Source organism: Dama dama, chromosome 22, assembly GCF_033118175.1.
Source record: "Dama dama isolate Ldn47 chromosome 22, ASM3311817v1, whole genome shotgun sequence".
NCBI lineage: Eukaryota > Metazoa > Chordata > Mammalia > Artiodactyla > Cervidae > Dama > Dama dama.
Genome location: NC_083702.1, coordinates 31,658,419 through 31,802,597, shown reverse-complemented (window position 1 = coordinate 31,802,597; position 144,179 = coordinate 31,658,419). Strand labels below are relative to the sequence as shown.

General features: G+C 37.3%; 1 protein-coding gene across 5 annotated transcripts; it reads left to right on the top strand.

Moving 5' to 3' along the window:
* Positions 1-55,495: 55,495 nt before the first annotated feature.
* On the top strand, positions 55,496-143,552 carry C2CD5 (C2 calcium dependent domain containing 5). 5 transcript variants are annotated; one of them, XM_061125129.1, is made up of 28 exons: positions 55,496-55,705; positions 55,854-55,972; positions 67,113-67,199; positions 68,762-68,933; positions 70,478-70,573; positions 72,978-73,133; positions 74,629-74,827; positions 79,845-79,996; positions 83,252-83,443; positions 85,059-85,144; positions 90,741-90,849; positions 102,623-102,737; positions 107,046-107,141; positions 113,122-113,313; positions 116,756-116,942; positions 119,979-120,143; positions 121,992-122,132; positions 124,036-124,099; positions 124,608-124,669; positions 124,889-124,987; positions 125,617-125,706; positions 126,184-126,271; positions 127,047-127,133; positions 135,715-135,765; positions 136,655-136,756; positions 138,077-138,267; positions 141,390-141,536; positions 142,245-143,552. In XM_061125129.1, exons 2-28 carry the CDS (start codon positions 55,883-55,885, stop codon positions 142,374-142,376), a joined length of 3,348 nt encoding a protein of 1,115 aa, XP_060981112.1. In that variant the 5' UTR covers positions 55,496-55,705; positions 55,854-55,882; the 3' UTR covers positions 142,377-143,552. The 5 variants fall into 5 exon arrangements, with proteins under 5 accessions (XP_060981112.1, XP_060981109.1, XP_060981110.1 ...); XM_061125126.1 differs by lacking the exon at positions 83,252-83,443 and having other exon boundaries at positions 55,499-55,705; XM_061125127.1 differs by lacking the exons at positions 83,252-83,443; positions 136,655-136,756 and having other exon boundaries at positions 55,501-55,705.
* The last annotated feature ends 627 nt before the right edge of the window (positions 143,553-144,179 follow it).

The window sequence follows — 144,179 nt, the reverse complement described above, 5'->3', positions numbered from 1 at the left end:
ACTTCCTTTGAACTTTGTTTTGTGACTCATTTCTCATAACAAGGAAATTCCAACTTGGCACATACTCAAATATGTGCAGAGAGATAATTCTTCAAAGAAATATGCATGATGACACAGTGATTTGAAAAAAACATCCTATTTTTTTTAAAAAGCTAATTTAATATTGTTTTGTGCAGATTCTTATACATGGTTGTGTATCTTTTAGATTCTAACTAAAAGTGACATTGGTATTAATGTGGCTGTTATCTCAGTTTTACAAGTCTGGTTATAGGTATCTTCATATCTGTTGACTTCGGTAACATGTCTAATGGAAATATAAAATTTCCTAAGATAAAGGAGAAATATTTTCAGAAGTAATACTAAGTGAAAACTGAGCTAAGCAATCAATTAAGGCATTTATGCCTGTCTTGTTCATCTTTTGTTTTCCTGGCTAAAAAATCCCCTACAGAAATCTAATTGTTATTTTATATTTTAAGAGTACTTAAAGTCTGGGTGTTAGTCCTTAGGTCATGTCCGACTCTGCAACCCCATGGACTATAGCCCGCCAGGCTCCTCTGTCCATGGGATCCTCTAGGAAAGAATACTGGAGTGATTTGCCATTTCCTTCTCTATGGGATCTTTGCAACCCAAGGGTTGAACCTAGGTCTCCTGTACTATAGCCAAATTGTTTACCATCTGAGCCACCAGGAAAGCCCAACTTAGATGCAATTAAAGAATTTTCTTTCTTTTTTGGTATATGACTGTTTTTCACACAAAGATGGGATTTTGAACAAGGAAAGTGTTAATTCCACTGCACTGAGTGCAAATCAGACTTTTATAGGATTGTTGCTAATTCATAATGCCATCAAAATAAAGACGAAAGAATAATATTCTTTCTTGTGTATTAGCTCATTTATTTTTTATTTTAAATTTCTTTATTTTTTAATCAAAGGGTAACTGCTTTATAGAATTTTGTTGATTTCTGCCAAACAAATAATACTCTTCTAATGAGTATGGATAAACATGAACAGAAAATCTAGGTTGATTATATCTCTGCTTCCTGGGAGCTAATATAATACAGTGGTCACTAGTATAGAACTAACATTCATTGACCATTACTCTATGCCAGCCAGGGTTCTGCACACTTTGTGAATATCATTAACCTTCACAAACACTATAAAAGAGAACCATGATGAGACATGAGTTCTTACGGGAACAGATGCAGGACAAGAAAGGGAATAAAGTTTTGAACAGAGAGGTTATTCATAAACTTAGCAAGAGAGCTGTTTTGGGGGGACTCGAAGCAATGAGTACAAATATATTCACACCAGAGGTTTTTAAATATTAGAAAAATAGAAATAACATAAATCCAATTACAGAAGAATGACACATTAACCACAGTATTTTCACTGGACAGAGCCTTATGCTATCATCAAAAATTTGTTTCAAATAATGTGTACTAGTATAGACATTCCATTTATCAACAAAAGAGACCACTTTTGATAAATGGAAACACTCTCAAAGAAATATTGTTCAGATATTTTTAAAGGAATTCTTTTATTTATTTATTTATTTATTCTTGAGTCATAGAATTTAAACACACCATTGTTCTCAGCATTCCCTCTCCTTTTCATGTCCGTGGGGAAGAGGTGGTCGGGGAGTCCCGAGGGGACGGCTGAGAACTGCCCACGGACAGCACAGCAGAATGGCCCGCGTGACCAGGCAGCCAGCAGAGGCCATGAGGATAGACCCGGGGAGAGCAGTCATCAGGGGCGATCAGACCCTGGACCTGCAGTCTGAGGGCCCTGCTGCTGCTGGGGCGTCGCTTCAGTCGTGTCCGACTCTGCGCGACCCCACAGACGGCAGCCCACCAGACTCCTCCATCCCTGGGATTCTCCAGGCAAGTATACTGGAGTGGGTTGCCATTTCCTTCTCCAAAGGAATTCTTTCTTAAAAAATTTATTTGGCTGCACCGGGTCTTAGTTTTGGCAAGCAGGATCATCAATCTTCATTACAGCAGCAGGATTTTTTTGTGACATGTGGAATCTAAAACCCTGACCAGGGATAGAATCCAGGGGCCTTGCACTGGAAGTGTGGAGTCTTAGCTACTGGACCACCAGGCAAGTCCCATTAAGGAATTCCAGTAATTTGTGTGGCTCTCCTATACAGTCAGTAAAAGCAAGACTGAGAGCTGACTGTAGCTCAGATCATGAACTCTTCATTGCAAAATTCAAACTTAAATTGAAGAAAGTAGGGAAAACTACTAGACCATTCAGGTATGACCTGAATCAAATCCCTTATGATTATACAGTGGAAGGGAGAAATAGATTCAAGGGATTAGATCTGATAGTGCCTGAAAAACCATGGATGGAGGTTCATGAATTGTACAGGAGGCAGTAATCAAGACCATCCCCAAGAAAAAGAAATGCAAAAAAGCAAAATGGTTGTCTGAAGAGGCCTTAAAATAGCTGAGAAAAGAAGAGAAGCTAAAGGCAAAGGAGAAAAGGAAAGATATACCCATTTGAATGCAGAACTCCAAAGAATAGCAAGGAGAATAAGAAAGTCTTCCTCAGTGATCAACGCAAAGAAATAGAGGAAAACAATAGAATGGGAAAAACTAGAGATCTCTTCAAGAAAATGAGATAACAAGGGAACATTTCATGCAAAGATGGGCTCAATAAAGGACAGAAACAGTACAGAACCTAACAGAAGCAGAAGACATTGAGAAGAGGTGGCAAGAATACGCGGAAGAACTATACAAAAAAGATCTTAATGACCCAGATAACCACAATGGTGTGATCACTAACCTAGAGCCAAACATTCCAGACTGCAAAGTCAAGTGGGCCATAGGAAACATCACTACAAACAAAGCTAGTGGAGATGATAGAATTCCAGTTGAACTATTTCAAATCCTAAAACATGATGCTGTGAAAGCGCTGTACTCAATATGCCAGCAAATTTGGAAAACTCAGCAGTGGCCCCAGGACTGGAAAAGGTCAGTTTTTATTTCAATTCCAAAGAAAGGCAATGCCAAAGAATGTTCAAACTACTGAACAATTGCAGTCATCTCACACTCTAGCAAAGTAATGCTCAAAATTCTCCAAGCGAGACTTCAACAGTACTTGAACTGAGAACTTCCAGATATTCAAGCTGGATTTAGAAAAGGTAGAGAAATTAGAGATCAAATTGCCAACATCCACTGGATCATTGAAAAAGCAAGAGAGTTCAGGAAAAACATCTACTTCTTCTTTATTGACTATGCTAAAGCCTCTATCTGTGTAATTCACAACAAACTGTAGAAAATTCTTAAAGAAATGGGACTACCAGACCACCTGACTTCCTCCTGAGAAATCTGTATGCAGGTCAAGAAGCAACGTTAGAACTGGACATGGGACAACATTCTAGTTCCAAATAGGGAAAGGAGTATGTTAAGGCTGTATATTGTCACCCTGCTTATTTAACTTATATGCAGAGTACATCACTCGAAATGCTAGGCTGGATGAACACAAGCTGGAATCCAGGTTGCCAGGAGAAATATCAATAACCTCAGATATGCAGATAACACCACCATTATGGCAGAAAGCAAAGAGGAACTAAGATCCCCTTGATGAAAGTGAAAGAGGAGAGTGAAAAAATTGGCTTCAAACTCAACATTCAGAAAACTAAGATCATGGCATCCGGTCCCATCACTTCATGGCAAATAGATGGAGAAACAATGGAAACAGTGACAGAGTTTGTTTTGTTGGGCTCCAAAATCACAGCAGATGGTGACTGCGGCCGTGAAATTAAAAGACACTTGCTCCTTGGAAGAAAAGCTATGACCAACCTAGACAGCATTTTAAAAAGCAGAGACATTACTTTACCAATAAAGGTCCATCTAGTCAAAGCTATGGTTTTTCCAGTAGTCATGTATGGATGTGAGAGATGGACCATAATGAAAGCTGAGTGCTAAAGAATTGATGCTTTTGAACTGTAGTGTTGGAGAAGACTCTTGAGAGTTGCTTAGACTGCAAGGAGATCAAACCAGTCAATCCTAAAGGAAATCAATCCTGAATATTCATTGGAAGGATTGATGCTGAAGCTGAAGCTCCAATATTTTGGCCACCTGATGTGAAGAACTGACTTATTAGAAAAGACCTTGATGAAGAGATTGAAGGCAGGAGGAGAAGGGGACGACAGAGAATGAGATGGTTGGATGGCATCACCAACTCAATGGACATGAGTTTGAGCAAGCTCTGAGAGTTGGTGATGGACAGGGAAGCCTGGCGTGCTGCAGTCCATGAGGTCCCTAAGAAATGCGCATGACTGAGTGACTGAGCTTAACAGAACTTGGCTCTCCTCTAAAGCTGTTATCACTCCAGTAACACTTCCTGCATCTCTTTTTCTCTCCTTTTCAATTTTCTGTAAACTCATATTACTCTGGAGCCTCCTAGTTACAAGGGGTTTCCCAGGTAGCTCAGTGGTAAAGAATTTGCCTGCCAGTGCAGGAGACACAAGAGATATCGGTTCCATCCCTGGATGGAGATGATCCCCTAGAGTAGCAAAAGGCAACCCACTCCAGTACTCTTGTGTGGAAAATTTCATGCACAGAGGAGCCTGGCAGGAACCTCTTTGTTAAAAGCCACATTCCAATATTTTCTCAACTCTTTTCCCTTTCTGTCCACCCCTCTTCATTACTTATTTTTAAAACAATAGGTTTTACATTCTATTAATTTTTCTCTTCTTCCCACCGCTTCCTAATTTGGAACCATGCATCTCAAAAGTCCCTCAATCCAACCTGGCAGAGGGACCTTTTCTCTGGAGAAAAAGATGGGATGCTGGAATAAAACAAAACAGAAAGTCAGCATTATCTCTTTTAGCGGAGGGAGTGTCGTTTCCACATTAAGAATTTTTTATCCTGCTCAGTTATGAAGAGACTAACAGAATTTAAGATACCAAATATTGAAACTTGCTGTCAAGTTCCAAATATTTAAACTTGCTATCAAGTTCCAAATATTTAAACTTGCTATTCAGGTATGATTATCAAACTGGCTTTTTCTTGGTTTAAGTGTGACAGCTTGTAAATAGTCCCACCAGAAATTCATCATATAAACCTTTATCAACATTAGATATTTTACTTCTTTGTGTGTTTTTTCATGCGAATCTAGGAAAATTTATTTTAAAATACTGATAAATACAGAGTAACAACAATAGTAACATCAATGGAAGAGCTAAAATATAAAGCACTGGAAAGGTCTCTCAGTCAGAAGGGCAAGGGTTTTGCAGTACAAAATGAAAACTTTTATTGGAATTATGTCCTAGGATCCTGCCAACCCCTTGCTGAGCCATATAAATATGATTTACATATAACCTTTGTTTACCCTGAGAGGTCAGAGCCCTCAGAAGTCGCCAGTTGTTAACAGGGAATATGTCAAGAGGAAATAAAACAGAAGTGAGAGCTTAAAAATACTTTAAGTTGCTTCCTTGTTTTTGATTTTTTTAAAAGTTTCCATTTCTAAATATAATTGATATTACTAGAGCCCTGCTGCTCTCTTCGATTAAATGAGAAAAGATTAATTGCTCTACTTTGCACCTCAGTAGATACTTCCTGTAATATCCTGTTTTCTGCTAACTACTTAATCAATAATTCAATTAAAACTCAGCAGACTTATAAGTAGATGGGATGAAGTTTCATGAGGTCTTGGATTTACTTTAAAATACTTTAGTAATAAGAAAAAAAAGGAGGGTAGATGCAGCCAGTACGGCTAATAATAACAAACTTTTAAATCTCTGATTTGCATGTATTAGGGTTCATTATACTGCTAGTCTCTCCACCTTTGTGAGTATTTGCAATTTTTCATAACAAGATTAAAATCAGTAGTTACATTGAAGGCAATTTCTAGCTCTTAGCTTTAAAGAATAAAGTTTCATATTCCACCAATCAAATTTTTATAGTTACATCTTGATTTGTGCAGAATAGTAGTAAAAATTTCTGATCTAAAAAGTGTTCTAAATATCCAGGGATGACAGAAACATATGTAAACAATAAATATCAGATTTAAGACATTTTGACATTAAAAGTAACAACAACTCTCATTTCTTGTCACAAGTAGAAAATCTAATTGCTTCTTCAACCCAGATGCTTCACCAGCGCTCTGCCACCTCCTACATCTCTCCTCTCCTTGCCCTTGTACTTCTGGAAATTAAGCTTTCAATTATTTTTTTAGCAACATTCCTCTACTTTCTTTGGAAAATCACCTTTATCTAAAATAATGTTGTTTATATTTTAAAATTAAAGGAAAATAACTTAGAGTCAGTTTTAGAGGATGAAGCAGGATTGATTTCCCACTGCAAGCCCCATTTTTGCCTTGAAATTTCACCAGTCATCTGGCTTCACAAAGCTGTGTTTCTGCCTCTGAATTCCTATCATATTTACTATTCATGTTCGGGCTCTTCTCTATTGTTACATGTAAGTATATGAGCTAAAATGGAACTCATTTAAGAGCAGTGACTCTTTTCTAGGTCTCTCTAGACTCTCAAGGGGCTGAATGTGATGTTTTGTTTGTAGGCTAAACATTGAACTAAAAACTCTGCTTTGGTCAGAGCACATGCATCTTTCCCTTACCTCTCTTTGGTTCCTTTCAGCTTGGTAACCGTCATGGACAATTGAATGTGAATCTTGGGGCTATTACTGGTTTACCTAGCAACCAGGAGGGTTCCCAAGGATACAAACTCTGAAGACAGACCCTTTTGATATGGTAATGAATGAAACAAAGGAGGGAGTCCTAAAACAGAGTGCAGTTCCATACAAACTGAAATCATATGTCAATATTAGAATTACTGTATAATTAACTGTGGCTTTATGGTCACAGAAGGAGCCATTATTGCCTTTTCTATAATCAAGCATTTTATTTCAGTCACCTCAAGCTAGTAGGTCTAACTTTTTAAAAATGAAATGAGGACATATAGGAGAGTAGTAAGAACAATATTACAGATAGCCATATTCATATAAGTGAGATTTAGCAAATATTAGCATTCACTTTTCCTGTGAAATAAAAAATTATTGAGTAGAATCCCTCTTACCTCATTTTCTTTTCTCTTTCCCCAGAAGAACAGCTATCCTGAAGTTGATATGTATATTCTCATGCATGTTTTTATATTTTTAGCATATGTATTGTTTATATTCATTATATACTATGTAGTGTTATTCTGTATGTTTACAAATGTTACACAAATGTTATATTATATGCGAGCTTCCCTGGTGGCTCAGCTGGCAAAGAACCTGTCTGCCATTGCAGGAGATGCAAGAGATGGGCGTTCAATTCCTGGGTCGGAAAGATCCCCCTGCCTGGAAAATTCCAAGGACAGAGAAGTCTGGTGGGCTGCAGTCCCTGGGGTCACAAAGAGTCAGACAAGACTGAGCACTCACATATCCCTTTTATAAAAGCACTCACATAGCTTTTATAAAGTTAATTTTTATTAGACTATAGTTGATTTACAATATTGTTGTAGTTTCTGCTGTAAAGCAAAATGAATCTGTTATGCATATACATATTGAATTGGCTAAAAAGTTCCTTCAGGTTTTTATCTTAACATCATAAAGAAAAATCCAAATGAACCTTCTGACTGCCCCAACATATCCACTCTTTTTCATATTCTATTCCCATATAAGTCATTACAGAGTATTGGTAGAATTCCCTGTGCTACACAATAGGTTTTTATTACTTATCTATCATATATGTAGTAGTGTGTATATTTCAACCCCATCTTCCAATTTATCTCACCTCACACCCCTTTGTAATCATAAGTTTGTTCTCTACATCCATGACTCTATTTCTGTTTTGTAGGTAGGTTCATTAGTATGATTTTTTTTTCCGATTCTACACATAAGCGATATCACATAATATTGGTTCTTCTCTGTCTGACTTAATTCACTAAGCATGACAATCTCTAGGCCCACCATGTTGCTGCAAACGGCAAACTGCTTTTTCATTAAAAATTATTCACAGGTTTCCCCTACAATCTGAAAGTTCATGGAGCATTCCTATGGTATTTTCCTAAGCCAAAGTTGTGGAGAGCAAAGAAACACTTTCCTTTAGTTCACATTCTGCTAAAGGGATTCACAAAATAAGTCAAGATAAAGCACAGGTGCTCGGAATTCAAAGCTATGGCGGCTTGAGTGTAAATCCCAGGAGAGGAGCTTGATGTTGTCCCTCTCCCTCTCTGGCACACACGGCCTCCATAATCATGGGCTGCACAACAACTGTGGTCATTGTCGAATTTAGCCAACCAGGTGTCCATGGAAATTTCCAAGCAAGGATACTGGAGTGGGTTGTCATTTCCTCCTCCAGGGGATCTTCCCAACCCAGGGATTGAACCTTCCATCTCTTGCTTCTCCAGGTGGATTCTTTACCACTGAGCTATCAGGGAATTGTCCAAAAACAAATGCTGAAGTCCATTTTACTTTTTGCCTTTTTGCTAAGCACAAAAGCTCTCAGATTTGCTAACCAGATTTCATTTGGTTAGCAAAGATACACATTAGTGTAGGTCTTCGGTAGAAAGGGAAGGGACATTAAGCAAACATCTGGAAAGTAAGGGATACTTGTATTTAAGATTGTTGCATGCAGATATATGTAATGGATTCATTTTAATTGCTGCATAGGATTCCAGCGTGAATGACGTACGATTTGTTTACATACATATTTTCTTATGGAAAAGCATTAAAATTATAATCTCCAATTTGGGGGGAAATTACACCAAAAAAGTCACTGTGAAGAACTTTTACATGATAACATATGTGAGAATCTCTTTAGTATAAACATTTGAACATGAAAAAAATATTAATATGATAAATTGTTACGGATTTACTGCCTTTGGACCATGCTTATATTCATGGAATAAACCTTATTTGGTCATAACTTTTTTCAGTTACTAGATTAGAAGCGCATTTTATATATGATCTTTGGTTCTATGTTCACAACTGAGGTTTGTCTATGATGTTATTTTCTTAGAGGACACAATTAATTTTGGTACCATGGTTGCTGTACTGTGCTTAGTCACTCAGTTGTGTCCAACTCTTTGTGACTCCATGGACTGTAGCCTGCCAGGCTCCTCTGGCCATGGGATTCTCCAGGCAAGAATACTGGAGTGATTACCATACCCGCCTTTGGGGGATCTTCCCAACCCAGGGATCTAACCCAGGTCTCCTGCATTGCAGATGGATTCTTTATCAGCTGAGCTAGAAGGGAAGCCTGAAAAAATATATATGTATATATAATCACTTTGCTGTATACCTGAAACTACAGAATATTGTAATTCAGTTTTTTGTACTTCAAGTTTATACTAGAACATTCAAACACAGGCCTTAATAGGCTTCTTTTGGAGATTCAGCAGCAGTATAAATAAACTTGGACTAGACTATTGAATAGGGCTTCCCTGGTGACTCAGATACTAAAGAACCTGCCTGCAATGCAGGAGACCCAGGTTCAATCCTTGGGTCAGGAGACTTTTGAATAGTGGAGAGACCGTAGACTTCCAAAGAAGAAACTCTGGCTTCCTGTGCTCCCTGCTAAGGCCTCAGACTTAGGAAGGAAATCATCTGGGATATTTCCACGCATTAGCTCTTAGATGCATGAACAACTTCAGGTAGCACCATATCAGACAGAGGTAAGCCATGCCACTGACCCCTGCTCAAACTGCAGAATCATGAACAAATAAATGATTGTTTTTAAAACAAAATTATTGGGCTGGTTTGTTATGCAACAATAAATAACTAAAACAAGGTGCTTGAGACCATTTTTGGGGGGGGATGGTGGAACACATTTATGGAAACAGATAATTAGGGATTTAAATATGTTGAATTTGAGATCAGAGTGGGAAATACAAATTGAAATGTTCTGCTGTCAAATTTATAACACCTTAAAGAAGAGTAACAATACTATCTGGTGGCTCAGATAGTAAAGAATCTGCCTGCAATGCAGGAGTTCAGTTCAGTTCAGTTGCTCAGTCGTATCCGACTCCCTGCGACCCCATGAACTGCAGCACACCAGGCCTCCTGTCCATCACCAACTCCCAAAGCTTATTCAAACTCATGTCCATTGAGTCGGTGATGCCATCCAACCATCTCACCCTCCGTCATCCCCTGCTCCTCTTACTTTCAATCTTTCCCACCATCAGGGTCTTTTCAAATGAGTCAGTTCTTCACATTAGGTGGCCAAAGTGTTGGAGTTTCAGCTTCGACATCAGTCCTTCCAATGAATATTCAGAACTGATTTCCTTTAGGATGGACTGGTTTGATCTCTTTGCAGTCCAAGGGACTCTCAAGAGACTTCTCCAACACCACAGTTCAAAAGCCTCAATTCTTCAGCATTCAGCTTTCTTTATAGTCCAACTCTCACATCCATACATGACTACTGGAAAAATCAGGAGACCTGGGTTCAATCCCTGGGTTGGGAAGATCCCCTGGAGGAGGGCATGGCAACCTACTCCATTATTCTTGCCTGGAGAATCCCCATGGACTGGTGGGCTACAGTCCATGGAGTCACAAAGAGTAGGGCATGACTGAGTGACTAAGCACAGGCAGAGAAGAGTAAGGAGAAGGAAATGGCAACGCAGTCCAGTATCCTTGCCTGAAAAATCCCATGGAATGAGGAGCTTGGCAGGCTACAGTCCATGGGGCTGCCAAATAGTAGGACACAACTTAGCGACTAAACAACAAAAGGAGAATAAAACAGGAGTATATATTTATAAAACCATTTAAGCACTGATTGGTTGAACAAGTATTTACTAATAATCTATCATGTTTCAGGCATTCTGCTAGGGGTTGAAAGACAATGTAAATGTTTTAAAATGTCTTAGGTTAACTTAGCCAGTTAACAATTTTCAGAATATTTTTGTATGTACTAGTAGCTTCTAGCAAAGATAGACTGGGCTATTTCTTTAGTCCCCTCTACCCCCACTCCCAACAGCCTTGATATCCATAGTATCTTGCAATAAAGATAAACCATAGGCCAATTTTGATAAGTGTGCTAAGGTTTATTGAATATCACATATATATATAGATAGATAGATAGATAGATAAATTATGCACCTTCCACATCGAGAAAGAAGAATTTCATTTAAGAAATGCATTTTAAGTGATGAAGGAAACCAAAATTGCAGTATTAATATTTTCATGGTAGGTTTTGGAATTAGCTGTTCGCCACTTTAATGTTTTATGGTTTGGTGCTTTAAGTACTTGACATATTTAATATTTTACAGATTATCCTCATGATATTCTCATTTTCCAATATAAAAAGTTATGTTGATTTATGTTTGCAATTTTAAGGTGAAAGATATAAGACAATGTTATTAGGTTTTATAAATAATATTATAACTTTTAAAATAGCTTAAGATTCAACATAAATACATTTACATATTTAATTTTCTAGATTTAGGAGTTATTCAAAAACTTGGGAAGTTTTGCTGATCAGACAGTTGAATTATGTAACTAAAACCAGAAACAAGACTTAATATTAATCAAAAGCCTCTTAAAAGTAATTGTTAAATTTTTTCAGATTTTAAATTAATAATTTGATTGATAAGTGAAGTTAAAAGCTTAAGAAGAAATGAGCTTTTTAACTTATAACTTTAATAAATCAAACATTAATTTTAATAACCTCAAGTAATCTTTTCCCAAGTCATTGTCAAGGACACCCAAATATTCTCATTTAAATCGTGTAGATTAAGGGTTCATCAGTGTTCAGTGCAGCTTTTGTTGAAAAGGAACAAATGCTACCGTGTGTATGTTCTCCTGCTTTGTTTCTCTATTTAATAGCTAAAATGTACATTTCTAAAACTTAGTTTGAGTGTTTAAATATTTCAAATAGTTAACTGTTAAGAAAGACATTTCTTCTTTTTTTTTCTTTTGAGTGCTGCTCTATAAGGAGCAGCTTTGTTCAAAACTGGCCCAGAGAACTTACTGCAGGTTTCCCAGACAATAAGCAGCTGTCTCCCAGTGGGAGGGGCTGCCTTTGAACTCAGCTATCCACCAGCTGGTGGCTTCTACCTACCAGGAGGATTACAATTTTTCACGGATTGAAAGAGCTCCAGAAAGGGTTGAATCTTGGATTTGTGGAGCTTGAAATTTATGGTCTCTGTTTGCTAAACTTCCAGTTTTGTTTCCCCAATAAATCTTATTCCTTAAGCATATCATGGGACACTGCAGAATTCACTTTGACCCTCTTCCTAAGTTCTGCTGTTTGTATGCTGATTCAGTGCTATTACTTTACATCTCTTTCACATGCAGCAATGGAAGAAATTAATTAGAAATTTTATCCTGCTCAAATACAAAGGAAGTGTAAGATATACCCTTGTAGTCACAATTACATGCAAGTGGAATGGAAGAAAACTTAGAAAGACACTTGTAATAATTAAATTAGAAACAGTCATTCCTATGAGCAAATTGTGACAGATGTGAAAAATATTTTAGGAATAAAAATGGATACTGCTGTAAATTATGTGTTGTTGCACCATATAACCCATTTTCATCTATGCAGATAATTTGCCTTTGTAGTAAATCCAAGATGTTTAAGAGAAGATCTATCTTGAGCTGGAAAGAAACCATCTAAGTATATGAACTTCGGTGTCTTCAAATGCTCCCAAGTGATGAATTGTTTTGGTCCTGGCTCTGCCTCTTTTCTGCAATGTGACTTCATTCGAGACTTCATTCATATATAAAGCAGAGAACATACAGCTTACTCTGCCAATGTGATAGTTATGTTGTTCTTTAGCTAAGTGGATGTGAAAGGATCTTGAAAATTCAGAAAAGAGGTGCTACTGCACCCAGCACTTAGCCACACTGCTCCATATTCCTGAGCACACAGCTTCCCAGTGCTTAGAAGACACAACTTTCCCCTTTTCGTGTTCTGAACAGGTATGTCCATTTAAGTCCGTGTTCAATAGCTATCACCTCCTAGCACTTTCATGGAAGTGTTCAACCTCATCTGAAGTCTTCTTAGGCTTAAAGCTTTTACTGATCATAGAATTATTTGGCCCATATGTTTTGTTATTTACTTGGATCAGTTGTATTTTATTCAATTTGGCCACACTGTGAGACTTGCAGAATCTTAATCCCCCGAGCAGGGATTGAAGCCATCTAGTGAAAGTACAGAGTCCTAACCACTGGACCGCCAGGAAATTTGCAATTTTATTTTTATAATGGAGTGTAATGTCACATATTTAAAGTTGGAAGGAGATAGTATTCAAAAGTATTCAGTCTGAGCAGATGTCTGCGTATTTTTTGCTAGGCTGCGTGGGGACTCCAAGGTGATCCTTCTTCTTGTTTCTTGGAGTATCATAATGTAGTAGTAGAGATGAAACATTCTGCTTATTAAATATTATAATCATTGCCATTAAACACCATAAAATCATTATCATCTAGACAGTATCCGAAGTCCTATGAGTAAAGGAGCTTGATCTGAAGAGATTAGAGAGAAGACAGCTTATCGCAGAGGCTCAGAGATTCAATAAGTCAGAGATTCAGGAAAGGAGGCTGAGAGTCCAGGAATGGCTGTGAGCCTAAAACTGCTTTTTTAAAAATTACATTTAAAAAAACTGAGCACTAAAAATATGTTCAATGTGAAATGAGAGAAATACAAATTAAAACCATAATAAGACATCACTCCCCATCCACTAGAGTGGTTAAAATTTAAAAGACTGACAACGTCAAGTGTTGGAGAATATGAAGCAACTGGTACATAAAGACTGCTGAGGGAAATCCAAATTGTGCGGCCATATCGGAAAGCAATTTGACAGTTTCCTATAAAGTTAAACATACAATTAAAACACAGTACAGCAATTCCACTCTTCAATATCTATTCATAGAGAATGAAAATATATGTCTCCATAAGGACTTGATCTTAAATATTATGAGCAACTTTATGCATAATAGCACAAAACTGGATTCAATCCAAATGTGGTTAATGAATAAGCAAGAACGTCTCCTTTTATTAGTAAATAATATTGGATTTTATGGGTGGGCTGTTTTTTTTTTTAATTCACTAGCTGATGAACATGGGTTGTTTCTAATTTAGGGTTATAAGTATTTATGTATAAGTCTTTCTATAGACATCAGTTTTTATTTCTCCTGGGTAAACACCTGAGAGTGGAATTGCTGTACTGTATGCTAAAGGTATATTTCGAGAATTCCCTGGTGGTCTGATGGCTAGGACTCTGAGCTCCCAATGCAGAGGATACAGGTTCGATCCCTGGTCGGGGAACTAAGATCCTACAAATTGTGTGATGCAGGGCCCCAAAAATGCATGTTTCAGTTTATAAAAATCTATCAACATGTTTCTACAATGGCTTCACAAATTGAATTCCCACCAGCAATATATGATAGTACCAGTTCCTCTGCATCCTAGCCAGCATTTGGTATTATCATTAAAAATATTAACCTTTCTAATACTATGGATTGAATTGTGTCCTCCCCCAATTGTATGTTGAAACCCTAACCGCTGAGTATAACTGTATTTGGAGACAGAGTCTTCAAAGCTAAATGAAATTATAGAGTGGAGGGTTAATTCGATAGGACCAGTGTCCTTATAAGAAGAGGAAGAGACACCAGAGGCACACAAGCACAGGAAAAAGGCCAAATGAGGACACAGCAATATGGCAGCAATCTACAAGCCAGGAAAAGACGTTGCACCAAAACTCACCCTGCCAACACCTTGATCTCTGACTTCCAGCCTCTAGAACTGTGAGAAGATTGATTTCTGCCAGTTAAGTCACCCAGTCAGAGGTATTCTCTTATGGTAGCTAGCACAGACTACTACAAGTATATAGTGGAATCTCATATGGTTTTAATTTGCCTTTCCTGAGTGATTAGTGATATTGAACCTGTTTTCATGTACTTGTCTGACATCTCTAGGTCTTCTTGTAAAGTATACATTTGCATACAATTAAGAATATTAAAGCTCCAATACTTTGGCCGTCTGATCCGAAGAACTGACTCATTGGAAAAGACCCTGATGCTGGGGAAGACTGAAGGCAGGAGGAGAAGGGGATGACAGAGGATGAGATGACTGGATGTCATCACCGACTTGATGGACATGAGTTTGAACAAGCTCCGGGAGTTGGTGACGGATAGGGAAGCCTGGTGTGCTGCAGTCCATGGGGTCACAAAGAGTTGGACACGACTGAATGACTAACCTGAACTCACGAATATTGTTGTATCAAAAATAATTTTTGCTCCAGATTTCTTAATTTGTTAGATCATTGTTTTTATCATAATACTGTGATTAATCAATATTTTATATTTGAATAAACTTTGCAAAAATTAAGTTTCAATCCTGATATCTTTAAATGAAATTTACAGTAACTTTCACAATAATGTTAGATGTGTAGATGTTTTACCTTAGAATGAACTTTCAAAAACTTAGTTTTGATTCCATGAATTGTATTAAAAACTACTGAAATGAACTGATTTTTTATTTGAAGATCTGATAACACTGATATAAAAGCAGGCACCATTTAACTATTTACAAACCACTTGTTCTACTAATGGACCCAACACATTAATAGCCCTTCCTCCACTTTTCATAAAAGTGCAAAAAACATTCAATAAAAAATGAGTAAAATTAATTGAAACCATCATTTGATCAATGCATCACAATGTGGTATGTTAAGGCTTTCTACCACTGCACATGTTAAATTTTTGGTTTTGGGGCATAGTTTTTTTTCAAAGAAGTGCTTACTTTTGAAGTATATATCGCTTCTTCAACTAATTTTTCTTTTCTGGATTTTTAGGAGTCATTTCGTAGCCATTACTGTTATCCTCATGGTGGATTTAAATAGTAGCAAATATATTGTGCAAGTAATACTTCTATCATCAATATTCTTAAGAAATGGAAACACAGTGCTTAATTTTTCACTAAACACTCATGATATGGATTAAATTGTGCTGTGTTTCCCCTTAACATTCATATATTGCTAAGTCCTAATCCCTCTGGTGACTGTATTGGAGACAGGGACTTTAGAGAGCTGTAAAATCTTGAGATCAATGAGAGCAAAAGGGCAGGGTTCTGATCCAATAGAATTAGTATCCTTATAAGAGGTGCCAGAGAGCATGCATATTCTCTCTCCAACATGTGGGGACACAATGAGAGGTAACTGTCACCAACAAGCTCTCACCAGAACCCAGTTATATTGACACCACAATCTTGGACTTCTAGTCTTCTGAACTGTGAAAAAATAAATTTTTGTTGGTTAAGCCACCCAGTCTATAATATTTTGTTAAGATTGCCTAAGCTAAGACATACAAGAGGTCAGTAGAAGCTTTTGAGTCAAAGAATGACATAATCTAATTCTTCATAGGAATCATTCTGGCTGCTGTGTTGAGAAAACCTAGACAACCACAGGTAGCTAAGGGAAGAAGCAGGAAGATCAGTTAGAAAGGTGGTGAAATAATATACATGAGATGTGATACTGGTTTGAACCACTTAGATAGTAGTTAAATATATAGTGAGAAATTATAAGAATCTGGATTCAGAAGCTGCAAACAAAATTTGCTAAAAGATGTGAGGTACAAAAGAAAGAGGAAGGAGGACCTCCCTGATGGCCCAGAGGTTAAGACTCTGCCCTTCCAATCCAGGGGGCACAGTTTCGATCCCTGCCTTGGGAACTAAGATCCTTGGTTGGGGAACTAAGATCCCGTCTGCTGCATGGTGTGGCCAAAAAAAAAAAAAAGAAAAGAGGGAGTCAAGGATGGCTCAAAGTTTTTTTCCTCAGACAGTTGATATGATGAGAACAATTAATGAGATAGGGAAGAATGAAGATACTAATTTAGGGGAAGACTTACTAGTAAGATCAGGAATTCTATTTGAGAATGTTAAGTTTGAAATACCAATGCACATCCAATCTGTAGGAGAATGATTCAGGATGCAGATAAAAATGTAGTAGTTGTCAGCATTTCAATGATTTATAAAGTCATGATGTAACAGAGAAGAACAAACCTGACTCCATATTGAACCTATTGTTTGAGTTCTAAACTTTGTGCTTTGTTGCCTGTGTTTAGTCATGCTGGGGGTTCCCAGGCAGTGCTAGTGGTAAAGAATCTACCTGCTAATGCAGGAGACATAAGAGACATGGGTTCAACCACTGGGTGGGGAGGATCTCCTGGAGAAGAACATGGCAAATCCAGCCTGGAGAATCCCATGGAGAGAGGAGCCTGGAGGTCTACAGGCCATAGAGTCACACAGAGTTGGACACAACTGAAGTGACTTAGCATGGTCATGCTGACTTTACACCTTCTGTAAAAGAATGTTGCTTATAGACTGAAATATACAGGATAGTCCATTGTCAAGGTTCTGACCTTTAAAGGTATAAGACTTTTCCATGCATATAGAGATGAAAAGACACAGAAGAAAGAATAGTATTTGTCTTGCTGGAGGTTTGTAAGAACATTGTGATCAGCCTTACGAGGACAACTGCAAAAACAAAAGCTTCTGGCACCAAGAAATTTGCAACAACCAGTCACATCCCCTCCTTTTTTGGTATAAAAGAAGCTTGAATTCTAACTTGGATAAGATGGTTCTTTGGAACACTAGTTCACCATCTCCTCAGTTTGCTGGCTTTCTGAATAAAGTCGCTATTCTTTGACCTGACAACTAGTCCCTAATTCATTGGCCTGTTGTGCAGCGAACAGTATGAGCTTAGACTTGGTAACTCTTCAACCAAAACAACATAATTCCAATAGATTGAGTAAGAAGCAGAAATCATAATCCAGCTGGTTTCTATTAAATGAGACCAATATGACCAGGAATAGGCAAACTTTTTCTATAAAAGTCCAGATAGTTAATATTTTAGGATTTGTAGACCATACAGTCTCTATCACAAAAATACAACTCTTCACTGTAGTGAGAAAACTGCCATAAACAGTATGAAAGTGAATAAGCATGGCTATGTTCCAATAAATTTGTATTTACAAAAATAGGCAGTGGGCTGAATTTGATCTGTAGGCCATAATTTGTGGACTTCTGGGCCTCTAAACTGGATAATAAAGACATTTTCAAAAGTGCAAAACCATGTCAGTTTTCTTATTAATTTGTTTTGAAGAATACAGTTTTCATTTGTTTGTTTTTCCTAAAAAGTACCCACATCCACTGTTGAAAGTCGCTCAGTTGTGTCTCCAGGCCAGAATACTGGAGTGGGTAGCCTATCCCTTCTCCAGGCGATCTTCCCAACCCAGGGATCAAACCCAGATCTCCCACATTGCAGGCAGATTCTTTACCAACTGAGCCACAAGGGAAGTCCAAGAATACTGGAGTGGGTAGCCTATCCCTTCTCGAGGGGATCTTCCTGATTTAGGAATTGAACTGGGGTCTCCTGCATTGCAGGTGGATTCTTTACCAATTGAACTATCAGGGAAGCCCATCCACTGTTGATGGGATTATAAATTGGTGAAGTCACTATAGAAAAGGGTATGATGTCATCCAGCAATACCACTTCCAGGTATTTATCTGAAGAAAATGCAAACATTAACTTGAAGGCCGTATCATCACCATGTTCACTGCCACATTATTTATAACAACCAAGACATGGAAACTACCCGAGTGTCCACTGATGGATAAATGAATCATCAAGATGTGAAGATGTGTCTATATATATAGGGAAACTCACACACACAATGATATATGATTCAACCATAAGAAAGAAGGAGATCTCACCAGCATGAATTGCCCTTGAGGGCATTATGTTAAGTGGAATAAGTCGGACAAAGAAAGACAGATACTGTATAATCTCACATGTATGTGGAATTTAAAAAAAACAATGAGTCATAGATACAGAGAATAGATTGGTGGTTGCCAGAGGCAGGGGATGGAAATTGGTGAAATGAGTCATAAAATAAATGTCATGGGGATGTAATGTACAGCATGGCAACTATAGTTAATAATAATGGTATTGCATATTTCAAAGTTGCTAAGACAGTAAAGCTTAAAAGTTCTCTTCACAAGAAAAGAAATTTTGTTAAGTATGTGAAGTTACATACCTAGTAACTAGTCGTACTGTGGTGCTCATTTTACAGTATATACAAATATTAAATCATTACATTGTACATTTGAAACTAATACATGTTTTATGTCAATTATACATCAATAAAAATTTTAATGAAAATGATTTTAAGTATTTATGTCAACATGTATTGAGCTTATAATTATTATTTTTAAATGAGTGGGTAGAGTTTTCACATGTGTTAGTTGCTCAGTCACATCTGACTCTGTGATACTAAAGACTGTAGCCTGCCAGGCTCCTCTATCCATGGAATTCTCCAGGCAAGAATACTGGAGTAGATAGCAATTCCCTTCTCCAGGGAATCTTCCTGATCCAGGGATGAAACCTGGGTCTCCTGGCATTGCAGGTGATTCTTTACCATCTGAGCCACCAGGGAAGCTAAATTTTTAGTGGAGTAAATATCAACAGATATAAGCCACATAACCAAAGCTCTTTGAGATTCTCAACAATTTCTAAGAGTGTAAAGGGAGTCCAAAGTGTTTCACTAAACTACTGGTTTAAAAGTTGGGGACATGGGACAGAATCAGAAAATGAGACAGAAGAGGACCAGCTCATGAGGAAAGAGGAAAACCAGAAATGTGATGTCCTGGAAGCCAAATGAAGAAATTGTTTCAAGGAGGAGGGTCAGGTTAAACGTGCAAACTAATACAGAATTGTCAAATTGCTAATGATGAGGACCCAATAGACATGGAGCTTCAGGGGAGAGGAGGGCTAATCATTTGTGTTAGAATGCTGAAGAAGAAGGTGATGACATCTGGAGCAATGGTTGAAGAATTTGCCATAAATGAGTGACAAGTTCCCACTTCAACCTGAAACAAGAGGCAGTAAATGAAGGATGAGGGCAACTACAGGCAAATTTGTAGGAACAGGAAGAGGAAACTGAGGGGGTGCCAATGTGATGGCTTCTGTTTTCACCTAGTAGTTGGAAGTGCAACATTGTTAGGATAAGGATGTAACATGTTTGGAGGCTTAGAAATGTAGAAAGAGTGAAAGGCAAGGAGAGAGAGCTGACTAGAGAAATGAGATGGCTAAGCAGGTAATGTTTCCAGGTGGGGTTAGAGATCATGAATATATCATCCAATTTACCAGTTGATATAACTGAAGGATTTTTTTCTCTAACAAATATTTAACATCCCAGCTGTTGGGACAGAGAAGACAGACAACAGAACTGCTGGATCAGCGATCGGTAAACTTTTTCTGCAAACAGCATGATAGTACCTATTTTAGGAGTTTTGGTCAGAAGGTCTCCATCACAGTTATTCAACTCTGTTTTTGTAGCGTGAAATCTGTCATAGACAATATAAAAATGAATAAGAATCACCATATTCCAATAAGACTTTATTTATGGACATTGAAATTTGAATTTAATACAGTTTTTCTGTTTATATACATTTACTTATATTTATTTATATATATCACAAATTATTATACTTCTTTTGATTTTTTTTTTCAACTGCTTTAAAACCTACAAATAAATATTAACTTGTAGGCCATACAAAAGCAGGAAACAAGTGGCTTTGGTCTGTGGGGACCAAAATTTGTGAGCCTCTACACTAGACAATGTGACAGATCAGCAAAAAGTTGCACCCTTGAAGAAGAACCACCCCAGAGCTCTGAGTAGAGCCGGGGTTGCCTTCCGTTTGTAGGACGCACTTGTGCCGTACACAACAAGCACCTGTGTATATGAGGGTCCTCACAGAATTAAAGTCTATCACATGATATGACAACAGGAAGAAAAGCACAGGAACTGAGGATATTGGCAGAAAAATGGCTGAAGTCATGAGCCACTGCAGTGTAAGCTGGATAGGAGTGGAAGTGAACGTAGAAAGGGGCTGATAGACATCCAGATAAGTGAGTCAAGGGCCATTAAGTCTTGATGAACCCAAGGAACTGATGATAATAGGAATGGTGAAGGGGAGAGTTGGAAGGAAGATGAAAGTCCTAGAGTGGTGTGATTTTAGAGTAAAATGTTTTCAGATAACAACAGTGTGTGTGTTTCTCGTTCAGGGGTCAAAGTCTGTGATGAGAGAGGAAGAATGACCAAGCTGTCAATAAGTGACTATACTAACAAAGGTTAGAGGTTGACATAATTGATGATGTGAATTGTATAGGAGCAGTGAGGATGAAAGTATAATGACTTGAAAATGGTTCAGGACCAGAGGAGAGATCCATCAATTGCTCTAACATATGCCAGATAGTCCCTAATCATCTCCCTTCCAAAAATGAGCTCCCAACCTTTTGTTCTTACATCCTAAGGAATTAAGTCCTTTAAGATCCTTTTCTTTCCTCTCCAAGAACCGGTCTGGCAGAGAAACAGTAGTAAAGACACACAGAAGATAATAGGTGAGGGAGAAGGAAAGCTGGGTCACATTTTTTTTTTTTTTTTTTGCTTCATTATATTCATATATTTAAGTTTCCTATTGGCTCTCCAGTTGAAAGTATCACAGGCTTCTTAAACTCAGCATGCCCAAATAGAACTTGATTTTCTCCTTGACACACTCTCCCACCTCCCCCATCTAAACATTTGCCTCCTCTTGAGTATACTGTACTAGTGAAAGACATCATCAACCCTCCCCTGCCACAGCTCTTTTCTTTGTTCTTCTTAATCCATCCAACTGTCTTGAGATCCAGGGCTCCTCATCTGCATTAGGTGCTCATCACATCTTTTCAATGATTTCCCTAATAACCTGGCCTTTATTTAAAATTTTCATAAGTTGTCCATCATGGATTTTTTACATTAATTTTTATTTTTGAAAATAATGCATTAAAATACCATTTATCTTATTTACTAGGTCTCCGGGGGCCTTGTTAAAAGTGGTACACACAAAACAAGTGTTTCACTCACTTCATCCTTGTCCCACCCTCTGTGTGTCCTCAGTCACATCTGACTCTTTGCCACCCCATAGATTATAGCCCATCAGGCTCTTCTGTCCATGGGATTTTCCAGACAAGAATACTGGAGTGGGTTGCCATTTCCTTCTCCAGGCATCTTCCCAACCCATGTGTTTTGCATCTCCTGAATTGGTAGGTGGATTCTTTACCATTGAAACACCAGGAAGCGCAAGATCTACTTTCTAAACAATTTTCAAATATGCAATATTGTATTATTAACTATAGTTACCATATTGTACAAATGCGTGCTGCTTTAGGGTATTAAGGTACTAAGTTACTAACAATTGTGTGGCAATTTGTTAAAGCAGCAATAGGGCACACTTCCTGAGAGAAGCCTTTTTTGATGCCCCCAAACTGGGTTCGATGTTCCTCCTCAATGTTGCCTCCTTTCCCTGACCTTGCCTTCCTCATAGTACCTGCCTTACTGCATTGCATTTCTGGGATAGGACCAAGACTTGTCACTCCCAAATGTCTCTTTGGTAAGTGGATTATTTTGAGCTGAAAGCAACCAAAGCCCAAAAGACTCAGGAAAAAACTTTGACCTTCTCCTTCAGTTCAGTTCAATTCAGTTGCTCAGTCATGTCCAACACTTTGCAACTCTATGGACCGCAGCAAGCCAGGCTTCCCTGTTCATCACCATTCCTGGAGTTTGCTCAAACTGATGTCCATCAAGTCTGTGATGCCATCCAACCATCTCACTCTCTGTCGTCCCCTTATCCTCCTGCCTTCAATCTTTCCCAGCATCAGGGTCTTTTCCAATGAGGCAGCTCTTCCCATCAGTTGGCCAAAGTATGGGAGTTTTAGCTTCAGAATCAGTCCTTCCAATGAATATTCAGGACTGATTTCCTTTAGGGTGGACTGGTTTGATCTCCTTGCAGTCCAAGGGACTCTCAAGAGTCTTCTCCAACACCACAGTTCAAAAGCATCAACTCTTCAGTGCTCAGCTTTCTTTATAATCCAACTCTCTCATCCATACATGACTACTGGAAAAACCATAGCTTTGACTAGATGGACTTTAGTTGGCAAAGTAATGTCTCTGCTGTGTGTGTGTGTGTGTGTGTGTGTGTGTAGCAGAGTTTTATTAAAGTGAAAAGGGACAGAGAAAACTTCTGACATAGACATCAGAAGGGGGATGGAGAATACCCCCTCGCTAGTCTAAGCAAGGGAGTTACATACTTTTTAAATTGGTTATTACAATAAATCAATATAAGATGACAGGATTAGAACTAACAATAGAAAGATCTTACCAGGCCCACTGCATAATATACATTTTAAGATAACAGGATTAGTCAGAAGGTTTTCAAGGAGAAACTGTCCTCAAGCAGGATACATTGTTTTTATATAATCCTTACTAAGAAATGTAGGAGAAAGTTTGTCCTTTCCTCCTCCTTGAGAATTCCAGACGCCTATCTTCTCTTCGAGAGCCCCAGGGCCCTTTCTCCTCCTCAGGGACCCTGGACTTCTTATCAACCTGCCTAGGAATTGACTCTCTCTTTCTCCCCTTTTCTTTCAGGAGAATTATGTTGCCAAGGGAAAGGGGCATTGTATTCATTCCATAACTACTTCCTGCTGTTGAGAGGCATTGTCCCTAAACTATTGAGGCGTCATATTCTCCTAACTCTCATATTGAGGGTCTCTGATCCAGGGGTCCCAGGTAATAGTTGGAGGAGGTTGTGGCACTCATAGGAGCTTGAACAACCATTTGTAACCTAAAAGCTTTCAGACGGTTAGAAACAGATCCAGTTACACAGTTACAGATTCAAGGATCAAAAAGTAAAAACAGAACAATTAGAATTATTACAATTAAGATAGTTTTTCATCATGAGGAGATAGTTAACATTTCCCAAAGTGAGGTGACTGAAGCTTTAGGAGAATCCATAGCCTGAATCATCTCGTTCATGTATTTAATAAAGTGAGTAACATTAGTACTCCTATCTGGTATATATGTACAACATTGGGTATGAATAATAGTACAAGTTCCTCCTTGTGCAGCCATTAGAGTGCCTAAGGCCAATCTGTTTTGTAAAATCACCTTTCTAATTTGTATTTGTTCAGCATTAAAGGCTGAAATAGCTTTTTGAGAATCTTGTAAATCCTGTTGAGTAAAGTTAGTCAGAACATCAACTTGTAGCATAACATCTATAGTTCCCAGAGAGATAATCCTACCAGTGAAATATAGACCTTGCACAATGAGTTTTAAGGTATGGCAGATTAGCAGGCTTCTCTGGAAACTCTGAAAATTTAAAGTCATGAGGAAGAGCTAGACCTAGGGTGCATCTCCCTATCCAGCCTGGGGGAGGCCACACCCAGGGTAAGAGCCACATATACAGTAGGTCCATTTTGAGGCAAGCCAGCATGACTGAGGGATCCAGTCCCAATAAGTGCCTAGCCAGGCAAAAGGAGGACCTGAACTTCTTATGTGCAGCAAAATAGTCATTAAACCAAGTTAAAATATAATCAAAATTAAGAGTCACATTATGTCCATAGTTACATCAGTCTACCTCAGGATTGTTAGATGTCATCACAGAGTTGAGGAAAGTCCTTTCCTTGAAGTGGAGAAACCCACCCTGGGAAGCCTTCAATTGATGAAGAGGTTGGAAAGCTGAAAGCTGAGTCACATAGTTAATTCTAAGGCTTCAGGATCTATGACAGTATCTGTGCACAAAAGCTGTCATTGAGATAATCCCTCCTTCTTAGGGGCAGTTAAGCCCTCATTAATGCCATGGGTCAAGCTTTAAACCGACTGTCTTGTGTTTCCTGAGTTAGCTTATGCAGATGTCTCTTAATAATGTCATTAGCCTTTTCAATTTTTCTGACATTGGGGTCTCCAGGAACAGGGTAAGTGATATTCAATTCCTCGAGTTTTTGACACCCCTTGAGTTACAGCAGCTTTAAAGGTGGAGCACTGTTGCTCTGAACTTCAGAGTTTAAGATCCCACTTACATCATGAGAAGTCAGTACAGTAAGATTTTTCCCATCCAATTAACCTTGGGCTTTAGTCGATACTGCTTTTGACCTGAAAATAGGTGAGGGTCATTGAGCTTGATAATGACAGGAACAGTATTTTGTGCTCAACCCATAGTTTTTCCATCAGTCCACACTCTAGAATTTACATTTTGTTCAATTAATGAGAGAGAAAGAGCAGGCTCCACATTCAAGAAAACAGAGGCCTGGACCTTGCAGTATATCCCTCCCTAGAAGGGGTGAGTGAGACTGGCAAGATCAGAAACTCATGAGAAAAACAGCACAGAGTCCCAGTTGCAGCTTAAAAGATGACTGAAATAATAGCCTTTGGCTTATCCTGACAGTCCCATTACAGTAGTGGACTGGGAGAAAAGTGGACCAGAGGCTTCAGTGAGCACAGAGAAAGTTTCCCCGGTGTCCAAAAGGAATTGACTGATTGGCCCCCCACAATTATTAATACCCAGGGTTCCTTGGGTATTATTAGGATGGGGGCTTGTGTGGGGACCCCCAGGCACCTTCGGTCCTGATTGTCTTGAGAGTCTGACCCCTGGGGCCTACAACTCAGAGGGCAGTCTCTTCTCCAGTATGGCCCTTTGCAGACCGGACATGGAGCTGGGGGCAGCTTAGATGCCTGAGGGCATTCCTGCTTGAGATGCCCTTTCTTTTCACAGTAATAACAAGTCCATCCCTTTTCACCTGGGTCTCTCTGGGTATTTTTCTCAGGCTGTTTCAGAGCAGGTCTAACAGCTTTTGTTGGGGCTTCAGTCTTTTGCCTGATTTTTTTTTTTTTTTTTTTTTCCTATTTTACTCCTCATATTCTCTACCATAACATATTGTCTGAGCCAGCTGTAACAGTTCTTCTAAAGACTGATTTGGTCCAAACGCCTGTTTTCATAACTTATGGCAGATATCTGGAGCTGACTGAGTGAGAAATCTGTTGTTTAATATTACTCCTCCTCTGAACTTTTGGGAAGAACGTCAGTAAACTTGTGGAGAGCCTTCTGTAGTCTATTGAGGAATTTACAGGAGTTTCCTTCTCTCCCTGTTCTATGTCAGCCAACTTAGTATAGTTTTAAGTCTTAGTATGCGCTTTCTTAAGTCCTTCAAGTATACATCCGGCAAAGCAGCTCTGTTATTGGAACCTCTTGGCTCCCAGTAGGAAAGAGGACTATTTCGTGTTCCCTCTTTCCCCTTGTCTCACGTTCAAGCCATTCATCTCCAAAAGTAGTAGATTCCCCCAAAACTCAAGTTTTTGAGTCAGGAGTCAGTGTCTGTCCCAAGACATGCATTACATCTCTCCAAGTAACTTCATAAAGTAAAGTTAGTCCTGTAAAGCCTCTATGTACCCTTTGGATCCTCTAAATAGTTCAACCATAATTGGGACTGTTTAAATTTTTACCAAGACTAAGGCAACCCCTCCTGGAAAGGGGCCCTGATTCTCAGCCTGTTCAGTTGGGAGCCTCAGATACAGGGGCAAAGAAAGAGGACAGGAGGGAGCCAAAGGTTTCACATCCAAATCTGCACCTTTAGGACATAAGTCTGGCATGTCTCTCAGAGAAATAAAGAGCAACACATATGGCACTTCTACCCATTTCTCTTGTTTTCTAGGGAACTGTTCTAGTTGTACAAGAGTATTGTAATTAAGAGACCCTTCAACAGGCTAGCATTCCCCATCTTCTAAAGGATACTGTGACTGTTCAGTATCACAGAAAAAGATCAGGTGTGTCTTTTTTAAACTCTGGGGGTCAAACTTGCCCCATTTTTTTTTTTTTAGTACATTGTAAAGGAGTGGTTCTGGAACTGCTAGCTCCCATCTGTAAGAGAGAAAAAAGCAGCATCCACAGCTGTGGTTTCTTTCCACCAGAGGCGTCCCTCCCCACTCTAGATGGGGGTGTAGACAGACTTTCCACGGAAGCTTTCCTTCCCTGGTCGGACTTAGTCGGCCCCTTATGGATGCAGCGCCTTACTCCTCCCTCCTGGTTCTACCACAGGGGTGGGGTGGAGATGCACCAGGGGTAGACCTGATGGCATCCCAAACTGACTTAGTTCTTTACCACCAAGACCTTTGTTTGATTTCTTCTCCTCCTCTGATGTCACTCAGAGTGGATCAGAGTAGTCTTTTGGAATGTTTCTCAAGCTAGGACGACTAGGGGAAGCATCCATCATCCCTCTGCCTGTGTACATATCTGAGTATAGTCCTGACCACAGTAGAAATGGTGAGTCATAAAGGGATGAAAAACAACCAAGATGTCCCTTCTGGGTGTCACCATGCCAGTATATGTGATAGCAAAAGGGTCGGCCAGCGAGGAAAAAGTGATTTTTGTCCTCAAGCTATTAGGGCCAATCCTTCCAGTTCATTTCCACAGATACCACAGAAAGAATATCTAAGGAGTTGAAACAGAAGCCTCTGGAGCGCTTTCTCTAGTCTGCTAAGAGCTAGCACTACCAAAGGAAGAGGCCCATTGCACTTCCAATCTGACCAGATCCTGTAATCCCTGATCTGTGTCCTCAAAAACCTCATGGTCTCCAGCAGTGCTTCTATCCACATAGATCAGAGGCAGTCATGACAAAGATTCACCTTCAGGTCACTGGCCCCTGGGGCAGGTGACCAAGAGAGATGTTGCTGAAGCTAGAGTTCCACTTCGTTCCCAAACATGCTCCTGTAACTTGTGGCTCCTAGCAAGCCTAAGTGCTTCCATACATGGGGTCTAAGTAAAAGTACACAGCGACAGCATGGATCACAAGTCCCTTGAAAGTCTATAATCTGACAGATTACATTTGTAGTTCTAATTCCCTATGCAATTATGAAATATTCAAAGGGACCAGGAAAAGTGACCTAGAAAGGAAAGTTTGGTCCACACTCTTTGCCCATTTCTGGACATTCTCTTCACAGGGACGTTGAGTGTCTCTTGGCATTGTTCGCCTTTTTGGGACTGCCTTCAGTCATTACAAGGCACTGGAAAACCACAGAGCAGGGCTCATCACTTGCTTCGAAAAGGGTGTATCATTCATTCACACAAGCACACCATAGAGTTAGTGAAGTAGAGCAGAAAACGTTATTACTGAGAAAGCAGAGAGGCTAGAGCTCTTGAGTGTTCTTACCTTGTCCTGAAGATCCCGGACAAGCCCCCAAGATTGTAGCTTATGGTGAATGATGTCAGATTCGTGATCTCCAAAGAAGAAGATTTAGCTTTGGGACCAGACACCAGGCTTAGTCACTCAAGAGTTTTGTATAGCAGAGTTTTATTACAGTGAAAAGGGACAGAGAAAGCTTCCAAGGAACAAGTATCTTTTAATTTCTTGGCTGCAGTCACCATCTGCAGTGATTTTGGAGCCCCAAAAAATAAAATCTCTCACTGTTTCTACTGTTTCCCCATCTATTTCCCAAGAAGTGATGGGACCAGATGCCATGATCTTAGTTTTCTGAATGTTGAGTTTTAAGGCAGCTTTTTTGCTCTCTTCTTTCACTTTCATCAAGAGGCTCTTAGTTCCTCTTTGCTTTCTGCCATAAGGGTGGTGTCATCTGCATAGCTGAGGTTATTGATATTTCTCCCGACAATCTTGATTCCAGCTTGTGCTTCATCCAGCTCAGCATTTCTCATGATGTACTCTGCATATAAGTTAAATAAGCAGGGTGACAATATACAGCCTTGATGTACTCCTTTTCCTATTTGGAACCAGTTGTTCCATGTCCAGTTCTAACTGTTGCTTCTTGACCTGCATACAGAATTCTCAGGAGGCAGATAAGGTAGTCTGGAATTACCATCTCTTTAAGTATTTTCCACAGTTTGTTGTAATCCACACTGTCAAAGGCTTTGGCATAGTCAATAAAGCAGAAGTAGGTGTTTTTTATGGAACTCTCTTGCTTTTTTGATGATCCAATGGATGTTGGCAATTTGATCTTTGGTTCCACTACCTTTTCTAAGTCCAGCTTGAACATCTGGAAGTTCTCGGTTCATGTACTGTTGAAGCCTTGCTTGGAGAATTTTGAGCATTACTTTGCTAGCATGTGAGATGAGTGCAATTGTGAGATAGTTTGAGCATTCTTTGGCATTGCCTTTCTTTGGGATTGGAATGAAAAATGACCTTTTCCAGTCCTGTGGCCACTTCTGAGTTTTCCAAATTTGCTGGCATATTGAGTGCAACAATTTCACAGCATAATTTTTTAGGATTTGAAATAGTTCAACTGGAATTTCATCACCTCCACTAGTTTTGTTCATAGTGATGTTTCCTAAGGCCCACTTGACTTGGCACTCCAGGATGTCTGGCTCTAGGTTAGTGACCACACCACTGTTGTTATTTGGGTCATTAAGATCTTTTTTGTATAGTTCTTCCATGTATTCTTGTCACCTTGTCTTATTGTCTGCTCCTGTTAGGTCCTTTATTGTGCCTATCTTTGCATGAAATGTTCCCTTGGTATCTCTAATTTTCTTGAAGAGATCTATAGTCTTTCCCATTCTATTGTTTTCCTCTATTTTTTTGCACCGATCACTGAGGAAGGCTTTCTTATCTCTCCTTGCTATTCTTTGGAACTCTGCGTTCAAATGGATATAATCTATCCTTTTCTACTTTGCATTTAGCTTCTCATCTTTTTTCAGCTATTTTAAGGCCTCCTCAGACAACCATTTTGCCTTTTTTGCATTTGGTTTCTTGGGGATGGTCTTGTTCACTGCCTCCTGTACAATGTCATGAACCTCCATTCATAGTTCTTCAGGCACTCTGTCTATCAGATCTAATTGCTGAGAATCTATTTGTCACTTCCACTGTATAAACATAAGGGATTTGATTTAGGTCATACCTGAATGGTCTAGTGGTTTTCCCTACTTTCTTCAATTTAAGTCTGAATTTTGCCATAAGGAGTTCTTGATCTGAACCACATTTACCTCATGTCAATATAATTCTTGAACCAGCCAGCAAAAAAACCTAGAAGGGTAGAGGAAAACTTCTTCCTCCCCTAAAGGGGATATTCCCTACCTCTAGACTGTAAATTCCATCAAAAAGAGATCATGTCAGTCCTTTGTATACCCAGAACCTAACTTAAAGATACACAAGACTGCAGCTTAAGAGGTATTTGTTGAGTGAATGAATGAATGTGACTTCTCAAAGGGGGCTGATATTACATGTCGCCCAAAATAAAAATGCACAAAACTGGATAAACAGGAAGGTCATACTGTATAGCGCAGGGAATTATATTCAATATCCTATGGTAAAACATAATGGAAAATAAACATGAAAAAGAACATGCACACACACATGTATAGTTGAGTCACGGCTGAACAGCAGAAAGTAACACAACATTGTAAACCAACTATGTGTGTGTGTGCTCAGTGGTGTCCAACTCTTTGCAACCCTATGGATTATTGCCCACTAGGCTTCTCTGCCCATGGGACTTTCCAGGCAAGAATGCTAGAGTGGATTGCCATTTCCTCCTCCAGGAGATCTCCCTGATCCAGGGATGGAACCCGTATCTCCTGTACTGGCACATGGATTCTTTACCACTGAGCCACCTGGGAAGCCAAATCAACTATACTTCCATAAAATAAACACGATATTGTGAATCAACTGTGTTCAATAAAATAAAACAAGATAAATGTGAAATTGTGAGTTAAGCTTTATTTAGGGAACTTAATGAAGACTAGAGCCTGGGAGACAGCCTGTCAGAGAGCTCTGAAGAACTGCTCTGAAGAGGTAAGGGAGGAGCTAAGATATATATGATTTTCTTTTTCTTTTGCTGAGGAAAGCATGTATTAGAACATAAAAATATTACTACTAATTGCAAAGAACAGACACCTAAACTTAATAATCTTCATTTCAGTTCAGTTGCTCAGTTGTTTTCGACTCTTTGCAACCCCATGGACTGCGGCATGACAGGCCTCCCTGTCCATCACCAACTCCCAGAGTCCACCCAAACCCATGTCCATTAAATTGGTGATGCCAATCAACCATCTCATCCTCTGTCATCCCCTTCTCCTCCCACCTTCAATCTTTCCCAGCATCAGGGTGTTTTACAGTGAGTCAGTTCCTCACATCAGGTGGCCAAAATGTTGGAGTTTCAGCTTCAGCAACAGTCCTTCCAATGAATATTCATGACTGATTTCCTTTAGGATGGACTGGTTGGATCTCCTTGTAGTCCAAGGGACTTTCAAGAGTCTTCTCCAACACCACAGTTCAAAAGCATCAATTCTTAAGCACTTAGCTTGCTTTATAGTCCAACTCTCACATTCATACATGACTACATCCATACATGATTAGATGGACCTTTGTTGGGAAAGTAAGTCTCTGCTTTTTAATATGCTGTCCAGGTTAGTCATTACTTTTCTTCCAAGGAGTAAGCATCTTTCAATTTCATGGCTGCAATCACCATCTGCAGTGATTTTGGAGCCCCCAAAAATAAAGCTTGTCACTGTTTGCATTGTTTCCCCATCTATTTGCCATAAAGTGATGGGACCAGATGCCATGATCTTAGTTTTCCAAATGTTGAGCTTTAAGCCAATTTTTTCACTCTCCTCTTTCACTTTCATCAAGAGGCTCTTTAGTTCTTCTTTGCTTTCTGCCATAAGGGTGGTGTCATCTGCATATTCTCTGCATATAAGTTAAATAAGCAGGGTGACAATATATAGCCTTGATGTACTCCTTTCCCTATTTGGAACCAGTCTTTTGTTCTATGTCCAGTTCTAACTGTTGCTTCCTGCTCTGCATACAGGTTTCTCAAGATGCAGGTCAGGTGGTCTGGTATTCACATCTCTTTAAGAATTTTCCATGGTTTGTTGTGATCCACACAGTCATTGAAATTCTTCCTTAGATAGATTTCTTAACTATTCAAGGAGTCCAGTATATCCAAAGCATGGAACACTTCTGTGTTTCTTCATCCTGAATTCCCCTCAGGGTTCCCTGTTACTGGGGGACTTCAATGACTAATGGCTTGATCCTTCTAAAACTGGAATGCCAGGCAATAATGTTTTCTTATGTTCATACTAAAATCATGTGTCATGGTTATTAAGTTTAAAATTCAGCTAAATTTGTCTTCCTAGCCCGAAAAAAGATAAAAATTAAACAGGCAAGAAGTGGGCTTTTTCCTAAATACCCCATGAATACAGATGGAGGCAGTGGTTGCCTTGACAACTATGAGAAATCTGCTTTCCACAGGGAAACAAATGAAGCAACAAAGCAAGGGAAAGTGAAATTATTAAGTAATTTGAGGTTTAACAGGGATTTCTGAGTTTCTTACATAGTAAGACACATGCTTAGACATGACCTATGTGCCCGAGACTGGATGTTTTTATTTATGACAATAATGAATTGAATGTGCCTGGACTGGGCTTCCTACCTCTGAATATGATTCCAACATGAGTCAGGGCCACATGGCAATTTATTTATTCCTATTTTTCTTTTGTCATAAATCTTTGTTATCCTCTAGCTTCATGATGTAATGTTAGTATGTAAATTCTCAAAGGGAGTGGTCATTACCAAATTGTGATGGATTATTATAATCATCCAAGTTTCTTTTCCATCTTCTGTCTCACCAGAAGTCCAGCATAGTGTAGCCAGGCTCTCTGTTCAGGACATTATGAACCTGAAATCAAAGCATCATATGGACTGAGATTTTTGCCTGGAGGCTCTAGGGGAAAATTAACTTCCAAGTTCATTGGTGTAGATGGCCACATTCAGTTCCTTGCGGTTCTTATAAGACTGAGGTCCCCTTTGCTTGCTGGATGTCAGCCAGGAGCTATTCCCAGGAACTAGAGGCTGCCCTTAGCCCCCTTCTGCATGGCCACCATTACCACTGCACAACATGGGAAGCCAGACAGTCCTCAAATGTCTCCTTCTTCAACTAGCCAGAAAAAATGCTCTACTTTTAAAAAACATGTATTTATATCTAAACATAAATAAATCTGCCTGCAATCCCTGGGTCGGGAAGATCCCCTGGAGAAGGAAACGGCAACCCACTCCAATATTCTTGCCTGGAAAATCCCATGGACAGAGGAGCCTGGTGGGCTACAGTTCATGGGGTCACAAGAGTTGGTCACGACTTAGCGACTAAACCACCACATTTATATTTATTTATTTATTATTGGCTGCCCTGGATCTTCGTTGCTGGATGTGGGCTTTCTTCTAGTGGTGGCAAGCAGGGGCTACTCTCTAGTTGTGGAGCTTGCTCTTTTTATTGTGGTGGCTTCTCTGGTTGCAGGGATGGGCTCTAGGTCACCCTGGCTTCAGTAGTTGCTGCACGCAGGCTCAGGAGTTTTGCTGCATGGGCTTAGTTGCCCTGACACCGGTGGGATCTTCCTGGACCAGGGGTGGAACCAGCGTTCCCCTGCATTACAAGGTGGATTCTTAACCACTAGATCACCAGGGAAGCACCAAAATGCTCTACTTTTGCAGATTCCATAAAATTAGGTCAGGTCCATCCAGATAATCTCCCTACCTTAAGGTCACCTCTTCCTTGTAACAACATAATCACAAGAGGAAAATTCATCAGATTCACAGTCCCAGGGATTATCAGGGAATGCACAACCTGTCGGTGGGATATTTGGTGACCATTTGAGAATTTTGTTGAGCATACCACTACCCATGAAAGTTTATCAGAATGGGAGTATATTTTGAAAAGAACCCAACAAACAAAGAACATTGAGATTTTCTTAGTACTTTCCCCCACATTCTCAAGGAGAACCACTTCTTTAATTAAACTTGAATTATTCACAATTACATAATTAGTTTCATTCATTGTGATTTATATGACTAAATCCAATTCTTCCAGCATGACTCTGAATTTCCATTGGTTAGACAATGATGGTGGCAAGTGATTAGCATGTGTAGGTTATCCTTGCTGGCCAGTGAGTTCATTTTGGGCTAATTTAGCTAAACCATTAAAGAACAATAAAATATTTTTTTGGAGCGCTAACAATATCCAGCGATGTCTGTATTATTGCACTAGAGTTTTGAAAGATGTTACTTACTATTGGAAAAGACCCTGATGCTGGGAAAGATTGAGGGCAGGAGGAAAAGGGGGTGACAGAGGATGAGATGATTAGATGGCATCACCGACTCGATGGGCATGAATCTAGCAAACTCCTGGAGATAGTGAAGAACAGGGGAGCCTGACCTGCTGCAGTCCATGGGATTGTAAAGAGTCAGGGATGACTTAGTGACTAAACAACAACTTACTATTGGGGGAAACTGGGTAAAGGGTGCATGGGATTTCTTTGTTACCCTTACAACTGCATGCGAACCTACAAATTTCATCTTAAAACTCAAAGTTTAATTTTAAAAAACTATCCAAAAACAACAAAGAAACAAACAAAAAAAATTAAAAAAATAAAAAGAAAATAAAAAATAAAAAACTATCCATTTCTTTTGTGTGTGGCACATTAAATTCAGGTGCCAGCTATATGGAACATTGGGGCATTGATTTTGCTTTTTCCAGAAGAAAAAGATACATGATAGGGAAGCAAGATAGAATTAGAAAGTATTTTTGGAATATCCTAAGTGAGGAATCTGATCAAAAGTTCTAGACAGGCTCTTCCCCAGCTTAAGTCAGCTGAGTTTCTAGATGAGTTTCTAAATTTTACAGAGTGAGTAAATTATCTATTCATGCTTTGGAGTTTGTGCGTTGTTTAGAATATTGGAAATCCAAAGCTTCCCCTAAGTTTCCATTATATTATGCAGAGGATCAGATGTTTTAAGCAAAAATATTGTGACTTTTGTAACCACGTAAAAGAGAATGATTTACAAAAAAAAAAAAAAAGCTGCGAAGCACCCAAAGAGCAAGGAATGTATTTTCTCCTAGACACTGCTTATGTGATTTCAGTAACCATCACCATGTGATGAACCCATAAATATATTCTTCTCTGCGGTTAGGCTACATCCTAGGTGAGAAGAGAAAAGAGTTGAAATGAGTCTTTGATTCTGTTCATTATGATTTTTACCATGAAAAGTATTTGAAAGAACTATTACGTTTTAGCTTGTTATATAATGAAGCTTCAAAACAAAAGTATCCTATGCTAAGAATGATATCCATCTCTTACTTATTTCTTTATCTGACCCCAAGCAAAAAATTTTTCAGGTAAGTTCCAGATGCCATTCACCAGCTATTTTCTCCTCACATCTTTGTTAAAGATGCATCACCACTCCAAGCCTGCAATAATTGAAGTCATTAACTAAGATGTCCGCACTCTGCTAATCTCTGCTTATTTTTCACAAAACTGCTAATCTTCAGGAAACATCTCAAACCATCATTTCTCTTTCTGTGTCAGAAAAACAGAGAGTGGAGAAAGTTATGGATGACAAGGACTCTTGGAACATTAAACTTTAACATGGGCCATGTGGCCATCTCTCTTTAATCTGGAAAGAGACAGATCTGATACACTGTCATTAAAATTCAAGGCACCCCAAAGCTATATGATCTAAGGAAAGAGTATGAAGGATGTTTTTGTCTTTATATATTTCTCCACATCATGAAAATTTTTGCATGTGTGTGTTCAGTGCAGTTCAGTTGCTCAGTCATGTCTGACTCGTTGCGACCCCATGAACCGCAGCACAGCATGCTAGACCTCCCTGTTCATCACCAACTCCGGAGTTTACCCAAGCTCATGTCCATTGAGTCGGTGATGCCATCCAACCATCTCATCTTCCGTCATCCCCTTCTCCTCCTGCCTTCAATCTTTCCCAGCATCAGGGTCTTTTCAAATGAGTCAGTCCTTCGCATCAGGTGGCCAAAGTATTGGAATTTTAGCTTCAACATCAGTACTTCCAGTGAACACCCAGGACTGATCTCCTTTAGGATGGACTGGTTGGATCTCTTTGCAGTCCAAGGGACTCTCAAGAGTCTTCTCCAACACCACAGTTCAAAAGCATCAATTCTTTGGCGCTCAGCTTTCTTTATAGTCCAACTCTCACATCCATACATGATTACTGGAAAAACCATAGCTTTGACTAGACGGACCTTTGTTGACAAAGTAATCTCTGCTTTTTAATATGCTGTCTAGGTTGGTCATAACTTTCCTTCCAAGGAGTAAGCGTCTTTTAATTTCATGGCTGCAATCACCATCTGCAGTGATTGTGGAGCCCCAAAAAATAAAGTCTGACACTGTTTCCACTGTTTCCCCATCTATTTCCCATGAAGTGATGGGACCAGATGCCATGATCTTAGTTTTCTGAATGTTGAGCTTTAAGTCAACTTCTTCACTCTTCTCTTTCACTTTCATTAAGAGGCTTTTTAGTTCCTCTTCACTTTCTGCCATAAGGGTGGTGTCATCTGCATATCTGAGGTTATTGATATTTCTCCCAGCAATCTTCATTCCAGCTTGTGCTTCTTCCAGCTCAGCGTTTCTCATGATGTACTCTGCATAGAAGTTAAATAAGCAGGGTGACAATATACAGGCTTGACGTACTCCTTTTCCTATTTGGAACCAGTCTGTTGTTCCATGTCCAGTTCTAACTGTTGCTTCCTGACCTGCACACAGGTTTCTCAAGAGGTAGGTCAGGTGGTCTGGTATTCCCATCTCTTTCAGAATTTCCCATAGTTTATTGTGATCCACACAGTTAAAGACTTTGGCATAGTTAATAAAGCAGAAATAGATGTTTTTCTGGAACTCTCTTGCTTTTTCGATGATCCAGCGGATTTTGGCAATTTGATCTCTGGTTCTTCTGCCTTTTCTAAAACCAGCTTGAACATCTAGAAGTTCACGTGTGTTGAATGCATGTGTTGGGAAGGGGGAAATTTCCCCTTCTCCCCTTCTTGTGTCCTTGTAGCCGGAGTAATAATAAAATTGACACAAGACTGATTCATAGGAGAAAAAGGAACACAATTTAATTCATGCACATGGTGGGCCCATAGAAATGACACCTAAGAAGTGATGAAAATAGGCAACTTTTATACTTTTTATACAAAGAAACAATAAATTTGTGAGGAACTGACCAGACAAAGAAACTTAGGTTTGAGGGCGCCCAGTTAGTGAAGAATCTGAACTGAGTTTGGGCTTGGGGTAGTAAATTTTGAAAGTCGCCAGGTTTAATTACACAGGCTTCTCAGCCCCAATTTCCTACCTCAGGAGATAAGAATGTCCTTCTGCCTCCAGCTGAAAGGAGGGCATCTTTCACATGAGACATTTATTTCCTGCTTCAGGGAACAGAGAGGAGAGTCAGAGTGGCCCTCTTGCACTGGCCATTTCTTTAGCAACTTTGATTCAAAATAATCAATATGCTATTGAGGTATATTTTGGAGTGACATAGTCTGAACCCCAATACATGTAACACTTCAATTGAAAGAAGCCTGCCTTTCAAGACCCTACGTATAAAAAAATAATTTTTTTAAATGGTGTCATTTTAAGTATCAAGTTCACTTTGCAAGGAAAGAGGAGACTGGGTCATGACAATGGTTCCTGACTGTTAGGTGGACTTTGGAAACTTTGGAAACAATGAAGGCAAGAAATTTCAGCGACAGACTGTTTCTGCCCTACTGGAATGCTGGCTGTGTCTACCATATTAGAACCAGTCTCTGCAGGTCAGGAAGCAATAGTTAGAACTGGACATGGAACAACAGACTGGTTCCAAATAGGAAAAGGAGTACGTCAAGCCTGTATATTGTCACCCTGCTTATTTAACTTCTATGCAGAGTACATCATGAGAAACGCTGAGCTGGAAGAAGCACAAGCTGGAATGAAGATTGCTGGGAGAAATATCAATAACCTCAGATATGCAGATGACACCACCCTTATGGCAGAAAGTGAAGAGGAACTAAAAAGCCTCTTAATGAAAGTGAAAGAGAAGAGTGAAGAAGTTGACTTAAAGCTCAACATTCAGAAAACTAAGATCATGGCATCTGGTCCCATCACTTCATGGGAAATAGATGGGGAAACAGTGGAAACAGTGTCAGACTTTATTTTTTGGGGCTCCACAATCACTGCAGATGGTGATTGCAGCCATGAAATTAAAAGACGCTTACTCCTTGGAAGGAAAGTTATGACCAACCTAGATAGCATATTAAAAAACAGACATTACTTTGCCAACAAAAATCTGTCTAGTCAAGGCTATGGTTTTTCCAGTGGTCATGTATGGATGTGAGAGTTGGACTGTGAAGAAAGCCGAGCACTGAAGAATTGTTGCTTTTGAACTGTGGTGTTGGAGAAGACTCTTGAGAGTCCCTTGGACTGCAAGGAGATCCAACCAGTCCATCCTAAAGGAGATCAGTCCCGGGTGTTCATTGGAAGGACTGATGCTGAAGCTGAAACTCCAGTACTTTGGCCACCTGATGCGAAGAGTTGACTCATTGGAAAAGACGCTGATGCTGGGAGGGATTGCGGGCAGGAGGAGAAGGGGATGACAGAGGATGAGATGGCTGGATGGCATCACTGACTCGATGGACATGTGTTTGAGTAAACTCTGGGAGTTTGTGTTGGACAGGGAGGCCTGGCATGCTGCGATTCATGGGGTCACAAAGAATCTGACATGACCGATTCTGAACTGAACTGAACTGAACTGAACCCCACCATAGGATGGCGCACATTCTCAGAAGACCTGAGACCCCTTAGTTGACAGCCAGTGTTGAACCCCCAGTCTTGCAAATTCCAGTGTTCTTGCAAGAACAGCCATTCTTGCAAATATGCAGGTGCATGGGTGGGTCAGCAAAATTGACAGAGGAGCCATCCAATCAACTCAGAACTGGCATAAGAAATCCTTGCTGTAAAGTCACTGGGTTTGGGGGCACACAGAGCGGATTGGAACAGTTGAGGAAGACTTCATGAAACTCAGTGTTTTAAAAAAGAAACAATAGTCCCAAAATAGAGTTATTTATGCTAAGTCCGCGTCACCAAATCAAGACTTAATACCTAATCTTAATTGCTGTCTCAACTCCCTTGGAATGTGACCTTTAACCAGTCAGCCTGGAATTACCTGTCAGCACTAATTAAAGCAATTTGGCCAATAGGTACTTTCTCTCCCCTTAGAAAGGTAATCCTGTCTGAAACTGCATTGTTTGTTAATAATTTTCTGTTTCTATCCCCTTTCTGCCTTTAAAAACTTTTCCTTTTCCATAACTCAAGGGAGCTCCTATCTGTTTACTAGGTGGATGCTGCCTGATTCGTGGATTATTTAATAAGGCCAATTTGATGCTTACATTGACTTGGTTGAATTTTTGCTCTTTAAAAATGTTACAAAACTAAACTCATTTTTCTTGATTTTCATTTTCCCCCTTTTCTAGTAATACTGCCTTCATTTCTGTGTCCTCAAGTTTCGAAAATTGAGGCAGGCTTTTTCTTTCATTTTATTTCCCTCTAATGTGCAGAGCTACGTCTCATCAATTCTTCCTCAATAATTTCCGTCTCTACTTTCCTTTCCATTAACAGTTACCATGTTTATGCTAATTTAATAGCTAAAGCACAGCAATGATTCTTTGGCCTTCAGCAGTTCAATTTGTCCTGAATCCTCATGGAATTTTCATTTCGTAAAATATTGCTCTAATTATGCCTCTTTCCTCCAAAAAATCCTTAGATGGCTTCCTCTGCCGACATAACAATGTTCTTGCTCCTTTGATTTACTGATTGAATCACCTCCCTCCCAATTCTGGTTGCCATTTGTTGCCCTGGGCATAACCTATCCTTCTTCCAAGTTATCACTTTTCTCCAAAATCCCCACATCCAGCCATAACTCTAGTCATTATTTCTAGACCATTCCATAAGCATTTCTTCTTCAATAGTTTTGCTCTGATTTTTTTCTCAAAGGAATCCCCACTGTCTAGACCTTGCTAATCCTCAAATTGCCAACTCAAACCTATCTTTTATGTGAGATTTTGTCCCTGACTTTTCTCAGATTCCTTAACTCCTTTAATATTTTGTCCAAGCCATTCAGTTAACACCCAAAAGGTGGCTCAGTGGTAAATAATCTGCCTACAATGCAAGAGACTGCTTGCAATGCAGCAGACATGGGTTCAATCCCTTCTGGAGAAGGAAATGGCAAAGCACTCCAGTATTCTTGCCTGGGAAATACCACGAAAAGAGGAGCCTGGCGGGCTACAATTTACAGGGTTGCAAAGAGTCGGACATGACTTAGCGACTAACCAACAACATGTAGTCATTTACTATAGTTAACATTTTTCATGTGTAATAAATGTTTCATCCACACACCTGAACTACAAGCTTCTGGAGATCAAGACCCATACCTTATACCTTGTATAAGGATAAAGCATTGTCAGTGAATAGTAACTGATGCTGAAGCAGTAAGATTTGCATAAGTGGGGAGAGAAAGGACATTCTAGAGGAACAAGAGGGACAAGAAAATATGCACTGCTTGTTCCAGAGACTAGAAAGATGATATCAAATGAAGGGTCAATTTAATTCCCTAACAACAGCAATGATAAAAGCAGTGCTCAACTATCCTTCTTTCATTTGCTTACTTTTCTCCAAGGCACATTGGGGCTCATTTTTGCCTCAGGACTTCAACTCTTGTTGTGGAAAATATGATCACCAAAACAGAATTTTAAAATTACTTTGTTGTTTGCAAGAGATGTGTTACAGGAAGGAAAGAGGGGGAGTGTTCACTAACCATAGGCAAATTATCACCGAACCCCAGTTCGTTAACACATAAAATGACAGGATCTATTTATACCTGCCCCACCCCCACCCCCCAGCCTCTCTTCCCCAGAGTTGTGTTGTGGCTTAGCAAGAGGAAATGCCTCCCTAAATGAGCAGGGTGGCAGAAGAGAGGGCCCCGTAGTCAAAAGTTCTAAAGAGCTCTTTAGAAGGGGTGCTGTTGGCCTAAATTTGAAAGTGTCACGCAGTTGGTCCAATAAAACACTTAGTAACCACTATTTACATGAGCCCTTAAATTCTCTAACAATCGATATGCAGTGGTGTCACCATTCAACAAATTCATTTATTCAATAAATATTCTCTGAGTGCTAACTATGAGATAAACACTGTGTTAGGGGAAACATGCCTCACAATAAAAATATGAAAAATTTATATACAGAGAAGTCTTATGAGGTGGCTCAGTTGGTAAAAAATCTGCCTGTAATGTAGAAGAGACCTAAGTTCAATCCCTGGGTCAGGAAGATCCCCTGGAGAAGGGAATGGCAGCCCACTCCAGTATTCTTGTCAGGAGAATTCCATGGATAGAGGAGCCTGGGGGCTACTATCCATGTGGTCACAAAGAGTTGGACACGAAGAGCAACTAACATTTTCACAGGCAAAAATATACCACCCAGGCAGCACAGTGGTAAAGAATCTGCCTGCCAATGCTAGGAAACACAGGAGACATGGTTTCGATTCCTGGGTTGGGAAGATGCCCTGGAGAAGCAAATGGCAACCCACTCCAGTATTCTTGCCTGGAAAATTCCAAGGACAGAGAATATGCTGTGGGAACACTGACCAATCAAAAGCTGGTTGGGCAATATTAATAGATAAATGCTTTCATGAAAAAAATATTGTGAGCAGTTCACTTTGTAATGTTGAAATGATCAACAGGAAGAGATCACAATTTTATTTCTTTGTCCTCTGAATAACAGCCTCAATATATAGAAAGCAAAAACAATTGATTAAACTGTAATGGAAAATAAATAAATCCACAATCATAATAGTTTATTATGGAGAAGCTAATTTCTTTACCATCCCTCCTCCCCCTACATCGTTGCATTGTGTATTCCCTCCATTTTTCCTGATATTATCTTCTAAAAGAGCTATTTTCAAGTTATTCTATTTAAAATAATTCCTATTATTCTTTTTGGTGCATATACTTGTCTGAGATTACAGTATTCATTTACCTACTTCTTAATTTCTCCTCTACTGAAATATATCCCATAAGGGCAGTGATAATGTTTCTCCTTCACCATGAAATCTTTGGTTCCCTGAACAGTTTCTGCCACATAAAAATGTTTGCTGAATAAATGAATAGCTAAACAATAGTTAATGGTTGTTGGCTACTTCTGTGTTCCAGAAACTGTTTTTTGTTTGTTTGTTTGTTTTTAAGAATTATTTACTTATGGTTGTGCTGGGTCTTAGTGGCTGCTCCTGCTTTTCTCTAGTTGCAGAGGGGGCTACTTTCTTGTGGTGCAAGGGCTTCTCGTTGCAGTGGCTTCTCTTGTTGCAAAGTACAGGCTTTAGGGCAAGGGGGCTTTAGTAGCTGCAGCTCCCAGGCTCTAGAGCACAGGCTTAGTAGTTGTGGCCCATACACTTAGTTGCTCCATGGCATGTGGCATCTTTCCTGGACCAGGGATTGAACCCGTGTCTCCTGTATTAGCAGGCAGTTTCTTTACCACTGAGCCACCAGGGAGGTCCCTCCAGAAAGTTAAAATGCATTATTGAAATGCTCCCAGCAATTCTTAATTTCATAGGAATCCTTGGTTTTTACAGCATAAGTAACTTACTCAGTCTCAAACAGTAAATGAGGAGTTAAAGATTTAAATCCGGGGCTATTGTCTCCTTGCAAGTCCTTAGCAGTTCATCACACTTGAGAATCCAACGAAAGTTCTTCTTACATAGGGACATGACATATTATTCATTTAATAAAAATATACTGTATTGCCTACTGTGTGTAATGTGCCAGCGAAGCAATGATGAAGCAGAAATGGACAGTGCTTTGATTTCACAGGGCTTATTACCAGGGCAGAGGGCTTTAAACAACTACTCGCCTAATTAATTATCTAGTTACAATTATTTTAACATCAGAAGGTTAACTTAAAGTACTACACAATGCTGACCTAATGTGCGAATTCAGGGAAGGTTTCTTTGAGAAAATGCCAATTGTGTTGAAATTAGTTCCTACTCATCTTTCAGCTTAAATGTCTTGAGCACCCTAGACACAGGATGAGTAAAATAATTCATGGTAGACTTAATTTTAAAAGAAAACATTTATTAATTCTATATATTTCTTGTAGGGGTGAAAAAATTTCTAGGTTTTTGGGTTGGTCTAATAATTAAATAAGACAGAATAACAGGAGAAAAACACATTTAAATATATATGTACAAGAGCCCCTCAGAGACAATGACACTGAAAATCAGTCAGGAAATTGAGGGTAATATAAGGCTGTGTCCTCTTCAGCTAAGGAGACACAGGTAGGGGCCTGGGACTTCAAAAGGAGGAAGACAAGTCACCGGAAAATGAGAAGAGTTTAGCTTGCCACACACAAGTCTTTCAGATAGAGAAGTCATCTCTGGTAATAACTCTCTGTCTGGGCCAGGCTCCCTATTTACAATCTTTCAGACAGCTAAGAAAAAAAGTTTTTCTTCAATCTGCTGGGTCTTGATTGCCTTCAGCTTAGAATAATCCACATATGCCAAAGAGATACCTTTTGGGGTGATGTATTCTGCACCTTTTCACTCTAAAATACAAACAGTTAAAGTAACTATGACACTGTGATTAAATACTTGATAATATTATCAAATTTCCTGTTAAAATTAAACTTTAGCTGTTTCAGAAATGTTCTCAAAGTTGATTTGTTAATGTAAGGGTCTAATTAGGATGCATACACTACGTTTGGTAGAGTTGTGTCTTAAATCCTTTAAAATATATAACAATTTGTTGACTTTATTTACAATATTTTTGTTGGAGAAATTGAGTCATTTGTTCTATAGAATTGTCCTTATTTTAGATTTTCCTGATTGCATTCCCATGATGTTATTTAACATGTTCCTTTGTCACCTGTATTTTCTGTAAAACTGGTAGTTATGTATAGAGATTTGATCAGATTCAGGTTTAATTTCTTTTGGCAGGAATACTTCACGGGTGTCATACACATCCTATGGTATCAAGTTGGGAGACAGATAAGCCTAATTGTTTTTCCTTTTTGATGTCTGCATCCATTGATCACCATTGCATAATTCCAGGATTTTATTAGTGATTGTAGTCTGGTAATAAACTTTTTTAACTTTTTAAAATTAAAGTATGTTGATGTATAATATGTTATGCCCGATGTCCGAATCCCCGAGCGGGAAGAGAGAAGGCTTCCAAGACAACGCAACTGGCAAAAAGGGGAAGTTTATTACTGACTCGAGTCAGGACTCCCTGCCGCAACCAACGTAGTGGTGCGGGTCAGAGAGCCCCGAGCCCAAGCTGTTACACAAATTTATAAGGTGAGAAGCGGATTGGTTACACGCTTGCAAAGCAATTTCATTGGTCAAAACTTTCACGCGGGCGGGACTTTCCTGGGGGTTTCCGCCCCGTTCCTAATTTCCTAATTGGCAAACAGCGGTCAGTTTTAAGTGAAAGCTAATTAGTCCTAATTGGCAAACAGCGGTCAGTGTTAAGCGAAGGCCTACTCCTAATCTAAGCTGTGTTACTTCTGCTCGCCTCACAAATATTATATGTTACATGCGTACAATTATTATAAAATATTGGCCATATTTCCCATCTTGTGCAATACATACTTGTAGTAGCTTACTTTATACCTAGTAGTTTGTACCTCTAAATCCCTACCCTTAATTTGTTCTTCCTCCCTTTCATCTCCCCACTGATAACCAATAGTTTGTTCTCTATATCTGTGAGTCTGCTTCTTATGGGTTATATTTACCAGTTTGTTGTACTTTTTAGATTCCACATATAAGCAGTATCATACAATATTTGTCTTTCTCTGACTTAGCTCACTTAGCATAATACCCTCCAAGTCCATCCTTGTTGCTGCAAGCAGCAAAATTTCAGTCTTTTTTTATGGCTGAATAGCTGAAACTCCAATACTTTGGCTACCTCATGAGAAAAGTTGACTCATTGGCAAAGACCCTGATGTTGGGAGGGATTGGGGGTAGGAGGAGAAGGGGACGACAGAAGATGAGATGGCTGGATGGCATCACCGACTCGATGGACATGAGTTTGGGTAAACTCCGGGAGTTGGTGATGGACAGGGAGGCCTGGTGTGCTGTGATTCATGGGGTCGCAAAGAGTCGGACCCGACTGAGCAACTGAACTGAACTGAACTGAGTTTTTCATTGTATGTATATGCCATGTATTCTTTATCCATTCATTTGTTGGACACTTAGATTCATTTCATATCTTGGTGATTGTAAATAATACTGCTATGAACATTGGAATGCATATATCTTTTCAAATTAAAGTTTTTGTTTTCTTCTGGTTTTCAAATTAAAGTTTTTGTTTTCTTCTGCTCCCCACCCAGGAGTGGGATTGCTGGGTCACATGGATAGTTCCATTTTTAGTTTGAGAAACTCCACACTGTTTTCCACAGTGGCTGCACCAATTTATATTCCCACCAAGTAAAAAGATTCACCTTTTCTTCACAACCTCACCATTTGTTATTTGTGTTCTATTTGATGATAGCCATTCTGATATTGGTGATACATTATCGTGTTTTTTCTTAATTGATGTATAGTTGACTTGAGTCAGATACAACTGAAACGACTTAGCATGCAATGTTGTTTTAGTTTCTAGCATATAGCAAAATGATTCAGCTAGATACATACATTTTCCTTTACAGTTTATTATAAGGTATTGAATATAGTTCCCTGTGCCATATGGTGCAGACTGGTAATATTTTAATTTTACTATTCCTTTATTTATGAACTGGAATGGATCTATAAAGAAAAACTTTAAACTTACAAGAAAAACTCCCTTATAAATTATTCCCTTAGGTTATCCTGAGGTGAAATTCTTCTAGGAAAGGCAACATAATACTTTATTCATTCCCTATTTAGTTTCTGTTCTCAGAATAATGTGTTTGTTTCCTAGCATTCTCCAAAGGGAACAACGAGGCTTTTTATTCTGTTGCTGTAAGTATTATGAACACTGGATTTTTACACATTTGATGTGTTCCAATAAAATATACATGCTATTAAATTTGATGTGGCCCAATAATAAATACATATATGCACACATATATTCAACATGGATATTATTACTAAAGATTTGATCATATAAAACAGATTAAGATTTCTCTGCAGTTATTTTTGTCCCTAGGATACTTTGCAGTAGGAATATATAACTTCTATGTTGTCAAGACCTTTGGAATCATTTTTGTGTGTGTGTGGTTAATTTACCATTTTTCTCTTTGAGACCCACGGACTGTAGCCCGCCAGGCTTCTCTGTCCATGGTATTTCCCAGGCAAGAATACTGAGTGGGTAGCCATTTCTGTCTCCAGGGTGATCTTCCCGACCCAGGGATTGAACCCAGGTCTCCTGCATTGCAGGCAGATTCTTTACCATCTAAGCTACGAGGCAAGCACCTTCTATATAGTTAGATTTGCCTTATTTTGGTTTCAATTAAAATTTTTTTTTGCAGTTTGCTTTGTTTCCAAAGTCTGTGCCACAGAATAAAGTACTTTTCTAAAAAGGCTAGCTTCTTTCCTATCTTCTCTCTCTCCTCACAGGTAATCATTATTATTAGTTTTCTTTTATTCTTTGCTTTAAAATAATATATGTGAATACTTTTCTGTTTATTATTATTCCTCCCCTTCCTTCGAGAAAAGATACTTGGTGGTGGTTTTTTTTTTTTCCCCCTCAACTTGGTTGTTCTCAAAACATGCTTTTTTTTCATGCTTAGCCTGTATATCCTGGTAATTGTTCCTCAGTAGTATATAGATACCGTCTTTACTCATTTTACAGTTGCATACTATTTATATTTACATATGCAAATGACATAGTACTTTATTCAGCCTTTCACGATTTTCAGTCTTTTTCATAATAGGCATATGTGTTCCTAGTCTTCTGCTGTTACAGAGAGTGCTATCATTAATAGCCTTGTGCACACAATCTTCTATGTTTTTGTTAGTGTTTCTTTGGGATATGCTTCTAGAAGTGGTATTTTTGCATCAAACAAAAATTCATTTGTAATTGTGCTAACTATCCCCACATTCTTCCCCATGTGCATTATGTTTTGGCATTCCCACCAGAAATGTATATGTGTTTCCCCACAGCTTCGCCAACAGAGTATGTTTGTCAAGCTTTTACGTTTTTTCCTACCAGGTATATAAGAAATGACAATTCATTATGGTATGATTGGCATCCTTTAAAATTATGAGCATCTTTTTATATGCTCAAGGACCATTTGATTTTCTTCTTTGTTTGCCCCTGCACTGCGCAGCTTTTGGGATTCTAGTTCCCAGACGAGGGATTGAAACTGCACCCTTGTCAGTGAAAATCCTAATCACTGGACTGCCAGAGAATTCCCTGATTTTCTCTTTTCAGGTGTTGCAGGGTACAGAATCTGCCTGCCCATGCAGGAGATGCAAGAGAAAGATGTGGGTTTGATCCCTGGGTTGGGAAGATTCCCTGAAGTAGGAAATGACAACCTACTCCAGCATTCTTGCCTGGGAAATCCCACAGACAGAGGAACCTGGCGGGCAAAGGCCCATGGATCACAGAGTCAGACATGACTGAGCACGCATGCACACGATGGACATGAACCATCTGTTTATATTTCTTAGTCATTAAGAAAAATCTCTTTTTGAAGCTCTTTATACACCAGAGCTATTAATCCTTTTTCTGTGATATAAGTTCCAACTATGATGTGAGGAACATGTTTAATTTTTCCTTTTCCATACAGCTATTCAGTTATCTCAACATTAACTATTAAGAAATGGAAAATGGTAATGTTTAAAGGAGACCAATGCAGTAGGAATAGGTCAGTGGGAGGGAGGGTCATGAAAATTAAGGTGGTAAAGTTGGGCTTCCCTTGTAGCTCAGTCGGTAAAGAATTTGCCTGCAGTAGGAGACCCGGGTTCGATCCCTGGGTTGGGAAGATCCCCTGGTGAAGGAAATGGCAACCCACTCCAGTATGCTTGCCTGGAAAATCTCATGGACAGAGGAGCCTGGTGGGCTGCAGTCCATGGGGTTGCAAAGAGTCGGGCACGACTGAGCAACTAACACTTACTTACTTACTTAAAGCTGGTAGGGGCCAAATCACATAAAATCTTATAGTACAGTTTAGAAATTTTGGTTTTTCTCTTTGTAGCAGTAGACAGACATTCAATAGTAATATATATCAGGGGATGTTTGAGCAAACTTCCTTTGGCTAGGTGTGGTGGTGGTGGGTCAGTTTCTTTACCCAAGTGGGAGTGAAGACAAGCCACCAGGAGTTAAGTAGGAGCTAAGGTCCCAAGGTATGTAGCTGAATTTATTCTTGGAATATGTATTCGGATCCCTACATCAACTGAGTTTTGTTGTTCCACCGTGGTCCCCATAGGTATTGCTAAAATTTAAACTGGTTGCATCTGAACTGCAGTAGCTGTCTGCATGTATGTTGCCTGTAATGTGTGAAGCTACTTTCTCCTGTGGGAAGCAACTCGACCGATTGCAGGTCTAGAAATCCTTTATGCAACTGTTTGCAACAGACTTCATGCGTGTCATATCACAAGTGAGCTGTACAGGGATACTAGCCGAAGATTAGGTTCCCTTCTGTTCTTCCCATCAATTGCAGTAATTAGTAACTGCCTCACTTGTTAGCATTCCTTCTTTAAATAGTCCACAGTGAGTTTAGCCTAGAAGCTGAATCTTGCTTATGACAGATTTTAGTAAATATATATCTGTAGCTTTACTGTTCAAGATACATTGGAACATTATTGGACATCTCCTCTACGGGACATTAACAAAGGTTGAGAAATTTATACCAGTGTATAAATTCAATTAATGTTACATTCAGTGTCTCTGTGAAGATAACGGCCTATAGGATCAGAAAAACTCTATTAATGTCACCTAACTGGCAAAGGAAAAATAATCTGCATCACAGGAAATACAGCGGCCGAGTTAAAACTTTTAAGGGTCAGTATCTAACTTGTATATGACTTCCCAGGTGGCTCGGTGGTAAAGACTCAGCCTACCAATGCAGGAGACATGAGTTCAATCCCTAGATCGGGAAGATCCCCTGGAGAAAGGAATGGCTACCCACTGCAGTATTCTTCCCTAGAGAAAACCATGGATAGAGGAGCCTGGTAGGCTACAGTCCATGGGGTCGTGAAGCGTGGGACAGGACTGAGCGACTTCACTTTCACTTTTCACTTTCATGCATTGGAGAAGGAAATTGCAATCCACTCTGGTATTCTTGCCTGGAGAATCCCAGGGACGGAGGAGACTAGTGGGCTGCCATCTATGGGGTCACACAGAGTCGGACACAGAGTGACGCGACTTAGCAGCAGTAGCAGCAGTACACTTACTAAGTTTGATTTACTGCTTTAGAAGTAAATCAGCACAAAAGTAACCCAACCGAGTTCAAGTTATCATTTGTATCCACCCTCAGTCTTAAACCAGTGAGCCTCTGGCTTGAGCACTTGACTAGGCATCAGGTGGTCCTATTGTTAGAGTTGGGGGACTATCGTGGAAGAGAAAGTGAAAGTGAAGTCGCTCAGTCATGTTCGACTCTTTGCGACCCCATGGACTGTAGCCTACCAGGTTCCTCCGTCCATGGGATTTTCCAGGCAAGCATACTGGAGTGGGTTGCCATTTCCTTCTCCAGGAGATCTTCCCAACCCAGGGACTGAACCCGGATCCGCTGCATTGTAGGCAGACGCTTTACCGTCTGAGCCCCCAGGGAAGCTCTCACACTGGTGGAGAACTGGGTCTTTTATTTTGTTGTTGTTGTTGTAATTGCTATTGCTGTAGTTCCAGGAGGAGATATAAGGAAAATAGTTCCACTTTAGAAATGTTGACTTTAAGGTCACTTTGATATTCCAGATGGAAATAGGAATTAGGCAGTTGTATCTATCAGTCCAGATCCCAGGATAAAGTTGTGAATTACAGATAAAAATGTGAGATTCCTTAGCTAAACAAATAGAAATGCAAATTGTGAGCTTGAATGAGATCACCCAGGGAGAGAAGTTAGAAGAGAAGCAAGAACGAAACACTGAGAAAAACACATCATTTCTTATGGACTGAGAATAAGCTGAGAAGACAGATGTAAATAGCAGAATAGGTAAGAGAAGCTTGGAGGACTATTTCAAGCTTAATTAACTGTCAAATGTTCTTGAGAGTCATGTAAAATGTGAACTGTCCACTGGATTTAGCAAGGAAAGTTTATTGGTGGCCTCAGTGAAAGCTGTTTTGGTAGAGGTAGCAAAAACCAGATAGAAAAAGTTTCAGGAGTGCCTGGGAGGTGAGGAGAGGACACCACATGTAGACAACCCTTGAGAAGCTTAACTTTGAGGGGATGGAGAGAGATCAAAGGATTTTAGGAAGTCAGGAAAAAGACAGCAATGTAGTAATACTGTAAGTGTTACTTAAATTTAATTCAACAAGTATTTTCTTGATCACATGAAGGGCAGGGAACTGAGAACTGAGAGCTGAGTGAGCAGAAAGCAGTCCTCAAGTTGCTCAAAGTTGAATGGGGAGAGACAGGCCAATAATTATGTATATGGACAGTGCAATATGACACATGTTAGATGCAGTGGTAGCACAGTATGTTTATTAGGAAAGAGAACTGGGAAGACATCTAAATCACATTTAAACTGAGTCATGAATTCTTTAGGTATCCCTGGTAGCTCAGCTGTAAAGAATCCGTCTGCAATGCAGGAGACCTGGGTTCGATCCCTGGATTAAGAACATCCCCTGGAGGATGGTATGGCAACCCACTCCAATATTCTTGCCTGGAGAATCCCCATGGACTGTAGCCTGCTAGGCTCCTCTGTCCATGGGGTCACAAAGAGTCAGACATGATTGAGTGACTAAGCACAGCACACACATAAATTCTTGAATGTTTTCTATGATGACTATCTCAGAAAGGCATTTCAAGCAGAGAGAAAAGTACCATTTATTAGAAAACTACATGTAGCCTTTAAAGAAGAAGGGTTCTTGGAATGGCATTGTCTAGATATAAATCCTGCCTCCAAGTTACCAGCTCTATGACTTTGGGTAGTCACTATGTGTTTGCCAAGCCTCAGTTTCCTCATCTATAAAATGAAAGCTGATAATTACTATTTCAGGTTTTTAGGGAGGCTTAATAGTTGAGATGTGCTGACTGTTGCACATCAAATATTCAATATACATTAACTCTGGTTATTATGGTAGGATCTAAAGTGTAAAAAGTGTGAGAGGGTATGAAGCTTAAGAGGTAATCAGGAAGCAGATCATGATGGATTCATCAGGAAAGTCAGTATTGTTCCCAGAACTAATTAAAAGAAACCAGTACAATTATTAGAAGACAAACTGAAGTCAGATTTAATTCTGCTAAAAAAAAATCTTCAGGAAGCATCTTAATTATAATCTCCTGTTGCTAAGCCTAAGGCAACAGCTATGTACAAGTACCTCTCAGGCTACTAATTAGGAGGCTGAATGGCTAATCTCTAATTGTGCAATTTACAAATTTTTTTATTACAACATCCTGTAACATAATGCATTATTTTTCCATTAAGATTGTTGCTAAACTTCATTTATCTAATTCGTCTCTTTATATATATTTTTTGTATTAAAAAATGATAGTATAGCTACATTTTGATTTCAGTAAAAAAGCTATTTCACCTCTACCATTGAAACAAAATAAAACAAACCAAGATTAGCTGATCATGTACTTACTGTAGCTGACCTTGAGAGTATTGTAAGGGCATTTTAACTGTAGAGTTACACTCCACAAAAACTGCAGGTAGATTTAAGGAAATTTGCATTGAAACTGTTGCCTCTATTCATTTGTCATAGTTTGGATGGATAAAGGTTTCTCTAGTTCCATCTTTCAGATTTTAATTTTGAGGTGGTCTTTTTTGGGGGAGGGGGCAGTTCAACTTCTCACTTACATGAACAGTATTCCTTTTGTAAAGAAATTTTTGCTTTGAAAAGATAATTCTGGGTCACCACTGTCTAGTATACTTAATTTAACCTGTTGAGTATTCTTTTTTATTGAGGTAAAACTAACATATAACACTATATTAATTTCAGGTATACAACATGATAATTTCCTATTTGTATACACTATAAAGTGACCAACACAGTAAGTCTAGTTACCATCCATCACTATACAACAGACCACTTTCACCATTTTGCTCACTCTCAGCCATCTTGTCCTCTAATCACCAGTTTTTTCTGTTCACCTATGAGTTTGGTTTTGCTTTTTCTGTTCTCTGTTCATTTTTTTTAGATGCCGCATGTACATGAAATCATACAGTACTTGTCTTTCTCTGACTTACTTCACTTAGCATGATACCCTCAAAGTCCATTCATGTTGGCACAAATGGCAAAATTACCTTGTTTATGACTGACTAGTGTTTCATTGTATATACATACACTGCATCTTTATCCATTCATCTATCACAGGACACAGGTTGCTTTCGTATGTTGGCTATTTTGTAAAAAAACGCTGCAATTAAAATGGATGCATCTTTTCAAATTAGTGTTTTTGTGTTCAGTAGACAAATATCCATAAGCTTGACCATATCATAGTTCAATTTTTATTTTTTTGAGGAACCTCCATAATGTTTTCCATAGTGACTGTACCAATTTACACTCCCACCACCAATGCGCATGGACTCCCTTTCTTCACATCCACTTCAACACTTGTTAACTTCTGTCATTTTGAGAGTAGTCATCGTAACGGGTGTGTGTTGATATCTCAATGTAGTTTGATTTGCATTTCCATGATAGTGATGCTGAATACCTTTTCATGTGCCTGTTTACCATCTACATGTCTTCTCTAGAAAAATGTCTATTTAGATCCTCTGCCCATTTTAAAATCAGATTATTTTATTTACTATTGTTTGAATTCTCTTGACATTTATCAGATATATGATTTGCATTTCCATTCAGTATGCTGCCTTTTCATTTTGTGGATGATTTCCTTTATTGTGCAGCTTTTTAGTTTGATGTAAGCTCACTTATTTTTGCTTTTGTTGCCTTTACTTTTGCGTGCAGTGTGCAGTTGTGTCCGACTCTTTGCAGCCCTTTGGACTGTAGCCTGCTAGGCTCCTCTGTCCATGGGTTCTCCAGGCAAGAATACTGGCCTGAGTTACCATTCCTCCTCTGGGGATCTTCCTGACCCAGGGATCGAAACTGCATCTCCTGTGTCTCCTGAATTGCAGGTGGATTCCTTTACCCGCTGAGCCATCGGGAAAGCCCTAAAAGGCTTTGCTTTTGGATTCAGTCTAAAAATTTAATGCCAAGACCAAAGTCAAGGACCTCACTGCCTGTTTTCTTCTAGAGGTTTTATGGTTTCAGGTCTTATATTTAAGTCTTTAATCCATTTTAAGTTAACTGTTGTGTACGGTGTAAGATAGTGGTCTAGTTTCATATATTGCATGTAGTTATAAAATTTTCCACTGTATATTCTTGGCTCCTTTATTGTCACTGACCATATACTTGTGGGTCTATTTATTGTTTTCTATTCTGTTCCACTAATCTGTGTGCCTATGTTTATGACAACATCACACTCTATAACTCTGCAGTGTAGTTTGAAATCAGGGAGTGTGATACTGCTTTCTCAAGGTTGCTTTGGCTATTTGTGGTGTTTTGTTTTTTTTTATTCCATAAAAATTTTACAATTGTTTCTTCTAGTCCTGTGGAACATGGCTTTGTAATTTTGATAGGGATTGCACTGAATCTATAGAATGCTTTTTGGTAATATGGACATCTTAACAACAGTAATTCTTCCAATGTATGAGCATGGGATATTCTTCAATATTTTGTGTCTTCTTTCATCAATGTCTTAACAGTTTTCAGTATACAAGTCTTTCACCTCTTTGGTTAAATTTATTTCTAGATATTTTATTCTTTTTGATACAGTTGTAAATGGAATTTTAATTTCTCTGATAGTTGGTTAATAGTTTTAAAAAAAGCAATAGGTTTCTATATATTGATTTTGTATCCTGCAACTATAGAGAACTCATGTTAGTTTTAACAGTTTTTTTCCATGCAGTCTGTCTTTATACAGTATTACATCATCTGTAAATAGTGAGTTTTACTTCTTGCCTTCCAATTTGTATGCCTATTTTGTTGAGATTTTCAAAGTTAAAAATATCTTGATATCTTTATTTGGAATTTTCCGCTCCTGATGAATTCCAGTGGTATAATCTTTCTACTGAAATTTCTAATGCTCATTCTGGTATTTAACATGGCATGCATTGTTATCGCTGTTTTTGATACTTTTGTGGAGTGATTTGTGTTACCTCATCTGTGTGTTTCAATTTCTCTAATCTTTTTCTGATGATCTGAGCTTATAAATTAGGCTTCATTTTACCAAGTTTATGTATATATACAATTGGGTCAAGTCTTCAAACTGTTTAATCAAGCACGTCCAATTAGCTGAACATAATTTCCTATGGTGCACATATTAGTTGCTCAGTCATGTCTGACTCTTTTAGTCCCCTGACTATAGATCACCAGGCTCCTCTGTTCATGGAATTCTCCAGGCAAGAATACTGGAGTGGGTTGCCATTTCTTTCTCCAAGGGATCTTTCCAACCCAGGGATAGAACCCAGGTCTTCTGCATTGTAAGCTGATTCTTTACCATCTGAACCACCAGAGAAGCCCAATTTCCTATGGGAGGGGGTCCTGAAATTCCGGCAGAATTGAAGATCTTTAGGTCTGTAGATGCTTAATAACCACACTGAAACGAACTAAGAGCGGAGGGCAAATTCCTTCAAGAAGTTATAATAGTGTCAGGGCAGGGGCAAGCTATAGCAGCTCAGCTCCATAGCCATTGGTTAGCACCGCAATGGGCTCCTCTGCCAAGCAATTGACAGGGAGCAACTGTCAACCCTCAGCTGTCACTGGTTCTGCTCAGCGATTGGACTTCTCAGGTGGCTCAGACCCGTAAACAATCTGCCTGCAATATGGGAGACCCAGGTTCGATCCCAAGTTCGGGAAGATATTGTGGAGAAGGGAATGGCTACCCCCTCCAGTATTCCTGCCTGGAGAATCCCATGGACAGAGGAACCTCGCCGGCTACAGCCCATGGGGTCGCAAAGAGTCAGACACGACTGAGCGACTAACCCTAACAGAGTGGGCCCCTCTCCCACTTCTGTATAAAAGGAGCCTGAATTGAGATTAAGCAGAAGTAGCTTTTTAAGGCCTTAGTCGGCCATCTTCTCAGTCTGCTAACTTTCCAAATAAAATCGTTATTTCTTGTTCCAACAACTCGTCTCCTGATTTCTTGGCCCGATTTATGGCCAGCATAACCAGCCAGAGATGACCTAAGGGTACGAGGCAAATTCCTTCAAGAAGTGCCTTTGGATTTCAAAAATTTTCCGTCCAAAATCTACCTTAACATCTGTAACCCAGTACACGTGTATCTGACTGAATAAAGAATGTTACTATAGAATACTCGACTGTCTTACTCCAATACTTACTCGACTCTCCGAGAGGTTCCTGAAATTTCTCACTCTATTTCATATAAAACAAAAACTGTAGACCTTACAGGTAGAAACCAGTTAAGCTGATTTCACGAACTACTAAAGGGTCGTTAAAGGCAAATTGAAACCGCTCCTCTATCCGTCTCTGCTGCTGCCCGGTCTTTCCTGGCCTTTTGGAAACGCGGCGCTGGCAGCCGGGAGGGTAACGGCCAGCGGAGAAGTTAGTAGCCGCACGTGCGGTCCGCCCTTGACGGGTAGACCGGCTTCTTCTCCGGAAGCAGCTGGGCCCCAACCTACAGCCCGCGATCGCTGGATGATGCGGAGCTCCACCAGTTTCCCTGCCCTCCGCTTCCTCGAAGTCCGTCCCGCCTCTCGTCTGCTCTCAGCCAATTTCGCATCTCCTCCGCGAGGTGGACCGAGCGCCGAGCAATCGATGCCTCCTCCCCAGCCTCGGGGGCCGCCATTTTGGGGGGAGGAGAAACACTAGTAGAGGCGGCAGCGGCTCAACGGGATGTCGACTGGCTTCTGCTTCTCTTGCCAGCGCTGTGGAGTTCGGGCAGAAGCCTCCATCGGGGCCACTCCTCCGCCTGCCTCTCCGGAATGAGGCCTAAGTTCCCGCACCGGAAGGCCCCCTTTCTCTTCCAAGAGTAAGTAGCACCAGGCGGCGCAGCGCGCCCCCGCGCGCCCTCCTCTGTCAGTTACCCCGCGCGTCCCCGCGGCCGCGCGCCGTTCCCCGCGCGCTCCCCCCCTCCCAGGCTGGGCGCTCGGCGCAGACTCGCTTGTTTGTTTCTGCAGGAGCCCAAGAAGAGGCCGAAGCCGAGACGATGCCTGGGAAGCTGAAGGTGAAAATCGTGGCCGGGCGCCATTTACCAGTGATGGACCGAGCTAGTGACCTGACTGATGCCTTCGTGGAGGTTGGTGCAAGGTCCTGCCCCTCCAAACGCAGGGAGCGCCAAGCCCTGTGAAGGATCCTAGCCACCTCGCCCGCAGTCCCTCAGCTCGTTCCCGGCCCACCGGCCTGCCGAGTGCGGTGCTTGGCCAGCCCTCCCTGGAGAGCTGACTGCTGAGACTCAAGCCCATGTAATGGGTGCACGGCCCGCAGGCGTCAGCGGCACGCTCAGCCGCGAGGGAAGGCTGTTATTGCTCTGTCTGCAGGGGTGACCCTGATGTCAGGACTCCTAACAGGCCGCCCGCCAGTCAGGAGATCCCAAGGCGTGGCCAGGCGGCCACTGAAACACACACACACCCCCCCCCCCCCACATCCACCCTTCTTTGCGGGGAGGGTACCTGGTTTTTTAATGCTAGAGTGATGGAGATGTTGTTTCAGAATGTAGATACAGTCTGTTATGGACACGGGAGAGCTGCAAGGCGATCTCCTCTTTAACAGTGATTTCTGAATCATCAGTGCAAGTTCTGAAACCCAAGTGTAACACTTTTCTGCTCTTGTATAGACTGGTAGGTCTGATGAGCTGTTTCAGGGTAATTTAGTGCCTTGAGGTAGGAAGCCAATTAAGTACCATGGGTTTAAATTGCAAAATTGCTTTTTAAATCTAATGATTAGTTTAAAACTCATGCAAATTAGCACAGGCCTGGGGCCCGGAAAGTAATAATCCCGAGTCTGAAAGAAGCCTAGTAATACTGTAATAAAAAATTGTCAGGACGAGCCAGAGCATTAGAACAGTAATTGTTTGGGCTATTAATGCTTCGAGTTGATAGATACATGATAATATACAGCCTGATTCCATCTCAATATAAAATACTGTTCATGGTCCCTAAAGATTCTCTAACCTAGACAAACAGACATTCTTGGTCTCAACTTCATTTTTATTTGAGAAACAGTTATTGAGTATGTTCTTGGGCCAGATGACAAGTCATGGGGTTGCACAGATTGCAAAAGCATAGTCTTTGCTTTCAGGTATGTCAGAGACTGACCTGCACAGTTTAGGTTAATAAATAGTAGCTCACATGTATTGAGTCTTGTTATTGCCGGGTCTGTGCTAAGTATTTTTCAATTCTTAGTCTTTATATCTTAAATTTTAGTCTTACATCTTAGTCTTTATATCGGACTTCCCTGCTCACTCAGGCCATAAAGAAGCTGCATGAAGAGCAGGAGACCCGCGTTCGATCATTGCATTAGGAAGATCTCCTGGAGAAGGGAATGGCTACCCACTCCAGTATACTTGCCTGGAGAATTCCACAGACAGAGGAGCCTGGAGGGCTACAGTCCATGGGGTCGCAGAGTTGGACACGAGTGCACGACTAACACACAACCTAGCCTACTATTATTGTATTCTTATTTTCCCATTTACAATGGAAGTACCAGAAGGACACAACAGATTTGTTTTAATATCAAATGGACTTTTGTTTCCAAGCAATATGTACACATAATCAATTAAAACATATCTGAAAAGAATCATGATACCTGAGAAATGCTATGAAGACTTGCTGGTACAAAGGAACCAGGCAAGTTCGGGAGCCAGGGGAACATGTTCTGAGGTAACATTTGCATTGTCAACCTGTATTGACTGTTTTTACAATTAAAAATGCTTTACAACTTAAAAAAAGCCTAGGAACAGTAAATAATTTGCCAGAGGTAACTTAACCTTGTAATTCTCCATAGCCTTGTGGTCTGTTAATCCACTGTGCTCATTACCGCCTTTCCAGACAAGATGATGGGTGTTTCTGTAGACTCTGGAAACTTAATTCTGTCTCTCAAGGTTGAGGCGGTCTTCCTAAGAAAGAGACATTGGAGCTGGGCTTTGTAGAATACCCAGAATTTTCCAGGCAGAGTGGAAAGGCGCAGAACATCAGAGGTGCAGAGTGGGATACATAGTGTGTGAGACCAGCTTACTTTGTGATTTGCTTGGTGTCAGAGGGGATATGTGGGTAGTGGAGCTTTTGGGGGGTTAAAGCTGGAAACGTAGGTTTGTGCCAACCTCATTTTCTGTATTACAGGCATTTTCCTTTATTTTGTGAGTGTAGGGTAGACTGGGGAAGTTTTTCAAGCAGAAATTAAATAAGATCAGTTTTGTATTAGGTTGTTTCTTTCTAGGATGACTTGAATGGCGATGTTATTGATAGACTGGATAGATGAGAGACGAGGCAAGGAGATCAGTTGAGAAGGTGGTAAAATTATCCAGACAATGTGTGCATGTTTAGAATGATAGTGGGAATGAATTAAAGGCGGAAGATTTGAGAGACCGTTTCTGAGGTAACATTCTCAGGCCTTGGTAACAAATGGTGTTTGCTGGAGAGGGAGGAGTTGGATTTAACCGTGACTCATTCATTCCTTCTTTCAACAAATAGTTACTGAGTGTGCTGTTTGCCAAGTCTTGTAGTCACCGATCTAGCTGGTAGTCACCGATCAAATATTCTTGGTTCCTGTTTTTATGGACTGTATATTTTGGTGGGAGAACCAGATGTTAAAAAGTAAAGGGAAATTAAATTTATAATTACAAATAGTGGTGAGAGTCATGAAAGAAAAGTAATAGAGAACCTCAGCAAGTTTACCTTCACTGTTCGCCTGAAATTATCATGACGTTGTTAATCGGCTATACACCAATCCAAGATAAAAAGTTTAGAAAAAATTAAATACCATGTACTTGTACCCTTTTAGAAGTAGTAGGCTATTAAAAGTTTAATTTTGCATAGTCACTGTCCTGGAGTGAAAAAATAAATATATGCAGATATACTTTTCTAATTGTCAGTAACTAGTAAAAAGGAAGAATCGTCTCTGGGACTTTAGGTTGGATTATTAAGGGAGGCCCCCGAGGAAGTGCCAGCTAGGCACAGAGCCGCTGGGTGAGAAGGAAGAGCTGCGTGGTGGTGGTGGTGGATGTGCGTGTGGTGGAGAGGCTGGAGGAGAAGAACGCCTCAGCAGAGGGAAGATCCTGAGGATTGGCTTATTTCAGGAAGTGAGGGAAGAGATGTGTGCTGGCAAGTAGTAAGGGAAGGAGTGAGTACTGTGAGATGACACCGGAGTTAATCAGGGAGCCAATTGTGCAGGATCCTAGAGGCCATGACTGAAGTTTGGATTTGATTCTCAGTTCAGTGGGAAGCTCTTATTAAGATGAGTAATTTCTGTTACTGTCTGGAGAATGGACTGCAGAGGGGAAAGAGCAGAAGCAGGCAACTAGTTAAGAGATTTCATAATAGTTCAAAAAAGAGATTGTGAGGGTCAAGGTGATGGTTTTGGTAATAGAAGTGGATGGATTCCAGATACACTTTGAAAATAGTAGAGGAATTGGTAGGTTGGAGTAGGGGCCAGGGAAAGGGAGACGTAAAGATGATTCCTAGCTTTCTGGTGTCACTGGAGTAATTTTCTCAGTCTCCATGGGGTTCAGAGAGATTGATTGAGTGGGCTGAGCATAATCTTCCATTTGGGATGTTCAGTTTGAAGTGTCTTTGGTCCTTTAATTGGAGTTATTGAGGAATAAAGGTCAGATTTTTGTGACTATGGTGTTTTGAAGAGAGGTGTGAGTTAAAAATAAGCTCCCACAGTCCAGTACTTCTCAACTCTGTGAGACCCAATCTTGCGTTTATATAGCAGGTATTTTGGAATCTTCCCTTTACTGTCTTTACATGCTCACAATTCTAAAGAATCAATATAATGCTCTAACTGTAATATGATACAGAAATGAAAGTATTTTATAATATGTATTTTAATATGGACATACTTGTTAATGACCATAGTAGAAAACATGAAATATTCAGATTGAGTCCATGATATTTATTGAGGCTTTGTATATATCAGATACTGTACTGGCTATAGTACAACATGCAAGGATAGAGCAGTGAGCAAAACAATTTCTGTAGTCACGGAACTTAGGTTTTAGTGGGAGGAGAGAGTTAATCAGGAAAATTGTTAAGTAAGAGAGACTATGCAAGGTGGTGAGAAGTGCCCCATGTGGAGAGAATAAAGCAGGGATTCAGGATAGCAAATGCCTCACCTCCATGTACAATCTCCTGAACATGACTGTCCTCTCACAGAGTGAGACAGTTATGTAGTGTTGGCATCTCAGATGGGCCTTCACTGCCATAGGTTATCTGATTTTCCAAAATAGTCCGCTCATGGGAAAAAAGTCGTCCACTAATTTTCACAGTGGTTGTATTTCTTGACAATTATATATATTAAAGTGAGTATATATTTAAATCCCATTACAATACTTATATTTGTAAAACTGAGTTAGGTTCTAGGTAGGTTTTTAACCCATCTGGCTATCTGGTGGGAACATTTGATAGTCATGACATGGGACAAGTCTTCATTGTTGGGGACTGTCTCTTGAATTGCAGGACACCTAGGATCTCTGGCCTTCTTCACTTAATACTACTACTGTTTTTCCCAAAAATACCTGCTGGCAATTTTTAAAGTTCCCTTAGAAGTTGGTTCTGTCTCTTTTGCAAACCACTGACTTAGGGGGAGAGAAGAGGGAGCAAGAAGAAGGATGGATCCTTGAACGAATTTGACATTAAGAATTTATTAGAGGTTGAGAATTGTGGGAACGAAATGTATTGTCAGCCAGTGATTTTCAGAGAGAATCAGGAAAGTAATGTCTTAGAAGGCACTGACACTCAGAAGGAGTGACGAGGCCGGAAACCCATACAGTAGTAAAGTAAGTACTCAGGAGGGCTTCCCAGGTGGCGCTCGTGGTAAAGAACCCACCTGCCAAGACAACAGACAGTGAGAGACCCAAGTTCAGTCCCTGGGTTGGGAAGCTCCGCTGGAGGAGGGCATGACAGCCCACTCCATGGGAGAACCCCATGGACAGAGGAGCCTGGAGGGCTACAGTCCACAGGGTCGCGAAGAGCTGAACCCGACTGAAGCGACACAGCACACGTGCCCTGAACACGGGACTAAGAAAGTGAGGGTGGTGTGAACAGGCAACCATTTCAAGAAATACGACTGTGAGGGGAGAGGAGAAATAGTGTGATATTGGGGGGAGAGGGGAGTATGCAGCTTTTAGTACTTAAAACATAAATTAGGAGATATTAGAACATATTTGTGTGCTAGTAGGAAGAATCCAGCAGAAAGGGAAAGATTAATGCAGGAAAAAGGGGATAATGAAGGATTACAGTATAATAAAGGGATACATTGTATGGGGTAGACTCTCATTACTGTATGAATGCATAGGAAAGGGACATAATGAAGTCTGGGCTGGTGATAAGAAACCTTTGTGCTGGACTGGGAAGATGGTAACATCTCCACAGGCAGAGAGGAAAAGGGAGCATTTTTTGGATGAATAGGACAAACCTGATAAAAGCAAAAGGAGGGGGTAGAGCACATGTAATGGAAGAGAGGGTTCTTGTTGAAAAGAAGTGGGAAATAAAATTTGGCTGGGTAAAGGGGATAAGGGCTGCCCTGGTGGCTCAGATGGATACAGATTACTAAGTGGCCTGAAAAGGAGGGGGAGAAGTCTGTATGGTTGGTCCTCTCTTAACCAGTTTCTCCCAACTGACTCATTACGGTCTCCAGTGCTCTGCGTTTCTGCCGTAAACACATTTTTGAATACCACGTATCATTAGATTCTGCTCTAGTGTGCGTGTTTCTCCCATCAGCTCTGATGTATTACTGAGAGGCAGTTGTGTTTATTCCCTACCCTATTTATGCCAACTCTGATTGTTATTGTTATTTGTTTAAACCTCATACAAATCAGTGATTTAAGTGGGATAATGAAGCTGATAATGCTATGTAAAGACTTATGGATACAGTTGCTAAAAATTACTCCTGACTTAGATGAAGATTTTAAAATGAGTATTCTCTATCCATAGTTTTTTTTTTACTAGTAATTTTAAGTCTACTGCTTGAAAAAAATAATTTATTTGTTTATATGGCTGCACCAGGTCTTAGCTGTGGCATGTGGGATCTAGTTCCCTGACCAGGGATTGTACCTGGGCCCCCTGCATTGGAAGTGCAGAGACTTAGCCACTGGACTACCAGGGAAGTCTCTCTACTGCATTAAAAGGAAACCCAAACTGGCAGACATAGATAGTACATTAAGGGTGTTGTTTATACAAAAAAGATGCTATAGAACTATCAGCAGTGGATCCTTAATCAGAGATGAGGCCTTTAGTTCTATGATAAAAGATAGAAAAATGAATACTTATTTGCCTGTTTTTATTTGAAAATGTTTACTGCTTGTATCATTTTTAATGATTATCTGATCTAACCAAATTATTTGACTACTCAGATATTGGTCCTGGTTGTATTGGTTGAGGGAATTTCTGCTATATATGATGTGAGGCTTTCAGGAAGCTAGTGAAGACCAAGCAGTACTTAGAGATGACTATTAAATGGGAATCTCCAGGATGAATGGGATGGGATTCTGTACAAGGGAAGTATTAATCAAAATATATTAATGTGCATGTTACAAACTGTTCTGCTAAACTACATTATCATTTTGTGTTTACCCAGGAGCCTTTGAAGGAACTGGGAGAGGAAAAGAAATTAATATTTAATGAGCATCTTCTACCAGACATTTTGCTAGGTCTCTACATGTATTATCCTGATTAATGCTTACAGCAACTCCTCTTTTCAGAGGAGGAAGCAGCTTTAAATAACAGGTTAAATAACTTTCTCAAGGTAATTTAGTTAATGAGTGGGAAAAGAGAATGCCTTTACCTTACCAGGGAATCTCATTAAAATCCCTTATGTTCTTTAGGTAAATGGTGAGGCATTCATTTAATTGCTGAGTAATAAAATCTCCTTTGAATTAAATAAGACCAAATGAACTCTGATTCTTTAGTAGGTTGGGAATCACCACAATGTTGGCAGAGTACCTGCTCTAGCCTTTTTCTTCTTCTAAAATCTTTTGTTGGTTTAGAGTAGTATGGGGACTGTTAGATTTTTACTGTAGATGGAATTGGCAGTTGACCTCCCCCTCCTCAAAGAAAAGCACATTATAGCACAACACTGTAGTGGGACAGAACTTAGATTGTGGAAAAATCATAATTTAGGGAATGATATGCTGGTTTTGGGCAGTTGAGCCAAAACCCTTGAGTACATTTGGCTTTTGAATGGTGTTGAATGGTATCATGAATCCTAATGATATTCTACTTCAAATAAAGTAGTTTTTAGGTAAATTAAAAAATAAATATTTCTTTCGTGTTTTGAATGTTGAAATGTAATAAACATTAGAGAAGTAGTGAGCAGGTTTATTCTGTGGGGTCTTTTTCATCATTTCATTTCTTTTACATTTGTGATTTAAAGGTAAAAAGATAGTTACACGGTAATACAGTTGGCCCTTCACACCCCTGGGGTCCGCTTCCATGGATTCAACCAACTGCAGGTAGAAAATATTTGGAAAAAGAAATTCCAGAAAGTTCCAAAAAGCAACACTTGAATTTTTTGTGTGTGACAGCTATTTACATAGTATGGGCTTCCCAGGTGGCATTAGCGGTAAAGAACCTACCTGCCAATGCAGGAGACTTGAGACAAGGGTAGGGTTGAATCCCTGGGTTGGGAAGATCCGCTGGTGAAGGGAATGGCAACCCAGTAGTCTTGCCTTGAGAATCCCATGGACAGAGGAGCCTGGTGGGCTACAGTCCATAGGGTCACAAAGAAACAGGACTGAAGTGACTTAGCACACACGCACATGTTGTATTTACAACTGTTTACATAGCATTTTAGAGAAAGAAGTGGCAACCCACTCCAGTATTCTTGGCTGGAGAATTCCTTGGACAGAGGAGCCTGGTGGGCCACAGTCCATAGGGTTGCAAAGAGTTGGACGCGGCTGAAGTGACTTGACACGCACGCATATAGCATTTACATTGTATTAGGTACTAAAGGTAACCTAGAGATGATTTAAAGTGTACAGGGAATTGTGCATCTTTCCTGTACAGGAATTTATGTGCAAATACTGTACCATTTTATAGGGACTTGAGCATCACAAATTTGGCTCTCTGTGGGTTGGGTGAAGGGTAGCGAGGAGTCCTGGAACCAATACCTGGGTACTGAGAGCCAACTGAGCATGAATAACCCTTGTTACAAAAGATTCAAATACTCAGCAGTAAACTTGAAAGCCCCTTACTTCTTACAACACTGTCCTGTGTTATCTGCTCCCTCATCAGTTCCTTCTTCAGAGATCATTGCTGTCCCTTTTTTGGCATGTACCTGTCTACTCCTGCCTCTAAAAAAAGCAACTTTTACATATCATATGTTTCTTGTTTTTTCTAGTTATTATGCCATGGACATATTCCCCTCACAGCGTATATAGTCAACTCCATTCTTTAGTAGGGAGTGTGTGATTCAGTCACTTTCTTGTTGTCACTAGGCTTTTGTATATTTTTTGGAGGAGGGGCCACATGTGAAAGTACTTCTTTAGGATAAATTCCTGGAAGTAAATCCAGAGTTCTATAATATGAATTTAAACAAAGTTTTTGCCATTTGAATTTATTTTAATTTTTGATGTTTTTGACTTTTAAAATAGCCTATTTAAGAAATAGGTAATATTCATGCGTGTCAAAATTCAACAGGTACAAAACGAGTCAGCCTCTCACTGCCTCTCCTTCAACTGATCTGTGGTGTTCTTTTCAGTGGCCTCTGTTAACATGTGTTGTATATCCTTCCAGAAATAATCTGTGCACATATAGGCATACGTCATATGCCTTATGATTTGCCATTTTTTTCCTCCACAAAGAATGCTGTACTCACCACCCTGCAGTAGAGATGTATCTTAGATATGGTTCCTTTTTTTAAAAAAATTTTTAAATTCAATTTATTTTGGCTGCACTGGACTCTGGTTCAGCACACAGACTTCTCTGCTTGCAGCACACGGTCTTAGTTGTGGTATGTGGGATCTTAGTTCCCCGACCAGGGATCACACCTGGGCCCTTAGACATTGTTCTGCACTAGTGTTAGTTTTTCTGTTTAGCACTGCATCGTGTAGCTTTCCCATACTTGATGTAGCCAGTCCCCAATTGATGGACATCTAGGTTACTTCCAATCATTCGCCACTATAATGCTGCTTGTATATGTCATTGTGCATCTCTGTATGAATTTAAAGGGTATGGGCATTTAACATTTTGATAAATGTTGTCAGACTGCACTTTGTGAAGATTGTTCAAAGTTGCACTCACAGCAAGAGTATGAGCATGAAACTCTCACACTGTTTTTTCAGACTTTTTGACCTCTGCCGACCTAAGTAGTCAACATGTTGGTTTAGTTTGTTTTCATCTTTTGATATATTAAAAAGACATCTGCATTTCCATTTCTTTGAATTTCTGATTTTCAGTTGGTTTATTGATCTTTTTCTTACTGCTTTGTAGGAACTTGTTAGAAATCAAGGAAACTAGCTGTTTGTGACATATTTGGCAAATCCTTTTTCTCAGTTTCTTATTTATTATAGTCCTTACCATGCCTGATGGAGTAGGAAATGGCAACCCACTTCAGTATTCTTGCCTGGAAAATTCCATGAACAGTGGAGCCTGGCTGCCTACAGTTCATGGGATCACAAAGAGTAAGACACGAGTGAGCAGCTAAGCACACACACCATACAAAAACTTAACTATTTTTGTGTGATTTCTTAAACTTTTTCTACCCTCTGACGCAACTGCCTAGGTACAAAATGGTGGGTATCATCCCTGATAATTCAAATTGTGTGATAAAATGTACAGAAGATAGTGACTATAGTTTTGGGTATTTTGCTTTTAGAATATTTTCTGGACTGATTAAACATTAATATCTGCCAGTATTATAATACTAAAAGTAGGATTGTGAGTCAGGAAGGAAAGATTTCATAGGTGATTTGACTGAACCAGCATTTCCTAAGTATCTACAATGTGCAAAATTCTTTACTGGGTATTGGGATAAACCTTTAGTGAATTTTGAGGGTGGGTGATACATACTGGTGAAAACTGATAGAATTGGGAAAGAGCTTGGCAAGATCAAATTTAGGAAAGATGAGACAATCTAGGAAGTAGTTTCTTATCTGTTTTGCTCTTAAGCCTCCTGACCACTTCTCAAGTCCAGTCTGAGGTTTCACAATCTCCTTTCTTTGTTAGAAGCGTCCCAGGGATTTAGCCTGCTTTCCATCTTCATTTCCTTCTTACTTTTTCTTTTTGATTTAGTGCCCGCCAAGACTGACTGTGAAACCCGATAGACTCCCCATCCAGCCCCTTTTATTGTCCCCGAACGTAGGAACATAAAACCCTTAATGACCATGGTTTATTGTTGATCACTGTGTATACACAAGTAAAGATTTTTTAAAATAACAAATATGAGGAAGTAAGAAAATAGAGGAGTATATGTTACTAAGTTCTTGTAATAATAGGCTGTAGTTCTGGATTCCCTTGATGAGCTGGTAAGACAGTTGTCCTTTTTATCTTCTACTTTTGTTTTGCTGGTCCTCCACCCTTAAGACTTTCCTCTTTTGTTTAAGCTCCTGTTTAGTGAAGACTGTGTTGGGTACTTCCTCCATACGGACTTGGTGGTGGATTAGCCACTAAGTCTTGTCCCACACTTGTGACCTCATGGACTATAGCCCACCAGGCTCCTCTGTCCGTGGGATTTTCCAGGCAAGAATAGTAGAGTGGGTTGCCATTTCCGTCTCCATGGGATCTTACCGACTCGGGATTGAACTTGGGTCTCCTGCATTGCAGGTGGATTCTTTACAGACTGAGCCTCCAGGGAAGCCCTCACACGGACATCATGGTCTGATTTTAATCTCTCCGTGCCGTGCTGTGCTTCATCGCTCAGCTGTGTCCGACTCTGTGCGACCCCATGGCCTGTATCCTGCCAGGCTCCTCTGTCCTTGGGGATTCTCCAGGCAAGAATACTGGAGTGGGTTGCCAAGCCCTCCTCCAGGGGATCTTCCTGACCCGGGGATCGGGGATCGATAGAGCTAGTCAAACAGAACAGTGGGCGAGCCCTTGTTCCCTTGTTCCCAGGTATCATCTAACAACTTACCTGGACCTGTCCTGTTTTCTCCCCTTTCGTCTCAGGGATAGTTGTCTTTTCCCCCTGCATGGTTAATCTTCCCATTGCTTAGCTGACGTTAAATTTTATTTTTATTCACATTTTTGATCTTTATATTTGAATTGTTTCTCGTTTGTTTTTAGGTGAAATTTGGTAATACCACCTTTAAAACAGATGTGTGTCTCAAGTCCCTCAACCCGCAGTGGAACTCAGAGTGGTTTAAATTTGAGGTAAGTTTTTAAATGTCAGCATTTTTTATGTGTGTATTTTTGAGATGACCCATTCCCCTCCCCAGGAATGATTGGACTACATTTTATTTCATGTATTGTAGTTTTTCTGCACCAGGAAAATATTTCCTATGTGTGTGCTCAGTCTCTCGATTGTGTCTCTTTTCAGCCCCATTAGCCTCTGCCCATGGGATTCTCCAGGCAAGAATACTGGAATGGGTTCATCTTCCAGGGCATCTTCTCAACCCAGGGATCAAACCTGCATCTCCTGCATTGGCAGGCATATTCTTTACCACTAGTACCAGCTGGGAAGCCCTAAGAATATTGAATTTTCAAAAAAATTATGTTACAGTTTAGAAAAATGGTGTATGAATAGGAGAGCCCAGATTAAAAAGATATTATATTATTATGTAATAATTTTCCTCTGGATTTTAGCATATACCAAAAATCACTTAAGAACTGTGTACAGATTAAAAGTTTTTGAATTTTGTAAAAATATATCATAAATATCACCACTTTAACCATTTTTAAGTGTACAACACAACATTAATTGCATTTACCTGCATACAGTGATATGCAAGCATCACCACTATTTCCAAAACTTTATGGTCACTTCAGTGAAACTACTCATTCAGCACCAACTCCCTATGCCCTCCTCTCCCCTACCGCTTATAACCTCTCATCTACTTTCTGTCTCTGAATTTGCCTTTGTAAATATTTCATATGAGTGGAATCATAAGTATTTGTCTTTGTCCTCTTGTGTGTGGCTTTTTTCACTTAACATGATGTTTTCAGGGTTCATCTGTGTTGTGCACTGTGTCTTTTTATGGCTGAATAATATTCTATCTTATGAACATACCATATTTTGTTTATTCTCTTCATCTGTTTTTGGACACTTGGATTTGTTTCTGCCTTTTGGCTGTTGTGACTAATGCCACACTAGTGAACACCAGCATACAAGGATCTGTTTGAATCTTTGTTTTCAGTTCTTTTGGGTATATACCTAGAAGTAGAGTGGCTTATGGTAATTTCTGTGTTTAGCTTTTTAAGGAACTGTCAAACTTTTCCACAGTGGTTGCACCATTTTGCATTCCCACCAGCATGTCTTGAGAGTTTCAGTTTTTCCATATTCTTGTCAATATTTATTTTAAAAATGTCAGTCATCCTAGTAGGTCTGAAGTGGTTTTCACAATATAATTTTAATGTGCATTTTTATTATGAATGAGGTGAGTTTGATTTCTTATGGCTAAGGCTCATTTGCATTCTTTTACTTTGAACCGTCTCATATTTTAACAACCAGAGGAAGATATTTAGATTTTGGAGGTAGATTTCACCAGACTTGATGACCATTTTAATACAAAGAATGTAAATGTGAGGTGGTATCTCATTGGTTTTCTTTTGCATTTCTCTGATGACAAGTCTCTCTACCTTTACTTAGAGATAAATCTGTAAGATTTTTTTTTCCCAGAGATAAGTAATCTTCTACATTATGCCTACGTTTATGGTAATGAAGATTTTTATTATATTTTTATCATAAGACTTAACTTTTAAAGTATCGTTTTTAGGTGGATGATGAAGATTTACAAGATGAACCTCTCCAGATCACAGTTCTTGACCATGATACGTACAGTGCAAATGATGCCATTGGTAAAGTGTACATTGACATTGATCCTTTACTGTACAGTGAGGCTGCAACTGTCATCTCGGGATGGTTTCCAATTTATGATACCATTCACGGTAAGCAGTACATCTTAAGAACTTAAGTCACAATCTTTTTTAAAAAATTAATTCTTCAAAATTATTTTTGGTCATGCTGGGTCTTTGTTGCTGCGTGGGCTTTTCTCTAGCTGAGGTGAGCAAGGGCTACTCTGTTGTTGTGGAGCATGGGCTCCAGGTGCCCGGGCTTCGGTAGTTGTGGCTCACGGGTTCCAGAGCTCAGGCCCAGCAGTTGTGCACGGACTTGCCCCAGGTGTCACATGGGATCTTCCTGGGCCAGGGATTTGAACCCGTGTCCCCTGCATTGGCAGACCTATACTTAATCACTGGACCACCAGGGAAGTCCTCACAATCTTCTAATTTAAAGACTTTTGTGCTAAACTTGGTTTTTTTAAAATATGGCTTTTGTTTTAATAGACATGTGGTAGTATGTATTGTTGGTAGAATTGTAACTTTTCTGACCGTAATTTGGAATAATGCTTGCTGCATTTGTGCAATACAGTAAGCAAATACATCATTTGAAAATCATCTAATGTTAGTACTCTGTTTCTAAAGCATACTTTAAAATGAATGATTTTGAAACTTTTCTGCTTAAAAATTCTTGAAAGGAAGAAAAGTGTTCAAAGGCTTTTTGTTACCTAAAGTTCTCAAAGTCTGGTCTGGGGACATCTGTGTGTCCCCGAGATACTTTCACAGGCCCCGAGAAGTGAGATGAGAACTGTTTTCGGCGTGACACTTATATGTATGCCATTTGCCATTTTTAGCCTTATTTTCTTATGAAGTTACAATGGAGCTTTCTAGAGGTCTTATGATAATATCATGTTACCACATGCTGAATGCAGAGCAGAAATGAGAATCTAAATATTTCATTAAGTTACACACTATAGAGGTTCGAAAAAATGTAATGCCACTCTTATCATTAAACATTTTTTTGTTTTTCAAAATATAGTTATTTTCACAAAAATATTTATTTTGACATAAATGGATTTCCTGTTAGTTTAAATGAAGTAATAGGTAAATATTTTTCTGAATTCTCAGTTTAAATTTGTAACATGGTAAATATTGAAGATAGGTTTTGCCCCACCTAGACAAAGACTCTTTGAGATCCTCAATAATTTTTGAGATTAGAGGGGCCCAGTGGTCAAAAAGTTGAGAACCACTAACCTAAGAATAATGTAATCTCTTTAAAAGGGCAGGTGGACTCAAACTGGCAGATGCTTCTGCCTACAGTCTTGCACTTTTCTGCCTATTTTACATTTTTGACCTGGCAATTCCATTGATAGTAGTTTATTATAAGAAGGTAAGATGTTTGATGAGATTTGTGTGTATTGTGACATTATTCATATTCTGTATTTTTACTGATATTTAAAATGGTAAAATAAGTTGGGAACAGTATTCACTTAAATAGAGCATCTGTAGAATAAAAATAATTAGGAAACAAGATTAGCATTGCTATTATGATTGATACATTATTTTAAAATCATTAATTGGCATTTATTTGCTGATTATTTAATTATACTTTAGTTTCTAAAGGAGGAAACTTGATTTTCCTTTTGAAATTACAGGTATCCGTGGGGAAATCAATGTAGTTGTCAAAGTAGACCTCTTCAATGATTTAAATCGATTCAGGCAGTCATCATGTGGAGTCAAATTCTTTTGCAGTAAGTAAATATATTTTATTACTCATTTGACAGGACATTTAATAAATTTATTAATAAATATGAGAAAATTTTGTTAACTTACACATATTTATATGAATAAATATGAAAATATTAATAAATATGTTAAATATTAGAAATCAAATTAATATCTCAGAAGGCTAACAGAAAGACCATACTTTGGTCTTAATGTCAAAGAGAAAATTACTAGTTTTTCAGAACTAATTGCTGTAGCTCTGGAAACTTAGATCTGATTTTAAAGTAGATGATAGCCAACTTTTCACAAGTTCATAGAAAGTTTTTTCCAGAAAAATCCAGTGGGGCATTTCTGTGCGTGTGGTTGTCATGAGGATGTCACAGGGGCCCACAGAGAGGCTGCCTTTGGCTGTTCCCCCGTTCTCTGACTTCTCTAGTCTCTATGCCAGCCTCCGCCCAGGCCCACAGAGCATGATTAGAAGGAATCACATTAATTACCGCTGGTTACAGTCACTTAACACCATTAGAAAGAGTAACAGGTGAAGATTTTTGAATTTTTTTCAGAATTTTTAAAGACGAATCCATATGTTAATGAGAGAATATTTACTTAAACCTTATATTTAGTGATATTGGGTTTGAGGTGGAGAATTGATTGGTAAAGCACTACATAAGAAATATCTAAGAATGACTGGAAACAAGATTGAAGATAAAGGTGAAAAGTTTTTTTCCTGCAGTGCAACAAATTAATTCAGCCTTAGAGAAATTAGTTACAGGAATGCAAAGTGTGCTAGCATTTGGTACAGTCTTAACTCAAAACGTAATAATTAAGGGAATAAACCCAAACTGATATGTAGAGAATGAGCCCACCCCCCATGTGTAATATAAAACATTGTGATATAAAACAGCTGATACACTATATTTGAACATAGCCTACACTACCTTGATGTCAGCAGGTAGTCAGTGGTCAGAGACAACGCGAGTGGAGAGAACTTGTTGCACTTTCTCAATCAATGAAGACAAATCCCATTAATATCTACATTTGGGAAACATATTTGTTGAGGCTACATGTGTGGAATATTCAGACCTAATTCAAATGGGTTGTTCAAAATCAGACAATATAGATGTGGAACCATTTGTGGTGGATGGACATGTATATCTTGCAGAAGTCTCACATGGCTTTAAAACGCAGAATTATTTAAAAAGCATAATTATTGGACACTAACTTATAGACAAGATTGCAAGCTACTCATCTAGTTTAAGTTTTACTCTTGTACCAGTAAACAAAATCTTAAAATAATTTTCACATATTTGTCTTATTTTATAAATTAATATTTTATTGCCTATTACATTTTTTCATAAATTAGAACAAGTTATTTTTGTCAAATGTGTTAAAGATCCTACTATAATTAAGCTTTGAATAACTGTCACAAAAAAGAAAAATGCAGTGGCGTTTTATGCTGGTATAGGATGCTGAAAGATAGGAGCGAAGTACCGTGGTACTATCCAGAACAACATAAGCATCTACAGATATGGAGCCCTGCAAATGCCATGAAATATGGGGTTGCAATTAAGCAGTTCTGGGCAGTTCATAGCCAGCCTGAACTAACAGGGTTGAAAACGCCTAAATAGTTGAGTTAGTTTCAAGGTACATGAATGGCTTGAAACTAATGACTCCACCACAAATGGCTCCGTATCAGTTTTATCTGATTTTGAACAGCCCATATGAATTAAGTGTAAATATGCCACACATCAGATTTGTTTCCCAGATGTTGATATTAATAGAATTTTTTTTATTGGTTGAGAAAGTATGAATTCTCGAATTCTCCCCTTTTTGATAAATCCAGTGAGCTTTGTTGTTCTCAGTTTTGAATGAGTCTGTTGAGTAGTGAGATGACTACTGAACCAGTTGGCCATGGAGTCATGGATAATTAGGAACTACAAACCTGTAGGACTTCTCAGATTAAGTCAGAAAGGTAATGGTTTGATTTTTGAGGCTGCATTATGAGGTGTTCAGAACTTCTTAAAAGGACTTCCAGTAATTAGAGGTTTTTGGCATTCATTATCTGCTTTCTGATTTTTTGTATAACACCTACTTAGCTCAGTTTAATTTTGACTTTTTCATATTTTATATTGAATACTATTTAAGATGGTGTGTAGCTGTTTTGTATATTATAAAAATAGTTTGTATCTACTATGCTTATATGAGAAAGATGAGAAGCCTCATGAAAGAAAATGATTGTTTCTAAGAATAATCATTAGAAGCAATAGAAGACTGTTTGATTGGAAGTATTATTATGATTCCACTGAGGTTATCACAATAAAAGATGTTCTTTTAGTATGTATCCACAAGGTAAGAACTAGTTGTACATTTTTAAAGGGTTGAATTTAACTTTGTGATAAACAGAACATAATAAATAATTTTCTTTAACAGCAACATCTATTCCAAAGTGCTATAGAGCTGTAATAATTCATGGATTTGTAGAAGAACTTGTGGTCAATGAAGACCCAGAGTATCAATGGATTGATCGAATTCGCACGCCAAGGGCATCAAATGAGGCCAGACAGAGGCTCATTTCTTTAATGTCAGGTATTTGAATAATAATAATAATAACTTCATGACTGATTGACTTAATCCTCCAAAATTCTTCACTTCCTTTTGACATGTTACTAAAACTACAATGAAGGCTATGAATTGTAACTGACTGTTTCCCTACCCTTGGCCCCTTTCTGCTAAACACATGTGCATTGTTGTCTTATAACAGGAAGAAATCTGAATCAGAAGCTTACGGTTCCTTTTTATCTAGGTGGTCAAAGGAACTTGTGCTTATGAAGTGGAATAGTGGGAAGTAGTTTTCCTCCTTTGAGTGTTTATTTGTAGTCAGAGCTTAGGTGATCTCTCTGAGGCTTTTTGTTTGCCTGCCTGCTCAGTCGCCTCAGTGGTGTCTGACTCTTTGCGAGCCCATGGACTGCAGCCCACCAGACTCCTCTGTCCATGGCATTATCCTGGCAAGAACACTGGAGTGGGTTGCCATGCCCTCCTCCAGGGAATCTTCCAACCCAGGGATTGAACCCAGGTCTCCTGCATAATAGATCATTTTTCCTGTATTGTGGGTAGATTCTTTACTGCTGAGCCACCAGGAAAGCCCCTAGGCTTTTTGTTTAAATGTTTTTTCATAGTCCTTCTCTGACAATACCTCCTTTTAGCCCCTATTCCCCTGCCACCCTTACCCCATTACTTTATTTTCCTTTGAAGAACTTATTTCCATCTAAAGTTTGTATTTATATGTATGTGCATGTGCACACACATATGCACATACATTCATTCTCTCGTATGTATCAGATAATACATATCTTATATTCGTATTTAATAAAAGCAAATGTGTTTATAATAAATTTGCATATTTAAATAGAAATATAGATATATTTGTAGTTATTAATATATTATTAAGTATATTAACATGTACTTAATCTTTATAAATTTTTAATATGTTATAATTGATAAAATTTTAAATATTTACAAATATTTAATTTTGAATGCATATGCATATACATGTTATATTTAATGTTACTGTTAATATATTAATTTAATGTGTTTTATTATATTTAGTCTACATATTAAGAAATCATCTATAATTTATTATATTTATAATATACTAAAGTATATTATGTGCTGTATATTCTATGTATTTTATTTATATTATATGTAATACTTGTTTACTTGTTTTTTATCTGTTTCTCCCCCAGTATGTAAATGCCACTAGTTTTAGGGCTTTATCTTTCTTGTTCCACTCTGTATCTCTAGCACAGAAGAAAAGAATGCCAGGCACACAGTATACAGCTAGAAATTATTTAGTAAATGAATGCATGAATGAGTGAACCTTACTTAGCATGTCTGTAAAATGTATCTAATAATATCTTACCTCCTTGACTATAGGAGTAGGTACCAGGTAATCTTCTAGATTCCCTTCAAGTTCTCAAAATCTGTGATTTTTCTGGACTCTTTCGAATCACCACCATACCCAGCTTTGTATTTTGAAACATACAGATAAAAAGCTGGCTGAATTTTCTTCCCTTTTTTGTAGGCGAACTGCAGAGGAAGATTGGCTTAAAAGTGCTTGAGATGAGAGGAAATGCGGTTGTCGGGTACTTACAGTGTTTTGATCTGGAAGGCGAGTCCGGGTTGGTGGTGCGAGCCATAGGGACGGCGTGCACGCTGGATAAGCTAAGCGGCCCCGCAGCGTCCCTTCCCGCCTGCAGCTCCCCGTCCAAGGAGATGAAGGAGTAAGTATGAACTGATGAATTGTTCTTACGGAGCTTTTTATCTTTTGCTTACATATTTTCATTTGATTTGAAACATTTTAGTAGAGTTGTTCAAAATGCATTTTTTCCTGTGGCAATTTTACTTATCAGAGATGACTATCAAAATTTGAAACTTAGATCTTCTTAGTATTTTTTATACTGTCTTGTGAAATTCATATTAAGTAATGTATAATTAAACTTGTTCTACATCTTTAGGCACTGTGTACCTAAAGCGTAAAATGAACGTTTATGCATTGTGGGGAATTTTACTTGTTGTATGGGAAATGCTTAATACCCCATACCTCATAATCCAATTATGCATATTATTAGCAACATAGTATAGAAAGCAGGGAAGACTGACCTGTTCAGGGGTCTTAAACTTCAGTGTCTATAGAGGTCAAGCAATTTATAGAAATAAAATAATTGGGTATAATTAAATGGTGAATACTGGGACTGCATAGAGTAGATGTTGGCAGACTTTTTCTGTAAAAGACCAGATAGTAAATATTTCATGTACTGGACATATAGTTTTTATCTTTGTTTACCAAAAAAAAAAAAGAAATTTGCTGGTTTTGACCTCAAGGAAGTTAGAGTCTCACATTTTTTAAAAAAACTCCATCTGATCCAACAACACATTTCTGTTGGCTTGATTTGGCTTATGTGTCATGATTTGTGCTTAAGGCAGAGATTCTCAACATGGTGGTGGTGCTATCAAAAAGGAATACTTGAAAATTTTCTCTTGTAATGTTTGGGGTAAGGTGGATGATTCTTTTGGGGACCAGAAATGCTGCCTGTTCTGCAGAGCAAGGGACAACTCTATACAACAACAAAGACTTGTTCTGTACAAAAAATGCTGATAGTATTTCCACTGAGAACCATTGCTCTAGAGATTCTTGTAGATCACAGGTCAAAAAACTTTTTTTGGTAAATGACCAGAATGGGAATAGCAAAGACTCAACTTTGCTGTTGTTGCATGAAAGCAGCCAACAATACTTTGCAAATGAATGGGTGTGTCTTTTGTTCCAGTAAAACTTACTTATTTTTGAAAAACGAATGGCAAGATGAATTTGGTCTGTACTGTGTAATGTGCTGACCTCTGACGTTCATCATCAGGGAGTCAGGGTTCTGTAGTCAAAAAACCCAAAATGTTTCCTAATTCAGCAGTAAAGAGAGGTTGCCTAGAAAGCAATCACAATGTTTTTTCAAACAGTCTTTATAAAGGTGAAATTTTTCTCTGTCTCAACTTACTCTTTTTTAATTATTTCTTTCTGCTTACCTTTAGTTATTAGAATTAAATTTTAGTCACAAGAGGGAGCACAGTGTTACGTATGCTACCTAATTTTATTTAGAAGTATTGATAAGTGTAATTGTTTTAAATAAGTTGACTGAATTTGCTTTGTATTCCATTTAAAATATGTCTTAAAAAAGGTGTGAACTACCGTATGCTATAGATAAAGTCAGATGGCAGGTATAACCTTTTGTGGGATTGAGATTTTTTTCTCTTTCCATAGCAAATTTACTTGAAGACCTGGGTCCCTCCTTCCGCCACCCTCCTGCTTTATCTGTACTGCCTGAAGGGGCCTGGCCTTTGCAACTGTGATGTCTGAAGTTTTCCTCTTTTTATTAAATTACTTAGTGGAAAGCTGCAGTACCTGTTGTTATCTTAAAATGGTATATGGTTAGTAGGGAAATACATTTTGCCTGCGTTCAGGGAGAGTTCCGTTAATAGTAAACTTGAGCTTGTGTAAGTTTTCCCTTTTTCTAATTTTGTTGCAACCATTTGCCTTAAATTTTCAGGTATTCACACCATGACGAATTTAAGTGGCTTCATTAAGATTTTCTGATGGCATCTTATTACTTAAGTCATGTTATTTAAAAAAAAAGCAACTTTCAACCAGCTTCTTTGTCTTTTTGATAAAGAATTAGTTTGGGTGCTAGTTTAAAATTGTTTTATGAGTCATCTGATTGTATTACTTTGCTTTTTAATTTTAATTTTGTTGATTCTAGACAGGAATTTGATAAAGGTAGTTTGGATTATGTTCTTGTCTGAATGGATTTAATGTTAAGAAATACCACTAGTGTATTCTTGTAAGGCAACCTTTCATATAAGACCAATAAGAATTAGGGCTCCAAGAATACATTAAGGTGATGCTCCCTCCACTGCGCTTGGACTTTAATTCGATGTCATAATTTGAGCATTTAACAATGTTCATTTTATTTTGCTTTTATTAACCATGTGTTCTGTTCCATCAGTGTGTTTCATTTTAGATATGTGGTGTATTACAGAGTATAAATCTCTTTGGTGCTTCCTAGTTGAACTATCTTAATGGTAGAAAGTACATTTAAATATGATTTATCAATTCCCTACTTTTTTAAAAAAAAGTACTTTTTAGGAGCTTTTAGTTATAGGTTCTCCTCTGTATGGCGCTGATTCTTAGACTTTTTAACTCTATTAGTCTCTTGAACAGAGAAAGAAAAAACAAAAAATGAAACCTCACTCAGTTGCTTGTATAGAAATTGGTCACCCGTGAGATATTTGATTTTTATTCATTAAACACTTCAAAATTTAAGTTAGAAACAAAAGCAGAAACATTTTTCCTACAGTAAAAGCAGTGATATTTTCAGAAAGTAGATGGTCTGTAAAGGACCACTGTTGCCAGTTAATGAGAACTCATGTTTGAATCTTGACAAATTGTGACTGTTGGGAATGTTCACTGGGCAATGGAAAAGGAAGAAAAGCCAGGAAAAGTTGGGCTCTTGAACTACTTTTAATTTGAATTCTAAAAAATGGGAGCATGAGAGCTTTTCAGACTATAGTCACTTATTTGTTTCTCTCCATTGTACATTAGGGAAGGAATTGCACAGAGAAATAATTGATTATATGAAGTCCAGGATTCTTAATTGTATAATATGCTTTTTTTTTCTTCCTTTTTGGGCATCCATTGAAACTGTGCTCTTTCAGCTAAATTTCTTTGTGAAAATTTTAAATGTCATAGATGAATGTATATCTGTGTATCTGGTCTAAATATATATCTTTACATGTACATAGATGTGATCTATTGCAAGATATTAGTTGATATCTTACAAAGTTTCAATTCAGAATGTAGTTGAAATAAATTCTGTTGAAGTTTAAATAATATTGTCTGTTTGAAAGTTACAGAAGAATCATTTATATTGTTTAATCAATGTTTTTATTTTTTTTAAAAGCAGTGTTCCTTTGCTTTGTTTTGTTCCCATTGTAACCTGGTTTTAAGGTAGATATTTGGTGTGCAGAAATAGGGATGATTGGATATACATATATATATATACATTCGATTCACTCATTTATCTTTATGCTGTCATTTTTCATATTCTTATGTACCCCAGTCTTGATATTCTAGACAGAAACAGTTCTGTTGTTAAAACTTTCTTTATAGTAAAATATAATTAATTACATTAGCAATTATTCATATCTCAGTTTCAAAGGCCATGTAAGAACTTCATATTTGACTTTTCATTTTTATGGGTATTTTCTTCCTGAAATACTGTTCAGTAAGCTCAGTGGTGATCAAAATAATAACAGACATTTTAAAGTAACTGAAAATCCAAATCGTAGTCTTTTTCTTGTTTAATTCCACTGACAGTTCTGCTTTGCTGTTTTTCATATTCACAGTCATAATTTATTAATCTGATTCCTAACAAATTAATATCTAGCTCTTCTTTTTTTAATCTCAACTTGTTTTGTGCATGCTAGGGATTAAAAAAATAATCCTCCTCCCTAACTAAAGCTCATTTGAAACTATTTTAACATAACTTTGCTATCTGTTGTATGTATTGTTTTCTTTTCTTCCACTTCGACCACAAACTCCCTCAGGTCTCCGCTGGTTCATCCTCCAAGCCACGGATGCCGCTCGACTCACAACAGCCCAATTCACACTGCTCCTGGCTCACGACTTACTCAGAACTTCTCTGTGTCTGTTCCCACTCTCATCTATACTGGTACGAGACTGCTCAGACTCCAGAGCTGGGGAAGCAGGCCACGGGCAGAGTGGCTGCAGAGGGCAGGCAGGCAGGTAGCGTAGGCAGGCCCCACTAGTCTTTGCTTCCTGCTTTTCTCACTCCTAGTCCAGCGGCAGTGAAGAATCCTGTATTTAGCCGCCGCAGAGGCTCTAACTACATGGAAGTGAAAGTGTTCTTCCAGCTTCCAAAGTCTCTTCCATAGATCCTCTAAGAACCCTATCTTGTGTGTGTGTGTATATATATACACATATATATACACATACGTATAGATACTGTGAGTTTGGGGAGAATCCTCCAGTATGTATTTTTGCCGTTATTTCTGCATTAGAAATAAAATAGATAATTGGAATCAAAATAAAATAGCTGCCAAAGCTTCCAATTTGCTTATTTTCTTTATGTACAAAGCTTGTCACAGTAGGGTCTGTTTCATTCTGTGGAAGAGAGCTGTTGGAAAACAGGTAAGCGACTCTTGTGCATAAAATGCAATGTCTCTGTGTAGCTAAATTCATTTTCCACTCTGCTGTGTTTTTAGCTGTGGCACTCTTGATGCTATAGGATAAGGAAACATGTTCTTTTTCCCCAAGATATCCGTGTGTGCAAATATAAAAATTATTGTGAATATTTACACACACCGTTTGCAGTCACCATTTTTTATTTTGTAACTTAAAAAAGCATTGTTTGTTTGAAAATATTTTTAATCATGTATTGATCTTTTTTGTTTATTTCTTCTTTTAATGTTTTTTTACCCCTTGAGTCTGCCATTTCATGCTTTTTTGCTTTTTCCCTTGGCTTATTAACTGTTTCAATGCAGATAATTACTTATCTGGAGAGTGGTGAATGGTTAAACAGCAGTTGGATGCCTTTGGCCTCAGACCCAGCTCCACACTTAAGAAATGACTGCTGGCCCTGCCCCAATCCTTCCCTGGTGTTTGGATCATGCTGCCTCTGTCAGGTCCTTTGGCACATGATTGCTTAATATTTCTCCACCTTCTTCTGGCAGGATTCCCTTCAATGAAGATCCCAATCCCAATACTCACTCATCAGGACCCTCAACCCCTCTGAAAAACCAAACTTATTCCTTTTCACCTTCCAAGTCCTACAGTCGACAGTCCTCTTCTTCTGACACAGATTTGAGTTTGACACCCAAAACTGGTAAGGCACTTCCACTCACCTTTTCTTTTTTTCTTTTATTTTCCAAATTTGTTTTTTGTTCCTTATTAGCTTTCCATCCAAGCCTTTCTTCCTGTTTTTGGCATTTAAGTTAAAAGATAATGGAAATACTGATCATTTTCAGTGATTACAATTAAAATGTGAAAACTTTGTATAGTTCAGAAGTTATTTTCTTCAAAGCATGACATTTTGTTGATTTAATTATAGTTTAGATATGAAGTCCAGGATTTATTTTTGCATGTAGACATTTTTCATTTCATGCTCCAGTTAAAAGGAATAACATCTCAAAGCATTTGAATAGAAAGTAACACTAGTAGCTTGCAATCCAGTTCCTCATGCAGTATAAACATTTTTGAATTCATTGTTTCTATTTTGAAATTTAATTCTAAGATTTTATTATGAATAATCTTAAAAATAGCTGATATTGTTATACTGGAGTATATATATTTGTTAGCTTATTATTTAAAATGTTTGGTTTTGCTAGTTGTATTCTCTAGGTTAGAAAATAGCATTTACGCTTTACTTATTCTTGCATATTTCTTAGTGTATGAAATGTATAATTTTTCCCTCTCCTATTTGTATTTTGCTGATCTCTCAGTTTTGTGACTATGTTTTATGATAAAACTGATTAATGAATCAGATTAGTTTCTTATGCCTTAAAATAAAATTAGCTTATTTAAATCATCAAATTAATATTCTTAAGAAAAATAAAAGATAAATGAAACATTTAAAAGTTAATAGTTTGCAGTTTTTGCAAATAGCATGTTTGGGAGTTTCCTTGACAGATTGAGGAAAACATTTTGCCTAGTTCATGTGTTATTTTTAATTTGTAATCTTTAATAACTTTATTTTTATGTTAGACAAGAAATTTAGAACATGACCCCAGATTTTATGAAAATAATGAGAAGAAATCTAATTCTAGAACCAGTGCTACTTTCAAAGTAAAGATAGGGTGTTTTTAAAAAGCCTGTAGTCATAATATCTGGAGAAGGAAATAACAACAGACTCTAGTATTCTTGCCTGGGAAATACCATGGGTGGAGGCAGGCACCTGGCAGACTACAGTTCATAGGGTCACAAGAGTTGGACACAGTTTAGTGACTAAACCACCACCACCAGACACAATATTATTTTTTATAAATGTAGTCACAAAATGTAAAGAAGATAATTATTAATACCTAATTCTTTGAAAAGCATTACTTTATTTTTACATGTATAGCTATGAACAACAACAAAATAATGAAATAATGTGATATTTGATAGTAATGGATGCTATGGAATGTGACATCTTAACCATATTGGTGTCATAAAAACTGAATCATTGAAACTGTAGGGAGGTGGGGGTGTTTTGTTTTTGGTATTTTTAAATTTTGTTTTTAAGTAAAGAATAAGATCCTGGCTTTGAAATTCATAATATCAAAACAATAAGCATGTAGCATAGCATTTGACGAGTAAGTTTTCTTAAATTTTTGAGACTTTGTCCACTGCTTGTTCATTTTTGTATTCCAAGCCACTTTTCAGTATTCCTTATCTTTTTTTTTGCTGTGCTACAGACACATTTTTTAAAGTATTTTCCTTTGTCTTTCTGTTTCTTTTTAATTCACCAAGAAAACCAAATCTAATGAAGATTGTCAAGTAATAAATTAACCAAACCAGACTTCTGTTCCCTTAGCTTTCTACTAGGCAATCAATTGTATTATCAATGAAAACTTTTTTGTATTTTCAAGCTCCCAAATTTTTGGTTTTTAAAAATTCATTTACCAAAAAAAATATTGTTCTCATGTATTTCTATATAAGCTGCCTCTAAGTAAATTACTTTGTTTTGCCTGTAATTATTCACTATCTCAGTTGCATTTTTATAGGATATTAATAGTTTTTAGGTGCTTGTCCTTATCATGGATCCTTAATACTTCCGAAAAAGTAAAAGTGTTAATTGCTCAGTCCTGTCTGCCTCTCTGCAACCTCATGGGCTATAGCCTGCCGTGCTCCTCTGTTCATGGAATTCTCCAGGCAGGAATACTGGAGTGGGTTGCCATTCCTTTGTCCAGGGGATCTTCCTGACCCAGGGATTGAACCCGGGTCTCCTGCATTGCAGGCAGATTCCTTATCGTCTGAGCCACTAGGAAGTATTCCTATTTTTCATGGAGATTGAAAGTGCCAAAATTATGAATGTTCTAAAATTTCTAGAGCTGTAGGTCAGCGTGTATTTCATGATAGATTGGTTATTCATGATTGATTAATTATATGTACATTGGGAAACAAGAACAGAGTAGAATAAAGTTAATAGAACTTAGACTGAGAAAGTTGTTTTTCTGTTTGTAGTTAAAGCTGTCATCCACCTTCAGATGAGTCTTGTTTTAAAAAAATTTCACGTTTATTTCTGTAGATTTTTATTTTTTGACATTTTACCAGGTTTTATTTTCTTTTTTTTCAAGTATTCAACTAGGAGAAGTGGAATTTTAGAATGCTAGTGTTAAGATACTAATGTGACATCTGACTCAAGCTAATTTTTACTTTTTTTTGATCAGGCTTTTTGCCATGTATGTTTTTTGTGATTCAGAGCATATTCCTTTGACTCTCGCGTACTCAAATCTTTGTAAATGCAAACAGTGCTATGATGAGATTTGAGTATTTAAAATTTTAGAGGAAAAAAAAAAGCATTCACATACATCCTGAAGCAGGATGGAAGGAAGTTAATATTTTATTTATTTAAACTTAATGATGGCTATCTGCTTAATGTGGTAGCAGGTGTTTGATTTTTTTTAAATTCAATTAAAATACTCATAAGTCAGACGTGTTTTAGTTAGTAACATTGGAAGAACTATACTCTTACCTCTTGAAAAAAGTTTTTGTATTTGAGACAACAAATTTCTGGCTTAAAAAAATGTGATCCATTTTAACTTTACACAGTCTTAAGCAAAAAGATGGCAAGTAATTTAAATGTTTTTAAGGAGTCAGCTAAAAGTAATCAGAATGGCATAAAATCCTGTTAACCGATTTTAAAATATTTAATAAGTGCAGAGTTTGTAAAGGTTTTGTTAAGTTTTAGACTATGCCTTTATTTATATTATGTTGAACAGATGATCTTGCTAATGACTTCATATGCTTACTGTAATTTGTGTATGCATTTTACAGTTCATTTTTACTGTTACGTTTTGCTTCACCATTGCTTTCCTTATCCTGCATTTTCTGGTCATCTTCTGAATCTGCATCTTTTCTCTGCTACTTTCCTCCACAGCACCTTACCCACAGGGGCCTAGGATTTACCTGTGTCCCAGCTCCCCCTCTCTCCCTTGTGGGTCCCTTCATCTTAAAAAGTCCTGTCTCCTCCTCTCGGAATCTAGCCTTCCCCCTCATCCTTCTAGCCTTGTCAGCCCAGTTCTGAGGAAAAGTGTTTCTTTCAGTGAAGAGCTGTTCCTGGCTGCTTCTGGTAGGATCATATTATGTCAGCTTTTTAATCCCTTTATTCGAAATCATCGTTGAAAAAAATTAATTATTTCATACTATACAGAAGTATTTAGTATTTGACACAATGTATTTCTTATTTTTCTTATTGGCAGACAGAGTTAAGTGGTTAAAATTACCATGAGAACACGATTGAGGATTACTTGATGGATAATTATGAATATTCTGCTAAATAATCTTATGTATTAAAAATTGTATGTCTAAGTGCTTAGAGCTGCATATTTCCAGTAATTACTAGGTTCTCATTACTAGAATTTCTGTTTTAGATGCTTTTACTTTCTTTCCCTTCACACCAACTCCATTCACATTGGACCTATGCCATCATGTTGCTAAACCATATGGTTACGTTAGTAAATTATTCTGTTTGAATCAGTTTAAGTCTCATTTTGGTGATATTCTTCCATTATCCATTTTTTTCCTGTCCATTGCATTAATTTTCAAGTTATTCTGCTCTATTTTCTGATATTTCATTTATCTCTACCAAATTACATTTTATTTTATGACTTTCAATACGCTTCATATGAAGATCTTAGTTTTGTTTCTGTGTTTAGTATTGTATAGTCTCTAAAAATTATGTTTAGGTTACTACAAGAAAAATACATTTCTTTAATTTTTAAAGAACAAAATGGGACTATACACATGCTAACTTTGTTTCCTTATCCAAGAACAGCTAAAAATATAAAAGTAAATTAGTTCCTTTCTTAAGTCATTGCAGTAAATATGCTTGCGTGTATCTTCAGGTTTAAAAGGTGGGACTAAATTATTAGTTTGTAGAGCACTGGCTTCTCACCTGCCCCCTGCTTTCTGTAATTCTTTGACCATAGTTGGTCTGTTAGTATTATCAAAAGAACAAAAGAAGGAAAGACATTTAAACTTATGCCTTAAAAATAAATATATCTAAGAGCTTGGGAAATGTAATTCTTTCATCCATAACCATGTACATTTGTGATGTGTCTATTATATGTTTTCAATTTTTAGTTTTTAAAAACTTTATATCAGTTTTTGTAAATGAGTTGTATGATATGAATATTAATGCTATTTTGTAATGAATATTATGTTTATGAATGCAAAATTATCAGAAAATAGATGTGACTGTATTTCAAAATTGCCTAAAATTCATGCTCTTTAGAGAATTTTGGAATATTTTAAGCTCAATTAGTGCTTTCTCTCTCTATATATATATTTACTTTGAAACAAACATTTAATGTTTCTCTTATTTCTTTTAGTACTCTTGTTAGCAGGGTATAAATAATTGATATTGCATTGATTTTTTTATTAGAAGATTCAACTTTTAGAATTGAATATTACATTAAAAAGTTCATCACCTTAATGTAATTTTAAAATTCATTTTTAGAATAAATTAAGTCCACACTCACTGATCAAAATTTTGACATCTTGCTTCTAAAGAAAACCTTATGAATAAAAAAGAGTATGTGCTTAGTTGCCATCACAAATACTGCAGATGTTTAGATTTTTGTTTTTAACAGATTTTGTTCATGATATTTATGAAGATAAATGCAATTAAACTTTCTATGTCTCTAGTTGTTTTTGGTCGTTATTTACATACTGATGTTCTGTAGGAATGGGAAGTGGTAGTGCTGGAAAAGAAGGGGGGCCCTTTAAAGCTCTTTTAAGACAACAGACTCAATCAGCATTGGAACAGAGGGTAAGGTTCACTCAATATTCTTTCTTCTTACACTGTTAATATGATTTTATTCTCATGCTTCTATGTACTTACAACTTGTTTTCATATACTAGTTTTGATTAATATTATAATTTCAATCCAAAAGGTATCACAGTAATTTGCTTATAAATGATTACTTTTAATTTTGAATAATTCTATAATTATTTTTGTCTTATCTCCCAAAATTATATTAGAAATAGTCTGTTTGGAAATAACCATTGGATAATGAAATCATTTCTAATTTTACATTAGAGTTTAATATATAAAAGGAAATAGTGGATAATTTTCTAGAAAAAAGTTTATTGGTGTTGTATTAAAAATAATTCTTTAGTATATTAACATATATTTGCTGAGATAATTTTGTCAGTGGCCAGTCTCTTTGGGATTAAGAAATGCAGATTCCATATTTTTACATATTAACATAGATATTATGATTGTTCAGTATGTGACTACATCTCTTTTAAGTACTGTAAATTTATTTAATTAAATATGTTGCATGAAGAGCTAAAGTTTTTGGATGATTTTCTCTCTTTATTTTTTTGTATAAACTTCATTGCTAAGGGAGGATCGCCTCATAGGTTCTGTAGAAGGCGGGTATGTTTCTGAACATGTGTGAGAGCCTATTTCATGTATTGGTAGCTTTTCTAGTTTTAATCTTGATCATTTAAGTTTTATTTAAGCTTTTAACAAATGTTGCCAGCTTTTTTTCTTTTCATAATGCAAAATTGTTTGTTTTTTGTTTTAATTTAATGGCACTATGAGGCTCATGTTCTTTTTTTTTTTCCCCCTAACTAATACAGTGCATGATTTTATATGTCATGTCAGTTATTTTAAGACACAGTTCCATAGCTTTCATTATGTCTGATTTGGAAGTTACAGGCATTTACAGAATTTTTCTTTTACATGTTCCATTTTATATGAGCAGTAAAAAAAAAAAAGATGAAACATAGCAAATATCTGTAAAAGGATGCATTTTATAAAACAAAGGTATTTATTTGCTAGAAGTTGGCTTTTGACAAGTGTTATTCAGATCCTATTATTATAAACAATACAACAGGTAATTTTTTTAGATTTTCTTTCCCTGTGCTGAAAGTATCTGTGTGTACAGTTACAAAAATCGGTTATAAAAGTCTGGAGAAAACAGAGCTGAATTCAACTTGGGACATTGGTAGGACTTGGGTGGTACCTAGTTCTTTGCCTTTCAGCTACTACTGTCACATCGGCAGGCATATCATGCCAACGACTGCCATCAGATAGCTCACCTAAACATTCAAACTATACATTGAAACCAAATATAAAAAGACTAACACCATGGGGAAGAGGATCAGAGTTAGTGAGTGTCACTTAGTTTTTAGGCCAGAGAACTCTTATCGCCTGCCCCCTCCCAGTGTTACGTTTTCTGGAGTCCCTTAGGCTAGGAATATTTTCTGTAGTCTAATTACCATTCCAGAATTCACATGAACAGCAAAACTTGACTTGTCTTGACATTTGATATAGTGAGACTTTGCCTGTGTGTTGAGTCCATGACTCTCCTGTCTGTACTAAGAGCTTTAAGAAGCACCTAGTTTTAAAAGACAAAAGAAATACTGATCAATGAAAGTGCTTTGGATTTAGTTTGGATAAAACTTATGTCTTCAAATATGCTTTCAAACATCCTTAAACTTTTGGGCACATTAACACATTGGACATACATTACTAGATAATCCTTGAGGCACTAGCAGCAGAGATGTGGAGGACTAGAGTTTTCATTTACCGCTCTGTAAACCTCAGTTGGCAATAGATTTGCCTTATCAACCCTGCAGTGGCAGTGAGTTGTATTTGTGAGCCTCCTTCTACACCCTGTGTACATAATAGGTAGAAAAAGCATTGTCATGCTTGGTTTCCCCATTTACCTGTGACTGCCATCAGTATCAGTATGGGAAAAATTTGTGCAGAAATAATGGAGAATTCTCCCTGTATGTGGTCACTTGTGCTTTAACTCTGCCAAGTTGAACACTAGGTCAAGTTGAACATACCTATTTATCATTTTATATATTCATTTTAAAAATATTCACTTCTGCCCCTTGCTACCCTTAATAAATTATATAGCTTTTTGTTTCTTGTGGAAAAGAGGAACTGTATTTGTCCATCATCTTTTATTTTGAGTTACTCAAGTAACAGTTATCAAAAATAAAAGTGCTTTTTTCTTCCTCTGTCACAAAAGCATTAAAAAATAAGTTGACAAGATCTTGGTAATTGGTATCAGATTTTTGGGAGGTAAAAGTTTAGATTAAGGTTCTGCCTGTGAAGTATTTGCTGTGAAGCAAATAGATTTATTTTTCCAATATGATTCTTTTTTAACTTGCCAGAAAAGTGAAGTTACTTTTTAGATTCTGGAATGTATATTTTTCCTCAATAAAGAATCCTAATTGATGTAGTTTAGCTTAGTATTTCCCAAGAAGTCTTTCCGTTTAAAATGCCTATTAGGAACCCACTTTGGGAAACTTAGACTAAAAGCAGATTCTTTGGTAAATTATGATCTTTTTTGAAGTAGGGATAAAATTATATGATAAATCATTGTAGGAACCTGGTGGGGAGTTTTGTATCTAGAAAGTTTACTATGGTGTCTTGGGATAATAAAAAACATCTCTGATTTCAAAAAATGAAATTGAATATCTTCTGAGAAAAATCCTATTTAAATCTTTTAAAAAATTCCATTTGTTCTCAAAATTTTCAACTAGCCTTCCTCTGAGCACATGCTATTAAATGATTTATGCTGCATGCGCTTGGCTTATGTCAAAGCATCAGTGTATGAAGTCTTATCTAGGCTGCACAGGGCAAACTAAGGGCTTTCCAGAGAAAATGTGGTCCCTGGCATTCCCATCTGGACACTGAAGGCAGGGTGTGCTTGGGCGGACCTTAACAAAGCTGTCCTTTTCAGTGGAGGAGAACCTATAGATTCATCAGGTGTAGTGATAGACTAGAGATTAAAATCATTTTTGTGGCTCAGAGAGTATAGGCCCTCTTCATTTCAGTGTTTCACCTGAACCATGGATTTGATAGGACATCCATCTCAGTATGGTAACGTCTGTGAAGCCTAGTTTTAAGGTACTGTGCAAAGGACTGGCACATTGGAAGTGCCATAGTGGTTACTGGTGATACCGGTGGGAGGACAGCTATTTAACCCTCAGTTGAGATACTCGCGGTAGCTCTTCTGAAAGTGTTGTTTGCCGATCATAGTTTGGGTTGAATAACAATGCCATTTTAATTCTAGGTTAAGTTTGTTGGTTTGTTTTTGGCCATGCCCTGTGGCATGTGGGATCCTAGCCTAACTGTGGGTGGAACTCACGCCCCCTGCAGTGAAAATGCGAGTCCTAAGCACTGAACTTCCAGACAAGTCCCTCTAGGTTAAGTTTTGTGTTAAACTGGGGAAGTGTGCTGCCTGGATGAACTGGGGACAGTTAGGACAGAGTCTAAGTTGGCAGGACATCCTCCACCTTTAGGTCAGCTGGTCCCCTCCTACTTCTGCTCTGACCAGCTCTGGAGTGATGCTTCCCCCATCCTGTTCTCCCATTTTCTGAAGTTTGGGGAGAAGAGTCAGAACTCCCAAATAGAGAAATCATTTAGGTTCACTTTCTTTTTCTGTCTTATCTAAAATCTTATATGCAGATTTCCAGCATGGAATTTACTTATTTCTCAAGTTTAGGTGGAAGTATTACATTCCATTTAGCTTCCAAAATTTGCATTTTCACTGTCTGTTATCCAAAATATTTAAAATGTTAAGTATAAAGATAAAGTGTAACATGCTTTTTGGACTTTACCACAGTAGTTTGAGGAGATTTTATAACTTCTGTATTCTTAAATTGAAAACAAATCTTAAGGATCTCAAGGACACAACTTAGAAACTGAACAAAAGACTCATGTTTCCAATAGTATGAGCTTATCTGTACATTTCTCATTTAAAATTTATATGTAAAAAATTTAGGTGGAAATAAGGGGCTGTTTTGACTCACCATTTTAAGTAAAATTCCCTTCCCTTCGTCTGCCTTTTCTTCCTTTTGCTCTACCTGTCAACTGGGTCAAACCTGTCCACTTCCACTGTTTTTTTACTCCTTTTTACATAGCATAGGTTTTTCTTGCTTGTTAAAGATTACTTTTAAATTTCAATGAATTTCTAAATATGAGTGTGTGTGTGCACACACCCACACATGTATATATATTTTAATACTATACCTCATGGGTTATTGGGGTGTAGAGGACTGTTTGCCTCTGTGCTCAATGACTCCAAGTTGCTTTGCTGTGTGAATTATGCTTTGGTCAGTTCATATCTCCATGCTTTAAGCAGCCAGTCAGTAATCTTGCTGTGGTTAATGTGCTTGCTTCTCGCAGTATTCTGTATCTCTTTACTCCCAACTTTTATTTGCTGCATTTAATCTGCTATGGTCCAGAAAAAAAGATACCAGTAGATTTTAGAATACATTTGTAATGCTATACACTTGTAATTACCATATATCATTGTATGAATATAGTCTGTGGGGATCTCTTAGGAATGAAATACATGAAGTTTAGTCCTTGCAACTGTAACAGTTCTTTTGACTGTTGAGAGCCCTGTTTTGCTTAATTTCCAGTTCTCAGTTATGTTCTGAATAGCTGAGGCTACTGGTAAGTGATTTGTGGTTAAGTGAGCTATGTTAATCTTGCAGCCTGACAGGTCAGATATTGTTTTCCTTTCTTGCATCCAGTTTTTATCATATGAGCGGCCTTAGGAACTCTCCTTTCTTTTGGGTGCTGTTTCAATAAATTTTCTTTCTCTGCTTTACCATTTCTTTCTTGCCTGCATCTCTTCATTTCTAAGTTGACAAATTTGATGTCCTCGAGAGAGAGAGAGAGAGAGAGGGGAATAAATCCTGGAGGAACTTGTAGAATTTGATTGCCTCCCTTGCTGTCATCTACAAACCTCTCCCCTTTCTTAATGTGCATTTATATATTTAGATTTTTTTTCCTGCTGCCCCCTTGTTGGTAGAGGAAATAAGCCCACACAGTAATTCTCTGCTTACTTGAACTTGACATTGGCTCTTCTCTTCACCTTTAGTTGTTAACCTGCTCTGCTCATCCTCTCCTTCCTCCTCCCTCAGTCCCACCTTGTTTTAGACCTCCTGCCCCAGGACTTCAGAGTCTACCAGTAGCTTGGAACAGGCTAATAGGTATCTGAGGCAGAGTCTCCCCCGTGAAGAAGTAGATGTGGATTGTGGTTCAGGCAGATTCCCCATCTCATTGCCAAGTTGGATCACAATAGGCGATTAAGAGGAAGGAAGAGGGTGTTCAGATAGCTCAAATTGAAACTCTGAGAATGTTGTGTTTTTCCTCATTTAAAAGTGATAAAAAAGGTGTTCAGATTCTGTGTAACGTAATACATGTGGGAAAATGGATTGGGAACTCAACATCCAAGGAAGCTTTTCATTACAAATCATCTGTAATGTATAATTGGTAGTCTTTTGTTAACGGGTAGAATTCATTTCTTTATGACAACCTTTTTAATAGGCACTCATTTGTACTTCACACATGGTCAGGCATATTTTTCCCCCATTCTTTCTACTAGGAATTTCCATTTTTCACCCTGACGGCATTTCCTCCTGGATTCCTCGTGCATGTTGGGGGCGTTGTTAGTGCACGCTCTGTGAAGCTTTTGGATCGTATCCACAATCCTGGTATGTTCTCTAAACATTTGTTTTCTGTGTTTCATTTACTTACACTGTGATTATTATTAACACTGATTTTTATAATTTTTTAAGCTGAATTTATCCAAAAAGAAAAATGACGAAGAAAGTATAAACTAGCACACGTTGCTTTCAAATATTTGCAGTAATCTTAACTAAAAATAAGCTAAGTAGAAGTGTATATTTCAGTTACTTTTTTTTAATACAAAGCAAATCTTGATTCATTTTTGGCCAAGCTGTATCACTCTGAGGCAATCCTTAAGTCACTTTTGAGTCAGCTGTTTTCTTTGACTCAGGCAGATAACTAAATTTACAGTTTGATCATTGTGGCCATGAGCTTAAGAGATTAGGTCAGTTCTTTTCACTGGAATAATTCTTTATGGGTTATTCAAGTAATTTTCTTATTCATAAAAGAAGTCTTCTTTTGAAATGTATACATTGTGTAGAGAACCTAAAAGTTTTAAAAAAGTAATTATTGTCTTTGGGTCCTTGGTTTCTTTCAGTAGCTATTTATTTCATATAAGCAAACAGGAGAAAATAGCAGCTCACTTCTTTAAAACATGAATGTTGATTATAAAAGAGAAAAAAAGCATGCAAATCCCGGGAATTTCAGACCCTTGGATTAAAAATGCTTTGCTGATTTTTCTAAATCTAAAACAAGCATGAGACATATAGTAGGAACTTTCCCTGTGGAACCTGGTCTTGCATCTCTCATTGACTAGATGCCCAGTAACTTGCTCAAGTCACTTATTATTTTGATGACATACCTTAAACTTGAAGTTATATTAGTATTCTTACCTGGCATGTATGCAAATGTATTTTTGAAAATTGAAATGGTCACTTCCAGTAACCTATTCCTGGGGCTTGTGCTGACAGCTATGAAAAAAGAAAAATGCTTTGAAATTATTAAATGGTGACTTTGAGGATACAAAGCATTACCGTTCTTTTAGATTTTTTAAAAATTTAATCTGGGCCCCATAGTTTGATGTCATTTGAATTAAAACAGAATGGAATTTTTCTAGACCCTGAATGGAATTGCAGAAAAGCAATACTATTTGGGAGTAGTTAAACTCTAACATTGAGCAAATACATATTTTAAGTACCAGTCTTCTCTTTTTCTTCCCTGGTTTATTATTTTTTTCCCCTGTATCTTATTTTTGGGGTCAATTTAAAATCTTTTCTTTGTGTAGTATTTTCTGCATTCTGTAGTACTTAAAGGCAAATTTAGACTGATGCCAGTTTTAATGGATCGAGATCTTGAAGACTATGCCAAGTTTCATATCTGTGCATTTAGGATCTTGAATTATTTAAGAAGTGCAAGGAAATACTGAGTTAAGATACCTGACACTAACTGGGTGACCCAAGGCCAGTTACCTGTGTTTCTATGTACCCTTGACTCAAGTATTTTGATAATTGGCACCCACCCATCGATATAATAGCTCCAAAAATGGTTCTAGGAATATATTCAGTTGTTCATGATGGAAACATTTTGATTTCATCATTGCTCCCATGTACTCCGAGTAAGCTGTAGAGTCTAGGAGAAGAAATGAAGGTTATTTAAACTAAGTTTAAGTAGAGAGCCAAGTTTTAAAATGCATTACTTAAAAAAACTCCCCCAAAAACCTGCTTTTGAGCGTTTTCCATACTTGCTGGTTTATTTTTAGCTGTGTAAGAAATATAAAAGTCCAGGCCCAGGGAAGAAAACGCAAGTTCTTCCTTCTTATAAAATATGATTTGTATATTGTAACCATAGCACATCCGTTTTCTTTCTCTGCTTCCCTGTCAGAATATTTTTTCAGTTTACGTGGAGAAATTCTCAGTTACTAATGGTTTATTTTCCAGAAGATTATGGGCATATATAATACATATAAATACTTGTAATGTTATAAATGTTGTATTTCAGTTTTGTTTTTATTTTCAGTTAAATGTAAATCATATTCTAGTGGCCCCAATATTACATTATTTTGATAGAATTATCACATTATTTGGGTTGTTTTTTATATATGTATTGTGCCTGAAAAAGGAACATTTGTTTAACATTTTGTTAGTCTTCAGGTCCCGTAAATAATTATTTGTGAAAAAATTTTAATTTGTTGACAGAAGCTGAATGTCAGAACAACACTCAGTTAGCATCTACCATAATAAAGATATATTAATTTTATGATTCTGAGTTACTCTGCTGAAAGAAAATTATGACAGATGAGATACACGTGCTAATGTTAAAAGTCCTATATTTGCACTCTCAGATGAATCTTGCAGCTATTTTTTGACTAGTGAATATGCGAAATTTTCATTTCACACTAAATGTAAAAGGAAAAGCCTTATTTTAAAACGACTACCACCTGCTAACTATTGATTATTATTTTGGAGTTACTTCTTTAGAACTTCCTCTTCTTCACTATTAAACAAACAGGTCAATACAATAAGGGAGAGAATGGGATGGTTTTAAAAGGTAATTATCTGAAATAACAATTAGACTTCAGTTAATGTTAGATTACTATAGCATGTTCCTTCTTCTCTACTTCTCCTTCTTATTAACTCTGCTGTCTGTGTCTTTCTAGTTCCTGTCAAGTGGTGTTGTCAATTGTGTTCTGATTTGTAGTATTTTCTGGTTTTTTTCCTACTATTCTGCACCTAAAACTGATCTACTAATTTGCTGTTTTGAACTCAGCCTTTGTCGGAATTATGGGTAACACAAGATCTTACAAACTGCTAGACTGGAATAGTTTCAATTCAGGTATTTTAATGGTCATTCAGTACTACATATGCTGACAAAAATTATGGCAGCTCAGTGAAGTTTTTAGAAGTGTTCTCAATTAAATAGGCTTAATGTCAATTCAGTTAATACAGATACGTTTTGGAATACATATGTGATAACTTTTGTAATTTCCATGGAAATACAAATATAAAAATGTTTTTACTAAAATGAATTAATCAAAACCATAGAAATACCATGAATTATGAATGACTTCTGTTAGGTGATGAACTTTCAGAATGATAATTTTAAATTATATTTATTATATTTTTGTACAGTTTTTTTCATATCAGGTAAATGATTCTAGCGTTAGCTTTATCATTAAGGGAATAGTAATTGTTAAATATATAAGTATCAAATGGCTAGTTTGATCATCTTAAAGTATATTTAAACTTCAGTTTAGATTTGAATATATTTAGTGTTCTATAAATATTATAAAAGTATAACTGTTTTTTATTATTTTTAATTTTTTAAAATTTATTTTAATTGGAAGCTAATTACTTTACAATATTGTGGTGGATTTTGCTGTATTTTTATTTATAATTCTAAAAGTGTTCCAAAATTTGCTAAGTAGGAGCAGATTTTGGGGAGATTAACAGCTTTCGTAAGCTTTCCTCCCTCCCTTGCCAAATAGGATATATTTTTTCTTTCTAAGTAATTTTACATGTGAATATAGTTTGTAGCTTTTAAAGAAACTTAAGATAGCTTTACAGCTGATGATGTGGTTTAGAGTCAAAGCCAATTAATTTTTCTTTTTGATAAAAAGCATGTTCTCAACATAAAAATGTATATATTTATCTCTATTTTAGAATTAAATAATAGAGCTGTTTTGAGTCAGTATCAGAAACTGGCATTTTCCTAAAGAACTTTTTTAGTTGTGTCAGAAAATACATCTATTTACAGAAAAACAAAAGCAGAAGCACCAAGAGGCTCAACGTTTGAGCTAATATCCCATAATCTTTTCAGTATTATAAACTTTTTTTGTTTTTAGGAGTCCAGGATGTAAGTTCTGATGTAAGTAATGCATGTTTGACTATGAAGTAACTCATGTTCATCATGTGGATTTAACCTAAAGTCAGTCTAGTAAACAGTCTGATCTGGTCCAACCTTTGCAGATTTGGACCGACATCAATTGGTAAATCTTTGAGGAAATTGCCTCTATTTCCTATCCAAGTTTTTGCCAGCTTGTATCACATTGATTAGAGTTAAAGTAATCATTTGTAATGTAATGCTTTATATTGTTTTTTTTTTTTTAATGAGAAATTGAAAATATCCTGCTGGATTCATTTAATAAAATAAGAATATATTTAAAAAAACATGGACAGATTATGGTGGTGGGCAGAGAAAAGACTAGTTACATAAGAACAGGACACTGAGGCATCATCATTAATAATTCAAGGAGCTGAAAGTTTGTGAGGGCAATGATGTTTAAGATGAGAGATGTAATAGATGATAGAACTGTTTTAGAAAGTGGAAAAGGCAAAAGTTAAATCTTACAGACACAGTAAAGACTTTGTTCCCTGTAAACAGAATTACAGAATTTGGTGAGGAGGAACATGGTTTAGGAAGCAGTATATCTTGCCATCATTTAAAATAAAATCCAGTAGTAAGTGTAGGAAGGAAAAGATGGATATGTAACAGCATATTAAAAGAACATAAACAGTGATGCTTTCAGTTTAATGTGCTCATAGTTTTATGCTTTTGATTGGGGGTATTTATTAGAGTCTTTCTGGTAAGAACTAATACATACTTAGAAACCAGGGTTTTTCTGATACTAGTTTCAGAAGAATAGCTTGATAATTCTGAAAAATAAATTATATCTTTGGTAAATGTATTCAAATCATTTATATATTTTTCTCTGTAATTAGGGAATATTTAGCCACTCCTGTGTTACCACAGAAAATCAAAAATTATAGAAAAGTAGTTGTTGATACAGTTTCTATTAATGCTAGAAATTATTTATTGATACTATATTTCCTGGTCTCTTTGATAACAGCTATAATATGATATATCATTGACTTCATAAAAGCCTTCTAAGAAAAAAGAGGAACACATGGTAGTCAAACATGCTAATTATTCGATATTTTTATTTCAGAAACATTAAAGTGTGGAACGGTATAGGAAGACATTTTATATCACAGAATAGTGTTTCATGCAAAACAATAGACCATGTGGATAGTTACTAGAATTTATTTTGTACTGTGCAATTTGCTAGATAAAGAGATGTGCAAAGGTGCCTGTCCCCCTATTTTTATATTCTGGGAGGATAGAAGAATATGTAAATGGCTTACTGTGTGGTATGGTGTGATACAAGATTCCGAGTTAAAGAGGAAGCTGGGATTACCTCTGTGGCAGGGTACCTTATAGAGGTAGTAATCTGGAGCTCAGTTTTGGGTAGTATATGAAGATTCACTTAGATTTATATTTCAGATAGTGTATTTGGAACCATGTTAATATATTCTTTGAGTGTAGTTCTGAAACTTCAAGCATTTGCAAAACAATATCCTAGCCATTACTCATTCGATGAAGTTTATTACATAGCTAATTTGTACTTTTTGCTTGCTATTAATACAAAATGTCTTAGTTTACTTTTTTCCCCACCCCCTTTTCTTCCGCTTTGTCGTGTTAGTTTGTGTTAACTACAGTGATAGAAGGTATTTTTATAGAGCAGGAAGAAAGGAACTCAATATTTGAAAATTTATTCAAAACTCTTCCCTTTTATTACCTTGTTTCTTATTTCTTTGGTCTGTTAACAGACTTGGAGAAAGACAAAGTGAACCTTGCTACTAGGAAGGAGAATGTAACATTTGCAGATCTTGTGTGTGACATGCCAGGGACAGGAGATTCCTCGAAGACAGAATAGTCAGATTTGCATTAAATCGCCTCCTACTCTTGCAGAATGAATTTAAAAGCAGCAAGACTAGAGAGAGCACAGTTAGTGCAGTGCAGGAGTCCTAGCCAGACAGTGACCTGGGATCTGAGGGTGACAGGAGAGCTAAAGTTTTGTGGCGCACTTACTGTATACTCTTGTAAGATTTGATGGTGGTAGGTCATTTAATCCTCAAGCACAGCCCTCACATAGACATTCTTATTTTGTACATGAGCAGTATGAAACATAGCCATTTGTCCGAGGTCAAATAGGAAGTGACTGAGCCCCAGTTTGAACCTTAACAATTTTGGCTTCAGGGCTTACACTCTTAACCACAAATTTACAACTGTTTAGAATGTAAAGCCTGCAGGACTTGGTAATTATAGGAGAATGTGGTGAGTGAAGCAGGCTCTGTGCAACTTCAGCTGAGAGAGAGAGAAGGGTAATGATTATCCCACGTGTCTGCAAGTCTTAACATCCCAGGGGGCAAATGATTCCTATCTTTTAGAAACTCTAGTCTGTTTGAAAGTTCAGTTGTAAATAATATGTTAAGAGTAAATTCTAATAGCCCTAGCTCATTACTTCTCAAATGTCTGTAATCTTTTTTTCTTCTGAGTTTACTACTAGAAATATTTCTGAATAGGTCACACATAGTTTCTTACTTAGTAACAGTCCCAGTGAGTTGAGGAAAATTCGTTATTCTTTCCTGTGTAGGATGCATGTCAGTTACATAACTTTTTTAGAAGTGACAAGAGGAAATTTAAAGTAGTTATATAATGTCATTTGAAAAATACTAGTTTGAAGTAGCTTATGAACTTAGACAATATTTTTAAAGAGTGTTTTAGTGAGTTGGTAACGCAAGATGTTTGAATAGCCTTTCTTTTGTTTTTGAGCATATTCTAAAAATATTTTTTCTTTTTTTACTGTTTTAGACAGATTGTAGGTTTTAAGACTTATTAGACTGAAAATTTTCTCAATCTTACAATGAATGAACTTGAGCTAATGATAGATTTAATGGTTTAAATTTAGAAAGTGTTAACTCTTTTTTGTTTTCAGAAATATAGTTAGAAATTTGACTTTATTTTGGAGGCAAAATTAATAGTTAACATCTAAAAGTGTAGTTACTACTTTAAAAATATTTAACAAAATATGAGTCAGCTGAGGAAATATTTATATAGGGAAGTTAAGGAAATATTTATATAGAATATACTTATCACTCTGATCATTCAAATTTTTCTCCAGTAGATGTTTGTCGAGTGCCTACCATGTCTTAAGCACAATTCTGGGGATTGGAAATAACCAGGGTTCAACCAGGCAAACCTCCTGTTTACATACCAGTCTAGTCTGTTTCTTATACTACTTTGCTCTGTGTATGTGTGTGTGAGAGAGAGAGAGTTAAATGGATAGACTTTCTTGGAATTTGAATTCTACTGATGATCTCAGCAGTCATTATTTTTCTACATTTGAGGGACATTCATGAGAAGATGTGCAAAGTAAGCCTAAAGTAGTTAAGCAGCATTTGGTTTTCAGTATTTTACTAAGGTTTCAGAAAGTAGATACAGAGAGTTCAAGAAGGCATAAATAAGCATGCGTGACTTGTGAGCTTCCCTTTATAATGTGACATAAATGTAATATTTAACTTTCTTTTTATATATAATATAACTAGCTATTCATTACTTTTCTACTATCTGTTAAAAAAAGTCAGATGGGTTATCTCCTTAAATGTGAAATTTCACTCTTCATATATATGGGATATGTAGAATGTAACTGGATATTCCATTACATTATTATAATGTAACATGTAAATGTAATGTATCATTCTCTGTATGAAATAATGTAACTGGTCACCAGTTACATTATATATATAAAGAATGAAATGTCACAGTCAAGGAGTAAATTACATATTTGACTTTTTTTTTTTTAAAACAAATAGTAACGACTGCAGTTTGGTCCAACATGGACTGTACCTGAGCCACCATCCTAGTATTCCAAATTACCACATCTTGAAGTTCACTCTCAGTTTGCGCATTACTTCTTCTATAATGAGATTCTTCTTTTTAGTCTGTACTGAATTCCCAACCAGTTTGAGGTTCTATACTTCCTTGAACCTGGACTCTAATTTCTATTCTGTTAGTGGCAATTTATCTTCTTCAAAAGGTTGTTTTGGGTTGGACTATTACTTTCAGATATTTGAGAAGGTAGCTTTTAGTGCTGCCCATTAACAAGATACATTATCCTTTTTCTGAAAATCCTACCTAACGCTTTATCTTCTCTTGTTTATTTAAAAATTAGATTGAATAACTGCCCATTTCCTTTTTTTTTTTTTTCCTTTCAACTTGATTAAAAGGTTCCCACGGACAGAATTATTCTCTTCTAGACCTATATAAAAATAGAACTACATTTAACTGTTCAGGTAGTCAGCATTTCTTAGTTGCAAATGTGTAATTGCCTAAAATCTTGAAGGAGTTGACTTTTATAAAGGCATATTATGTTGTTCACTTCTTTACTTTTTGAGGTGTAAACTATTACTGTCATTTTAGGAATCTTTACCAGTGTCACCTGTACTTTAGAAACAAGATAAAATACTAAAAAGATGGCAAGATATCAAGCTATGGCCATGCTCTAGACAAGTAATAGAAAAACGAATTTACTGTGGTGTCAACGTAAGTGTGAGGACATTACCCTTGTAAGAGGCATCAGTGAGGCATTGATCTAGAACTCAGTTCATGCTTGCAATTAAAAGGATATAGTAAAAGATTTGTGATAATTATCTATGTATAGTTCTGACCCTTAGAAGAAAAATACAAAATAGTATGAAATACAATTTGTATAATAAATAACTTTTAATATCTCCTAAAATGATCATCTTTTTATGATTATCAATAATTCTGTAGATTCTTGGGAGGAGCATGATATTTTAAGTGAAGATATTTTTTCTTCACATCTCTGAAACGTTAATTTGCAACCCTCACATCTCAGCTGTATATCCTTCAAGTGACAAATTGTATCCAGTTTCATATAAGGCATGTATAGTTGCCAGTAAATTTTTAAGCCAGGTTCTTTGTTTTGCCTTTTATATAGGTAAATCCTCAGTTTTTACTTTTGTAGGGTGAAAAAAACAGTTCAGATTCACTAATGTATTTCCTATAAGAAGTATAATTAGCCATTTTTAAGCTTTAAGATTTCCATTAGTAGAGATTAAATACTGATGTTTCTGAATTTTGAGTACTAGTAAGTTAAACTGAATCCTGATTGCTACTTGAAAATTCTGTGGCTCATCTCTGGCATTAAGTATAAGATAAGCTTTGAAAACAAGTTTACTTTTTCTGTAATATTAAATAAATTGATTTTCCTTAATTTTATCTTAATTAACCCCTAAATTTAATAGCCAAAAAATTCATGCTTTGACTTCCTGCTCACAGTTGTAGGTAGTTATTTTAATCAAATGACGAGTTTGTGATGAAGTGCTCCCTACTGTATGCTTGCCTCGCTTTCACCTAGAATCTAGGGCCATTACTTTCTGTAACCATTTCAGTGAGCTGCCATAGTTTTCAGTCTGTACTGTCACCTGATCCAAGCATGCGCCAAAGTTTCCACTGTTTCTGGCTCCTGTCTGCTGAATCTGCTTTGCAAAACCCTTCGTTCTTTGAGCTTTTGCTTTAGCCAAAAACCAAATTTAAGAAATTCTTTGGAGTGTGGATATAACACCATTTGCTTCCTTAGCTCTCCTGTTATGTAACTCTTTAGCTTTTATTAAACTTGTAAATACTTTATTAACTACAACAGTGGCATCCCCCTGTGCAATTGTGTGGCTCATGTGTCAAAATAAAGGCTGCTTGTGAACTTGTCAGAAGAGTATGAATGCTCTACTTGCGCTGCATTCAGCTTTTTGTTGGTTTTTTGTTTGTTTTTTTAAATCAGCCACTTATTCTTTCATAGTGTTTGGTTTAATTATCTGATTATTTTATGTGTTATACCAAGGTAAGTTTGATGTAGATAAAACTTTGTATTCTATGTGGTTACATGTATCTCATAGCAATTATTATTACATACTTTTCCATTTAGGCATGCTGGCCTTTCTAAATAAATAGATCTCGAACTTAAGTAGCTTCTTCCAAATTTTTCATTAATTAAAAAAAATATAATACTGTTGATTACATCCTGTAAAAGTTTTAAAGCAGAAAAACTACCATGTATTATTATGTAGTAAGATGTAGGCAAACCTAATGTGAGAAAGTCTATTTTTATAAAAACATAGTATATGATTATTTGACTTAGTAAATATTATTGTAAACTTCCAGAATGATTTGAAAAGTAAATTGCAGGTTTCACTATTATATCTTAGAAAGTCAACTTTTCATTTTACGTAGTTTTTCAGGAAAATAATTTTTTTCTAAACTGAGATATAGTTCTTATTTTTGCTATCTTTTTAGAAAATCATAAGTAATTTGATAGATGGAGCAACTAGTTGAATAATAGTTTGTCTTATGATATAAAATTTCCCTATTAGGAAAAGATGGCATTAATAGATGTCCAAATTGATCTGGAAACGTGTATGTCCTAAAAAGAGAGAATAGATATGAAAGTGTTTTTGTGCTCTTGATGTCTACATTTCAGCTAGGAATATGAAGAAATTCTTTAACATAGTAGCATATGTGCAAAATAGGGCCACCTAATTGTCTTCACACATTTCTGAATTCGTAATATTGATTGCTAACACCATATTGTAGTATTTTCTATTTCTTTTCCTTCTTTATCTCGTACTTTGATCTTTTCCTCAGTTTCCTGGAGTTTTGTGTCTTTTTCTTCTTTTCTGAAAGAAAGTTTTAGGGTAGCACGGTCTTGGATCTAAGACTCTAACGCAAGAACTGGCTGGCATCATTTGTAGTTCTGGTTTTTACCTCCTCACTTCTTTTTGCTGATCTCCCTGTGGGGGAAACAAAATTCCACCATAGGAATGTGAGCTATAACAAGCCTTTTAACCTTTGTTTACTTTGCTGTCTTCAGTATTTCACTAGTGAGTATGATTCTACTTATTCTACTTACTTTGAAAAACGTATTTGAAAACTGCATATGTACAGAAACTTAGAAGGCTTTTGGATTGTTGGATTTTCAGTCGTAATAGTGCCTTTTTAATGTGAAAGATTTACAGTAAGAGCGTAGCATCTTATTTAGAGTTGATCAGGATTTTTCTTTTCCAAATTGTTCCCAAATGGAATTGGCCACAAAAAAAGAAACAATTTAGGATATGCTGATTATAGACCGTTTCTGTTTTTAACATCTTTGCACATGAAAAGTTAACTATATATGCAGCTGCTGTTCATCAGTAGTTTGCAGCTAACTGCAAGTAATTAGAAGTGTATGTGACAGATGTTCCATCTATAATGCTCCATTGCAAGCCATGTTGGGCTACTCTATGGTTATAAAATGTGATCTGTGATTCAAAAGCATTTTCTTAATGACAGAGCCATATATGGAGTTACAGTGTTCTTTCTGAAATTTGTCCTTACGTACATTAACTAGATTCTTCGTGCTACTATTTTCAGTGTATTTGCTTTCTTTATTTTGAATTGGCCAGTCCCTTTATTTCTTGTCACTTTGCTTCAGGACCCACATCTCTTTAGAAGGATGGCTACAGATGGCTTTCTGCTTTTTAATGTTGATAAGTCTATGCCTTGCAGAGAACCCAGAATGTATTGCATTATTAAAAATTAAGTACCAGGAAATGAAATCAGAATTTAAAATAAATTTATGGATATGACTCAAGGTGCTCACTCAGTGAGGTGAGACATAGAAAGTCCTTTTAGTTTAAGATTAGAGTTTGAAAACTCTGGGTCTACCTTTCAAATTGTATCTCATAAAACAGATCCCTATAGATAGCCCTAAAGAAATAAAGGAAATAGAACTAGGTGATTTATTTTCTAGCACCTGAGTTTAAAATGTTAAACTTCTTGAGAAGTAGCATTAAATGAAAATGTTAATAAGCTTTTTGAGAAGTAGCGTTTTAAAGATGTGAAGTTTGAAAACCTGTTGTAGAATAGTAGTTCTTTGCCTTCCAGAGTATGCATACTTTACATATTTCTTGTTCAAATAGACAATGTGCTATTGAGTAGTGAACTGATTTAAAATTTATTTTTCAGATGAACCAGAAACTCGAGATGCATGGTGGGCAGAAATCAGACAAGAAATAAAATCCCATGCCAAAGCATTAGGCTGTCATGCTGTAGTGGGCTACAGTGAATCAACTAGCATCTGGTAAATGATAACAACAACTTGATTTTCTAGATGCTGTAGTTTACAGATTGTCATCTGAAAGGGTAAAAGCTTTAATGCAGATACGGAGAAAAGAAGAAAAGTGGATTGATCCAGTTAGCATGGGCTTTTTTAGAATACATCAGGAGGAGGTTCATAATGCTATCTTTACTGCTTAATTAATGTGAAACTTCAGGAAAATTGCTCTACTCCTCCGAGCCTCAGTTTATACATTGGAGACAATAACTACCTATCAGTTAAGGTTATTGAGGCATTAAATGAGAATATAATACTGGCACACAGCAAGTATTAACTCCCGGCCTACTGCATTCCAGTTTGTGACTCCACCAGCTCCTTCCTCTGGGAATTTGAAACCCTTAATCTTTTGTAAATGAACTGCCATGTGTCTTTCAAGTTCATTTGTAAACTCTTTCTGCCTTCATTAATTAACTATAACTTAACTTTTTCCTACCAACAAATCTCCCTAATGCTACCCAGTTAGGAAGGGACTTCCATACTCTCAGTTCTCAATTTCTTTTTCTCCTGTCTTTCATTTGGACAACCTCTTCCCCATTTAAGTCTGTGCCAATCCACTGTTCAGGATTTTCTACCTCCAAAACTTTTTTCTGCTCTTCTTAATTAACTGCCCTGCCCATCTCCTCCAGTTAAACACAGTTATTTCCCTTCTGACAGCCTGGCATTGTACTTTCTCGTTCTTAAGTCCTCTATCCTCAGTTGACTTTCAACCTTATTTTGACTTCATTATCACATGAAACTGTTCCTCTTTAAAAATTTGAAACCATAAAATTTCACTCTTGGATCACAACCTGATATTTTCCTACCCATCCCATTTGCTTATTTATTTCTGGTTTGTTTTGACCCTTCTCTTAATCAAGAGTTTTCCCATGTTCCTTACTTAGGTTCTGACTTTACTTGCTGTCTGCCATCCTTGAACCCTATTTTCCACTCCTTCAGAAGTTGGTAATAGATGTCGTCTAGACACTGTTTGACCTTATGCTGTCTTATTTTTCCACCTTCTGTTGGGTAATTCTTAACTGCCACCTACTACATAGATAACTTTCTTGTGGTGGTACTGATCATTTTTGGTGGAGAAAAAATGATTAGACTGTAATAAATGAGGATGTTACAGAGCCATGCTGTTTCATTCTCTAAGGATCCTTTTTTTTCTTTGCAGACCATATATTATACTCTTTAAAAAACAGCTTTATTGATGTATAATAGGCATATAATCTCACATGTTTAAAGTGCATTACTTTGAAAAATTCTCACATAACTTTTATGTGAAACCATAAACGTCACGAAACCATTATTATCATGAAGCCATTAGCATCAGTCATGAAACCATGAAACCATTAGCATCATTGAGACAGTCAACACATATGTCACCCCCAAAGCTTCTCTATATTCCTTTGTACTCTCTCCCTTCAGTCCCTTCTCATCCCCCCCCCGTCACAGGATATACTGCTGATCTGCTTTCTATCACTAGAATAAGTTTTCACTATTACACAATTTTATGTAAACAGAATCTTAACATTATGCACTCCTTTTTGTTTAATTAATTTCCCTCAGCATGTTTAAGTTGAGATTAAATTGAGTGTCATGCCTGTTAGTTAGCAAGAACCCATTCCTGTTCATTGCTGAGGAGTACTCCTTTGTATATATTACACTCTTGAACTGCTCTGTTCTCATAGTAGCTGTTCTACTTTTGTTAACCTACTAACCGTGTTAGGCTTATCCTGCCTTTCTTCCCAGTAGATAGTCTTGCTCTGTTTGTGGATTTTTTTTTTTTTTTTTTTTTTTAGTTGGAGGCTAATCACTTCACATCATTTCAGTGGGTTTTGTCATACATTGATATGAATCAGCCATGGATCTACACGTATTCCCCATCCCGATCCCCGCTCCCACCTCCCTCTCCACCCGATTCCTCTGGGTCCTCCCAGTGCACCAGGCCCGAGCACTTGTCTCATGCATCCCACCTGGGCTGGCGATCTGTTTCACCATAGATAGTATACATGCTGTTCTTTTGAAATATCCCACCCTCACATTCTCCCACAGAGTTCAAAAGTCTGTTCTGTATTTCTGTGTCTCTTTTTCTGTTTTGCATATAGGGTTATCGTTACCATCTTTCTAAATTCCATATATATGTGTTAGTATGCTGTAATGTTCTTTATCTTTCTGGCTTACTTCACTCTGTATAAGGGGCTCCAGCTCCATCCATCTCATTAGGACTGGTTCAAATGAATTCTTTTTAATGGCTGAGTAATATTCCATGGTGTATATGCACCACAGCTTCCTTATCCATTCATCTGCTGATGGGCATCTAGGTTGCTTCCATGTCCTGGCTATTATAAACAGTGCTGCGATGAACATTGGGGTGCACGTGTCTCTTTCAGATCTGGTTTCCTCAGTGTGTATGCCCAGAAGTGGGATTGCTGGGTCATATGGCAGTTCTATTTCCAGTTTTTTAAGAAATCTCCACACTGTTTTCCATAGCGGCTGTACTAGTTTGCATTCCCACCAACAATGTAAGAGGGTTCCCTTTTCTCCACACCCTCTCCAGCATTTATTGCTTGTAGACTTTTGGATAGCAGCCATCCTGACTGGCGTGTAATGGTACCTCATTGTGGTTTTGATTTGCATTTCTCTAATAATGAGTGATGTTGCGCATCTTTTCATGTGTTTGTCAGCCATCTGTATGTCTTCTTTGGAGAAATGTCTGTTTAGTTCTTTGGCCCATTTTTTGATTGGGTCATTTATTTTTCTGGAATTGAGCTGCAGGAGTTGCTTGTATATTTTTGAGATTAATCCTTTGTCTGTTTCTTCAATTGCTATTATTTTCTCCCAATCTGAGGGCTGTCTTTTCACCTTACTTATAGTTTCCTTTGTAGTGCAAAAGCTTTTAAGTTTCATTAGGTCCCATTTGTTTAGTTTTGCTTACCCACCTCCCAGAATACTGTTTGTGGATTTATTTTCATATACTTTCAGGTCTTAGGGATATAGTTTTAGAAGACATAGTTCTTACCATCAGATTCACATTCTTCTGGAGAATTATGACAAGCATAATACATTTTATGGTAGAGCTATGCCAAGATATCTTAGGATCCTAGAGGGCCATAGGTTAGGATTGGAAGAAAGTTTTAATGAAGTAACTGAAGCTTGAACTGTGTCTTGAGAGATGAGTTATAGCAACGAAGAGAAAAGGCATAGGGAGGGTTTTCAGGGTGAAAAGAGTAGCATGTGGAGAAGTCCAGAGGGGTGGATTCAGTTGCTGGAGATAAGTCACTGATGCAGGAGTCTACAGAAATGAGTCTAATTCATTTACTTAGAAGTTTGCATTCACCTGATGTAAGCTTCTGTTTTCCCTGGAGACCTCAGAAAATCTTTGTATTTAAACCCTGTCTTTACTAGTTTTTTCTGTTCTAACCTGTCCTACTTACTGTTACTGGACTCAGTTCCCTGCCGTGCACACCTTGAAATGCACACCTGCTCTAGTAGCTCTTTGATTCAGCACCTTCTGTGGCTTTGTGTGTTTTTTATATTCTTAGTGTGCATTTAACCATTAGAAGCCTGGCCTCTTGCAGATCATTTCTATTATGGCCTTGCTTCTTGTCCATTTACTTTGTTTCAAGTGTATTGTCCCTAGATTGCTACTTTTCACATTAGCTTTGGGTGATCTCATTCATAATTCAATAATTATGTTGATTGTTTCTTGGCTTTCAAGTTGGGTAATATGTAATAAAGTGTTTCAGAGAATTCTTTGGAAAACCAGTTTTTATCACATATATAATATAATGTAGCTTAAGCTCTGTCTAGTATACTTTGGATGTTTGTATCAGTTGTCTTTTTATTATTAAGTTTAAATTAAGCTAAAGCAATATAGATATTTATAGTTGTGCTTTTAGAATAATTTTAATAAAATTCAATATTCATTTAAAGAGTATTTTGTTACAGTTTAGTGGGCTGTTGCTGTATTCAGCAGTATAGTTTGTTACTACCATTATTTTGAAACATTCCAGTCTTTATAAGCTTTGCCATATTTAAAGGCATTGTCACTAATACTATATCTTTTACAATTTTTAAGTGATAAATAATACTCTTCCTCTTCGTTTTAACAATATTACTTCTATTTTCTATCCTAGATTTAGGAGGTAATCCTGTGATGATAATATTTAGTAAAGTCTATCTTAAATTTAAATTGTCACCTTGGTAATGACTTTGATATTTAACATTTTCCAAAGTTAGACTCCCTGAAAATATTAACTTGTTTTTTTTTTTTTTCTTTTTTTGTAGTGAAGAGGTCTGTATTTTATCTGCATCTGGCACGGCAGCTGTACTGAACCCTAGATTTTTGCAGGATGGCACCGTGGAGGGCTGTTTGGAACCGAGGTTGTCACGACAGCATGGCTTATTTTCCTTAAGGGTAGAGAAGGGAGAGTTTGACTTTCTTCTTCTCAGAGCTGGGATGATCCTTCTCTATGAGGGCGGGTTACAGGGGTGTGGTGCAGAAATCAGGACCAGGCACTTGACTGGTTTTTACCTAATCCATAGCAACACCTTAGCAACAAAGAAGTATGGGGTTCTGCACTGCATGACGCACATTATTATTTCTAATATCTCAGTAAATGGCACATATGATTACCAACTGAAGAATTTCAGGTATACATTTTTGTGTTTGCTACAATGTAGAAATAATTTCTTTTGAGTTTTCTCTTCCTTTCTTTTCCTTTCTCTTACCTCCAAAATAAGAAAAGGTCATGAAACAATTTCCATAAAGAAAATTCCTAATTTACACAACAGACACTATGTTGTATGAAAACTATGTATAAAAGCTTCAATTATGTATAAAAACCTTGTGAAATATGACTTTAAGATATGTGAAAGAGAAAGTAAAAGTGGAAGCATTAGGTAAAACGAAACTACTTTTTGGTTTATTTGATTATCAGTTCCTTTAATCTGTTAGTGTCCATAAATAAAAAGATGAGGTTATCAACTATATGTACAGAAAGCTGTAAGTTTGATACCAGAGCTTGCCTGAATAATATAAATCTTAAATACTTCTTACCTAACACTATGCATATTTTTCCGCAGTATTAATATATTAGTATATATTAAGGAAGAAAGCCAAAAAAAAAAAACTATGTGTTATCAAATTTAGTAAAAATTTACAAGTCTCTGTGTAGCCAAGAAAGATACATTACGAAGACCTTGGTCAGTTTCTTCTTTTGTCAATATTAAAAATAGATTTTGACCATAATATGTTTCAGAGCATTAAAAGTCATGGTAAATAATAGGAAAGTGAAGGTTGGACATTTTGAAGTATACTAAACAATTGGAATATTCTGTTGAGAAAACTGACTTTGCCGGTGAGTTGTCCCCATGCTGCCAAATAGTTCTTGCTTGTGTTGGTAGCTTCCATTCTTTAGTAGGTAGAAGCCTAATTTAACGAACAGCCTTTCTCATGCAGTTTGATTGTTTCCATATTATGGCTTGGATGGACACAGGAAATTATTAGTGCTTACTAAAGAAAAAATGTAGGAGTAGAAGGAAGAAAAAAATTCCCTAGGATGTCAGTATTTAGAGATTATCCATTTTGTACATTTCGTATTTCAAATGTTTTCATACTTTTTTGCATTTCTTTTTCTTTGGGATGGTTTTGATCCCGGCCTCCTGTACAGTATTATAAACCTCCATCCATAGTTCTTCAGGCACTCTGTCAGATCTAATCCCTTAAATCTATTTGTCACTTCCACTGCATAATCGTAAGGGATTTGATTAATCATACCTGAATGGTCTAGTGGTTTTCCCTACTTTCTTCAATTTAAGTCTGAATTTTGCAATAAGAAGTTCATGATCGGAGCCACAGTCAACTCCTGGTCTTGTTTTTGCTGATTGTATAGAGCTTTTCCACCTTCAGCTGCAAAAATCTGATTTTGGTGTTGACCATCTGGTGATGTCCATGTGTAGAGTAGTCTTTTGTGTTGTTGGAAGAAGGTGTTTGCTATGACCAATGCATTCTCTTGGCAAAACTCTGTTAGCCTTTGCCCTGCTTCATTTTGTACTCTAAGGCCAAACTTGCCTGTTACTACAGGTATCTCATGACTTTCTACTTTTGCATTCCAGTCCCCTATGATGAAAAGGACATCTTTTTTTGGTGTTAGTTCTAGAAGGTCTTATAGGTCTTCACAGAACCAGTCAGCTTCTTTAGCATAAGTGGTTGGGGCATAGATTTGGATTACAGTGATATTGAATGGTTTGCCTTGGAAATAAACAGGGATCATTCTGTCATTTTTGATATTACACCCAAGCATGCATTTTGGATTCTTTTGTTGACTGTGAAGGCTACTCCATTTCTTCTAAGGGATTCTTGCTCATGAGTAGATATAATAGGTATAATATAGATATAATAGATATAATAGTAGATATAATGGTCATCTGAATTAAATTCGCCCATTTCAGTCCATTTTAGTTCACTGATCCTGAAATGTCGATGTTCACTCTTGCCATCTCCTGTTTGAACACTTCCAATTAACCTTGATTCATGGACCTAACATTCCAGGTTTCTATGCAATATTGTACTTTACAGCATCGGACTTTACGTCCATCACTAGTCACAAAATGCGGAAAGGCAACATGGTTATCTGAGGAAGCCTTACAAATAGCTGAGCAAAGAAGAGAAGTGAAAGGCAAAGGAGAAAAGGAAAGATAATCCATCTGAATGCAGAGTTCCAAAAAATAGCAAGGAGAGATAAGAAAACCTTCCTAACTGATCAATGCAAAGAAATAGAGGAAAACAATAGAATGGCAAAGACTAGAGATCTCTTTAAGAAAATTAAAGACACCAGGGGAACATTTCATGCAAAGATGGGCACACTAAAGGGCAGAAATGGTATGGACCTAACAGAAGCAGAAGATATTAAGAAGAGGTGACAAGAATACACAGAAATATACAAAAAAGATCTTAAAGACCCAGATCACCACAATGATGTGATCACTCACCTAGAGCCAGACATCCTGGTATGTGAAGTCAAGTGGGCCTTAGGAATCATCACTATGAACAAAGCTAGTGGAGGTGATGGAATTCCAGCTGAGCTATTCCAAATCCTAAAAGATGATGCTGTGCAAGTGCTGCACTCATTATGCCAGCAAATTCGGAAAACTCAGCAGTGGCCACAGGACTGGAAAAGGTCAGTTTTTATTTCAATTCCAAAGAAAGAGAATGCCAAAGAATGTTCAAACTACCACACAATTGCACTCATCTCACATACTACCAAAGTAATGCTCAAAATTCTCCAAGCTAGGTTTCAACAGTACGTGAACAATGAACTTCCAGATGTTCAAGCTGGATTTAGAAAAGGCAGAGGAACCAGAGACCAAATTGCCAACATCATAGAAATTGCCAAGATCATAGAAAAAGCAAGAGAATTCCAGAAAAAATCTGTTTCATTGACTGTACCAAAGCCTTTGACTGTGTGGATCACAACAAACTGTGGAAAATTCTTCAAGAGATGGAAATACCAGACAACCTTGCCTGCCTCCTGAGAAATCTGTATGCAGGTCAAGAAGCAACAGTTAGAACCGGACATGGAGCCAGCAACAGATTGGGTTCCAAATAGGGAAAGGAGTACGTCAAGGTTGTATGTTGTCACCCTGCTTATTTAACTTATATACAGAGTCCATCATGCAAAATGCCAGACTGGGTGAAGCACAAGCTGGAATCAAGTTTGCCGGGAGAAATATCAATCACCTCAGATATGCAGATGACACCATCCTTATGGCAGAAAGTAAAGAGGAACTAAAGAGCCTCTTGATGAAGTGAAAGAGGAGAGTGAAAAAGCTGGCTTAAAACTCAGCATCCAGAAAACTAAGATCATGGCATCTGGTCCCATCACTTCATGGCAAATAGATGGGAAAACAATGGAAACATGACGGACTTTATTTTCTTGGGCTCCAAAATCACTGCAGGTGGTGACTGCAGGCATGAAATTAAAAGACGCTTTCTCCTTGGAAGAAAAGCTATGACCAACCTAGACAGCATAGTAAAAAGCAGAGACATTACTTTGCTGACTAAAGTCCATCTAGTCAAAGGAATGGTTTTTCCAGTAGTCATGTATGGATGTGAGAGGGGACCATAAAGGGAGCTGAATGCCGAAGAACTGATGCTTTTAAACTGTGATGTTGGAGAAGACTCTTGATATTTCCTTGTACAGCAAGGAGATCAAACCAGTTAATCCTAAAGGAAATTAAACCTGAATATTCATTGGAAGGACTGATGCTGAAGCTAAAGCTCCAATAACTGACTCACTGGAAAAGACCCTGATGCTGGGAAGGATTGAAGGCGGGAGGAGGAGGGAATGACTCCCAACCAAAATGAGATGGTTGGATAGCATTACCAGCTCGATGGACAGGAATTTGAGCAAGCTCTGGGAGTTGGTGATGGACTGGGAAGCCTCATGTCATGCAGTCCATGGGGTCGCAGAGAGACACAACTGAGCAACTGACTGAACTGAACGTCATACATTTTAGCACTTTTATTCTTTATGCTTTATGATACACCACCTGTGTTCAAATAACTCCCACCTGGGAGTTATTTGGTTAAAAATTGTCCCAATTTTGATCTTTTCATCTTTCTGTGTCCCCCTTGTACCACGTGGGTTTTGGATTCAAACAAACTGGCGGTAAAATCTGAGGTCTGACAGAAGTACAGAACAGACTTTTGAACTCTGTGGGAGAAGGTGAGGGTGGGATGTTGCGAAAGAACAGCATGTATATTATCTATGGTGAAACAGGTCACCAGCCCAGGTGGGATGCATGAGACAAGTGCTCGGGCCTGGTGCACTGGGAAGACCCAGAGGAATCGGGTGGAGAGGGAGGTGGGAGGGGGGATCGGGATGGGGAATACGTGTAAATCTATTGCTGATTCATGTCAATGTATGACAAAACCCACTGAAAAAATAAATAAATAAATTTAAAAAAAAAGAAAAAAGAAAAAATCTGAGGTCTGCTACTTAGTACTTTTTGTGACTGAGCAAATGACTTAGCATCTCAGCTTGGTTTCAAGCCAAATGAAACTAGTTTTTGTTTCCCTGTGCTTGGTGTTATATTGAAGGGGGTGTGCATTTAGCTATAGTTTTCTTACTTAATCTTTAAAAAAAAAAGAACCTTTCTAAGTAGATACTGTTGTTCCAGTTTTATAGAGGAGACTCTCAGAGGTTAAATGACTTGCTCAGGCTCACAGCTCTGCTATATCTGTTTCCCCTGTTACTTCTAATAGGCCAGAAGGCCATCCCAACAGTAAAATATGTGGGAGAAACTTAATTTAATTTAGAGGCTTACTGAGAAAATTCTGTGAAATAATGTATACAAAGAATCTGTGCAAAGCCTGATTCCTGGGAGGTATAGTAACTTGTAAACTTTTAGATGGAACACAATTGAGAACCCATATCTTTTCAGAGCCATGGATGTGACTATGTGAAATCCTGCTGTTGTCCGTGGAGTTTCCCTCTTCCCTTCCTATTCTTCTCATTTCTTCCGATTTAATGACTGAAAAAAGACTTAATCATTCTAGAATGATTTCATAAACAGCCTATTACAGTAGACATTTTACAGTGAATGGAAAGTTTGTGGGTCGTTTATTTGTGCAGTATGATGGATATTCATTTCTGAAACACAGGTATTTTGGGTTCTCTGAAAAGGTACAACAGACATTAGAAATTAGAAACTTTAGAGTATGCCTAGCTTTGACTTTTTTTTTTCCCCTCTTAAATTTGTTTCTAACTGTAGATTTTTTTCAAATTGGTTTTTTCCCTTAGGAATTATTTTCTGATTTTATGTGTATTATCTTTTCAGATAATAAAAGCATATCACTCTTATTATCTAGCCATTTTTAAAAATATTTAATTTTTAGTTGATTGATGATTGGTTTGCAATATTGGTTTGATTTCTGTCATACATCAACCTTTCATTTTTATGTTGTATCCTAAAGGAGAAACCATTGGAATAATAGTGGTTTTTGTCAGGTCATCAAACATAAGAATTCAGGGAGGGGACATATGTATACCAATGGCTGATTCATGTTGAGGTTTGACAGAAAACAACGAAATTCTGTAAAGCAATTATCCCCTAATTAAAAAAATAAATAAAAAATGACATAATTGATAGAAAATGGCTTACTACTTGTATAAGCCTCTTTCATAACAGAGTGTGTGGTTCTGATTTCCTGTTTATTTCTTATCAATTATAGTGGTAACTATTATGGTCAAAGTTATGATATAGTTTGTACACAAGTACTGGATAGTTAGTATTTGTTTTTGGAAAAATGCATAGACTTTTCAAGAATGCCTTTTTTCCCCTTAATGTATCCATATAGGCTAGAAGAAAATTTGCCTGCAGGCTGTGGATTTTGCCATATACCATATGATGAACTGAATATGCCATTTCCAGCTCATCTCACATACTGCAATAACTGCAGGAAACAAAAAGTTCCTGATGTTCTCTTCACAACCATAGACCTCCCAGTGGATGCAACAGTTATTGGAAAAGGTTGTCTCATTCAAGCAAGGTATGTTTGTGAAGACAGTACTTGGGGTCCTTGAAGGAATATAGAGTATAAAGTCCAATAGACATATTTGATCCTTATGATTTTACTGTATGGAAAATGGGAAGGAAAAATAATCCTGTTTATGAGACTCAGATAAACTTGTATGCAAAAGCAGTCTTAAACATTGAAATTAGGTACAAATGTTTATCATTATGAAGATTATTAACTAACCTGTCAGAGGTGAGGGATGTGACTCAGTATGCTTTAATGACGTTAAATAACTGATACATTTTGGAAGCTGACTTTTTGTTCTTTTTAAGAATGGTGCTATGTGGTGTTTTCTTTTGTTTTGTTTAACAATTTCAGTTAGCTGTTAAGAGTTCTCTTTAAAGTGTGCTGGAATAGGAAATTGGAAGGCACACAGGAAACAGCTGCAGCTATCTAGGTCACTAACAACTGCCAGGCTGCCAAATCCATGGAGCATTTCTGTCCTCATTTTACTGAAGGTCTCAGCAATAATCACACAGCTGATCGCTTTCTCCTTGAAATTCATGACTTCACAATGCCACACTTCCTCTTTTTTCCTGCCTTTACATGTAGTCTTCATTCCTCCTCATTTCTTGTTCCTTGAGAGCCATGAGTTCAGACCCTCTTCTCAAAGCTCTCTCCCTAGTTGAAGTCATCAACTCCTATATATCTGTATTCTGTCTGTAACTCTAGGACTCCCAAATTTATAGCTGTAGTTCAGAACTTACTTCTGAGCTTCAGACCCATATACTTTGCTGTCTTCTTTACACCCCACTTTTATAAGCATCTCATACTTGTTCCTTATTGAACTGCTGATTTTATCCATTTCTTTCATATTGGTCTTTCCTGTTTTCATAAGTAGTACTTGCTCTATTCAGTTCTCCTTTGCAAATATGGTATTCTTAAACATTGTTCTCTTTCCTAACCTCCCAACATCAGAGTTATTTCAAAGGCATGTTACATTTTCTTCTAAAATATATTTCTAATCTATTTCCTTTTTGCTTTCATTCCCTCTTGCACCTTAGACCTTCCATTTAGAATTGTTTCTTTCGCCTGAGTTATCTTGAGTATTTTTTTGATGGATCTATTGATGGTCAACTATTTTTATGTGTCTGAAAATGAGCCCATTTTATCTTTAAACAGTATCTTTGGCTAGCAGTTATTTTCTTTAAGCACATTGAAGATACTCTTCCACTGCCTTCTGGCCTTCATTGCAACTGTTGAGAAATAACCTATTAGACTAACTGTTCTTCTTTTGAAGTTTGTCTATTTTTTTCCCTCAGGCTGTGTGCAAGCTATTTTATTTGTCTTCGGTTTTCTTCAGTTTCCCTGTAGCGTGTTAGGTATGGAGTTCTCTTTATCCTAGTTGTTACACCTTGGACATCTTGAATTTATAGATTGGTATCTTTCATGTGTTTTAAAAAATTTTAGGTTAGTTTTGTGATTCATCTGTTCTCTCGTCTTGATATTCCAATTAAAGTATGTGACACTTTCTGACTGCCTCCTCTATGTCTGTTACTTTCTTGTTTATATTTTTAATCTTTTTACTTCTTTATGTTATATTTTGGATATTTTCTTATCCTTCAGTTCTTTAGTTTTGTCTTCAGCTGTCTTTAATGTGCTGTTATGTGTAATAATTGGGTTTAAAATTTTTGATTTTTTATTTCCAGAAGTTGTATTTTATTCTTTTTCAAGTCTAATACCACATACTGTAGTCTGTGTTTGATTCTGTAACTGATGATTTTAATATGTAAAAAATTTTTTTTCCTGTTGTTTCTGCTGGTTATTGTTCGTTGTGTTTTACTTGCTTTGGCGAGTATTGTACAAAGTCCTGTGTGCCCTTCGCCTAGCTTCCCCGATTGGTGGCATCTTACACAGCTGTAGTGGGGTATCAGCTAGGATATTGACCCTGTTACAGTGGCTTTAACTATGCTCCAAACCTGAATCAGTTTTACATTTTGAATACTTGGGTTCATTTAAGGATTTGTGTGTGTGTGTGTGTGTGTGTGTATATTTATGTCTATGCAGTTTTATCCAACAAATAGATTTTGTAAACCACTGCCACAGTCAAGATACACAGCTGTTCACCACCACAAAAGAACTTCCTTATACTACCCACTTATATTTATACCCTGTATTGCCCCTTACCCTGATCCTGTGATACTTTTAGGAAGATATTTAAAAGTACATAGTTTATCCAGTTTTGTTTTTTTCTTTTTTTCCTTGTTTTAGGTAGTCTTTTTCAACAGTTCTCAGAGTGTGGCTCTTAGACCAATAGCATCACCATCCCCGGGGAATGTATAGAAATGCAAATTGAGGCTCTGTGCCAGAACTGTTGACTCTGAAACCCTAGGGATGGAGCCCAGCAATTGTTTTTTAACAAGCCCTCCGGGTGGTTGTGATGCAAGCCTGTATTTGAAAACTACTGGCCTGAGCAGCCTGGCTTACCAGTTTGGGGATCTTCTCTTCATCTTTTCAGTCAACTTTTTAGTCCAAGCTTTTGTTGTCTGTCACCTAAGTAGCTCTTGTTCACCATCCCCACATCAGTTCTCTTTGTACCATTCTCTGTGTAGCAGTATAAATGATGTCCTAAAATATACATTAGATCATGTTACTTCCTAAAATCTATCTGGGGTTTCCATTGCTGGTAGAATAAAATCAAACTCCTCACCATGACCAATCCTGACACATTCATGCCCATGCTTAACTGTGTCCTCCTCTGTGCTGCCCTCACCCTTGCTCACTTCACTTGAGCTACAATGGTCTCATTTTGGTTCTTTTATTATGCCAGCTTCATTCCATCATTGTCTTTCTCCAGCAGTCCCAATTCCATCTTGTCTTTAAGATCCTGGCTCAGGTGTTATCTCTGCTCTGAAGCCTCTGTCCAATTCTTTCTTCACCTGGTTTATTTTCTGCACACACCTGATTCTTAGGCATTATCTGCATTTGCTTTGTTTCTTTGTCTTTTTATATTACTCCTCCCCTGGAATACAGTCATGAGCAGGGGGTCTGTGTTTTATTCCTTGATCATTGCTCACCACCTAGAACAGTGCCTGGCACATGATAGATACTCAAGTTTTATATTCTTTTAATGAGTAAATTAAGTTTTTTTCTCTGTTGTCCGCCCATTATATGATCATGTGGAGTTATGAAACCTAAGATTTAAAATTTTATTCTGTGATGATTTTGATTACTATTTGTTTCATTTCTAGAGATTTTGAAAGTTTTTTTCCTTTTGTTTATCGAAATGGGACTTTTAGCAAAAGTGTATACAGTGAAAAAATGGCAGAAAGGATTATTGATAAAATGTAATAAGCCCATCTGAAACAAGTAAATGTTTTTCATCAAGCACATTTTTAGGAAGTTTTAAAAATTGGATATTGCTTAAGATGGTATCAGGAACACTGTCCACTGACTACATTATTTTCCTTTATAGGTTGTGTCGCTTAAAAAAGAAGGCACAGGCAGAAGCAAATGCCACAGCCATCAGTAATCTCTTGCCATTTATGGAATATGAAGTGCATACTCAGCTAATGAATAAACTAAAACTCAAAGCAATGAATGCTTTATTTGGACTGAGAATTCAGATCACAGTGGGTGAAAATATGTTGATGGGCTTAGCGGTAAGTTTCAAGATGTTTTATTTTTGTTTTGTGATTCATGTAGTTGTAGATTCTGTTTTAGGTGATTCAAAGAGTCTTTTAAGAAGACTTAGCTAAAAAATTGGCATTAAGACTTCTAAGGGCTAGGGACATTATAAGAAGAAAAGAAATCCAGTGATAGACTTTCAGATACTTTTATATTTCTTTATGAAATTATTATTTGAAATTAAATTAATAAACTATTATCTAAATTTATATTTATTATTCTATTTTTGTATTCAGATTATAATTCATATAGTTACATTTCTAAGAATTACCATGTAGACCTTATTTTGTAAGTTGGCCACCATTGTCTGGACTTTATTATTGTTTATACATTGCTAACACAGGGTTTTTCCTTCTCAGCATTGTTAAAATTTGGGGCTGTATAACTCTGTTATATGGGGCTGTCTTATTCCTTTTGGGATGTTTGGCAGCATCCCTGGCTTTGGTCCACTAGATGCTAATAGCCTCCTATACAGTGTGACAACTGACAACCCAAACCATCCCCAGTCATCACCAGGTGTCCTTTAGGGGGCAGAACCACTCCGTAGCAGGGAGGACCACTGTGCCAAAAGAATCTCTTTTTTTAATGGAGAAAATCAATATATCTGAGATACATGCAACAATAGTCAGCAGCAGAGTATGCTGTAAAATTGTGTGTTTCTGAAGTGCCAGTAAATTGTGAGGCAGTGAAAAGCTCTTTGTCTTGGCTTCATGTGAATCTTCATGCATTAGAAAGTAAGTTCTGACGGGGGCTTCCCTGGTGACTCAGTGGTAAATAATCTGCTTGCAGTGCAGGAAACCCTGGTTTGACCCCTGGGTCAGGAAGATCCCCTGGAGATGGGGATAGCTACCCACTTCAGTATTCTTGCCTGGAGAATCCCATGGACAGAAGAGCCTGGCGGGCTATAGTCCATGGGGTTGCAGAGTTGGATATGACTGAGCTACTGACACACACACACAAAACATTATCAGTGGGGAAAGTGAGAACTGCTTTTATAAGTAGCCTGACACCCGGAGAACTAGATGTCTGCAAAATATTTATGGCAGTTCTCTCATATTCTCGACACTTTGCCAGCCAGAATTTTTGTCTGCGTCACCAGTACTTTTCAAACTGGAATTTTTTTGTCATCTTGGAGACATGCGTAGACATTTAATTTTAAGAAATTTATGAAGCTTGGATTCTTTTTCTCTGTATGTGTTTGTAGATTAAAATGCTAAATTATTTCCTGCTTCATCTGTTCTTTCTATAAGAGCAAATATGCAAATTTCTATATGTAGGTGATAATTGTGTGACGGTGATTAATTAGGAAATTTCACTTTTTAAAAACAAGCGAAATTTATAGTGATAATAAAAGCAGTTGGATTCATATTAAAATATTTGATATTTCAATGACCCATCTAAAAACTCATGCTTAGTGAGGACATAACTTAAAAATGTAGTTGGGCTGAATATAGAACTGCAGTGATTGGTGGGTGTCTTGGAGACTAAGAGCTTGGTTGGATTCTAAAGTTTAAAGAACAGTGTGCCAATTGCAGAAAGTACTTCTGATGGTTGAGCCCCAGGAAACTAGTTTGTGACCCAGGTATAATTCTTCATTCCTGCCTCAAATACTGCCTTTTCTGATTCTTACTGATCTTTTCTTCTTGATCACTAGGGACACTCATTGTAACTGTTGGAGACTTTTTAAGTCTGTACACCTGAATCTCAAGGTCCCAAGAGTAGCTTTCACAATAGGTAATCTCTGATGAGTGTCTCCTGGGTATCTGGCACTGCACTGCTCTGGAAGGAATGTGACATCATTTTAACTTTGCAAGAGAAGACAGATGCCATTATAGACTGAGACTTCTCCAAAGTGATACGGTTGCACATACCAGAACTCAGTTTCAAATACAGGCCTGTCTAGTTCCAGAGTTGTGTTCTCAGCCATTCTAAGTTGTTGTCTCATTAGTGAATGCAGTTAAGAAACTGTTAAGAGATGGTGCACTAAGGCTTCATATGGTGCGGAGGGCATTCTAAGCTTGAGCATCAGAGACTGGGTTGTGGGTCCAGTCATGTGAACAGACCAGGAGAAAGAGCTTCTGGGGACCAGACTTCATAGAGCACCACACGCTTTCCAGGATGGACTTTAACAAAATTGGCAGTCATTTAAAAATTTTAGTAACAACAACAACTCTTAGAATTTATGCAACTATCCAGAGTTAAAAGAATTGTCTTCTTTTTTCTCCATTCTAGTCCTTTGATATTAACAATTTGCTGTGTGTACTTTTATACGTATTTTTTGCTTTCTTTCCTTACAGAAATATATTTAAACATAAAGCACATATGTGTGCATGTTTTATCTTGTTTTGTATTTCCCCTAGTAGGTTTTTAGTACTAATGACATGCAGTACTGTTACAAAGTCAGAATTTAGTATTTAATTAAATATTTAAAATAAATCTGTATCACATTTTCTTTCTTGGTGATTATGAAGTTAGAATGATATAGTGGAAAGTTCTTGGTTTTAAGGGTTTGAAACACATTCACATCTCTTCTCCACATTTATTGATAGTGTGATCTTGAGTAAGCTTCCTATCCTTTCTGAACTTCAGTTTCTTTACTTGCTTTGCATAAGTTTCCTTGTTACTTTTGCCACTTTAAAGATAAACTACCCGTTCATGAGATACTTACTTTATTACAATTTTCAATCATATTTTCCTGAGCTATTTTTTTCTGTGCACATTATTTTTTACAGTCATAAGGAAAAACTTTAAAGTACAGTTGGGTATGCAGAGCCAAGGAAATTGTCCTTTCACTACTGTGTCTGACCTACCCAGGGTTCTCACTGGAAGTAACCAACCCCTGTGCTACCAGTTCTGTGTTTCTATGTCCTTTTACATATGTCCTATGCAAACACTGGTGCTATTATCTTTTTCCTACAGGACAAGGGCCATACTTCTGAATATGAATACTGAAGGACTGTTATGATTTAGATATTCTTTTTTTCTCATTTTTCCCCCATTATTTTTACCAGTCGGCCACTGGTGTGTATTTAGCAGCTTTACCAACGCCTGGTGGTATTCAGATTGCTGGAAAGACTCCTAATGATGGCTCATACGAGCAGCATATATCTCATATGCAGAAGAAGATAAATGACACGATTGCCAAGAATAAAGAGTTGTATGAAATCAATCCTCCGGTAAGTGAAATAAATCTCCATTGTGAATACATGTTTACATGTTAGTGTATTTCTAGATTCTTTTAAGGATATTTTTCTACACTGTCTATATTTGCTGTGCCTGTTACTCATTCTTTCTCTTTCCTTTATATCCATGCTCAAATGTCTTTATTTTTTAGGGAAGCCAACTCCGAACACCCTATTTAAAAAATAGTAACTCTCCCATCAGTTTTTGGTACTTCCTTTCTCCCTTCCGTGTTTTATTGTTTTCCGTTTCTCTTATTTCTGTGTGTCTTTATGTGTGAAGTATGTTTTTGTGTATTGCTTAATGCTCCCGGGCTTCCGTGATAGCTCAGGTGGTAAAGAATCTGCCTGCAATGCAGGAGACCCTGGTTTGATTCCTGGGTCAGGAAGATCTACTGCAGAAGGGCTAGGCTTTCTACTCCAGTACTTTTGGGCTTCCCTTGTGGTTCAGTTGGTAAAGAATCTGCCTGCAGTGTGGGAGACCTGAGTTCGATCCCTGAGTTGGGAAAATCCCCTGGAGAAGGGAAAGGCTACCCACTCCAGTATTCTGGCCTAGAGAATTCCATGGACTATATAGTCCATGGGGTCACAAAGAGTCGGACATGACTAAGTGACTTTCACTTACTTGCCTTGATGCTCTCAGTAGAATGAAGCTGTGTCAGGGCTGTATTCCTAATGGCTTGACCAGTTCCTCCTAGTAGTAGCCTCCTGACAGATAAGTCCTTGTTGAGTAACCAAATAAACGGCTTAAAATTTTCTTTATTTAGTATAAAGAAAGATTGCTTATCTATGGCAAAGATACTAAAAAATGCAGGGTCTTTTCTTTCTCATTTTGTAGTCACTGTAACAGGCACCCTGTCAGATTTATGTAGGGCAGATTAAATATGGAAAGCAAGTAAGGTAATGGCTATGAAGGTGCTTCAAAGTAGCTGAGTTAGGAAACTGCGGTGGCAGTCTTATGTAAGGTGTGCACTAGCAGAGAATGTTGAAAACAGTTTGGAAAAACCTTTTTAAAAATAATTTACTTTTTTTTTTTTTTTAAAGATAGCTCTGTTATACCAACAGCAGGCTTTGTCTTTTACATTTGTGTTCACATACCCACTTTCTGTTGATATCCTTGTGGCCAGCAGCTATTTAGAACCTCTAGTTAGCTGCGATCTTTGACTATAAAATAGGTAAAAACTTACAAACCCACGTAAGATTGCAGCATACATTTACCTTAAAAAGATCATTGTAACTGTCAGAATTTATTTAGCTTAATAAGTTGCATAGCAAATACATGTATAATGTATGTATTATGTGTACAAACACAAACATAGATACGTATGTTATATACCATATTTTACTATTTGGGGCCTTGAAGAATTGCCACTGCATAAGATATAAAAGATGAGAACGTTATTTGGGTACATAATCTTTAATTCTGTATGCATTGTTTAGGACTCTCAAGTGTCAAGCAGAAAACGCTGTGAGCTGGAAAATCTGCCAGTTCCCCGCAGTGTCCTCTGTGTACACTAGGTGTCAGTGTTGCCTCGCTGTGTCTGTTTCTGGATTCTTGTATCAAGGTGGTGGTGCTGTAGTCCCTAAATTGTGTCTGACTAAAAGAGATAGCCATGTAGTCTATAAAAGTTTAATTATTCCTAAAGATTATGATTAAATATAGACTATGAATACATTTTACAGATCCCCCCCCCATAGTTTTCTATTAATATGCAAATTTAAAACCAGACTGAAGTATGCAAATATCAAATCATTGTATTGAACACCTGAAACTGCTGTTACATGTCAACTGAAGCTCCCTTAAACAGGAAAAGATATGATATAAAGCAATTATATTTCTTTTAGGAGATATCTGAAGAGATTATAGGATCCCCCATTCCAGAACCTAGACAACGCTCACGACTTTTGAGATCTCAGTCAGAAAGCTCTGATGAAGTTACCGAATTGGACCTTTCACATGGGAAAAAAGATGCCTTTGTTTTGGAGGTATTATTGCATTGAAATAATTTCTAAAAGTTTTTGGAGGATAAGATATGTATTCTTACAATCAGATCCTAAATTGGTGAGATTTTAAAAATCATTACAACTGTTATAAATGTCAAAAGAATGTTTTCTTACAGAAATTACAACAAATTTGAAGATATGAGGACTTGGTAATATATCTTTTGTTTAACACCAGATGACTGATAAAATAGTGTAGATGGTTTGAGAAGAATTAATGTTGGGGTGGAAATAGAAATATTAAACTTTTGGAGCTATTTTTGTAAATTTGGATTAATTTAAATAAGGTTCTATTCCTTCACTTACTTAAAGTTCTTACCTACTTTATAGGTTATAATGTTACTGTAACATTTTTACATGTAACATAATAATATTAAGCACTGTAGTGTTTTCTTACTGAGTTCAGAATATGTAATTGAACTTTCATTGTAAAAATACATTCAGAACTGACTTTCCTGGAGAATAAATGTGACATGAAAGGTTTATGGAACCTCTGCTTTCACAGATCTGCTTCCCAGGCACTTCCCTGTAGAATACTTAGCTTTAAAAGGGTTGATGATCTTTCTTTGATCCTGAAGGAAAGGAAAATAAATGAGGATACTGAGAAATGTTTCCTGGTAAGGTGACAGTTGAGAGAAAAAAATCCGACGTCTGCATCTCAGAAAAGCAGGAAGGTGATAGTAGAATTGAACTGGGTTGGGATTGGAGGCTTGAAGAGTCTAGAACAGTGCCTGTGAACGATAGAAGGTGCTCAAGGCTCAACTGAGACGAGAGTGTTACCTTGTAGAAAACTCAAACTACATGACTTTGTACGCTTTTCTCATCATTTCTACAGTCTGAGAATGGGAAAAAAAAAGTGTAGGTCAGTAAAAGATTAAGAAATAACAAGCGCCAGGGTTCTGTTTAGAGCGGTCCTATGCAGTGTCCTGTGACGTGGCGTTGCACCAGCTGGGAGTTTGTAAGAAATTCAGGCCCTGGGGCCCCTACTCCAGACCTCGTACATGAATATTTCAAGGGGGAGCCCAGGAATCTGTTTCACAAACCCTCCAGATGATTCTTAGCATTACTTAAACCTCGATGCAGAGCGTTTTTGATACTTCTGATCCTGGGATCCTAGCTCATTGGAAGATGGAAGTGCTTCAAGTGTGGACAAGAGGACAAGGTATAGATTCAGTAAAAGAAGGGACAGAGAGACACAGGGGTTGTGTTTGGAGAGTGCTTGAGATCTTGGTGTGAAGTGTTTTGGGGAATACCACAGTTGAGGTATGGCCGTGACTGTGGGTAACTGAAGCAAAGTGTAAGTGAAAGTGGTTCTTGACATCTCAAGGGTATGAGATAGGACTTAGACCCCCCAGTCTACAGATGAATGTCGATATATGTCCAGTTGGATATGTTCACTATTTGTAATTCACAATAGAATGTTGAGACATAAGAAAAATGGAATTTATACTTATTCTTTGAAGACATACCTTTAAATTTATCCCTATGTAATTCTATTTTAAAGCAGTTCCATATTTAGCCAGAAGATTTTTTTAAAGTTACACTTTATTAGTTTAAACAGAGGTAATGATTGTTTATGTTATCTTTGTAAATCTTTTGAAACATGCCCTCAAAAAGACTTGAGAAAAGGCTTGATTTTTTTTTTAACCCAGTATACTTTGTAATGTAAGATATTTCATTTAGAAGTATTTATAATTATTATTGCAGTAAAGTTTATAGATTCTAGAAAAGTTTTTTCAAATTTTATGCTTTAACCTAGGGGAAAATGGCTCTACTTTTCCTTGACTCTTTATGTTTTCTATTTAATAAATGATAAAAATAATCTTAAAAATTTGAAATAACTATATATTTATTATTTATGTGATAGGTTTAATCTTTTCATTTTCAGATTGATGACACAGATGCCATGGAAGATGTACATTCTCTCCTCACTGATGTCCCACCTCCTTCAGGTAAATAGAGAAAAATTACCTGAGAGGAGACTAGTTTTGCATATCAGCATTTCAGTTCATAATTATTACAGCACTAACTTTAAAGGCTTTATCAGTGTTAAATTCTGTCATGTTCTTTGCTACCCCAAGGTTGAAAACACAGTGTTTAAAAATATTTACGTTAGAACTTAGGTGAGCTGATTTTTAATCCTTTTATAATGGCAGCCTACTCCAGTGTTCTTGCCTGGAGAATCCCGTGGACTGGGATGGGGGAGCCTGGTGGGCTGCCGTCTATGGGGTCGCACAGAGTCGGACACGACTGAAGTGACTTAGCAGCATGTTTATCATTACCCCCCAAAACCGTGCTAACTTATTAACGTGGTCTAAAGTTTCCCAGAGGTATAGAGTTTTAGAAAAAAAGAATGAGTAGATTTTACAGTTAGAACTTCATGTAAAAATTGAAATATGTTATCCTTTAACAACAAGAATAAATAGTATCATAAATTTTAATTGTAATTCACTTTGACAGGCTTTTATAGTTGTAATACAGAAATTATGCCTGGTATAAACAATTGGACATCTGAAATACAGGTAAGCCTTTTACTCTTAATTTTAAGCAAATGCAGCATGTGTGATTTTGGCAAGTTCTTACTTAACGTGTGTCTTCTTTCTGCCTCCTTATTGCAATTAAATCTTATCTTTGTAGAAAATAATTATTATAGTAGCAGTATGGTAGTTTATTTTATTTTCTGTTACAGTATATAGTTAAAAATAATGAAATGACATGCCATTATATCTTCCCATATTTAGATGTTTACATCAGTAAGAGTAATCCGATTAAGCAGCCTTAACCTGACTAATCAAGCCCTTAATAAGAACTTTAATGATCTCTGTGAAAACTTGCTTAAGGTAGGAACCTTCTGACTAACTATTCTTTAGTTAAAACGCCTAAGGACCATGAGATTTAAAAAGAAAAGTGCTTATGTTGTCTGGAATACCTTGCACAGTGGTAGGGGGAATTATTTTTATTTATTTGTCAATCTTAACCTGCCGCCGAGTAAAATGCCAAAGTTGTCCTCTGCATTCTAATATGCCCCAGTATAAAAAGTATATATTTTGAGTTATTTCATAACTTTAAAGTGCATGAAAATCTGTATTTATAAATTTTAAAAACCCCTCTTATGTTTTTATGACTTAGAAATATGACTAAATCTTATTGTCTGCTTAGATATTAAAACTGTATTCATTTTTTAATGTTTTAAAATCTCCATTTTTTATTTTTATTTTTTAATTAATTTATTTTAATTGGAAGATAATTGCTGTACAATATCGTGATGGTTTTTGCTTTATATCAACATGAATCAGCCATGGGTATACATGTGTCCCCCCCAAACTGTATTCTTAATGAAAGAATAGATAAAACAGAAATGTCTTGATCTTTTGAATTTTATTTGCCACAGTAAAATATGCATTAAAATCATTTTTTATAAATTTTTAAATTAAAAGAAGTAATATTACTAATATTTTCTTCTGTGTAGAGCCTGTATTTTAAACTACGGTCTATGATCCCCTGCTGCCTTTGCCATGTCAATTTTACAGTCTCTCTCCCTGAAGATGAATTAATTCAGGTAATTAAGGTTTAGTCAATTATTAAAAAAGATTTCTTTGATCTGTTTTAATACTATACGTTTGCCATAATTGAGAAGTATAAGCTGCTTTATTTCAAAATATTGTTAAACATGTTAGTATGAGTCAGATCTTGTCTGTCCATTTTACTTTTGTGAACTCTAGTTATCTAAAGGTAGAATCACATGTGTGTTCCAGCATAATACCCACTGTGAGTTCTGCCTCAGTGTGACTTTTGCAGTCTCCGTCTTTTAGAGAAGTTCTTGAGCTTTTTCTGGAACACCTAGGTTTAGGTGTACATGTTGGGCTTAGTTGTAGACTGAATACCTGAGTTTATGTGCAGTTCTGGTTAAGAATCTTAACCATTAAAGGCAAATTAACCAGTTTGTATAAGTTGTTCCATGGTAGTGAGAAAGATTTGTGAGAAGATTATTTTGGGAATGATTACTTCACTAATCATATTGTTTCTGTGATTCTAGGTTACAGTCACAGCAGTTGCTATAACCTTTGACAAAAATCAGGCTTTACAGACTACAAAAACACATGCTGAGAAGTTATTGCAAAGAGGTAAACCTGTGGTAGATGGGAGCATGGTTCAGTGAAAAAATATATTTGTCTATTTTATAGTTCAGTGAAAACATGTAGAGGATAGGTGACTAACTAAATGATATGTTTTTTGACAAGATACTGTCACTTTTCCTGTTTTCTTTATCAGGATAATTGTATGGATAAGCATATGACTGGCTTTTTTTTTTTTTCGCACATGGAATAGGTGGTTCACCACTGTTTACGCAGGAAATGTGGCTGTTTTTTAGACTTAGATTGTATCATTAATTCTGCAGCAATTTAGAGGCTCTGAAAAAAAAGAGAAACTTTCTGAGGTTTAATGACTTGCTGGTTAAATAAATATCTAAAATATTTTAAGTTGAATATATTACACCTGTATAGTATTGATTTAATGTCAGATTGAGAGATGTGTTAAATGATGATGTGTTCAAATATTTATCAAAGAAAATAGGCAATAACTGGTTTAAGTATCACAGAACTAGTATAGTATCAATACAAGAGTAGGATAGTAATAATTATTAGTGAGTGCTTATTCTTTGCAAGGCACTGTTGCTAAGAGGTTTATATGTATCATCCTTTCTAAATCTCCCCAACAGTCCCTCCTGGAAAGATAGCAGCCACTCTCAGTGTCTGCAGGTGAAGGTAGAAAGCAAGGAGAAAATAACCAGAATAAATTGAATTGGGGGAAAATACATATATTATCCCAGATTCTTAATTTTTAAAAAATTAATAAGAGATCATTAGGTAGTAATTTATATTTTTCTTGCTTCTCAAGCCTCTACAGATAATGAAGAACTTTTGCAGTTTCCCCTGGAACTCTGTTCAGATTCACTTCCTTCTCATCCTTTTCCACCAGCTAAAGGTTGGTTAAGCAAGAGAAATGCAAGCACAAATACTAGTGTCTAGACACTTTCACTTGCTTCTTGATTGTAGGTGATCTTAACTTAATATTGAAATGGAGATTTGTTCTTCATTCCTGCATTGTATGTTTCTTCATGTTCATAACAGGGAGAGAGTACTGTTGCTTTCATTTTAATTAATTTCTCTAGTAATCTCATCATAACTTATTAAGGTAATTTTTCATATGATAATTCTGTTCTAATACCTCAAATATATTAAAGTTTTATTTTCAGAGATTTGGATTTCCCACAGTTAACTGTTCACATATGGTATTTTTGATATTTTTATCTGGTGAACTTTTTCCGGCAACATTCTAACCTTTGCAGAAATTTTTAGATTTTCTTAGACAACAAAATACTTACTTTCTTCAGAATCTATGTGGAGACAGGTTTTGGGCAAGGATTAGTATAAGTGAGAAAGGGATGAGCTTTCTGTCTTTTGGGTGTGTTATATTTGAGGAACATGTTTTCAAATGCAAAATGATTATTCCTTAATTCAATAGCAGTAGGCCTACTTACACCTGTACACTCTTTGGAGAAAAGTGGGAGGTAGTTTTTTCCATTTCTCTTATGATTTCAATGCAATTCTTATAAAAATTTCAGAATTACTGTACCTTATCTTAGAGCAGTTTATACACAATAAATGTTTGTGTTTTTCCCTAAATTTCTTAATCTGAGAAATGATGCATTCATTATTTAAAATCAGATGGCCTTTCTAATGTTTACGTTTTATAATGCGAGTGACATATGGTTTCTACTTGTCAGTTACTTTATCCATTACCAAGTAAGTTATGATACAGAATAGCTTTAAATTCACATTGTGTATATATCAGTAGAGTCTTTACTAAATCAGTTCAGAGTCTATGAAGATAAATAGATCTTAACTCATATTTTGGAGCTGAAAAGGTTAAGGTACTTTCAGATATGGAACTTTCTAACATGGTTACCATGTGGTTCTTTTTCCTTTTTGTCCAAATTAAAATTCTCATTTAGAACTCCATAGAGAATTTCTTTAAAAAAAGTGGGGGGGAGGGGATAAATCCAAAGATAATCTGAGTTCAGATTTATAATTTAAATATAGCTTTTAGAACAAAAAGCAGAACAGTCTAGAATCTTCCTTGAACTGACTAGATAAGATTATTTTTTTTAAACACCTGCTTTCTATAGAAACTTACATTTAACACAGGGTTAGTTTCAAACTACTTTTAGTTTTCACTTAGTTTATCCTTACCCAGCAGTGGTGAGGAGGGGGCAACTAAAACCAATAACCCAATCAGCAGTAAGGTTTGATCAGTTGCTAATCTATAAAAATATTTATTTGTGGAGTTGAGGTCCCTGTCAGCTCTATTTCATCATGTTGTTAATAGCTACTGAATTCTGTGGAAGATTAAATTTAAACTCTGTAAATTAGACATGTCTATATTGATAACTTACAGTTTCTGTAATAGCTTTCAAAATGTTTTCAAAGGTAATTAAAACTAATGCTTTTTGTAGTAATTAGTATGTTTTGCACAAATGAAAATCTGTGAACTGAAAAACAAAGAAGAATTTGAGTAGAATAAATTATATCTAAACAATACGTAAAATATTTGCAGTTTATTTTAAGGAGCATGGGAAAGGGCCATAAAGTGGACTAATAAAGCAAGAGACCTGGCTTTTTTCTCAGTTCTGCTCCTGATGATGTCAATTGTGAGAACTTGGGCCCATTAATCTGAAGTTAGGCCACTGAAGTCTCAGTTCCTCATTTGTAAAACGTGAAAAGATGGATTCTGGAGAAGCCTTTTAAATTCTCGGATTTTTTTGAGTTTCTATGGTGTATGGTTCTTCAATAATTACTAAAAACATAAAAGCTAAATTATGCCTGAGGTCACACTAAGCTTCTTTGAGTTCATTTTCCAAATAGCTTCAAATCAGTTAAACCAATGATTTTTAAACTCTGTCCCTCCAAACCATAGAATGTCTTCAGAGGTGCCTTGTGGTTGGCCTGCCTTCCAAGAGGCAAGGTATCAGGGGTCGTGTGGCTCCCCTACCTCTGAACTAGAGCGGCTTTGATTCACTGTGTCTTCTCTGTTGGCTTTCTGTGTGGTTTTGTTAGAAGAAAGGGTTTCAAAAAGTTTGAAAATCACTGAATCAGATCCTGCTGCCTTTATCATCATCGTTGTCACCATTGTCAGCTTCATAATAATATCATCACATCTAATACTTATATATATATAAAACTTTTAATACTAAGTACTTAACTGTAAAACCTATGTGCCTTTCCTTGAATGTTATATTTTAAAATCATCAGTGAACACTAAAAAGTTTATCTGTGCATTTTATTTAAAATCGTGTATATTGTGGTTTATGTTGCATGCTTATTTATTGTCTTTGCTTCCTGAGGTCTCTCCAGGAGACCATGTGCTATGCTATATACATTAGAAAAAATTATTTCCAAGTATTTTAGAAAATTTAAGGATAGAATAGCTTTTGAAAGGTCTGAAACATGTAATAATAGAGTTATATCATGAATGTAGTACTGAATATTTTAATGTGAAGGCAGGCTTTGAATAGAGAATAGAAGTTTCTGGGAACAGTTAAGCTTAGCGGTTTAGAGGAAATAGGTGGGAGATAGAAAGGCGAGGGTGGGGAATAAATGTTAAAAAAAAAACACTTTACTTTCTTTCTGCAACCAGAGGCTTAAAAATTGATGACTGATATGATAATAAATACATAGTTTTTATAGTTAGGTCAGTTAGCTAAGCTGACTGAGATTTATCTGTTTTAATTCTGAAAACTTTGAATACTAATTTATTTTCCATGTTCTTATCACAAATGGGATGATTTATGAAAATTTTTACTTCTTTTTAGTTGACAGAGTAGTGTCAAGAGCTGTGCACAGTATGTTTATTAATATTTCCATCTTTTCACTTGTAGATAAACCTTTCCTTATCTTTTTGTGTTACTGAAAATGAGTGACTCTTTGAAGAGAAGATGTTTCAATTACATGTATTCTAATTGACTGTGTAGAGTAAGCCTGGGCCTGAGTTGTCCATCCATGTTCAGCTTTTTTTTTCCTTCCATCTTTTGTTATACTTGGTTTTGTTTCTCAAGGTAAACAAAACAGTTTTGATGTATGTCTCAAATTATGGTTGATTTGGTGTTACCTTGCTAGTTATCTTGATTTTTCTGATTTGAAATACCAAAAAGTGCTGAGACTAAGTAATTTCTTAAAGAACATTATCAAGTGAAGGTCATCAAAATTCTTTGAATACTGTGAGGAACAGAGATGATGTGGCATCACCATAAATTACTTTTTTTTCTTATGAAGCTGTGTTATAAGAGAAAAGATAACAATAGGAAATTTTTTATGGCACTTTCATAGTATTTTCCCTCTTTACTAATATCTATATATCAATTTTTTTTAATATGTCACTTCATTCTGAAATGGTTTTTAAGAGAATTTAAAAATCATATATATTTTATGAAGTGAAAGTGAACAAAGATTGAGCAAATATAGTAAAAATAGAGAATCTGAGTAAATGTAATCAGGGTAAAAGATGTTTAAAAATCAGTAAGATATTTCTCATGAACAGTAATGTCAACAATTTTATGTGTATAATTTTTTTACTTAAAAGATTAGCATATTGCTTTAGTAGATATACATTTAAAGGCCTGAATCTTGAGATATTAGATGCCATATTGTGGGACTTTAAGAACTTATGTTAGACAAATGTGTGTGAATCATGTACCACTATATATATATATATATGTATATATATATGTATATATGTACCACTATATATATATATATATATATATATGTATATGAATAGATATCAAATACTTTATAAATCTAATCTGTAATAGGATAATGGTTTTCATTAAAATTCTTAGAGTTTAAGGCTGTGAAAGGGTTTACTTAAGTCACCTTTAGTGTTTGTATACTGTTGGATGAAGCTGTATAGAGGAAACATTTTTTTATTACTCCCCACCCCCCATGCTTGTTTCTGCTGTCACTTGGCTTTATTCCGGGGTGGTATCCTCATGTTCAGTGGCATTAACTAGAGGCTGGGAGGAGTTCTCTTTTCATTGAGCAGTTGCTGACTAATGTGACAAAACATAGGTCACATTCTGGATTTCAGTAAAAAAGAAATCTTACACCCCTCAATGCATTGTACTCCATAATTAGGTATCCACATTGGAACCTTTTTCCTTTATTTTTACAGTAGGCTGTCGGAGTTTACTTTTTTGTTAAACCAAATTTGATTTTAAAATATAGTTTAATTTTTTAAACTTAAATGACTTGCTGGAGGCTACCCACTCCAGTATTCTTGGGCTTCCCTGGTGGCTCAGATGGTAAAGAATCTGCCTGCCATGCGGTAAACCTGGGTTTGATCCCTGGGTTGGGAAGATCCCCTGGAGGAGGTCATGGCAACCCACTCCAGAATTCTTGCCTGGAGAATCCCTTGGACAGAAGTGCCGTGCAGGCCACAGGGTTGGACGTGACTGAGAGGCTAAGCACACGTGACCAAATGGTAGCAACTATTGAAAATGCTAAATTTTCCTTGTTGGTGGTGGCCACGGCAATCAGTAGGGGATCCTGAAGGGAGAAAAATACAGAGGGAAAGAGAATTAACAGAAACTCTATAAAGAGTGGAAAATGTGAAAACTGCACCTAGGAAGTGTGAAGGAAGCAAAGAGTTGATAAAGAGGTAGAGATAAAGAATCTTAGCTTCTTCAGGGCAGCTCGAGGGCAGTAAAAGCGAGTCAGGGAAGGAGGGGGTGAAAAGCAAAGAAAGTTGAATTGGGCTCCTGATCAAAAACCAGGATTATTTGGGGAAAAAAGATAAAAGGATGGTAGTGAGAGGAGTGAATGATGGGGACTGAAGAAGAAAAGCAAGTGGGTTAGGATATTGTACACCTTTAATTGGAAGTTTTAATGATTCAAATAGGGCAACTAATTGCCTTTGTCATCTATTGTATGTATTATCTGTGTATTCTAGTTGAACTTTTTTCCCCTAGTGAAATATCCAGATCCAAACAACTTAACATTTTTCTCCATGCTTTAATAATTTTTAACTGTAATATGTTAATTTCATTATCAGACCACCAATATTTGAAGACCATTAGGGTCCAGGTATATACTGAATGTTTATATACATCATTTGTTTTGCTCAATCATTAAGCCAGATACTGATCAGTTCATTATAGACTGATGGAAATGCCTAAAGGAACATAAAACCAAGTTTTGATCATCATAGTTTAAAACTGAGAATGTTTAAATAGGAAAATAAGGCAATATAGTTTAGAGACTCCAGATTGCATATAGTTTTATCTGCCAGAGAATCTTTTCAGAGTTTGCAAGAATTTTTTTCAGTTTTAGTAATTTTCTTAGGGTGACAGGAAAAGACTGTCTCAAAGACTTTTTTAATTATTCAGAGCAAAGATGATCTGTAAATTTTAATGATAGAAAGTAAGTTGTTAGAAGAGTAGTCAGTGTAAGACTTTATCATGGCTAGTACATCCCTTTGTCATTGGTGTGACAGATTGTTTAGGAGAATGGAAGCGTCTCAAACTTCAGAAGCACTGGCAGGTGTATAACTGAAGGAGGAAGAATTCTTGCTAGATTTTCTTTCTGTTTTTCATCTGTATGCTCATTTCCACTAAACCGCTTTAATCTAGGTTAATCCCCCTCCCCACTCTGGTAAGGCCTGTTAAAAGTCACTAGAGTATACTAAGAAAATAGTGTATCTATTTGTTCTGTTTGCCTCATTAACTTCCCAGCATTTTTTTTCTTTCTGAGGGATTATCACAATCACTTAGTAGATTTTTTGAAAGGCAAAATTGTATTCAGTGAGCAAGGAAATGGTAAGAGAACTGGGTTGCTGTGTGGCTTGATTTAGACTCTTTTTGCAGCTTTGTCTCAAAGTCTTCCACAGAGTTGTACAAATGGCCAGAACTGAGCATTGGCTCCCCAGTAAAGCCTCAAGGACATTTAAAAAGATTTCTACTTCTGAGTATGAAATCTGTTGTCTTTTTTTTTAGTACTGGCTTAGAGATTGCATGGGGCTTCCCCGAGGCTCAGCAGTAGAGAAGCTGCCTGCAGTGCAGGAAACAGGAGATGCGGGTTCGACCCCTGGGTTGGGAAGATCCCCTGAGGAGGAAATGGCAACCTACTGCAGTTTTCTTGCCTTAGAGAATCCCATGGACAGAGGAGCCTGGTGGGCTACAGTCCATGGGGTCACAAAGAGTCAGACACTACTGAGCGACTAACACAGACAACTAGAATTTCTGCTTTGTCAGTGAGCCAGACAGCTAATGTCTACGCTACCTTCTCTTTTGAAAAGGCTGTTACCTGGGAAGCCAAGCTGTAATCAGAAGGAAGCAGAGAGCCTGAGGTCATTAGATGTTTGAGGTGTTCAGACTAGTCCAAAGTGTCAAAATCCAGCTGCTGCCAGGACTGACTTCTCTTGGGTCTTTTCTCTGATAGGAAAAATGAGCCTCCTGGCAAACATGGCAGAAGGTGAACCTGCTCTCCTTCAGCGAGGTCCGAAGTCTCCTGACTCATTCTTTCCCTCCATGTCTCCAATTTAAAAACTGTGTGTTCTTTTCAGATTTTAATTCAGACACATTCACACTTGAAGGCTGGGAATAAATGTTTTTCCTCTCTTGTTTCTCTTCTTCTCCACCTTTTGTAAAATTTTTGGGGGAAAGTAGTAAGTGTACGTGACAAAAAATTCAAATCCTACAAAAAGACCACATTGTCCAAAATAAAGCTCCCTTCTCCCTTCATTTTCCTTCCCAAGAGGCAAATGCTCTTAACAGCTATATTGTCTCTCTTTGCAAAGATGTTCTATTTATCCTTTTTTTTTTTTTTAAAGCACAGATATTCTACAGATCATTGTATACCTTTACTTTTTAACACTTGACATATTTGAAGATGGGAGCAGATTCTACATGTATAAGCTCTTTTTGTGGACATTTCATATACAGTTGCTACCAGGGAATTCCATATTGCCAAGATAATATGAAGGTATAGAGGATAATTTTAGTCATTTTCATGTTTTCTTTTAGCTTCCTCTCCCTTCTTCGCATCCCCACATGATAAAACTAGGGTCTCTAATGCTGACTGTATTTTCTGTGTCTATACTCAGTGAGGCTGTACTGCCTAGGACCTCTGAGAGTCCTGGAACTCTCCTGGGATGTGTGAGCCTGGGGTGGGCCGTTTACTTTCCCAGCCCCTGCACTGGATCAGCGGTTGCTAGAAATTGAGTGTCAGTTCTGTTCGGTCTTCCTCCTGGGCTTTCAGTACCCCTTAGGATTCCGAATCAGGAGGACACTCCCTCGAGAACTTCATGATGGTCAGGGCACACCCAGTGTGATCCCCTCACAAATCATTTTGGGAACTTCTCGTGATCCCTTTTATTGGACAGCTCTGTATCATAAGAGGAATGTTGACCACTGTACTCTCTCCAGTGTTAGCTCGTGGTCACTAGCCTTAGGAAAAAAGAGGTGGAGTGGGGATGGGAGATACGTCATTGCTTCCCAGTTGGCAGAAACATTCTGTATAAATCTTGATTTTTGAAAAGGACACCTTTTACAAATTTAAGAATATAACCCCCAAAATCAACATATGATGCAGAGATGAAAATATTATATATTTACTTATTTACTTAGTTTATAATTTAAAAAAACTGGCTGACCCAAATTATTCTTAGTGTTTTATGAGTTATTTCTATCTTGGCAACACTGTATCCATAGTTATGAAATTCTTAGAAACAAAAATTCAAATATGCTAGTGTGGGTAGAGCCTGAAAATTAGAAATATATGATGGTTTTTTTTTTTTTTTTAATGTAGTGCTGTTTGAATTTGTACAGTTCCTTAAATATCTATGATAAAAATATAAACTTTCAGGAAGAATTCAAGATGTTGCTTTTGTGAGCTTACTAGAAAGGAGGTTTTAGTTTGGGATTCCTAGTTATTTCTGTGAAAAGTAGTCACCTTTTAGTTCCATAAAGTCTTGACAGTTTCAGAGGAAACTGTTGAAAGTGAAAGCTTTGAAAGAGGGGACTAGTGGTGAGGTGGGTGGGGCGGGACTAATGTATAGTGTGTGTTCATCTCTGAGACACAGGTCATTGCTTTGTCTGTAGCTCTTAATCTTACTGGCTTTCCCCCCACATTTACCTTCCCAGTTTCATTTCAGATTTTCTTCCCAGTACATTGACCCTTTTCTCTGTTCAGGTTTGCCACATCCTGCTTCCCTCCCACTAACATTTGTTCCTGTGTTGATGTTTTCTAACATGTAGAGTGTTCTGGAACTTTCTTTGTGTTATAATAACAAGTAATCTTTCTTGGCGTGGTGTTTGTTAACTGAGCTAGTTTTCATATATCAATAGAAACTGCCATTTTAAACCTAAGTACTTCTGTTTGGTTTGCTTTTATAATGAGGCCATAAAAATTTTCTCCTGTTCATCTAGCTTTTAGAGAGTATTAACCAAGAGCAAAGAGATACTGGCTTGTACTTAGCATCCAAGCTAATGTTGTTCATATTGTCTTACTAGAACACCTGGAGAGTGCAAGTTCTAACTCAGGTATCCCAGCTGCACAGAGAGGTGAGTTTGTCTATTTAAGCAAATAGTCACCAAAGGTGTGAAATTCTAGTGTGGTGGTGCATAAGCATACGGACATTGAAGAAATGCACTGGACAATGGAATAGACACCAGAATGTGGCTTTATTGTAGTTAGATTGTATAATTGAAGTAATATTTATGCCATCTAGCATTTTAATAGTGTTCCAGTTTCTAAAGATAAGACTTTAGCTTTTTAATATTATTTTTTAGCTCAACAGTAGTAAAAGATATTCTTTTGAAAAGGAGAACTTGTTGGGCTTACACTTGATCCTCACTCCATGTTAATAGAAGCTTTGTTGCCAAAATCAGATGTGGAAATAGAATATTGATAAAAATGACCCTTTGGCTTTCTTGTTACTACTGGTAGAAAGAAGATATTTTGCAAAAAATAAGTTAACTAGTGATTTTTTTTCATGTCTTCTTTAACATTTGATTCTCATTCTTTTTTTTTTTTTTATTTCAGGGCAAAAATAGGGCAAGGAATATTCACAAAGTTCTGATTATAAATTAAAGTCCTAAGTATAAACAGCTAAAAACAGTGTGAAATAAAAAGAAAGGAAAGGAAGTTAGTTAAAACGTAGCATGTGACCCTTTCCTTGATATTGGTAGACCCACCCACTTCTGTTCCCCCTAAGAGACCATACAGCTCTGACATCACCAGAGATGCTCAGCCAACCAACAACTTGGTTTTGGACAAATCAGTGTCTAAAGCTTGACTCTTTACTATCTCTCTCACCTGACTTGAAAGGGACCACCTTTCCCCCTAAGTGACAGTTAAATTACATCATCGAGAGGAGTGTTGTGACGAGTATGAGACGTCATCCATATTTTTTCTTTGTTTTTTTCTTTTGTTTTCTGTCTGTGTTTTCAGCAACGTCAGTTGATTACAGTTCCTTTGCAGACAGATGCAGCAGCTGGATAGAGCTCATTAAACTGAAAGCTCAGACCATAAGGCGCGGATCAATTAAGACAAGTAGGCGGATGTTTCTACCACGTTGTGATTTGAGAAGCATATCCCTGATTTCCCAGTGGTGAAGGCTGGCCCTGACTACTCAGTAATAACATTGCCAGTCAGTCATGTATTGGAGTGTGAAAGCTGCAGATGCTAATAATCATTTAGCAAAAGCTTTTGAAGGGCCTTTAGATGTTTAAATTGTAGCTGCAGGGTTGTGTTTTTAGTATTTTATTTTGGTGAAGGTATTCTTAGAAGTATATAAATAGATATTATGTCACATAGTGGAAGGAAATTAATGAGCTTTTATTGAAGAGACACTCTTGCAGGGCCCAAGGTACTCAGTAGTATATGGCATCTGTCAGATTACTAAGAGTGATGTCTAGCGTGAGAATAGAAGGTATCTCCAGAGAGAAAGTGGCCAACTCTTATCTTACTGCTAGACTCAGCATCAGGACTTGGAATTTTTTTTTTTTTTAAATCTATAGTCCATGTGTTTTGGTAGACTTTGAGGTAAATGTATTTGAGTGAAAGAGTTCACATTAAAGGGAAGGAACTGTGTTTAGGGGGAAGCTTACAGGCTGTGGAACCAACCAGGTCTGGTTTTGAATCCTAGAAGTGCCATTTTAATAGTTGTGTGACCTTGGCAAGTTATTTAAGTTTTGTGAGCCTTAGTTTCCTCATGTGTTAAATGGGGATGATAACACCTATGTCGCTGGGTTGTTGTGAAAAATTACACACACACGTGTGTGTGTGTGTCTGGTTCATGGTAGTTATTTGCTAAGCAGTAGGTATTTGTTATTTTATGAACAATTAACTTGTAGACAGCCAAGGTCATTTGCTAAATTTTTTAAATTACAACTTTGGTCGAGAAAGTTTGGAAAAGAAACCTGCTACAACTAATTAAGATAAGGTTTATCTACAAGTTGACAATGATGAAGTCGTCTGAAAAAAAGATGGAAAAAACTGCACTGGGAAATTTAACAACTTTCACACTCTTGTAATAATTTGTTCCTACAGCAGATAATTTTTAATGCTCTACCGCTTTTTCTTTGTCTTCACTTTATAACGATCATTGTGTGTGTAGCTGCACCGCATCGATATTTTCTTTTGCAGGAATGCCATTTTTTCTTCCCAAAGATTCCATTCCAGCATTTCCTCTTACATTTTTCTTTCTCTCTATTTGTAATTGCATGCAGTGCATGATAATTTCTTTTCTTTCATGACATGGCTTAGCCTCACAGACAGCTGAATGTTGTCACCACTTATTTGGAAACAGTAGGGAATCATTGAGTCACCAACATGTGATCTTGATGCTTTCTCTTCTTTTTCCAATTTTAGCAGTGACAGTTGAAAAAGCAAGTCCAATGGGTGAAGGAAACTTCCGGAATCGTTCCGCTCCACCTTGTGCAAATTCTACCGTTGGGGTTGTTAAGATGACACCTCTTTCTTTCATTCCTGGAGCAAAAATAACAAAATATCTTGGGATAATTAACATGTTTTTTATTCGGGAAACCACTTCTCTACGTGAGGTAAATTTATAGTTGTTATTTCATTGTGTTTGTGAATTTTCTGTGGTTGAAAGTATTAGTATCAAAACCAAACATGTTTCAAATTGTTTGTTTTTTTTCCAAAAGTAACACACACATACACACACTTTTTTCCATAACCTGTCTGGACTGGCTGTAGATTAGGCTCAGACGGTAAAAGTGTCTGCCAGCATTGCAGGAGACCTGGGTTCAATTCCTAGGTCAGGAAGATGCCCTGGAGAAGGAAATGGCAACCCACTCCAGTATTCTTGCCTGGAAAATTCCATGGACAGAGGAGCCTGGTAGGCTATAGTCCACAGGGTCGCAAAAGAGTTGGACATGACTGAGCGACTTCACTTTCAGTATTATAGCAAGAGTTGTGTTGGGTTTAAATTCATTTGTTATTAGAAGTTACAGATCCTTATCAGATGGTAAATTAAAGAAAAATAAATGTATCCATGTTTGACAGAGGTTTAAAACAGCCCTAAAAGAATAGCTTAGTTTCTTAGTAGGTATTTGCCTGAGATGGATTTAAATGGTAATTTTTTAAGAGTTCACATTAAGAAATAGTAGGGGACTATATCCTGAATAGATGTCTTTGGAGATTTTTTCATATCATTTAGTTCTGTCGTTTTCTCCTGACAAAGGAGAAGGAGGCTGCTTATTTCCTTCTCTAGCCATCAGTGCATGAAAATGTTTGTTCACGTTCTTGCCTCACACTGGGTATCATTAAACTTTAATTTGTTTTTGTTTTTTAAGTAACAGCAGTTATAATCTCTTGCTTGATGAGGTCAAAATTAAGAGTCAGAGTCAGCCTATTATATCTTGCATTACAGAGGAATTTAAACTCAGGAAAAGATTATATTTCTATCTGTCTTATGTTTCTTGAGCAGGGCTGCTAAGCAAATTAATATAGTGAGTAGGGAAAATTTTTACTTATTTAAGTGTGAAACCCAATAAACTCTTCAAAATTTACTTTAGCAGAAGTTTGTATTTTTAAAAAGTGTGTTAATTATAAATAAAACTTAATTGTGTTCCCCCCTCCCCCCATTGTTTTACCAGCAGTGTTTCTATGCCTTCTTGGAAATAGCAGCCTGCTTACTAACCTCAGGCTCACCCTTCTGCACCTAGCATAGTACCTGGTACAGAGTAACCGCAAGCTGTTTTTGTGTAAATGAGGGAGTGACTTCTGACAGATTAATTAATTAGATAGATGTTTCCTTTAAGAAAAATTATTTTTACAACCATATTCTAATTGTGTTGAGATGGAAAAGAAACTCTCTCAAGATAGTCTCAAAAACCTTTTAATGTAGAATTAAAGTAGGCAACACTTTTAAATCCATTGAAGTTTGACAAAGAAATTTGGGTTTGGGAAGCTGGCGTAGATTGGTGAATTAACCTTTTCCAGTTGCACATGGATATTATACTGTCGAATCCATAAAATTTTCTTTCCGAAGTGTCTTTTCAACTGCTGAAGCTACCATTCCCTGAAATGCTGCTTCACAGATTTCCCTTCAACAGAGGTTTATAGTATCAGCTATAGTAAATAGTATAATATGTAGTGTATGCATACATGTGGGCTGTTGCTTCAGTTGTGTCTGGCTGTTTGCAGCCCTATGGACTGTAGCCCACCAGGCTCCTCTGAACATGAGATTCTCAAGGAGAGAACACTGGAGTGGGTTGCCATCCTCTACAGGGGATCTTCCTGACCCAGGGATTGAACCCACGTCTCTCATGTCTCCTGCCTTGGCAGGGGGTTCTTGACCACTAGTGCCGCCTGAGAAGCCTGTATATAGTGTAATATCTGAAATTTGTTCATTCCTTGTTGAGTTATTTGCTTTCAATTATGTAATATTAGAATTTACCGCTCTGTAGTGTCTGTTACTCTAAGAATGTTTTGATTTGATATGTAAGAGGAAAACTGATAAAAGTAGAAAAAAAGACTGTCCTGGATTGTGATTGAGTCAGAGGCAAGCTGAAGCAACTCCTTTAATTCCTTAATGACAAACTCTATGTAGGATCCTGTAACTTTTCAGAAAAATGTGACCTAGACAAATGCTTTTTCTAACAGTGTTAAATTTTGCCCTTACCTTCCAATTTAAAGTTGGACATTTCTTCCTAGACTGTAAAAAACCTTCAGTACAATTTGTGGAAAATTTAGATTGTAAAGCATTTTAAGCTATTAGCTAGCCTTTGGTTTCTGTCTTGTTTGGTTTTGAACACTGCAAAAGTTCCCCAAACTGTTGGATTCCTTTGCATGACAAATATGTATAGATCATTGGATACATGCACCTGTTGAAGTAGGTGTTAGTGTATATAGTTGTGAGCATGGCAGATGCAGTCCTGGCATGATGGAATTCAGTGGACAGTAAATAATCATCATAGAGTAAATAGATAGCTCTTAGTAATAGTAAGTCATATACAGAAATACAACAAGGGCTCTCAGAGAATATTAACAGGAGAACGTAATTTAGGTCTGATAGGGGAGATTTCTCTGAAGAAGTCGCGTGCAAACCAAGACCTGAAGAAGTGAGTACTAGTTACCCTGGTGGAAAATTGGGTGTGGACCCTTCATGTACAATGACCCCGAGGCTGGAAAAGGTGTCAAACCTTCAAGAAACTGAAAAAGACGTGCGACTTGGAACATGGTTCATTTTCACAGAATGAGAGATATGGGAGATATGGATAGCAGGGAAGTCTCATTGTTTATATTTACCATCAGTTTATTTGAATGATGACGGGAACGGTTTCATGGAGGGCGGTGTTGACAGTGGACGAACAATTAGAACTCTTGCTCTGCCATCTGTCCACTAGCTCTGTGCTCCACCTTCATCATGGGCACGTCACATGAGCTTCAGTTTCATCATCTCTAAAATGAAGATAGTAGTCCCTGTTGGGATTATGACACAATTTAGTGACTGAACACCAACAATAATCCCTGTTGTAGACACGTGTTAGGTAAAGGTTTTTTCATTCATGCAACAGATCCGCATGGTGAAGGAAATTAAAATGACCATCCATTATAGTAAGATCACTTAAATTATTTTCACATGTATTCTTTGATGTTTTATGTACGTTCACTTACACAGGCCTATAGTTTGGTTTTCTTGTGCATTATCCTTTAGGAAGGTGGAGTCAGTGGTTTTCTGCACGCCTTCATTGCTGAAGTGTTTGCAATGGTGCGCGCACACGTGGCTGCGCTGGGAGGGAACGCTGTTGTCTCCTACATAATGAAGCAGTGTGTCTTCATGGAGAATCCAAACAAAAACCAGGTGAGGTGGACTTAAAAACCTCTGATGCGGAGACCCTATGAATTTCCCCCATGGCCTTTTCACCTCCCACCCTCCTCCAGAAAAGAGAATTGCTCCTCAGAGCTCTTTGATTCCAGAGGCTGAAAACATGTTTTAGTAAATATGTTGGTAACTGGTCATACATAGGTCAGGTGCTGTTTTCACATCCCCAGTGACTAAGTTATTAGTCTGAAATACCTCTGGAAGTTTTGCTCCTAAACTACTTTTCCCACCACCTTCTTGGGGGGTAGTCTCTGGGATCCTGTGATGGCTAATGGAGGACGGTTAAAGACACCCTCTGGTTTGAGCTGTGATGCTGTCCACTTCTGACTGCCCTGCTGGTGAAGAGGACATCCTGATGGGGCCACATTGTTAATTCTAATAAGTAATATAATTCTGTTAATGGGGACAGGGGAGCGTTGCTTAGGTTTAATTTTAGAACAGATTTCTCTTATCAGCTTTGTTAACATAATAATTCACTTACAACTGTTAAAGATGGTCCTTTAAAAAATTAAATAACTATATTAATGAATTTTTTTGTTTCCTTTCCTATGCATTGCCTTCTTATCCTTTGCTCATTTTTTTCTTGGACTGTATGCTTGTTTCTGCTCTACAACGCTGCCCCCAGGGTAACGGGAGAGTATGGGTGTGTTACTGAAATGTGACTGAAATGTCCTGTTATTCTTTTAGGCACAGTGTCTTATAAACGTCAGTGGTGATGCAGTGGTTTTTGTTCGTGAATCTGAATTAGAAGTGGTGTCTACTCAGCAGCCTGCTGCCAATTGCCAGCCCTCATGTCCTGGAGGAGAAGTCACAACCTGAAGTCAATTAGAGAGAAAGAGCGCAACTAAATGACATTCATCAGTCTCCTTTGTCTTTCATTTATCGTACTAGACGTAAAAAATGAACTTAATATGAGAGAATGAAGAAAGAATCGATCCCACATGAGGATGTTTGATTTGAATGGGATCACTTGGAGGCATGAGAATTTTCAAATCTTGACTTTTTTTTTTTTTTTTTTTTTTACCAAGACTAGACAGACAGGCCTCATAGAGGCTTGACTCCCCAGGAAGTTCAGATAAATTTCTCTGAGAACTGTAGCAAAGATGCAAGATATTTATAATTTATGTTGATTTTAATAAAATCGTAATTTAAATTATCAGGAAATTAGGCTAGCTATCCTGGTGTAATTTATAAAAATTAAGAAATTAACAAATTGTTAATAAGTGATCTGATTTGAGGAATGTATGGGGAAAATGGAGAAAAGTTTTCAGAAAACTGTGAGTTTATTAATGTGTTATTTTGATGAGGAATTTGGTAACCACTAAAAGGGAAAAGTGCTGTAGCCATCTTTGAAAAAGAAGTTAAACTTCTATGACTTGTATCCTAATTGCTGCAAAAGTATAATCTGTTTATCAGAGCCAGTGTCCTTTCATTGGAAGCTTAATAATATCTCTAAGGAAGGAGAAAAAAAATTACTATATAACTTCATTTTTACTCAAGTTTCAGTTTGTGTTTAATTTTTCTGGAAGGGGCTTGGCTTCAACTGGGAAGAACAGGCCAGTGAGTTTTGTTGAAGTAGTTAAAATGTGATCTAGGTGGAACATAAAATTATTTTCTAATAAAGTCATACTGAGCTCCTACCAAATAAACAGAATTTTAGTACTATCAGGGGTTTGGGGTGGTGAGGTAGACTGTATTTGGCATAGAATTTGGAAATGTAACTTGAATGTAAATATGCTCCAGAATGTTGAATGTATAGATAGAAATACTTTTTTTTTTTTTTGTCAATGCCAAATACATATTACAAATGAACCTTTAAAAGTACATTCCTCCTTTGGACAATAAAATTTCTTTATGAAACTCATGATTTTGCTCTTCCAGGATAACAACTGCCCTAAAGATTAGGAGTCGTTTCCTTATTATCACAGGTGTCAATATTTTTCTGTATTTTGTTTATAATTTTATTTTTTAAATAAAAGGTTTTATAAACTGGAATATTCCTAAATCTGTTTTTTTGCCTGTTTGTAGTATTGTCAGTGGTCAGAAATCACCTTCCATATGATCATCTTCATTTCTTTAGTCAGCAATCATCTGGTATATGTCTATTCTTCATTTGGAGGGAAATACATTTGTAATTGTGCCACTTTCACTGTTGTTGGTAGGAAACCTGCACTGTTAAGTGAGAAAACGTGTGTAGCTTGGGATGAAGGTGGCTTCCCCAAGAGGATAATACTTAAGCTCATTCTGGAAAAATAGGTACTTGGAATCGACTGACTTGTTCATAGTTTTATCCATCCATTCGACAGCTATTTTGTGATTGCTGAGAATGTTTCTGAGTTCTTTCTGGGCAGGGGGTTACTAATGTAACTCACTGGTTGAGTGCCTGTTTTGTGTCATATCCTGCGCGTATTGCTCTTGTTCGATCACTAAGTCATGTTTAACTCTCTGCGACCCCATGGACTGCAGCATGCCTGGCTCCTGTCCTCCACTACATTCTGGAGTTTGCTCAAATTCATGTCAGTTGAGTCAGTGATGCTCTCTGCTAGCTGTCTGGTCCTCTGCTGTCCCCTTCTCTTTTTGCCTTCAATTTTCCCCAGCATCAGGGTCTTTTCCCATGAGTCA

Excerpts from the sequence above, each read along its gene's own strand:
- C2CD5 (XM_061125129.1), top strand. The coding sequence starts at position 55,883 with ATGCCTGGGAAGCTGAAGGTGAAAATCGTGGCCGGGCGCCATTTACCA. Across the intron at positions 79,997-83,251 it reads GAGTTTGACACCCAAAACTG|CACCTTACCCACAGGGGCCT; the intron begins GTAAGGCACTTC and ends TTTCCTCCACAG. Across the intron at positions 90,850-102,622 it reads GGATCGTATCCACAATCCTG|ATGAACCAGAAACTCGAGAT; the intron begins GTATGTTCTCTA and ends TTTATTTTTCAG.